This window comes from Syngnathus leptorhynchus, chromosome 9 (assembly GCF_054491065.1).
Source record: "Syngnathus leptorhynchus isolate UIUO chromosome 9, UIUO_Slep, whole genome shotgun sequence".
Classification (NCBI taxonomy): Eukaryota; Metazoa; Chordata; class Actinopteri; order Syngnathiformes; family Syngnathidae; genus Syngnathus; species Syngnathus leptorhynchus.
Genome location: NC_141203.1, coordinates 6,473,016 through 6,617,194, shown reverse-complemented (window position 1 = coordinate 6,617,194; position 144,179 = coordinate 6,473,016). Strand labels below are relative to the sequence as shown.

General features: G+C 40.3%; 4 protein-coding genes across 6 annotated transcripts in view; 2 read left to right on the top strand and 2 right to left on the bottom strand.

The window, feature by feature from the left end:
* Positions 1-34,760, bottom strand: part of parp4 (poly (ADP-ribose) polymerase family, member 4) — a 58,780-nt gene extending 24,020 nt beyond the window's left edge. For all 3 annotated transcript variants that reach the window (XM_085920825.1, XM_085920826.1, XM_085920828.1), the window contains exon 1: positions 34,663-34,760. In XM_085920825.1, coding sequence (XP_085776951.1) covers positions 34,663-34,705 — 43 coding nt within the window. In that variant the 5' untranslated portion in view covers positions 34,706-34,760. The remainder of the gene's footprint in view (positions 1-34,662) is intronic.
* A 17,113-nt stretch (positions 34,761-51,873) lies between these two features.
* On the top strand, positions 51,874-115,922 carry LOC147050865 (contactin-associated protein-like 5). Its single transcript, XM_085920167.1, has 24 exons — positions 51,874-51,949; positions 67,817-67,927; positions 68,488-68,681; positions 77,737-77,884; positions 81,256-81,459; positions 82,884-83,068; positions 83,978-84,121; positions 87,589-87,865; positions 88,020-88,163; positions 88,716-88,869; positions 95,177-95,283; positions 96,845-96,964; positions 98,154-98,354; positions 103,033-103,189; positions 103,683-103,810; positions 104,269-104,439; positions 105,368-105,586; positions 105,944-106,183; positions 109,079-109,297; positions 110,529-110,662; positions 111,537-111,624; positions 111,712-111,912; positions 112,884-112,958; positions 114,965-115,922. The coding sequence occupies exons 1-24, from the start codon at positions 51,874-51,876 to the stop codon at positions 115,156-115,158; spliced, it is 3,891 nt and encodes a 1,296-aa protein (XP_085776293.1). The 3' UTR covers positions 115,159-115,922.
* An 8,853-nt stretch (positions 115,923-124,775) lies between these two features.
* On the bottom strand, positions 124,776-127,658 carry ndufa10 (NADH:ubiquinone oxidoreductase subunit A10). The gene is made up of 10 exons (XM_085920393.1): positions 127,491-127,658; positions 126,982-127,150; positions 126,645-126,860; positions 126,484-126,570; positions 126,286-126,407; positions 125,807-125,874; positions 125,617-125,671; positions 125,456-125,541; positions 125,043-125,151; positions 124,776-124,964 (listed from the first exon to the last, which is right to left on the bottom strand). Exons 1-10 carry the CDS (start codon positions 127,560-127,562, stop codon positions 124,896-124,898), a joined length of 1,053 nt encoding a protein of 350 aa, XP_085776519.1. The 5' UTR covers positions 127,563-127,658; the 3' UTR covers positions 124,776-124,895.
* A 1,741-nt stretch (positions 127,659-129,399) lies between these two features.
* LOC147050863 (aryl hydrocarbon receptor-like) overlaps positions 129,400-144,179 on the top strand; it is an 18,692-nt gene continuing 3,912 nt past the window's right edge. The window contains exons 1-10 of the mRNA XM_085921263.1: positions 129,400-129,718; positions 135,598-135,788; positions 142,592-142,695; positions 142,795-142,884; positions 142,960-143,068; positions 143,239-143,366; positions 143,443-143,645; positions 143,723-143,832; positions 143,928-144,069; positions 144,163-144,179. The exon at positions 144,163-144,179 is cut by the window's right edge and continues 1,421 nt beyond it. Of these exons, the coding sequence (XP_085777389.1) occupies positions 129,660-129,718; positions 135,598-135,788; positions 142,592-142,695; positions 142,795-142,884; positions 142,960-143,068; positions 143,239-143,366; positions 143,443-143,645; positions 143,723-143,832; positions 143,928-144,069; positions 144,163-144,179 (1,153 nt within the window). The 5' untranslated portion in view covers positions 129,400-129,659. The remainder of the gene's footprint in view (positions 129,719-135,597; positions 135,789-142,591; positions 142,696-142,794; positions 142,885-142,959; positions 143,069-143,238; positions 143,367-143,442; positions 143,646-143,722; positions 143,833-143,927; positions 144,070-144,162) is intronic.

The following is a 144,179-nucleotide window of genomic DNA, read 5'->3' as shown; positions in this document are numbered from 1 at the left end:
CACCTGATGTTTTTATATGAGACCCATTTGCAGATGAACGTGTTGTGTGCTTGTTTCGATGTTTGTGCTTTTTTGTTCTTCTTTGCTTGCTTTTCTTGGTTTATGATTCTTCTTGTTTTTTTTTTTATTTTGTTTCCTTTTTTCTTGTTTGCTTGCTGTTTTTGTTTGTGGGGCCTTTTTCTTGTCTGCTTGGTTTTTGTTTGTGATTCCCTATTCTTGTTTTCTTTGCAACTCCTTTTTCTTGTTTTGTTGCTTTTTTGATGATTTCTTTTTCTTGTTTGCTTGCTTGTTTGTCACTCTTTTTTCATGTTTGCACGTTTTTTGTTTGAGAATGTATTTTTGGTTTTCGTTTGTGATTCTTTTTTTGCTTTTTTTTTTTTTTTTTTTTTTTTTTTGCTCGGGCTTCACTCAGGTAAACAAGGTTTGTGTCAGGTGTTGGGGAACCATTGCGCACTGGTGAGAAATGTGCCATTTGTACGCAAGGGAGACTAAACATTTATTGGGTAAGAGTAACAGTAGGAGTAGGTGCAATCTTCAACAGATTAGACCTTCATCTGCATCTGGCAGCGAAAGGTTCCATAGCTCTGTACTCAATCATTTTGGCATCACCTGAGAATATGCAGTTTTGGTAGTCTCTGCTAGTTGATGTTAGCATAATATTGGGAACATTAAAGAAAAGGTTTGCATAATATTGGGAACATTAAAGAAAAAAGAAGCAGTAAATGTTTGCTCAAAACTGACAAATTATTTTACAAAGTTGTCCCGATGAGCATCTTGCATTGTGAAGTACTCAGAGAGAATTTCAGTGTTTTATCATTTAGAAAAAAACAAAAACAAACGATGACCTTTTTAACCCTAAATTTGGACTGGGCTTTCCTTTTTTCCTTTTTTTTATTCAAGAGACATTTTAAATTCTGGCAACCATTACAAATACAGATTTTTTTTTTTTTCGTATTTATCAGCAACTGTGGCCAAAACATTACATTAGATGTGAGTGTTATGTTAAATCACAGAGTGTGCGGCAGGCCATGTGCAAAAAGGGCAAAGATCTTATAATATAAATTCACCTCTTGCAATCAATAATCAACAAAAAGCCTTAAACAAAAACACAAAGAATGAATTCAAACCCTCAAAGGTACTTGCGATCATCGTCAGTCAAGGTCAGGTTGCCCTCAAGCATGAAAGCAGACAAACATCTTCCAAATATAGTGACGTGCCTGTCTCACCTGTCTATCATTATATGAATGCTCCATAAAGTGTGGTTACCTGCATCCTGCGCTGCGACGGCATACGGCCTTGAGGCATTTATAATACTCTATGATAGACACAATGGCAGAAATACATATTCATGCAGCATGTTCCTTTCTCTTATGTCGGTCAGTCATACTCTGCAAGCAATTAAAGCATCAATGAGACAAAAGACAAGAGGAGATCAGACCACCCGCTGTCACTGTTAATGTTGATGTGAAAAAAAAAAAAAAGCTTTACAAGAGGATTGGGGCCATGTTAGCAATTGTCATGGCAACTGGCATGCCTATATTTGCTAACGGAGCCTCATGTGGAAAAGCACAATTTAGCGCCTCACTCACTCGTACGCTTGCTCGATTTTTTCCAATAGGCGACGGAATGTTTCCACTGTAAGAGGACATGATGTGAAATAAATAAAAATATTGTTTCATTCTAATATTTGCACCCCAGCTTACCACACACCCACGCACACACAGACTTGTCAATAGCATGAAAAAAGTTAGGAAGTCATAAATATGATGTTTTAATCCTATTAGGAAAAGGTTGAAATAAAATACGTTATTAATTCCAGCACAAACAAATTTCAGATTCTTTAGCTCAAAAATAAATGACTGGATGAGATTTTATTTTCTCATTTTTTTCCCCCTACCATTTATCTCTCTTAAGATTGTGATACAGTCGAATTTGACTTTGGAGCCTTTCATAACTTGAAGTCGATAAAGGCCAGTGCAGTGTGAGGTGCTTGAACAAGGCATGCACCATTAAGAGCCAATATCGAGGGCTAAGAAAAGGTTTTGGGGAAAAAAAAAAACCTGTGTGTGTATGTGTGCAAGAGAGTTGGCAATAAAACTGACAAACTTTTCTCAAACATCAACTGTGTGGGAAAAAAAAAAAGGTGGCAAGCCAGAAAGCAAGAAGCAGGCAGAGGAACAAATGAGCCAAACAGAGGAGTACACAGAAGTAGGGAAAGAAAGTGAAAAGTCTTTGTACTGATGGGAGGCGATGAGGCACAGGTGGGTTGCAGGCGAGGAACGTTACCCGAGGGGAAGTAATAGTACACAAAGCAAAGAGTGAAGAAGAACACTGCCAACGCAGCAAGAGTCAAATTATAGACGGATAATGGTGACAAACATTTAGTGCCCAATCACAACTGGCTTGCTCAGAGAGAAGTTTTCTACCATGCATTTACAGTTACAGTGTGTGTGGAGAATCTTTCAAAGTCACACTCCCAAGGAAACACCCACAAAGTGATAAGTGGGTGATAGTCCCATTGAATAGTGGAACCATGAATAGCAAGCAGTGTACTGATTCCCTCGATTACACCTGCTACTTGTGTGGTGTGTGTGTGTGTTCGTGTGGACGGGTGTGCATTTGTCTGTGTGTTGCCGGCTTCTCATTTCCCAGGGAAAATAACCAATCACCGTATGAAAAATGATACGCCCGTGATAATAATTTCCCAACAGGCTCACATTTTCTATCAGGAATTCACGGAATGAAACCGGGCACGGGTGAGGGGGGCATGAAATGTCTGTGGGAGTTCAGGTGTTAGTGACATTTCCTAAAAGGCGTAAAAGACACATTTGAAGATAGATGGACCTGAAATTAATCATCTGTAAAGTGATTTTTTTTTTAAAGGGTCACATGCCAAAAAATACACAAAAATGCTCAAATTATCCATACATCCATTTTTGAACCAACTAATCCAATGTAAAGAAGGTCACAATATACTAAACAAAAAAATAAAGTCAAGTCAAAAGAATAAAACACTACAAAATGAAAATAAATAAATCAAAACATACTCTACTTTCTGCTACAAGGGTGAGACAATAATTTGGGTGGTGATCAGTGGCCCTGGATGCCAGTAAATCTGTACCTGATGTGGAAAAGAAAGCAAAATTACATGCAAGTATAATATCTTATTTAATTTTGATTTTCAAAACAAGTCAAGGCAGCAAATGGTCTAACTTTGGACACAACTGGCTTAAGTGGACTAAAAATAGGTGAGGGTGAGTCATAGTTAAGTTCATTGCTTTTTCCGAGTTCAAGCAGCTGTCATGGGAGTGATTTATGGACGCGGGGCCATGTCCGCTATGTGAGAGAATATTGTCGAGTGGCACCTAAGATTGGCTTCGCCTCAAATCGCACGTAAAGCGTAATGTATTTTTTTCAAGGTCACTAGAATGAGAAAAGTCTGGCACTCGGGCGAGAAACCTTCTTGCATTTTACTTTCTCAAAAGTCCTCTCAGGGCTGTACTACATTGATATGAATATATGGTCAATCTTTGTTTACTATTATTAAGGGTTGAGTGTTTTTTTCACTTTATTTGGCTTTTTTTTAAGCTGAAAATAACAAACGTTGAAAATGCTTTTGATTGGAGATGTGCCCCCCTTTTTTTTTTTATAACTTTGCTTCAGAAACCTAACACTGATCTCATCACCTTCTTTACCAATCCAACATAGTCACTGTATATGATTTTTTTTTTTACCTGCAAACTTCCCAATGAGCAGACAGATCCTTGCTACCATCATCATCTTTCATATTTAGTGGCATCGCCAAGTGGAATCGGAAAGTCGCTCTCTTCTGAGTTACTAAAGAGCACTTTTTTGGGGGCGAGAGGGGGTAAACCCTTTCAGAACCCACTTCTTATTGTAAAAAACTTATTACTGTATAAAACATTTTTTGTATCAATATGTATCTTTTTCCCGCACCCCTCGTTTTAACATCCAATATACAACAAAAATAGACAGGTATGCAAGCTTTCCATCCCGGTTAATAGAATGAACCGGCTTTTCTTTTTTTTCCGAGAGAAAGGTCCAACCTTTATGAAAGTATTTGCAATAATGCAGCAATTACACGAGGATTTCGCCAGAGATTCCCGCTTCTACTCAGTCAGTTAAATTGCTAACACATTGTGCGCTTCAAAGCTTTGCGAGCCATATGATATATGAGCTCAGCCCCATTGATTCGGGAGCTTATTTGAGTTTGTGCTGGGAGGATACAATACGGTATTCCACATATTTGCCACAAAAGGGCGAAATCAAGCGCGGCCCTCCACTTGGAAAAAGTCGGCCCCAATCGAGGCGCTTTGCAACTTTTTAATAACATTTCATGCTCGGCAGGATATGGATTGAGATTGGATAATATAGCACTTTCTTCATCCATAAGCGGATGATTAAAAGCTGCTGCCAGCATGCTGATAGCATTAGCCAGTCACTACCATGATAAATGACCTCCACATCTATCAATTTTATTGAGGAAGGGGGAGAAAAAGGCACCACAGCATGCTTTGCATGGTTTTGACTTTCAACACAACATCATCAAAAACATTTTTTTCTTTTTCAATTCAAAACATAACGTGACTACTGGGAATGGTCCTTATGAGCTATCCCCGCCGTCCCATTTCCCACGGATGACTTCTAGTGTGCCGCTTTTGTGTGTAATATCCCTAAATCTGTCCAGATGATATTTTAGTGCAAACTAAACAACACTACAACGCTCCTCATAAAAAGCAAACAGCAGCGGTAAGCATGCTTCCAATAAAGCAGGTGGTGAGGGAAAGAAAGAGACCATCCCGTTGGGAATGGAAACAATTGAGCATCCTTTTTTTTTTAGTTAGCCATCATGACATTAAGAGCGTGCAGGTATATTTAATAAATACCTTAATGAAGATAAACAGTAATCAATCAAGACAACAACCTTAATGAGGACACGGTGTTATCAATCAACAGAGCAATCAGTCGGGACTTTATTTGTAGGACATTTTTCATCAGTGGCGACAGGAACACCACATCTGCACATCAAGAGAAATTGCAATTAATCACATTTTAATCAAATTAAAATATTTGTCACTAGAAGCCATGATTTTTAATTCAGATACATTTTGGCCCTGGATTGGAGGTGGAACATAGTTTGCTGGCATCAACACGAGAACTCGCAGGATTTACTGTCCTGGCAGAGCTGGTTGGAACTCAATCGCTGAAAATGATGGGATGATCTCCGCAAATAATGGCCCACTGGAATGTGCAGGAGTTTGAGGAGTCAGTGAAGAGTCTCGGGTCATGTTTAATTTTCAGTTTAGCTAATACGCCATTGAACTAGCAACTCGATAACATTTGCCCAAAATAAATCCCTGTCAAAACGCTCTGTCTGGTTGGAATGGCCACTTCAATCTGACCACCACACATACCGACATTCGTGAAAATTGGATAATGGGCTCTGGAGGAGTTGAGTTTGTAGTATACATGTATATATCGGTAAAAAAAATCATTTGGGAACCCCTTATGGACTATCGCCAATAGAAAATCAGGTTTCAAAAACTTGGAATATGAGTCGAGGCCTATTCAACCCTAACACAAGACAACAGGTAAAAACCAAAACACAAAACCTACACAAGCCAAAGTACAAGAAACAAAAATCAAGATAGTACTTATGAGCAAAAATTCAGATGAAAAGGCAAAACAAGCAGAATGAAGAAAAAAAATAGTAGGGTAGAAAAAAAATGTCCCAGTTTTAAGTTCAAGTGGGCCATACCAATATAGAATAATATACATAAATAATATCTGTTATAATGTCTTTTACAATACGTAACAAGTGTATATTTATAGTTTCATACCATTTGTACCTGGGAATAAAATAGTGAAGCAAGCAGAATCTGCCGCTAAAATGCACTCGAGCCCTGTACAAAAGTGCAATTCAGTCAGTGAATGGAGCAAGGTAGCCTCTCTAAATATCCACCACACTCTCTCCATATTCCTACCCACTTCATCTCTTTGTGGCGACTAGCTTCCTCCTTGACCGTCATGCCATCTTTTTTATATTCAATAAAAGTAACACAGCGCAGTATACAGTAAACCGTGTGCGGTTGCAGTTTTCTATTGACGTGCGTTGGTAGATTGTCAAGATTGAATCACTCAATGTGTAGGTGTAAGTGGCCAACTGCCTTTTTGTTTTCCCCTCTTCATTTTACAATGGTCCGTTCAGCCCGTGTACTGTTGTGCAATTCAGGATGGAAATCCATAAAGTAGTTTCTCTGTAATCCTTCTAAGTAATATGCAACCCCTGGTGCTATAAACACAAGCTCCTTGGTGGCGGTAATAAACGAGTAAATGAGTAAATGAGGCTGTGTTGTAGGCTAATTAAGGTCTTGAAAAAAAAAAAAAGAAGACAAAAACAGGATAAAAGTGGGTAGCATTAAAGGGAAAAAGATCCGGGGCAATGAAAACGAGATGAAAGGAGAGTAACATGTTTTAATGAAAAGATAAATAAGCTTCAGTTGAACTGCATACGCAACAAGCTAATAGAGGCTATTGTGTATGTATAAAAAAGGAAAAAGCTAAGACTCGTGGCCAAAAATAGGCAAAGAAAATTCATGTCGCAGAAGCAAAAAGGTGAAAAATAAGCTTTTTGTCTCGACAGTGCAGACAAAGAATATTTCATGAAGCTCCACACCCTCGCCACCAACGCCAAACATCCCCCCACACACCTCTCTCAACACGGTTGTTTACAGTAATGGCGTCTCAAGGGAACGATTGGAAAGCGTGCCCGCAGCGGCAGCTTTCATCTGGAGGCCCCGTGTTCTTATAAATATGCAGCCATCTAGCTCTCGTAGGGCCGATAAGGCAGATGCACAATTTACAAGCGGTGGGCCGAAGAGGGCCTCGCCAGTATTTTGACACCTCGCTGGCAGTGGAGTGGGAGAAGAGAGATTCTCGTCGACTTGGCGGTAATTAAATGGTCTTAATTGTTTGGAGATACAAGGAGGAACACGGACGAGAGGTCGCTTCAAGAAAGTTAAAAATCATAAATCTCTTGGAGCGCGAGGATGGTGCTACTCGATATAAACGACATCGTGTTCAGCGTTATTTACCTCAACTGCTGCACATGTCACACTGATTTGGTGCAATTCCAAAATATTTCACATTTTTACATTAAAAAAGTACAAATTGCCAGCTCAGCAAACATTGAACTAACTCAAGATCTTTTCTTTCTTTATCCGAACTTCAGAGTTTTAACCTCCAAAAATACATTTTTCTTAATCCTTGGTTTTATAACAAGCTTTTTTTTTTTTTTCATCAATTTTTCCTTTCAGTTTCTAAACCCTGGCGCAAGACTTATAACAATGCTTTTCGAGCATTAACAATCAACCCCTAAGTCAAATGCTTGTATAATGTGTATGCCTCCAAAAATGCACAAATACCAGGTATCGGTACTTATTTCAAAGTGTCGGTACTCACGACAGTTAGATGCCCTCTTGTGGCCATTTTATGATCAGGAACAAGAAATTAGAGAGTTTAAGAATAGAAAATTGCTGTTAATTTTTTGAATATCAGAGGTTTCTTTACAATTATCAATTTTATGTATGAAAGTACTAAAGGTAATTAGTATCGGTATCGCTGACTGCTCAAGATTTGAGAACTCGTACTGGTATCGGGCTGAAAAAAAAAGGGCTATCAAACATCCTTGTTTTTTTTTTCCTTAATTCTAAGTACAGTATTTCTCATAAAGCATTTTTACTCTGGAACTTTACAAGACTGGTTGTAATGAAAACACTGTGGTTTTGTGGGTGCGTATTGTGGGTCCGCTCATGTAATTCCACTAACAGGTTTTCCCAAGATTCTTTTGTTGAGTCATGAAGAATCGATCAGGGACAAGATGGGAAAAAACAGTGTTCTTGAAAAGGCAGCTTATTGATGTCTCTTTATTGACATTGGACACACATAATGTGAATGATGTGAGTTTGCCAGTCTTCCAGTTGCTCCTTTGCTTTACACATTCGCCTCACATTCGACTCTTCTACTTGTTGTTTGGCTCGCTCACATCACTCAAGACGTGTCGTCAAGTGTCATCGTTACACACAGAGATGTTCATCAACAACTATCGAGCGCTGTGACCCTGCTCCGCATGCAGACGGGGGGATTTGCCGTAATTGCCTTCCTGCTTGTTGCGTGACCATGTCGGCCAAGCTTGTGCTTTCTGATGGCGTCTATCAGAGCGGTGGTCGATTTTTGACGCTTCACTGTTTTTACACCAGGGAGGACAGAGGAAATAAGATGAAAATAAGACAAGGCCACCACTTTTTCTTGATCGTTGCAGAAATATTAATACTGATGCTGCAATTGTGAGAGGAGGAAATGTAGATCCCAGAGGAGATAATACACAATTTTCTTACAGATTAATTCCCCAAAAAGTTTGAGAATTTAAAAAACGTTAACCAAAAATGTTAGCTGCCTGTGGGGCAAGTACATATGCAGTTTTTTTTTCTTTAATTACTATCTACTATTCTTGAATATTTTCTGTTCCTGATAAATGTTGTAGGTATTTCCAGCCCTAAAGTTTTGGGTTTAGAGGCCACAGTGCTCGTCGTAAAAAAATGCCCTCCCCAACAGACCCCTCTACAATGGTTGATTATCATTATTAGTATTTTGACATTTTATTTTTATGATACTTCAAAATTGAATCCGCTGAAAGCCTATATCCGGAAAAAGGACACTTATTTTCATAACTCTACATTGAATCCATACAAAATGATTTTTTCTTAAATATATCCATTTTTATATTCTCCATAATATGCTGTTTTGTATGATCAATCCCAGTACTAATAATGTTTTTTCAACTTGCATTTCAACTTTGCAATTTGTCATCGCGTCTCAGTTTCTTGTGATAATAAATGATCAAAATGATCACATTTACCAGCTGATGTTTATTATGGTTGCGGTTTGCATTAGTGGGGAGGTGCACTGCAATAAATGCACATGTGGGAAGCTGAACTAGCAGAGGAACACTAAACGGGGGTGGGGGACAGGTTCTGTGAAGGGACAGGTTCACATTAAATTATTGATAAGTTATGAATTAAAGTTTAACAACAGAACTCTCGGGAGAGACGACGTGTCGCTTTGTTGAAACTACAGCTGCTAAAGAAGCACTCTGCATGTTCGTGGCTCAGGGTTTTGAAGATAAAAACAACAGACTTTTCTTTGCATACTTTTGTCATACGTGGGCATCTTTTCAAAGCTATGAAAGAATGAGAAAAAAAAAAAAAAGCTCACGTCAGCAAGGTTGCCGAGTGCGTTCAATATGTAAGCCGCACACGTTGCATGCAATTTCATAAGTGGAAAAATGTGCTATTTGCGTCCCTCGGGATGCTATTGGATCCGATGTGCGACACGCGAGGAGCGATCAGCGGGCCCAGCCCACATTAATGGCAGTGCTCGGTCTGCGTCGTGTCCTCCCGCGCACGATTCAGCTCATTATCAGCCACACTGTTCCCCTCCACATGTGAATTATTCAGCCACGATTCTTGTGACATGCTGCGCCCTCTTGCTCGTTACATTACATCCATTCATTTTTAATTGCACTAAATTAATCATCCTGTGTTTTTGCTCGTTTAGTTCAGTTACCCTCATTAGGTCCATGAGGTAATCGATTACCATTAGGGCAGTGGGGAAAAAAAAAAAAAGAATAAATAAAACAGCATGCACTGGCACGGCCGCTACAGTATGTTATTTTTGGCCACAGTAGCACAGTGAGACCTCCCTAACAAACTATCTTTGGCAGTACACACCTGCAACAAATAGGGGCTCTTTGTCATTGACATCCAGTACACATCTGCAACGCAGCTCCAATGCTGGCCGATTCCGATTTCCATGTAGAGGCAAGAATTGCTGCTTGCCAATTTAGCAAACCGGTCTGTCCCAAACTGGACATGCCGGCGCAATCACAATTGCTAAAGATGCGCCTGGCAGAGTGATTTGTTTTATTTTTGGTGGCCTGTTACAGTTTTAGCCAAGCTGTCATTTTTACTTTTTATTAGTTTTTGTCATGTTCATATTCTTTTTCAAGTTTTAGTCAACTAAAAGTCTACACCACAGGTGTCAAACTCAAGGCCCGGGGGCCAGATATGACCCGCCACATCATTTTATGTGGCCAGCGAAGACAAATTGTGCATCAAATTCGTGTCGTTACTAGAATTGCAAATTGTCTTCACTTTTAATATTTTTTTTTCTGAAATATTTGACCAGTTTTTACTTGTCTGATTTGAAAACGAGTTATTTGTCAGTTTGTTTTGTAGTATTGTACTGTATATAATATGAGGTGCACATATATTTATTTGGGTTGACAGTCATAATGCCCCTCCGAAAGAAGCTATGACTACAATGCGGCCTGCTGAAAAAAAACGAGTTTGGCACCCCTGGTCTACACATTTTAGTCATATTTGTATTTTAGTCAGATTGGTCCATGACTATTTTAGTATAGTTAGTGAGTTTTAGTAGATGAAACTTGATTTTAGTCTACTCTGGTCATTGACTCCGTTATTGGTCCTATGAAGTCATGTATGTTTACGTATGACATTCGAATAAATGTCATGTTCATCCTTACCGAGATGCCATCACGAGAACCCCGTGTCCCAGATCTGCGCTATAATAGACACATTCTCATTTAAGATGTGTCAGCTTGCATTATTCCCACATGATCTAAGTCTGTAACTTTTCGTAGAAACGCCGGATCAGGTGATGTCACACCGTCTGATCCGATCCCATAAATTGTGAGTCGATTTTTTTTGGGGCGGATGGCTGACAGCATGACAAGCAAGTTGTATAAATGATATATTTGCCTCCCTGCAAAAAATAATAATAATTCAATTAAAAAGCTAAATTTGACACTGCTATCATTTAATTTCATTTTAAGCGGTTCATATGAGAGCATATTATTAAATGAGTAATATTTCAATTAAACTCCAAAATAGTGCTTTTTATACTCATGTGCGTGTGTTAGTTGTTTTTCTTTTTTTTTTTTCAAAAGAGAAAACGTTTCAATAAGAGCAGTTTTTAAGTATTTGTGACCTCTCTTCAGTCTTCAGAGATATACAACATTCCTGTTTTATTTATCATTCGGAGTGCGCAATATAAAAAGTCCATCTGCCTGAGATTGCAAACTCTGTTGGAGATTGAATGCGAAGCAGCGAAATGAAAAAAAAAATTGAGGAAAAAATAAGTGCATGTGAAGTTTTGCAATGAAAGTTTCCCAAGCCGTGACGTCATTATGCCTACTTTCAAGTCACTTCCAAGATGTATATTTACTTCTACCAGCCATATTCGCCCTAGGAATAAGATGTAAACAAATCAATAATTAAAGCTAAAGTGAGATTAATAATGTTTTATTATTTAGTTGACCATTGCAATGTCAATGGTACTAAAAGCAATGCTTGACAGACTGGAGAAAGCAAACAAGTGCACAGGCAGAAGAGCAGCTCGCGGCGAGCCAACAGGCTCAGTTTATAAGATTGAACGGCATTTTTTTTTTCACAGCAGACTATAAGGCCAATACCAAACCCATACATCAAAATAACAGCATAAAAGCTTGATGCTTCTATGGCATGATGGACATTTTTATATTGTCATATTGCAATATGATCAGCACTTCATTTGTACAGGAAGGACGCCTTAATGTGTCTGGGCCGTGCATGACTGATTCAAGCCTCTCGGGCATATTGGTGGAGCGAGGTGAGGCGAGATGACTCACCTTTAATTGAGAAAATATTTCTTGGATGCGTATATTCATTTTCTCGCGAGGTAGAGATTAGATCAGAGAGGTAGCCTAAATAAATAAAAAATATTCCATTTCTCCAGGACCATTGACAGAGTTGTTAAGAGGGGAACCTTATCAATACTGTGGTCTTTAATCAGCACTCCATATCAACGAGTACTCAACTATAATTTGTAATATAATATTGGTTACTTGTAGAATAGCTGATCCAGCAAAAATAGCTCACATGTAGCGACAATATTTAAGGGAAAAAATAGTTGGAATGTAGCTTGACATGGCTCCTTTGTGGCCTGCAGCAGATCATAGCATAAGACACCTTAAACGCAGCTCTGCTTTGCCTTTGAAAAACTCATTTTCATCCTTTTATCGGTACACGCAGGAAACTTTCACAAGTGCCGGAGAGCTTCCCCAAATTAAATTCTCTCCGCCGGCTGCACGCGACGATGACTCACCCTTGCCGGGCGCTATTCAGACGACCCAGACAAAGCTGCAATCAGAGGCGTCAAGAGATTACGGTGATCCGTGAGACCTCACCTCTCAAAGAAAAAAAAATTAAAAAAAGAAAGAAAGAAAGGGAAGCTTGTACTTTGCTCTGCGGCATGAATAGCCGTCACAAAGACGTGGCTCATGGTTGCAGCACAGCAGCATTAATTAAAATCAACTTAAATTGGCCTAACGGGAGCCCACGGCTCCTGTTACAACTCCTTTTATGGAACAAATTTAAAGCTATTGAAATTGTACAAAGCTGGACTCACTGAAATAAATGTATCTGAAGACTCCCTTCAGTATTGAGCGCCGCAGCGTTTTTGACGAAATTATCTCATGAGAAACCAGCTAGCTAGCGAGTAGTTTAAATGGTACTTTTCTTTTTTTCTGCAACATATTAAACATTTAACTGTAAAAGCAAAGTCAAAATAATTTCTTTGAAGATACTTGATAGACACATGGTAAATTGCGTTCCTATGATTATTATTACACATTTCTTTTGGTAAAAAAATAAATAAAATCCCTGGTATGCTCAGTGAACTAAAGTCTCAGTATGAGGATGGTTTGAACTTGTTTGAGTTTTGAGATTAATATTTTGGTTGAACTCCAAACTGTATGTACCACTTTCGGTTTTGGAGTTTCCTCAGTATAAATAACCAGTCTCACGGTCCAACTTTTATATACGGCCTGACTGATCTAAATTGTTTGATGCTGCGGCTGGTTAAGTAAACAAATTTCTCACAATGCATTTCAGCGGGTGTCAGTTATACGGATGCAGATTTTTGCTACTTCAAAATTAAGATTGTTTAGTTTTGAATGGCAACCAAATTGGTTGTCGCTTTATTACATTTGTCAACAACCTTATTGACACGCAGTATATATTACTACTTGATTGTATTGGCCACATAAAGAAGTACTTACTGCCGTGTGCATTGTCTACTTGGGTATAATTACATCATTCATTTTCCATAATAAAACCTTCTAATTTGGATACGAGGGAGAATGGGAACCCGCCTCTTGAAGTGGTGAATAAAACAATTAAAGCTTGAGACGTGATTATCTTTGCAATCATGAGGGGAACAAAGAAGTCACTCATCAAGCTGCCCATCCCGCCAACGCACAGAGATTCACGATGTGTCTCATGCTACAAAGACTTGAAAAGGAAAGGTAGGAGAAGGATTGTGTGTTAGAGGCTATTCTTTGTCACAGACAATATTTTTTATTTGAAGAAAGAAGGTCCAAAATAATGCGATCATTTTAATTTATCGTTAAAAATCCCTGTTTGATGAAAGCAATATTTTATCATTATTGTTGTACAGTGGAAATCGATTTATAACCCACACCAATTTATGGATTGTAATGCGGCAAATAAGCTGTTTTGCTGTGACAAAATAATTTCGACAGACATTCTGCGTAGTGTCTCATCAGGTGAGACAATAAACTGTTGTAATTGACTGTACACATGCGTTCGAGTTTCACATTAAAATTGTCAATGGCATGGCAAAAAACAAATTAGTTTTCTTTTTGTGGCAAAATGACATCCACAGTATGCATCTTTATTGTATTATTACGGATATTACTGGACTGAGGCGAGAAGATAAAAAATACAATGTTTGGCTATGTTATATTTCGATATCTTTTGTCATTTGAACATAATAACTGTTCTGAAAAAAGTTTTTGTGCTTACTCCAGCCATTTTCTTATGGAAATAAAACATATTGCTACTAAAATATACATCAGAGCTATGCTTGGTCATGTTCTTGGTTGTGGTTAAAAGATGGCCCACATTTTCCTCAAAATAGCTTCCCACAGAAATACCGTAAGTTTAGAACATTTACAAGTTTAGTTCATGTTACATGTGGGCGATCGTGTATGTTTGTGTCCAACTATGCTGGTAATCGTGACTTATTTTTCTGCACTTTATCGCACAAGCATCCTTGGGAAAGTCATTTTTAAGGAGTCCGGCATTGACAGAGCACTGTAGCATTGTGTTATTGCAGCGGTCAATCTGGCAGCTTGATGCTGAAAATTGACTGCTTGATGTTTTCCCATCCAACATTCACAAAATTACACACACTCACACACACACACACACACACACACACACACACACACACACACGCACGCACGCACGCACGCACGCACGCACGCACGCACACACACTCACGACTTTTAGTTTTTATTTATTTTCTGTCAAATGTCATAAAATGCTCAAAGTGGCAGCAAGATGGCAGAGTGTTTTTTTTTTTGCAGCCATTTACCTGAACAGATTGCATCGCACTACAATAAACACCTGTGCAACAGTCAGCTATAACAATCTCAATGTTCTTCAAAAAGTGTACTTTCTACCTGTTTTGACATCCATCCATCCATCCATCCATCCATCCATCCATCCATCCATCCATCCATCCATCCATCCATCCATCCATCCATCCATCCATCCATCCATCCATCCATCCATCCATCCATCCATCCATCCATCCATCCATCCATCCATCCATCCATCCATCCATCCATCCATCCATCCAACCATCAGCTCTCGTTTCCCTAACAACTAATTTGACAGGAAATGGATACTTTTGTCACAATTGACACCAACAGTTCTTCTTGTGCAAACTCCATAACTAGTTTAAATTCCAACTCATTTTTTGTTGATGTGTAAACTGTTCAATAAAAGCCACGCAGCCTTCACTAATACAATGCACAGCAGACAAAAGGCCTTTTTAATCTACGTTTTTCCCTCCAGCTTTGCAGTCGCATTTGGACATAATTGACTTCTGTGCGACATATTCCATTTGCTCTGTAAAGCATCCGTGATGAATTCCACCATGGTGGCAGATAACGGCGGAGGCAGGTGAGCACGCCGCAGTGATCCAATCTGGTAATATATGACCAGCGTGCTCTCATCGTGAGGGACATTTGTCATAATAGTGATGCCGGCTGCGGCATGCGGCGGCGGACGCTTAAAAGAGCGCCTCCTCCCCCGCCACTGGGTGACCCTGTCAAACATAGAGGAAAATACTCTTTGTCATACTTCAACATTCTACATTACGCAAACAGAAAGAGTGCAAGCAACCTTACTGAACCACACATTCACACACACAGAAAGAAGACAACTTTATGTGTTTGTTAGGATTGGAACCATCAAAGAGAATTACTTTAGGTCACGATGTAAGGAAAAAAAACTTGCTAGGTGTCTTAAAAGGTCTCTATATTTGTCCGTCAAAATAGAAAACAGGTACAAAATACTCAACATCCACCTAGAACGTTTCAGATTAAATAATTTAGGGGTTCATCATCCCGCCCACTTTTACAATTAAGAGTAGAGGTGTCACATCAATTTTAAAATGACCGTTTTTTTTTGGTTTGAGATTATCCTTGGAGGAATAAAAATGTTGTATATGATTTTAGACCTCATGTTGGCTCTGCTTTTGGCGTTTGAAGTTCCGGGCATGCTATTCTTTCAATACATCCACATTATAATGCTCTCATGTCAGGAAAGGTGTGAGTAGAAATTGGTCCTTCCTCAGAAAATTGGACATGACTATTGAAATACTTTGTAGTGAGAGCAAGGCAACATGAGACAATTAGATGTTATGTTTTGCCCACAAAAATGTCGTTTTGCCATGAAAATGTTAACGAGAGTATCAACTTTGTCATGAAGCAACATTCATTATTTTTTAAGCGCTGTAATGTGCCAATCATCTGTGAGAGGAATATCATAATCAACAATCATCGAGTTGTGAAGCTTTCATCCTCTTGCATACCCGCACAAGTGAGTGTGTGGTCGCTGTTGCCGAGCAACATAGCATCTACTGTGCTTTAATCTGCGTAAAAAAAAAAGAAAAAAAGAAAGCATCCCTTGAAGACACAAACTGATTGGTGTTGCTCTGCTTTCAAGCCTTTGCTCTCTTAACGCTAGGAATTTAAAAAAGTAATAGGAAGTCAAAGTAGAGTGAAAAACATCAAGAGGAACAAAAAAGGCTATTTCAGGCCTCACGCCGTGCGACGCCGTCTCAAAAGACATGGCTGTCTTTTCATTAACGTCCGTCTGCCGCAACGTGAGGTCGCGGTAAGTGCGCTCGCCACTGACTGACGGCTCGACAGCTTTCAAACATAGACGCTAATTGACATCACTCCTGTGCATTGGATTTAGTGATCAATCAGAAGCTTAAAAAAATAAAAAACTCCCACATCTTCAATTCTTGACTTGATAACATTTGTTTTTTTATTCAAAAATACGTCATGTGTCTCAAATTGTCTTCCGTCGTAATAACTTTAAGTTATTGCATTTTTCTCACCAAAATAACTTGAACAATAAACGACACTATTCCTTGACATCTGATTTTAAAATTAGTAATCCAGCAATTTATTTGTTGCTATCACGCAAGAACCTCATGAGGTCATTTAACGTTAATATCGAAAACAACCTCTTCAAAATGATAAAAACAGCGTCAGGAAACGCAAACTAAAAGCCAGAGGTAACCTGTAATGGACCTGAAAGACTTTACAAATGATAAACTACATGTTACCGCTGTCAAACTCCAAGAGGCAAATATTATTGGTTTGGTGGTGGAAATGAAAGCCCTCAAGGATACAAAACGCATAAAAAGATAATTGACTCCTCTTCTTGGAAAATCGAGTGTCTGATTTGGAGCAGTACACTGCGATAAAAGAGGTGATCATCATCAGTCTCCTGATAAAACCACATTCATACATTCGTCCGCTGACCGCCGACACCAATCACGAGACGGGGGAGCTAGCGCCGAGGAGCAACAAGCGTTTTCTTTTCTACAGACCAGGAGAATAAATCGGGATTGTGATAACGTTGCCCCAACTGCTGCCCCTTGTTACAAAAACCCACTCTACTGCGTCAACAAAGCTGAGAGGATCTGTTTTTCCCTCAACGAGCCCCTTACAAAACAAAACAAAAGACACGTATATCGAGCGAAGAGAAAAGTAGAATAGAGAATATTTATACCTGAACTTGCAAGATCTTCACAAAGCTGAATGGATAAATGGACAAGTCAAAATGTTACTTGAGTTGGAAAAAACAACGACCAACATAGAAAAATGTATCTTTCAGATGCACCTGGAGACAATACATGTAATACTCAAAGGATTAAGAAATAAAAAAACGAAACAGAAAACATCTGCGTGCGGGGCTTGAAGTGTGAAATAAACCCAGAGAACAATTTCTAACCACTGAGCAACTGAACTGAAATATAAGTAGGCACGGAGGGAATTTTTGAATTACCAATTTCAATAGCAGACACTTCCATGCAAATTTCAATTGTATTAAACAAGAGCCATACCAGTTTTGCTAAGTATAATCCCTATATGTGGAACTTGGTGGAAAAAGCCCAGTATGTCAAATAAATAAAAGCAAAATATCAATAAATAAATAAATAAATAATTATATAAAAACTTCAAAAATAAATAAATACATACATACTGATTTGCCACAATATGACAACAGTAGTTGTCCTTGATAAAGTGCTGGAACAACAAAATCAGTAACTTTATCTGCACCTTTTTTTCTAGGAAGTTTATTACCAGTTTTGATTTGTTACTTTGAATCTCATTTTCGGATGTGGATAATATCGTTTGTTTTGTTTTTTTTTATTCCAAAGGCCTTGCTCATCCTTTTTTTGATTTTAAAAATGTTGTTTTAATCAGCTCTATGACCCTGTGCTTGACTGGCGACCAGTTCAGGGTTAGGATCTTTCCCAAAGTCAAGTAGGTATGGACTCCATCTTATCAGCTTCCCTAATGAGGTGTAGAAAATGGATGGGTGTCTTTTACTGGACCTCTGGCTAATGGTCACACCTGGTCACGGGTCCCGAGAGAAAAACGAGAGAAATGTTTTTTTACTTGCTTCATTGCCATATTGTCACAGTCTATAAAATCTGTCTTTGCTTTAACGATGAGGCCCCAAGATATCTTTACTTAAATCCACCGCCTCAGGATCGATGTCTGGAACGTCAGTGCTGAAGCCCAGAGGGCAGTTTTTTGGAAGCGTGACTATTTTGCAAGCTGGCATTGTCGTTGTTGGGCACGCTCGAGGGTCTTGGCTGGTGTTGCTGTCGCCATGGTGATAACAAACAGAAGGGTTCTCGCTTTACTCAAAATAATTAATGAATATTGTTCCTTATGGTCAGGAATGAAAATCCCTCGAGGTATAAAGAATCGTTTAATGTTAAAATGGTGACTGGCAACAATATCCAAACATGATTTGTCATTTGAGTCAAAATAAAGAAAGGTCCTGGAGATTTCATGACTTTGTGAAGGTGGCCAAAACCAAATATTGTCCAAATTGTCATTCCACACATGGTTGCAAATGTCCGGCAGCAATCCGGAGCTGTTATTGATAAAACATTTGTCCACTGGCACAATTAAACAAAATGAATAGTTGCAGGCTGGGAGGCATTGTGATATAAATCAACGTATTGATTAGGTCAATGTTAATGATGATGAACCAACCACCTACTTTTTTTTTTTTTTTTTTTTTAAGAGCCATTCATTTCAGGAGCCCCATTAAAAATAAAGTCTCTTAATTGAACTTTTTAGTGTTTTCATGAAGCTACACTCATTGATGACGAGACACGCGGCCTGCATTATTTTCCGGTGTTGTCCCGTGTCACGAGTGCAAATGTCACAGTCATTTTATATTATGAAATCTAATCGATAAATTGAAATTTGGAATGGGTGAACTGAAAAATATGTTATTGTGTAACAGAAAATTGATGGAAGGAAATGTGTCTCAAAAATTCATAAGGTCAGTAATAGAATCGATATTTCAATGTAATGTTGACCATAACTTATCTCTGCCTAAATTCAAAATAAATATACTTGTTTTCGTACAAGTAAACAACCTTTTTTGAAACTCCAAGCTACTTCATGGGTACTGATTAACGTTAAGTTTTGATCGTGTTAATATTTTAAAACAACTACATATTTTTGCCCATTCAAACAGGGCTGATTTATAATTTGGTCAGGACTTGTTTTTGTCTCCATTGGTTGTTCCTATTTCTTGCAACAGAAACAACATTCTGCAATTAACAAGGACAAATTCCCCAATCGCCTTGCAATCGTTCATCTCAGAATGTCCTTACTTATTGATTTCATCAAATTGCAAATGTCTTCAACCACCTCTCAAGGATCTCAGTGCCTCTCTGCAAATGGTATTGTACAAGTATCCTAAAATTAGCACAATCAGTCTACGTTTAAATATAAAGCGTATAAGAATTCCTTGCCACATTTGCTAAATGTTTATGGAATGGAACCACTCCTTCCCACAATCTGATTGAGGTTCATTTATTTATTTATTTTTGGCTTGTTGATGGAGAGTGAACGAAAATGGGGCTCAGGACGATGCAATGGATGTTGCGTGCGAGGACATCACAGAGGGATCAGTGCAAGGGGATGGAATTCAAACATTAACGCTGTTTTTTTTTTTCCCTCGTGACATTGCAACTGAAAATATCTGCTGTGATGTGGATGAAATCTATGGCCAAAACGAGAGCAGGGCATCTATCGTGGGAGGTTAAGGATTGTGGCTAGAAAAAGGGAGGGTGATGATAGCAACCAGTTAAAGAAGTTGCGAAAGTTTCTGTATTTTTCGCACCATAGGCCGCTTTAGATTTGAAGCTATTTCTGTACTTAACCCAGTTAACGCCGATACCTTTGACATCTACAATCCAACCCCGTCGTTTTTTGAGGAAATTACAGGCTTTTAAGTGTCAGTTGTCACGGCAACACCAGAAACTACACTGTGATATTTGTGTTTATATTTCTTACTTGTACAGAATGCCTCGTGCATTTTCTTTTTATGTACTGCAAAGGAGCCCAAAAAAAATGAGAAGGATATTTGCAAGTTTGATAGTGGTAATGAGAAAGTGATCTAGTTTGAAGCATATGCGAACTGTTTCGGGAGAGAGATATGAACATTTGGTAATGAGCTATATAGTTATGCAGAACTGAAAGAACTGTTTCAAGAAATCAATGGAGAAAAACTGCAGTAGACATTATGAAGCAATTAGAATAGTTTATTTTAATCATAACACAATTAGGGTTCCTTATTGAGATTGACCAATTTGATCCAAATATTCCCGTTATTACTGACTGGGTAAAAGAAAATAAACAGCCTCTTGGTATATAATGTGTAAAATTTGTATTAAAATAAATACGGTGACAAAAACTGTTAATGAGTAACACTTTGTCCACATTTGCACCACGTCTCTTTCCTTAAATCAGACTTCGGCCTACCCATGACCTTATTGAGAACAAGCACGATAGAAAATGAATGGATGAATGATTCTTGTTTTGATATGAGTCACCATTCTACTCCAACTTATTATTCACTTTGCGTGTGTTTTTGTGTTTTCGTTCCTCGGAGCAACTGGGAATTGTGATGATGTTGATGCATCGCACGGAAGTCCACACTTTGCCTCTGAAGACTTTATAACTTCCCACCACGCTGCCAACTAATAAAGACTGATCTTCCACTCCTGATCGATTCATGAGACTCGGTCGCTGCATCATAATCAAAGTTGCTCGCAAACCTCTCGCTCTTGTGCAGTTGTGTTATTGTGTAGCTGGTCAGGGCGCCGTGACTCATTAGTCTTAAGAGGCGCAGTAAACAAAGCCAAGTGGCGGTGACAGCTCTGCGGGGCTCGGCTTGGCGTGGGCGAGGATGTCCCTTTCAATCAGTGGGCCTGTCAGAGGTCTCGTTAATTGAAATCCTCACCTTGGTTTGATTTGAACGACACACAAGTCGCACGCTTTTTGCATGGCTGTCGCATCTTGCCCCAACCCCGCCCCCCAGCTAATTTTCAGATGAAGGTGTTTGAACTTTGACCTCAACTACAGATATTGTGCATCAGATGCTATCTGATCAATCAAAACATCAACAAACCATTAAAACGCAGCAGACATGGACAGATGTCTTGATAGATATCAGAACCTTCTTGAGTATTTTCGGTATTTCTCTGATGACTTTTTACTTACCCAGTAGATTCCACTCCTTGCAATGTACATCAAGAAATTTAGACGAACAAATAACAATACTCAAAGGCATATATTCTTTATCCTCTATGAAAAACGGAGTTACTTAACGCTAGTGCTTTGTCTGCACGACTATATTATACTGCCCCCTGCTGGCAATGTCACATCACCAGATCCATAATAAATTCATCATTAGTCACAAACTTCAATTCTCTGTATTCTAGAATACGACATTATTAATACATATTTTTTTAATAAAGTGAATATACTTGCAAATGTTTTGTGTTCTGCCCTTGCCTATTTTTACAAATGGTGGGAGGATCCATCCATATATCGACAATATTGATCATGATTTTGGAATGGATATTGGTCAATTTCTGTGTCATGGGATAAGTAGGAGCGTTTCTCGTATGCACAGCTGCAGATTTATCAAGGAGGTAACTTTGCTGACTGCGTCTGTGAGGCTGCGTCTCATTACCTACAACTTAAGTGCTGCTCTTGGGGGTGGGGGGTCACAGCACGAAGCAAGCACTTTTCCTCCCCCTCTCCTCCTTTTGTTTTGATGTAGTGCAGCCCTTCACATGAGCAGTGCCCGCTTAACAAGTGAATGGGCTCAGCCAGCTTGAATCAGCCAACAGCAGGCACATGCACGTTAAAGAAGCACACAAATGGTATTATTATGTAGGCGAAAATGATACGATGGCAATCTGCAACATTTGCAAAAAGCTGCTAAAATATTGTGGAAACACAACAAATTAATTGAACCATGACAAGATAACGCTCCTGCAGAAACAGTGAGAGAAGAGAAATTCTCCACCTCCTGCAGATGCTTTACTCTGAGGAAGGGCTTTAGGGAATTTTCAGTTTGGCAGACAACATCCAGGTCAGTAATAGCGTTGAAAGTAATATGTTATTAAGTCATCCTCAGCATGAGCTAATATTGAACTAAAAAATGCCACTGGCTATTTGTTCCTTATGCCAGTTGTTTCTGTCTGCTGGTGATGCCATTGTGCTTCTGTTTTCAGTGTCGTCTGGTTCGTTGGTAGCAGAGCAACCAAGCCTCACCTGATTCCAAATCTTCCTTGTTGGGCTTGTAACCTGCTAGATTTTTGCCTCTTTGTTCTAGAAGTAATTATTTTACACCCTCTAATAATGACTTCTATGGGGGATATAAAAACTGGCGGTTGCATTTGACCAAAATCAGATTGTATTGTCAAATCAATTACGTTCATGAAGTTGTTCACAAGCCTTGAGCTTGTGGCCTGAATGGACCTTACCCTGCTGTCTAAAGGACGAGGGTCAAACCGAGCGTGTCCGGGGTCAGTTGAAATCCGACCTACACAGTGCGCTGCAGTCTCTACCTGCTCTGGCAGTGGCAGCAGCGTAACACACAATGATGAAGAAGCAGAGGATGAACTCGATGTAAAACGGCTCCAATGTCTTGGTTGGCAGCTTGATTTTGAATAATATCCTCTTATGGGACTTTTGATAAATAATCTTGTGCTCCAATTGTCATTGTGAAAACATTTTTAGGTTACAATTAGATCCACATTAGGTTGTATTCATTTGAGCGGTGCTAAAATTTATGTTGTTTTCTGCCATCTTTAATTCTAATTGTATCTGCCGGTTCAGTATTGTAATTGGTTTATAATCCAATATAGTTGAAAGTAATTCAGTGTATCCATCCATTCATTCTTTCTCTGTGCCAGATAAGTTTGGGTGAAAGGCGGAGGTGGTTGCACATCTGAGCTGGACAAAATCCATGTTTATAGAATTCTGTCCATGCTGTACATAATTTCCTAGGCATGGTTACGCTAGGGTTTTGTTCAAACATCATACAGTATCATTGAGTGTGCGGACGACTTGTGCATTGTAAAGCCTTGTTTCAATTAGCTAACAAGCGCTCTGTGATGTGCTAATGAGTAATCAATGGCTCTCGAGTGCCGTGTGCAAAGGATCAAATTCCATCCTCGCAGGGACCAACTGGCTTAAATCTTTTACTTGCATTGTTTAAAGATCAATTCATTCTTTTCCACATACATAAACGCTTCCCTTTAGGTTCGATACACCATTAAAATCCGTCTTTTGCTATTTTTCACCAGTGATGTACGTACTCCACGTTTTGTAATATCTATTCCAAGTCAAGAAGTTGTTGATTTTCGATCCGATTGGACTCCAACTACTTAAATGGATGTAAATGGCAAACTTGCAAGGATAAGGTTACTTTCTAAGAACAAGAAGTTTTCTGGTTTTTCAGTAGACAGCTGAGAAGACAGCTTTCAAAAAGAAAATAAAGTCAAACATTTTCATCTTCGATACACTAATGCAGCCCCACCAATAATATAATTAGTCACGTATTTGCTTTATCTCAGACAGTGGTTTTGTGTTGTTTTTTTTTAAACTGACATGTTTTGGCAGAATCCTTTTGCATTCATCAGAGTGTCATGAGGCGGTGTGTGACGTCTCTTTATCAGCTCTTAGTTATTTCCCACCAGATTGGTTGCACGTTTTTCTCAATATGTTATCCAACGATTAGAAAAATCCACATCAGCATAGACTGATACTGACATCTCGTACGAAGTCTTCTGAGAGGAAATTGGATTGAGCTTAATTAGACAACTTTATAATACAGTCTTGAGACAGATTCTCAGTTTGTGTCCGCTGAAATTAATTTGACCATTTCGAACAGCAATTAGGAAAACCTCTATTTAGCCCGTGCCCATGAATTTTATATAGTAACTGCTTTTTCCAAAGCTGCTGCTTCTTCCTGTAATTTTTCCCCTCAATATTATTCCCAGTTATATATCCAATGGAGCGTTTTTTGTTGATTGTGTTCACCTATTTAATGAAGTGCAGCAGCGAATGAAAAGCGACGAGGCGGCAGTGCCGCTTGGCTGTGACCTCAGTGGCGATTGCAACGCGATGTTGATTTAGCCGAGCCCCCCGAGAGTCACGGCTCATCTCATTAATTCCGCGCGGCCTTTAAAGAGCGTCCTCTGGAGTCACTTGGCCGAGCCCAGGCACCCCACCGCGGGGCCGTATCAGCATGCACAGCTGGAGCTTTCGATAACATTTGGCCCGTCCCTCCTGCTTCATTCTCATTTTCTGATTTGTCTAACTCGTCTTCCAGAGGACATGACAAACAGACTATTTGATAGACTATTAACACCCATGACATGTTTAATATTAGTTTGGACAGGAAAATTGAGACTTGACCATTTAGCATCACCATAAATATACACAGGTGTGTTATACTCAAAGAATTACAATATATCACACATATACACACATACACACAATCACACACACACACACACACACACACACACACACACACACACACACACACACACACACACACACACACAAACAAACACACATCCCCTTTCCCCTAACAACACACTCACGCGCATGCATGCAACACACACATATTCTATATATTTAAAAAAAATGAAATATATTTTTAATATATATATATATTTTTTTGTCAACAAAATGACGTGTAAAAGTCCAACTGAGACAGTTTTAACTGCCTGCATTTTCGTGCGATAAAAACATCAAGAACATTTCTTGTGTGAGAGGCTGCTTACATTCTGCAGAGGTTGTGTTTACATCGTGCTTGTTTTCCTTCATTCTGCATTGATATTCAGATGAATTTGAAGGTCCTCAATGGCAAAGAAATCATGATATTGCTTTGGCCTATGCACAAAACCAGCAAATAAGCAAGCCCACCCCAGAAAATTGCGCAAATGGGCTGTTCAATCTATCATTACACCTTAGTGAATAGTGATGCGTGATGCATTCATGTCCGCCATAAAACATCAGAGACTGAGATTCAATTCTTAGGTTGCAGAACTATGGGGCAGACGTGCTTACCACTATCCCATCATGCTATGCTATAAAAATACAACAGTCAAAATCAGCAAGTGCGGCACTAACTAAGAATGTAGTCTTACACTGGTGCTTGCCGTTTTTAACCTCGAAATGTCATGTGTTGCTACTGTCTTAAACCAGGGACCTATATTTTGTTTTACAAGCTGTCCTTGACCCACCAAATGTGGCTGAAGAACCCAGTGTGCATCCAAAATGCCAGAATATATAAGGAAGAGCAAAGCTCGAACAGGAGTAGAAGATATTATACAAAAACCCACGCTATTACCTTATCTGATATCTGGTATAACAATTGAATAATTCATACTAATATTTTTATCATACAATTATTTGATGTATTTAAAAAATAATTTAAAAAAAATACAATTCCCAGTAGGGCTTTAATTCACCTTTTAAATTGTTAATCTCACTATGCCATCTGTTATTCAAGGGTGAACAACTGAGAGTCTCAGTTTAAGGTTTGAAAAATGCACGCTCTGCCACTCTCGAGTTAGCTCAAGACAGAACGTCAAGTCGATAATTTACAATTGTCATCACGATCAATGTGTATTCCCAAATGAAACCTAATTGTATTTATCTGCTCAAGTCTCCAAAGTCTTCTTAATATTTGCAATCAAAACAACAGCAGGACTGTGAACAATCTCAACTATCTTTTTGGACAGTGTTTGCAATAGAGGGAAAACATCACGATGCGGGAGTGTCAATTTGGATTTTGTCCAACAACCAAACTGCCACACACGCAACAAACAGGCTGACTGACCAGATGTTGTGTTGCTGGGACATGTAGAGGAGGAGGGTGCACAAAGAGGGGAGTAGGTGGCAGTGGAGGCAGTTTGGATTGGCACAGCATACCTGACAGTGACAAAGAGCTGCGACTGAAGGTTACCACGGTCACCGCCATCAAAGGCCGCCATTCATCAAGATTCAAACTAATCTCACCCAGAAAAAAACAACAACAAAATGGCTGTTTTCATTTCCATACTTGCACATAATACTCACATGGAATCCTCAGAGCAGTTAATTAAGATTCTGTAAGAGGCCGCAGAGCCTATTTTTCCTCTCTTTGCATTGGGATCAATGTAATATTGCCAGTAAACCAAATGGTGCCTGCAGTTGATTTTTTTTTTTTTCCTCTACAGCCCACAAAAGGAGCACAATCACTCCCAATTTGATGCAAAGGACTTTCATTATGTCCTGGACCAAGATGGCTACCACTTAGCTCAGATGGCATGAGAACATTCTGCAAGGTGGCAGGATTAATGTGGGATTAAACCGAAAATGTTCTGGAAACATATTGCTTCAAAGTCAAAGAAAACTTGGGAGTAGAATCCATCACTGTGTGACAAGTAACCAAACTGTAGAGATTATACTAAAGCAGTGGCACTCTAATACAAATTCTAGAGGGCTGCAATTATGTTTTTTTTATGAGTTAAAGGTCTATCTATTGAAGTCAGTCACTCTGCTGTACTGTAAAATTCTAACTCAAAACCTACCGAGGCACGGTGGCACACTGGTTAATACGTTGATGCGGGTTCGATTCCACCTCCGGCCCTCCCCGTGTGAAGTTTGCATGTTCTCCCCGTGCCTGCGTGGGTTTCCTCCCACATTCCAAAAACATGCATGGTAGGCCAATTGAACACTCCAATTGCCTGTAAGTGCGAGTGTGGATGGTTATTTGTCTGTCCCCCGTGATTGGCTAGCGACCAGTTCAGTATATATATGTATATATGTATATATGTATAATATATATATATATATATATATATGTATAATATATATATATTACAATATATATGTATATATATAATATAATATAATATAATATAATATAATAATATATAATATAATATAATATAATAATATATATTAAATATATATTATATATACACACACACACACACACACACACACACACACACACACACACACACACACACACACACATTCACACATACTGTAAAAACACACGCGCACACACACGTGCGCAATCAATAATTCATCAATAATTGGGTGAGGTAATGACCTGCAGCAGCTCCCAACTGAACTGTGGGGACAAATGTTGCAAGTGCAAGCATTTTCTACTACAATATGCAGACAGATTTAATATGCTCTTACGTCCTGAAAAGTGACTTTGTGCTGTTAGCGTCTCTCTTTGTTGGGTTAATTGCTTCGGGATATGATGTAAATGTCATGTAAACATGAACGGGAGGGGGGGGAGGGGTGGAAATCGACATAAAAAAAGAACAGCAGAACAATGCAATCTACAGGTCAAGAAAAAAAGGCTACAGACGGTACAACTGACGATATCTGCTATTTACTCATGGGACAACTTCAGCTCCCCATTGTGTGCCATTACTGTTAGAACAAAGAATTGAAAAACAAGAAATGAAAAACTACTAGACTATGTATAGTACACTCAGGTAGCTGTGGCCTATTTGAAAAAACAATTTTGAAGCTGTGAGAAAATGGAAAATCAACCACAAAGACTACTCATAGGCAATTACAAGCATTTTAGTGTTGATGCACATTGCTATCCAATAAACGAGCAAGACTGGGGATTACAAATATTTAGTTAAGCTATTTTGTTGCATGAAAAAGGTTGCACGTGTTTCGTTACAAACACAAAAATGTCTTGTTTTATGTTAATTGTTGCAATCGCTATATTCAACACCAACTAAAAGCTGCAAAGTATAATTCACATGAAAAATATATGTTGCTAATCTTGTTTATGTAAACAAAAATAAAGGCAATCGACAGTTGCCCGTCAATTAGAAGATATTGAGCATTTGCAGTACACAAAAAAATTCTTTTACGTAATAAAACAGAAAATCTTTAAATGTATTGAACTTTAAGGTGGATTTAATTTTTATGGACTATACATTTTAAATGAATCATTATTTCTGTAGTTTTTAGAAAACTTTAACAGTAGCTTAAAAGAATCCTTACTAAATACAGTAGAGAAGATCATTTCACTTCCCTCGTGCGTCACAGAATAATTGAAGCGCGTAACGTGTCACCTTAACTACGCAGGAGATGAAGAACAACCTTTGACATGGTCAAAAATGTTACTTTGTGATCTCTTCTGGCAAAAGAAGAAACAAAACAAAATCCTCCCGTGGACTTAAAGGGGCTTTCTTTGAAGAGGATTTGCTCTTTGCTGTTGAACCCTTGAAGACAGCCTGCTTTGGTTTACAACTTTGACTTTCAGCACACACAACTGTGAGGCAGACGCGTTAAACAGAAGTCTCTTTCTAAACAGAAAAGTAAAAGTTTAGTCCTCGAATGGACTGGATGTCATCAACAAGAAGTGTCGCAGGCGGGACTATTTTCACTTACACTCAGGTGTGACTTGAATAACCAAACCTAAACCAAGAATTCTGAGTTGCATCGTGGTCGAAAGTTGAAACATAGTGGCTTCTTTTGTAAATTATTAGTGTGGCAGATGTTGTTAAACATTGTTGCCACGACTACTTTATTTTCTTCATTGGCCGATGTTTGGTGCATTGCCACAGCCTTCATGAATTATGTAGCATCTGCCATAACAAGAATTTATTATTTCCAGCATTAAAACCGACCAAAATTCTACCTTTGGCCAAAATGTGACACATGATTCTATTGAAGGTAAGCCATCTTAAACATAAGGGGGAAAAAAAAAATCCGTATTTAGAAGCAGTTTCGATGTTGTTCACTGTTGTCAACACAATTAGGGAACAGCGATTTTGGGTGCAAGTCTGACAGTTTTTCATGATACTTTATTTAACTGGTGAGACTTATAGTCTGGAACGACATTATATGTTTAATATGTTTAAATGTCTATGATTAGCTGGCGACCAGTATCGCCTGCCACTTGCCCAAAGTTTGCTAGCATAGGCTTTAGCCCTCCCTCCGCACTCGAGTGATATTGTCCGAAAATGCCAGTGATGATCTCTCACGGGATACAAACGTGCCACGGCACCCTGGTTGGGGATCACTGGTCTAGTCCATGTTAGTCAATCAAAATCCCATACACAGAAAATCAAACGGGGGAAAAGACACACTAACAATAGTGAATGCAAAACAAAAATCAACAAGGAGAGAACAATTCAGGCCTCAGGCTCTGACAAAGGAGATCAATTTTGACAGTTGACAAAAGTTTCTGAAAGTTTGTGTAGACATCAATGGCACAAGACGCCTTGGCGTTCTGGCAGCGCTGCACGACAGTATGTACAACAAATTAATTGACGCCATCTGTCCTGTGTTTTGTTCTTTCCTTCTAGTGTATTGCTGTTTAATGACGCTTAGCAAGCGAACTCCTTAACAGCATTCAAAAAGAGAACACAAAAGACAAAGACAAACAAAGCGAATGCCATTCGGTATGAACGAGTACAAGGGACACCCGGAAAAAAAAAACCCGAACCTAAATTCTCGAAAGATGACGATTCATTCCGTTTTTTTCCTCAAATATCCGACTTTATCCTTTTCAGACTGCCAGCTGCCCTCAGTGGAATTATATACTTTAGCATGTAAATAGAACATTTTCATAACTCATCTTTTCATTTAGAATAAGCCTACAAATGAAGATGTTTGTATCCATGGCAACACAAAACCATTACAGCCCATAAATGAGCACAGTGTTTACAGCTGACATTTGCTGAGGAAAAACAGTTTCTCTGTGTCTCTGGAGGACTTTGCTCTATTTTAATTTATATATATTTTGTTTATTGGCAGCCCTCAGCCTCTCAGCACTTCCAGCAGTGATAGATGAGCCAGGTGGCGTGCTATCGTCCCGTAGAGGGGGCGAAGAGGCAGAATTGCTGTTCCATCATTTCTGGTGACCTTACATGCCTGATTATGCTGCCGCACATCCCCTTGCGCCTTCTTTCCGCCACCTTCATTTGCATAAATGTGCTTAATGATCACATTCTCTCAAGGTATGATTGCAAAGTGCAAATTTGGCGCGACTTAACATGGCCGTATATTAGATGTTGGAGAGCTGTGTACACAAATTGGCCAGACAACATTTGGGTCATTTCAGAATCGGATGACATTTTCTGCTTTTCCCGTATTTCAATTAAACGATGCACAAACTACAGTTTATAATTATATATAACTGGTCTCTAAATGTGAGTCAACGGGGTTAAAGTGAATGTTTTTTTTTTTTTTTTCCCCTCTGGATGACTCACTCACAAATCATCTTCTTTGCAATTGTTTGTGCAAAGAGATGTTAGATACATGACTCAATTGAAATGACATTATCAAGCTGAGGTTGACCTTGCAATGTTTTCAGTCATCATGGAGTGACTCAGGAACGCAGCGCTGCTGCGCATACCATAAGAAAGACATTCATTGAAAAACTTTCTAAGTTTGTTCTTGGCCAGTTAGCGTAACAGCATATATAGCAAGCATTTACTTTATGATCAACAGGGGGAAGGACTGGACAGGTTTTTGTACTTGTTCATACTTCTGTTGATGAATGAGTGAATGAATGAATTAATGACTGAATTAATTAATCAATCAATCACTTTTGAGCAAAAACTAACATTACTATTAATTTGCAAATCTGATGGCTACTTTTAGTATTATTCAAATTGAATTAGGATGTAAATAAAAAAAATAACTCAGTAAATGATTTTTTTCACAGAAACTTAAGAAATGCATTTTTTTCAGGAGCCTGCTCGTCTTCAATAGGGCTGCACCATACAACAAAGTGTTTGATAAAAATATATATATTGTTGTGCTGAACAAATACAATCGTACGATGTTTTACAACCTACTACATTTCTTGAAAAAAAAAAACAAAGGTGAATTTTTCACACTTTGATGCCTAAATTTCTGGAATGATGCCACAAAATGTCTTCCACACGTCCAGTCCTTCCCAAAGGTACAAATATCGGCATTGGATGGAAATGAGCTACTTGGACCAGCAGAGTAAATTCAGCCTGTGAACCAAGGCCGCCTGTGGCCAACACTTTGGATGAGTCTGCCATTACACAAAGTGATTTTCGCTCCATGAATCCAAAGTTAAAAAAAGACCCGGCTTCACATCAGTGGCGACCTAAACCATGGGCACTCCAACAGACTCAAGATGTGCTTTAATTTCACACTGCATCATTATCAGCGCTCTAAATGCTAACTCACACAAATGCATCGCAGTGTCTACGGCCTTCTTGAAGTGGGGCCATGATTGAGTTTAAATCCACTGAGTGATGTGAGGGCTTAAAAGAAACTGCAGAATAACAATAAGGGAAGAAATGAATATTTTGGACACACGTTACAATTTTAGTGAAGCCTTGTCTTTCAGGAGTGCACAGTGTAAATGTGCCGTCAGTCAGCATTCCCGCAAGGACGAAGCAATGTCGCACTTTGATTTTAAAATATCAAAAACAACCAGCTGCCTGAGATTTTACGATATTAAGAACAGTAGGCAACAAAGTCAAAGTATTTTGTAAATTCTCTTTAAAATACATTCTGTGAAGGGCGTGTTTATGCATCTTGGCTGATATGAAATATGTTCATTGTTTTCATTTATGATTTTAAACTACCCCCCTTTAATAAAAATGTGAGCATCAGCAACTATCTCACTCTTTAAATTCACAAGTTAAAAGAGAATTTCAGTTTCTATGTCAATTGAGGATTTCAGTTATACTGCAGTCAGGCTTCATTAATCTTCCTTTTAAGGATGCTTCGCAAGTTCTCAAAAGGTTTGAGGTTAGGGAATGGTGGCTGCACATTTTTTCCCCTCACTACATCCATAGCAGGTGAAGCTTTAGTGGTATTTTCTGGCTGTAAATGGTTCGTTAGAGGCAGAGGTCATTTTAACACCTTCAGGCATCCTTCCATCCCGGTCCCATTATTCAAACAAAAAACATCACTTCACTTCCGTCTCGCTCAGGCCATCATCAACCCATCCAAAACTCCAACAGATGGAAATCAACACAACATTGATCAATGAAAAAAGAACAAAGGACAATTTAAAAATCTCTTTGTGTTATCGAGACAACGGCAGCTGTTTCTGGGCACCATGACAACAAACCTTTGTATAATCCTGCATTGAGAGATTGTTGGGAATCTGGAAACACCAGCAACATCAAATATCTGCTGAATGCTCATCAGCTTTGTCCACCGATATTTTTTCTTCCATGTAATACGTTGTATGTGCCCCCACTAGTCTAAACGCATCATTCTGATGAATATTGCATTTGTGAAATATAAGTTATGCAGCAATTGTACCAGTTTTTATCCACCTCTCGGCACGGCCATTTTGCCACTTGCTGGTCTCAGGTAACAACCAAGCAAGCCTCAGCTTAAAAATAAATAAATAAATAAATGGTGCACCGTGAATGGTTGTGACTTGAGACCTGGCAACTGTGATCTCATTTTCAGCTGACAGCAAGTAGCAAAATGGCCGCTCTGCGAGATGGGGAAAAAAAAGCAGGTGGATTTTGCTTGTTTAATTCATATTCCTCAAACGAAACATTAACCAGAACACAGAGTTTCGACTAATTGGGCTGCACAGAACATATTACTACATAGACATTTTTGGGTCAACTTGCCCTTTAAGCATGATCCATTTGCCCGACAGACACCTTCCCTCATAGACGGATTTGGTCTCTGAAAGCATTTTCTTGAACAGCTCATTTATTTATTTATTTATTTATTTATTTATTTATTATTGTGTAGCAAAAAACAAAACAGCTAAATGTTTAAGTTAAAGCCAAAGCCAATGTAGATCACAGTGTAATCTTAGAGAACATATGTTCTCTTTTCCTTCTTGGTAGGCTATTTTTAAAGCAGACTTGTGACAATTATGTATAGAACATCACCGCCACCCCAAATGCACAGCCACCTTTATTAAAAGACAATAATTCATAAAAAATATGAGGAATCTCTGCAGCCTTGTCAGACAAGTACATTTATTCTTTCTGTCTACCAAGATCCATACTGTTTACATGATGCCCTTTAAAGTTCACACTGTATTTATATTCCATGCACTATCAACAAATGCACTCCCTGTCGCTTTGTTTTTTTTTCCCCGCTCTTTGTCTTTATTTATAGTTTTTTGTTTGTTTGTTTTTACATGCGCAGCCTTGCTTGATGGAGGATGAAATCATTTGGCTAACATGGCTGAAATGTAAATAGCCCGGCGTTGACGACAAGCGTGTTGGTGCTTCGTTGGCATGTAAAGCTTAGGCTCAGTGCGGTCGATGAACAAAAGCAACTTCGTCTTTCTTCTCGTCTTCCCATTTGGTTGCCTTTCAAGCTAACAAGCCAATTATTTTATTGGCATCCCGCTTCCGTCAACCCACTGATGGCTCGGCAGGCTGAGTCTTTAAAATGAAAGCGAGCATTTGTTGAGATTTAAGGCGCACATGCGGTATTTAATCAAAATCCAATATCTTATGTGACAAATGGTGGTTAGCATTTTCATTATGTGGGGCTAGACTAAACTCATCTACTGGGATCAGAGGGGGCAAATTGCTTTAGCTTCATGCATCAATTTTATCGTTTTTGTTAATCACTGTGACATATCAGTGCACGCCGTTGGGTTGTTTTGACTAGAATGTTGTGCATTGGATAAACAAAGATTTGCCTGCACATGTCCACTGTTGGAAAATAAGCCAACAAAAATGTTTGGCAATGACTGAAAAACCATCTGAAATTTCATAACCCACAATTCTGAGAAGCCACGGAAACTAAGGTAAAGAACAAAATCAGAAAAACTGAGGTATTTAGAGCTGACCAAAAGTACAAATTTGTATCATGTGACCCTGAAAATTTCACCCATAAATTCACATCACATGTTTTACAATATTGCCAGTTACGCACGTGTTAAAGCACAAATTGGTTCATTTTATGTTCTAGACTCTGCATTTAATATATAATATGGAGGAAAACACTGCAGAGTAGTTAAAATGCAGTTTGGGTATTTTTTTTAGCTGAAGACCTTTCAGATCTCATCACCATTGTTTGTGGTGGAGCAGTACTGCAGGGGCGATTCTAGGATCAGAGTTTTAGGGGCCTACAAAAAGAGGGAGGGGGGGGCTGTCTGCGGTAGGGATGGACATTGGTAACTGTTGAGCGTGCGTGTGCTGCGTGTGTGTGGGCGGAGCGGGGCTGGGCTGGGCTGGGCGGGGTGTCACTTACCACGGACTAGTAGAGTACATGGCATTGGTGCTGAAAACAATGATAACTCCAATTTAAATTATAACATTTAGCAACGAAAATGATGATCAATCACCCCCCCCCCTTTTATTTCAAATCATTAAAAAAAAAAAACTTTATAAGAATATATATATATTATATATAATATATATAAGTTATGATCCTACTTATTGCATTAATATATTATGGCTACTTGCAAAAGTGCATGATCAAAAGATGACACGGGTTGCAGCCTGCACGGCTATTTAGTCGCGCCTAATTGGGCTGTGCAAACTCTCCTCGCTCTTGCATGTTTTCCACTTAATCACTTGTGGGATTGCTGTTTTGCATTGATTTTGTTGACATACCTTGCACAACGGCTTCATTTACTCCACATCGCTCTGAAGACATCACCACACAAACGATGGTAAGAATTTTCTTTTGTCAAAATAACTTCATCTTGTGAAGATACGTCATCATGGCTTGCTCATCAGCTGCGCGTTTAAAATGAATAGGCCCCTCACGACTGAAGCTAGAGGGCAGCCATTTTGCGTTGCCACGTTATCAGTGCGTGAAGGCTGAAATGTCCATATGGGTTCATGTTAATGGTTTCTTGTCTATATGTGCCCTGTAGTTAATAGTGTACCCAACATCTTATTCAAAAATAGCTGGGGTATTCTCCAGTTCACCCGCAACCCTATGTAGATAGAAAAATATTATCCAGAATATATACATGTATTTCCCCTTTTTGATTTTTTTTTCCCTCCATCAATGATAAGATGCTCGGTGATAAGCATCATTTGTTTCAAGACAAATGACTTGCCTAGTGTCCTATCTGATGGTGACTTGTTATATGATTGGTAATGTTGCTTCTGCAGCCCAGATCTGGCAGTTGTTTTCCCTCTTGAAAGGGAATGTAATGATAAAGTAGAGAGATGTATCACCACTAATATCTATGTGTGCGTCAGCTCACAGTGATAACACAACCCTGTGAGAGATGATCACAAGACAATGTCTTCAGGCTTGAACTCCTTTTAAAAACATCACCACAACATTTGGTACAATAATGGAAACAAATGTTTACACAAACAACTCTGTTTTACAAAAAAAAAAAACACCAATACATACTTTGATTTGGTTTAATCAAGGATAGTTGACAATACGCACAGCCCTGACCCCCAAAAAGAAAGAAAATGAGAAAGCTCATGTTTTTTCAGATAACCAAAAGAAATTAATTCATCTTAGTAAAGCATTGGCACTGTTAAAAGAATAAAAACAACCAAGTGTTGATAAGAAATGACAATGTAAATGTACCTTACACTTCTCATAATATTCACAAGTGAAGAAACAAGCAAACTATCCATCAATACTATGATGCATGGGTTCGTTAGGGTCATGGATGGACTCAATCAATCAATCAATCAATCAATCAATCAATCAATCAATCAATCAATCAATCAATCAATCAATCAATCAATCAATCAATCAATCAAAGATTGACTTAGGGCAAAAGAAAGCCGTTCGAATTGTAACAATGAATTGACAACTAATCGATCATCAAATTATTCATAACCTATTTTGAAAATCAATCAATTGTCGAGAGAGTTTGTTCAAATTTGGAATTTTCAGCCTCTCAGCAGTTTATATCCTCAGCTTTTTGTGTGACTAAAAGATACAATACCAACTACATTAAGCTATTAGCTGCTTAACTCTATAGGACGTTTGTGTCGGCTAATGAGCTTCCCTTGGCTCGACAAAATAAGGCTGCATTTGCTCGGACTCCGTTGGATCCAACTTGACCCAAGTATTATAAAATGAGACAGAATTGCCAATTTCTAACCCCAAAGCAGACTACAAGTATTGAGCAATTAAACAGCTTTAACAAGTAGCCCAAAACCGTGACACACAAAAAAAATATATATGCATGTTAAACAATTCGTATTATTATTCACATATCATCCCAACTTCATTGGAATTGGAGTTTGGATGAAAATTCTTAGGAACTTTTATAATAGTTAAATTATTTAAAATTTAGTTTTTGCTTTGACAAAAAAGTTAATGAAAATGTTTTTAGGGTTCAATAGGGTGCTTTCTCGATTCATTGTATTTTTTTATGCTCTGTGCCATATATCAGAAGAATTCCAAGTTTGGTTCAATCCATGAGAAATTAAAGGTTGAATTAAAGGACAAAGTCCATCCACCTTATAAAAAAGAAATTATGACGAGAATTGTCTGGAAGTTTTAGATTAACATGCGTATAAAAAAGGTTTCAGGCCTTCCATAAATAAATAATGGGGGGGATGATGTCCTTTTCTACTTAATTGGATCAGTAATTGCGACTTTCACATTGACAGAAATAGCGCGTGACAGCACTGAGCTCTGGCTAACCTTCCCCGGTGCCCTCCGCGCATCCGCCGTTAAAGATGGCGGATGAAAGAGAAGCTGACAAGCGTCGCTCTTGTAATTGAGATTCATGGAGATTCATTCAGCCTTGACCTGAGCAACAAGGAAATCCTCTGCACCGTGGAGGCACTTTTGTTTCCTCCTCTCTCAGAAAGTTAGCGGAAAATATGACACTTTGTATTTATTCTCATTTTTGTGTCATAAATCAAAGATGTTGTATATGTCACTTTTGTATGGCCATGCATACAAAGATAAGCAAAGGGGTGGGATGAAGTCACATTTATTCAAGATTAATTGAAAACTCTTTTATATCTTTACCTGAGAACGCTTGAGTGCTGTAAACGCTCCCGCGTCACATTTCCCCTTTGTCTCCACTTCTTTCAAACAAAATTGTTGCGCCCAGGGCGTCTTGATAGAAAAGTCCAACGAGCTTCTCTAAGCTTGCTTTAATACCAAAAAACACATATGGATGCAATTTTTCTTGATACACCATGTCGAGTTTTCTTTCGCAGCTCCACAGGTATACTTTAACGAAGCTTCTGAAATCCTTCAAGGGGAAAAAATATCAATCCTTCACATTTACTGTTTCTTGTAAATGTAAATACAAAAAAAATATTTCCAAACAAAGGCCATTCCCCCCTCATCAAGCCTATTACAAAGTTGTCATGCTCAGCCGGCCACGGTTCCATACTGTTGTTTTGCATGCATATGTTGGAAGCTCCCGAGGGAGTTTTTCAGAGGAGTTTAATTAAAGCAAGAGGCTTATCGGTGCCTGGGTGAAATGTTTTCCACGTATCAGTATCTGCAAATTACAGTGCTCTAAACACCTTCTGAATAATTAGAATTGTTACTTAAAAAAGCTCGTGTTGGTTAAACCACATTGCAGCCGTGTGAAACCTCATTCCAATTAGAGGCAACTCATTCAATGTTCTCACGCATCACAGCAAAAAAGAATCACCTTTTGTTTGCAGCGAAACACAGATGTTTGTATCAATTATACAACAACTCAAATTTGGCTTGGCAGGTATCGCATGAATTGAGTTGAATTGAGGCGCAACAAGGAAAAAGGTGAAAGATTTGGTTTCAGTTGAATTTCCATTTTTCTCAAGTAATTATACATATTATATTAATAACTGCTATCATTAATATATATAAATAATATACATCGACTATGTGAATAACTGTAACTAACTGAAATTCCGTTAAATTGTCTACTTTAAGCCTATTTCAGCATATATTCCTGATTCATTTTCAAACTAGTCAGAAAAACTCTGCGAACCAACCTAAATTTGATGAAGAAAAGGTGAATTCAGTTTGAAATTACTCATTCATGTTGAAAACCCCTAAACGTCTATCTCCAGTTAATTTAAAGCCCTCTGTGATGCTAGTTGGCTCTTTTCGCTGTTAAATTCTGCAATTTTGTTTTATCTCCTGGCCTGTGGAAACAATGTAGCAATTGGACTACACAAATACAAAAACTGATAACGCAGTCAGAATAGAAAGTGTGGCATAATCGCAATTATATGATACTGGAAAGAGTGGAGTGCTTTCAATAATCAAGCGGTGTCTTTGTGTGGGAGGTAGCTCTTATTAGGAGATATGATTGGGTAATCACACGTTGAAAAAGCCAATGCACGCACAATTTCACGTGGTTTGAAATCCCCGCTGTCGCTGGCTGAGTCCCCCGTGACGCCGCCTCAAGGATTTAATATTCTGTTGGCATAATGGCAAGAGAATATTTTTGTATTGGCGCCGAGATTGCCTCTCTTTTTAAATATACGTAAGATGTACTGACCCTAGAGAGTGAAAAGACTGATTGACTGCTGCCGTTTCAGCTGGATAGCTTCAATCATTGTAAATGGATTTTCTTAATGCCCAAGTAGCTAGTTCATAGATTTGGCTTCCGAGAAGGCGCAGCAATCCCATTTAGCCGAAATGTTGCTGACTGCCAAGACACCTCCATGCATTAACACGCAATTTCCTCTCGCCTATGAGCCGGCAATCTTTGACATATTATTTCAGAGCCGCGTTGATGCAGCTCAATTACCATCACTGTAAGCGTATTCGTGGTTTTCAACGTGCCACCTTTCTCATGTAGAGGGAAAGGTGATTGCGCCACATGTTGCATTTTGATTTCATCCAGCTCACCAATGGAGGAATGTATGGCAGGAGAGTATAATTTACTCATTTCAGATTTTTTTTAACCAGTTCCATAGCTATTCATGTTTTCATCTGTCCATTCATGTCTTTATTCATCAATGCAACCCTTCAACCTACTAATCTTAGTCATTCATTCAACCATTTGACCTTGTCCCGAGTTTGAATAGACCCTAAATGACAGTAATCGTTGACGATAAGTTTTAGGTTTCTAGTTTAGTATTCTATTTTTGCTCTATTTTGTATTTCAGCGCATGCTAGTTTATTTTGATTTTTATGCAGGTCTCTTTGTCAATTTGGCAGAGTGCTCTTCGCCATGCTGTGCGTTCCGCAGTAGTTTGGTTTTGTCCTTGAAGACGTATTTGGCAAAATGACAATTTGGTCGCAGAAAGTCAGTCTCTGTGTCTATCTATATTTAAATAGTAGCGCAGGTGATCTGAGTTGATTTTTGGGGTGAATTTATTCAGATTATGAGATGGCACACTATACATATGCGTGGATATTATTGTATTCTATTCATGACCATGACAACAACAAGAACCAAACATCTAATTTATTGTAGGAATTCATTCATTGAACGCAGAGGGTTGGCATTGACTTGCGCATGTGCAAGAGAGGAAAAAAAACAAAACGCCGTGTGACAATGCACACACGGTACTTTATCATTATTTAATGGCAATGACCGTGGGTCCGCATGGACCTTGACTGGGTCTGGACTCAGACAGTACGTGTTCCGCCATTTGAAGATAGGTGATCGAGCCATTAAGTGTCTGACCGTTTATCCATCTTTACTTCATCCAACAGTATCTGTTCATCTGCAATAATATAGTATATAAAGGAAGAAATAGAAAGAAATGGTCTTTTTACAGTATAATGGGACTGTTTGTGTTGTTAAAGTATGTCGTGTGTTGTTAAAGTGTACAGGTGACATGGCCAATTTAAAAAAAACAAATTTTTTAAAAAAGGGAATAATGGTTTTTAATGCTCCTCAAGTGTTTGTTCCTCTACTGTGATGAATGATTTGTCTATTATGCATTTAAAACAATTAAATTGCATCTTTGGCAGCTCCAAAGTGGAAAATAATGCTTTTGTAAGGTTAATATGTCTTCTTTATTAGGCACTAAAGAATTTGCTGCAGACCACCCGCCAGCATCGCCTTGTGTGATTTATTGCTGTGTGATGCAACCGGTACATTTTCCTTCTGATGTTCTCTTATTTTTGGCACAATTAGTTTTCATTGTTCCGGAGACAAACATGAGAGTCAATTGCATCACTTTTTTTTTCTCCAGTCATAAGTCAAGGCTAAGCAGGACATCGTTAACATGAATAATAAAATGACTTAGATTCTCAAGCAGCGTTGCCTTTTACATTTCCAAACAATCTTTGTTAGTGCACTCAGCTTTATTGATTAAAATGTTAGCCAGAGTCTACCTTTCCCACTCTCGGCAGATTGGTGACAAACTAGCTGCACACATGAATTGGTCGGCCCATTTTCTCCATCCATTAAGAATGATGGCGGCATGTGTTTGCACAATATGTTTGAGCCAGAAACAACAAACCTTGTGCGACTCTCAGGAAGCACTCGCAACGCAGCCATTTCTCAAGTGCAATTTCCTCTTAATAGCGTCAGCCTCTCTGATATCTGGGGAGAGGCAAACATCATTTTAGGGCAGCTCAGTTACACTTGATTAATTGTTATGGGAAGGGGTAGTGATATGACAATCTCCCAGTGCGGGAACAGGCGAGGTTTATTTTTAGAGCAGGCAGCTGCCAGGAGTCACATTTTACAGAGACTCAGCGACTAGGTGGCAGATGTTGTCAATGATATATTTTAATCCAGCGCACCTCCAGAGTCGCACAAGCCTGTTGAGGAAGGGTCAGCGGATGCGGCGGGCTCTCATTAATACACAATCAGAAGTAATGACGGTGTCCAGACAATTAGCTACCGATATGGTAAATTCCAATAAGAGACCGGGAATTATCAAATTATGTAAATAAACCTGACGGATTGAAAGTTTTTTTTTTTGCAGGTTGGCCACTAAATGAGTCCTGGGACAGAATTTCACGTCACAGTAGGCGCAGCCTTGCTCGGTATTAAATGCAAACGTACCGATTTGTTGTGACACTTTTGATAGATGTTAACTGCAGCAGATTAAACTCCTAAAACAGCCGAATAGATCATTGGACAGACATCGATGAGATACAAGAGCTATAGTATATCTTTCCTTCCCTACAAAATGTAGCTCTGCCTCAGCGGAATGTAGTCTGCGAGTGAGATATTTTTACACGGGTGCTTCACTTTAGATTGGTATCATCAAAACAATGGAAATTAAACCCAAATGAACACATCTTTGCAAGAATTAGGACAAAATCCAGCAACACGCACACAAACACACACAATTCAGAAAATCTTCAACATACAGTATGCAATTTTTTGCCAGGCCTGATGTGTGTGCAATATTTGTTTTGACACATTTTTAAATTCTCATCTGTGGTGCCTCCTCAATGTTCTTTCTTTATCCCCGAAATGGGGTTTGGACTTTTTCTTTTCCCGTTTGGGCTTTTTGGAATATGGGATGTCGCCAGTCATTGTCAACTGCCTGTCTGTAAAGCCCCTTGAGGCTCTTTTGTGAGTATGGGCAATACAAATAAAATGAAGTGGTTTAACTTTCTACTTGCATTTGCTGTAGCCTTTAGCTCCTATATAGCTTTGCTCTGTAACAAACACAAACCCATGGGAATTAATCCTTCATATACAATATCTAAGGCTGCACATATGAATAAACTATATGTGCAAGAGCACAGCTTTAAGTATCGCCATGGCAACCAAACAGAAAATATTTGTTTTTATTTCAATTGGCGAACAAAAATGTTTTTCTCGCAATTAGTTTTTCTTTTTTTCATTAGTTTTGCGTGAATTGCACAAAATAACCTCGCTCCACTCTTCTTCTTGGCTGGCCATGTAGCCAAAGCATGTAGTTACATTATGCAACGGTACATTATCGTAATTGCTTATAACGTCTGTTGAAGTAGGTTGCGACCTACAATATAGGAAAATGCAAGTTCTCGTGTGACAACAATTGAGAACCGGTGATGTACAGTGTAGCCATGAATTATAGACCCTCTTTCACACGGGTCCATCACTATATTGCGATAACCGCCCCCCCCCCTCCCTCCCTCCCTCAAGGGCATACATTCATGGTGACAGATGAAAGCTGGTTGTGATTAGGCGCGTGTTGTTTAGAGGCCTTCGGAGCTCCCGGCAGGCCGTCAAGATGTGAGCTGCGTCTTGTCTGGTGCCAGCCACATACAGCCCATCAGCCATCAGGCCCGTCTTTTTACGAGGGCTCCTCCTTTTCTTCCTCCTTAGGCTCATGAAGGAGGAGTACATTTGTGCTGCAGTCACTATTGTTGGCTCTTTCAATTGAATGTAGAGGCTAACAGTCATTATATCTCTAAGGCTTGATACATTCAAGTGTTTTTCAAAGGAAGATGAGTATATATTTAAGCAATTTCTGCGCCAAGATGGCCAAATTTAAATGTCAAACATTACAAAATTTCTTGTCAGTGTGCTGTTCTCCGCATAACCAATATTCCTTAAACTCCTTGTTTAATTTTTCTTTCAACTGCTTAATTATAGAATTTCAATTGTTTTTGTTTTAACCCTAATGATCAGGAACACTGAAGGAGTTGCGGGCATTTGTTTATTTATTTATTTATTTATTTATTTATTTATTTATTTATTTAGGGGCGTGAAATGCCACTCATGCATTTGATTGCCACTTTGTCCATTTGCCTTTATAACGTATTGTGTGGACTTTTGTTTGTTTTTTTGCAGGTGATAAGGCATATTTTTTATTTATAAAGCTCAAGTGCAAATAGAATAATTCTATGTGTGTGCACAATAAATGCCCTTTGACCAAATAGACAAAGACTTCATAATAATAACACTCCGCTGCTTTGTTTTTGCCACCAGCCTTAAAAAAAATATCTACTCAAAGTGCACTTTTATGCAAAAGTAATTTTGATTTAAATAGTTTTTTTTGTTGTTGTTGTTGTTGCAAAAAATATACTTCACAACCAAATAGAGCTTATTTAGTCCAAATGATGTGGTTTGAACATTGGAAATAACATTAACGGCATATCAGCCTGTAGCTTTTCTGTGGTCAAATGTAGCGCTGAATTTTTTTTCTCTCCCAATCTCCTAATGCTACATTTTGTTTTGTGTTTCCTTTGTGCTGGCATATAGGATTTTCATGCTGGGTTTGAGTCACTGAGAGTGAAGTGGTTCAATCGCTTGAGTTCTATGCAGTCAGCATGGGTTCTGTACCCACGCATTGACGTGTGTGCGTGTTGTCTGTCGCTCCACTGTATTTGCCCAATGATTGACAAGCAGCCAATCGTGGGCGCAATGTGCCTTTTGCCCTAAGTCAATTGGGATAAGCGCTATAGAAAATCAATGGAAGGATGCAGTTTTTTTATTTTTTTTGTCATGCAAAAATATTTATTTCATTTCAAGCCAGGTGTTCTGTTTTCTGCAATATTCTCAGAAGCATAAAAAAAAAACCTTTTGCTGTCATTTCTGTCATCGCCTAAAATATTTTCAGTTAGTTAGTTAGTTAGGTAGCTAGTTAGTTGCTTGCTCTCGCTGATTGTTCCTGATTCGACTTGTTTATTTTCCCATGTAAGCCTGTCGGTCACTTTAGTGCACAGTGATCTATATTTGGTCTCTTCTCCACATTTCTTAGGGCTAGAAAAGCAAGGACTCAATGCAATTCCATGTCACCCATTCACTACAGAGTTTTTCTTTTTTTTCATCCTTTTTTCAGCAAAGAAAAGAATTTTAAATTAAACTCTTAATGCACTCGAATCCAGCAGAGCCCGGCAGAATATGTGATGTCAGTCTCTTTCTTTTCCCGTTTTGCCGTGGCCGACGTCTCAAAGGGTGTTTCATCAAGAGCGAGCATGAATAATGTATTCATTGGGTACAATTGACGCCGCTGATTGGAGTGAAGGCATGAACCATTTTTTGCATTCTTCCTGGTCACTGAAGGTCAAAGCGTATGAATGCCAAGCATTTTGTTTCGTCATTTGGCTGATGAGCTTGGCAAAGTCAAATGAACTGACCGATTATGTCACTTTTCATGGCAAACAAAAGCATTTTTTTTTTCACGCTCGTCTTCCTGCCGCAAATTGCTTTTCCGATAATAATGAAGAATGAACGGCAGCCGAAAAAACATCAATAGGGCGATGGAAAGTGGCAAATTTGCGTTGAGTTATCGGGGCTGATAATTGCTCACTTTGAGTTTTATTACTCTCGGACCCGATTCATTTGTAATTGTCACAATATTTGCTGGCCCAATGCAAAAAATCTTATTTGCGACAAATTGACAATACGAATTTGGGCAGAAAGTGTTGATGGACTGAGTCCACTTTGACATATAATGGGTTTCCATGGAAACCAGTCATCCAATGCAAATGAAATCGTATATCGCTGGCCCTTTTTGCCTTTTTGAAGTGTTTGGCTTTATACTGTGCGCGGGTTTAAAACTCAACAGTAGTAATGAATGGAGAAATGTTAGATTCAAATATAACCCCACAATTTTTACAAATAATTTCAACAACATATATATATATATGATGTCCCTGCAATATTATGGTAAGGATTTCCATGTGCAGAATGGTGGTGCAAATGCTGATAAAAGGGTGCAGAAAGTATCGTGCCAAAAAACATAGGCACGACCAAACTATGGTGAAATGCAATTTTACCACTTTTTTTTAGAAAATTGTTTATTCTCTGTTTGGCAAGCTTTTGGTCTTCTCAACGTGCACTCATCTATTATCTGATCTCAAGTTTGAATGGTCTGCTTGATTGAGACTTGTTATGAATCCAAGGATGTTTTGCTACTTTGCTACCAAAGAAAGTCATTGTCAGCCTTCAGCTCATTCGAGCAGCCCTTGAAATTCCTGGATCAACTTGCAGCTGTCTACCATCCACCAAAGTACATTTATCTTGACCTCCGCACAGGTCTGGACATGAGCAGGGTGTGCAAAGTTGGTGCGCAGGTGTACATGTGCATTAAGAATATTAAAAGGATTCAGGAGTGTTCATCATTTTGTACTTCCCTTTTTTCCTTTTTCTTTTGTATGAACAGAGCAGTAGGCAAAGCTATGTCGTTGTGCTTTGTGGGCTTCTCTGGATCGCTGTGCAGCGGTGAAGATGGGGGTACTTGAAAATATGTTAGTCCATTGTGCTAAAAAGAATGAGGACTGCTGAGCTAGAGAACTGTGCCATATCAGCTGAACGTGCAGTCCAATATGATAAGTCTGGGCTAAGTTAAAGCTCTGTTTCCATGCCCAGTGCAAGGCCAGCGCGAGGCACACATAGATTTGGGGTAGACCTTGTTTTGCTACTTTTGTAGTCACGTACAAGTGGGCAAGTGGCAGATTGTTGAAAAAAAAAAAGGGTGTTTGCGCCATTGTGGGCGTTAACACAGTTCTCTTTATTGGCTGCAAATTGAAGTTCTCTCATAGGCACAGTAGACATTGACAAAACAAGATTTTGATTTGTTTGGCAAGTCAGAGTGCACAAAGGAATTGAAAAGCAATCTATGTCGGATAGCACCACTTTCAATTGGCCGTGAGAACACTCGATGTGTGTCTTCATTCTAACCATTCAGCATCCAGCACCTCAGTCACTTACGTAAGAGAGACTGTAACAAATCCACCAGGAGCTGACTCTGAGGTGCAGTAGCCATCTGGCTCCATCAGGAAACTGTTGGGTTAAGCCAGGAAGTGACCTTCACATGTGAAGCTCTACCGCACTTGAAACCGGTGGTGGCTCCTGGATGTCAGCCAGAAAAGTCTTGTCAACCTCCAGCGGCTCCATCATGGCCGTTGGGCGGGTCGTCCAGTCATGTCCCCCATGGCGGCATGTCTGCTAGCATCAGAGGGAGGGGTCAGCTGCCTCTCTGACCCTCCCACTCAACTCAGGGGAGAAAAAGACAGTGAATATGGCAAAGACCCTGCACACTATATGTGCTTCGTTGCGGGTCACATTTAACTCAAATGGTGGCCTCTGCTCCGTGGCTGGAGTGGGACTCCTTTTCAGCAGTGAAGTGTCAATGCTCAGACTACCCCAGTTTAGTTCACAGCGCACCTACAAAACATTTTCAAACTTCTCCCATCTCTGAGTTACTTTAGCGCTACAAATTTGTTGCACCGAAAATATTCAAATAAATGGGAATATATCTTGGGGTGTTGGAGCTGATTAATTGCCTTTCTATTCATTTTGATAGCAAATATTGATTTGCAATACAAGTACATTGAGTTACGAGCATGGTAGCTGAAAAAAATTAAAAGTTGTAAATCAAGGTACAACTGAAATGAAATGCTTATATTAAACTGAGCAGTGGTATGTCACCTTTGCTTGTCCTATTGTCATAAATCCACTTTTCCTCTTCGCCATCACAGTTACTCTTCTGTAGTGGCGTCATCAAAAATAAATAAAAAAATCCCCCCCCCTCAAAATAAGTTTTAATCCTCAGGGACCTTTTTTCCTGAAAACACTGATTAAAAAAGTGTCATTTTTAATATTGCAACCTTAATAAAATAAATGTCCACACCCGCCCTCTGCACTTGAAACAAACAACCCAAACCATTTGAGGAAAATATGTAAAACAATGCATGCAAAATACAATAAATGATTCAAAGTTAAGCATAATTTAACTGTGGAATCAGCACAACTATCGCCCATCCCAGAGTTTTTTTTTTTTTTGGGTAATTTGCAAGGACAAGCCTGGAGTTAAAAGAGCATTAATCATAGCCAAAGCCTAACTTGCTTCAAGTACAATCAGTCTCAACCAAACCGTCCGTGTACGATTGCATAATAAAATTGCATATTTAATTCAATTTCAGCTTCAAATGACATCAAATGACAACAGATCGCATCAAAACTCACTTTGGTTCGATCCTCGTCAATATTAAAGCTAATTAGCATTGCATATGTTCCCCACCCCCTTTTTGCTCCACGCGATCACAAAAGAAAGGGAACATAATAATGCAGTCTCATTCGAGATCACATAACTCGTTGAAAAGTCCGACATGGCTCAAATGGTATGAGCAACCAGGCCGAAGGGGGTGGACTTGAAGTTGCCAAAAATGCCCACGGGTGTGTGCTCCAATTATTACTGTTGATGAAATAGCTTTTTTCCAATTATTTCAAGAGGAAACACTGCTTACTTGCATAACTGCAATATGTGTTAATGAAGATGTTGTGCAATACTTGAAACCTGATAGATGAAATATTTATATTTACTTGTATGGAGAAGAAACACCATGAGAGTCTTCAAGGCTTTGGTGTTTTCATCTGTGAATATAAGCCATACATAAATGTGCAATGATTATTGCATTCAATGTCACATTCTGTATACAAGCGTCTTAGTTGTGTCAAAAGCATGTCAAACTCTTGATGAAAATATGCAATGTGCCTATAGACTGCTCCATTTACGAAGAAAAAACAGATTTGAAGATCACTCTAGTCTGTATTTACTTCTACAACATCTCAACTTATTGTGGTTAGACATAGCCTTTAAGAGACAGAGACATCATTTTTTCTGTGGTCAGAAATTTCATTTTCCAAAACATGCCAGGTCAAGCTGGTTTTCCCATCTCAACCGATTGATATCATGCAGTCACACAACACATAGAGGGATTCATCCAGGTGTTGTTTGTTCACACTTCTGGAAGTGAACACTTGGAGTGCAGCGATGCACCCAACATACAGAAAAGTATTTATGAAATCGTGACTTGGTGTCACATGACCGCTCGAGTACCTTGGAGTTGGGACAAGTTGCAATCAAACTGTGAGTGGGCAAACAAAAGTGTTGTCCTGATGTTGTAATTTCCCCGAGTTAAGCTTTTTTTTTTTTTTTTTGTCTTGGCACTCTTACTCATCTCCTTCTCTTGGCGTGAACTCTTTTGCTTGGCTGCCTGGGGAAAGTGAGCGAAGAGAAGTTGAAGGGAATTAGAATATATTTTAGCAAGAACGAGGCAATGCACACTTAGAGCAAACTTGGCAATCCGGACAAAGCAGACTGGAGCCGCCGTGCCAAGTGGGAGGGCACAGCCTCACACATAGACACACAAAGTTGCATCTTTAAAGGTTTAAAGGACCGATGAGCTTGCCAAACTTGACCGAAAGACAAATTCCATTTTTAAATGGAGTAAAGGGAGAGATTGCCATAGAAACAACGTATTGGCCGCAGGGAATAGAATGGCATAATTCACGTTTAAAAACGACTCCATTTCTGAAGTACTCTGATCATGAAAACTTTACCACATCCAAGGAGCATTTTCTACTATTCGTCTCTTTTTCCTTGACAACCTATGTAGTTTAACTTAGTTACAGAAAATTAGAATTATCAGTGAGATTCAGTGCTTTTTGACTGAAATGGTAAAACATAGTTGGCAGTAGTTTTAGCTGATGTTCAATTCCCAAATGCTTTGTGTTTGCAATAGTGTTGGCATTGTCTCTGGGCTATGTCTAAACGGTTAGAAAACATGACAAAAGATAAAAAATATTCTTTTCTCATTTTCATTTTTTTTTTCTGCAAGCATGTAATTGTTTGGCAGCGCGGTGGTCGACAGGTTAACACATTCGTCCCACAAGTCAAAGGTGCAGGGTTTGATTTCGGGTCCAGCCTTCCCGTGTGGAGTTTGCATGTTCTCCTTGCTCCTGCGATGGTTTCCTCCCACATTCCAAAATGTGCATGGTAGGCCAATTGACCGTTCCAAAGTTTGGAATCCAAACTGTCCGTAGGTGTGAGTGTGAGTGCAGATGGTTGTTTGTGTTCGATTGGCTGTCAACCAGTTCAAGGTGTCCCCCGCCTACTACCCGAAGTTAGCTGGGATAGGCTCCAGCACGCCTACAACCCTGGTGAGGAAAATGGATGGATGTAATTGTTTCAAGAAATGTATGCGTCCAAACAAACAGTGAAGAGACGCTGTGATGCTGCCACAGAAATTCACCATAAACAGAGAAGAACAAATCTGTGTAATATAAATGCACTCAAACCATTGGCTGGGACGACCATGTCATCATCCCAAGAGCTGTGCAGATTCGTGGACCACACAGGAACGCAAGGGCAGCGTTTCCAACTGTCTTCACTCAGGAACCCAAGTCCATAAATGATAGCATGGCTTCCAAATGTTCAAAATTTCCGAACAGATGTATGATGAGGGGCCACTGGGCGTTGCGTTGGTTTGTCAGTGGACTATGGATGGTTGTTTTCACGAATGTTGTGCTGCTAATATGAAGATGCTGGAGGGGCTAGCAGCTGGAGGGGCTAACAGCTGGAGGGCCGAACAGCTCGGGAGCTACAGTACGACACCACAACACACATGGAATGGATCACAGCCTTTTGTCATTACCAACTGCCTTTCTTGAGCAGTGCGGTGTAAACTTTAGAAGTCACAGATTGTTTTTTTGTTTTTTTTGTCTGCATACAAAATCATCTTTCCATTCATAGCAGACGAGCACGATAACAAGCGCCTGCAACATTATAAGCACCTGAATAGTAAGAACTGTCACTTTCTGAGTTTATTTGAAGTAAAAGATTTCAGTGGGTTTGACAGCACAGTTGTTCATTCATCAAAACGCTAACTTAGCTTCGGGTGCAATAAAATGACGCACAGCAAGTATGCGGTACACACAAACAACTAATATCACACACGCAAACACAAACGGCAATAACAAAGATGATTAGCTACAACTGCTGCATTTACAAATGCCATTAAGCATTAACTTCTCCAACCTGCACTTATCAGTATGCCTAGCAGCATTCTGTAAAATATTTGATCACATTAGCTGTTGTTTATTATTGCCCTGTGGTAGTAGTAATTGCGGGTTTCACTTACCTGATACATGTGCTGTCTTTTTTTTTTCTTTTTACCCTGTGGCAAATGTAGGAACCACTCATCACATTCTCTCATAAACTGAGACGATGCCTCACCAAGTATGGAAACAGACTATGTCGACGTAAAGGAGCACAAACTCCTCAAACTAACACAGATTTTTATACAGGTAATGACATTTTGACAGGTCATCATAATCATGCCAACATCACGTCGCATATTTTGGGGGAAACAAAAAATAGAAGCATTGAGACATACATTTCATGTTGCATATGGTGACACAATTAGATTAATATCAAAATAATAAATACTATAAATACTCAAATTAGAACATCTTACATTATTTGATTTTTTTAATGAACTACAATTTGAATAATTAATTGCACATTTTAAAAATGATGATAGTCTGTACAATTTCACGTTATCCCTTTGTGTCCATGTTCAAGTACACACTGCTACATTACAAACAAATTAAGTAACAAAAATGTCCGTTTTAATAGATGAACTATCAAAAAAGAATTTTAAAGTACAATTGATGAACATGTCTATTACATTCTTAAATTGTATTTCACCAAGCAGACGGCAACCTAACTTTGTACCTGTAAGCATAATGGCTCATGACCACCATGAAAATGACCAGAGAAACTTGCCAGCTGTGTTGAAAATGTGGTTTTCTTCTGTTTCACAGCCAACCATCTTGTGTATAAATTATTTAAAGAGTACATACAAACAGTACGAAACAACCACAAAGACTACAATCTGTTCTTGTGTTGCAACTAGACACTAACACACACATATCATATCATATATATATATATATATATATATATATATATATATATATATATATATATATATATATATATATATATATATATATATATATATATATATATATATATGTGTATATATATATATGTGTATATGTGTATATATATATATATGTATATACACACACACACACACACACACACACACACACACACACACACACACACACACACACGTGTACTTGTGTATTCAACTTTTAGTGACTTTGGTGACACCCTTAGGAACAAAATGTCTAAATGGCAGTCAGTGCTATAGGTGCCAGTAGAGCTAGGTTTAATGAAAGCATTTATGAAATGAACTTGTGGGCTATAAGAATTGGCTTCTGGGCCCCCGAGCAGTCCATAAAGCAGACAACCGGGATTTCTTCCGGTGATCCGGATTGGCCACTCCATGCCTATCAGCCAAAGTCATTGTGCTCCTGTTTATGTTAGTACATATATCACATTTCAATGCCCTGCAGAACTGTTCAGTTTTTGTAATCTGTGTTGGGATAGGTTTTTTAATATTGTACAGAGATTGTTGTCTGGTGTCACGCTTGTGCATTAATCCTCGGTGTTAATCCATGAACCTATCCACCGTAAATTTTTGAGACATTATTGATAAACTAGGATCAAATGTTGATCTATGGTCGCTATCTCGATGAGAAACGTGGTGCCTATCGAGCAGTCACTCAACCTTATCATACAATGATCTGTTATGAAATAGTATTTGTGGATGTATTGCATCCTTGCGGTTGATATTAATGATATTGATCGTGATATATGTGCTGTATGAAATATAGCGCATATCAAAAACAGTATCTGATTGATCTGATATGTACAGTGGTACTAAACTAACTATCTACAGTCTTCATCTATATGAAATTGAGGGTCTTCAAAAAAAGTATGTTCTGCAGCCAGGCATCGCCCCCTCCTCCTGGTGGGTGGGTGGGTGGGTGTGTTTCATGGTGGGAGGAGGCAGGAGGAGGATGGAGGGAGGAGAGGAATGCAGGGATGCTGCCGAGTGAGTGAGTGAGTGTGTGAGTGGGTGAGTGAGTGAGAGCGGATGTTGGCTGCCTCGCATCGCCGTCGTTGTTGTGGAGGAAGAGGGAGGAGGAGGGCGCAGCCTGTCGTCGTCGTGGGAGCGGTTTGCTCTCTAACGTCACACTCCTTCTCTCCGTAGACAGAGGAAGATGAGGAGCTTCTCTGCTCTTCCTTACCAATCGCTCGTCAACTTGCAGAGGATAAAATAACATTTCAAAAAAAGAGGAAAGGACAACAGAAGAACAAGGAAAGATGACCGGGCTGGCGCACATGCTTGCCTTCTGCGCGACTTTCTGCGCCTTGCGTGGAGCGTCTGCTGCCAACAACTGTGAGTAATTGACTGCTTTTAAAAAGGGAGGGAGGGGGAAAGAAGAGTTCACCTGTGAGTTACAGCGCATTGCCAAGTCTCCAAAAAAGGGGGTCTTTGATGTGGGATATAGTGTCATTGTGGTGAGAGCATCATCCGGCATGCAGCCTGATGCTGCAGCAGCAGGAGATCAACTTTAAAAAGGAGCACATGAATAAGTTATTTTAATCTTGCTGGGAGAGATGTTGATTAAGATGAGGAGGGGGGGAACAGGTGGAAGACAAAATACAGCCATGCATGTTGCTTTGCAATACATGTGTTAAGATGGCCTGGGGGAGTTTCTTTGTGTGTGTGTGTGTTAGGGGGGGTCATTAATGCCGCATGTGAGAGTCAATGTGTGCAGGGCTCATGTTGAGGAACTGCTGAGTGGCCACAAACCCTGCAGAAGGTTACTGTTATTGGTCGGGCTAATGATGCTCCCGCGGCAATGCCCTATTGTTTCCCGCTTTTATTTATCCCGTCTGCATGACTATGTCCTTTTTTTCCCCCCGTCGCTGAGACCAAGCTCAATTTCATTTCTTAGCCACTTTTTTTCCCCCTCATTTACACATAGATCCAGGTGTAATGAATCCCACAGAGCCAGGTGAACACTTCCTTGCCATTAATACAGAGTGTGCAGATGCATCATAGAAAACGGTGCCAAATTTTAATCAAGCATTACCTTGGTGTGAGAAATTGGATCAATAAATAAACAGCACAGTAAAGTACAAGCCCTAAAACACCCTATAAAAATGAATCCGCTCCTCTATACAATGGCTGCAAAAAACAATAAAACCTTTATTACTTGTGTCAAAAAAAGATTATATTTATGGTGTGCACGTGTAGCTATCAGACCTGCTACAAAACACTCCAAAATTAAGAATGATTAAACAGTATTTGTTCAAAAATCTGACATTTTATCGGTATTCATCCATTTATTTCAGGGTCAAATATCTGTACAGGCAATCTGTTAGGGGGCATTTTAACATTCGTGTCAATATAAGTTAAAGTTATCTATCTATCTATCTATCTATCTATCTATCTATCTATCTATCTATCTATCTATCTATCTATCTATCTATCTATCTATCTATCTATCTATCTATCTATCTATCTATCTATCTATCTATCTATCTATCTATCTATCTATCTATCTATCTATCTATCTATCTATCTATCTATCTATCTATCTATCTATCCATCCATCCATCCATCCATCCATCCATCCATCCATCCATCCATCCATCCATCCATCCATCCATCCATCCATCCATCCATCCATCCATCCATCCATCCATCCATCCATCCATCCATCCATCCATCCATCCATCCATCTTGCTCCTTTTCAAATATATATAATTCAACAAAAAATATTTACCCAGTTTAATTCAACTTGTTTCTTTATTTCTTATGTCATTCTCACACATTCAAAATAAAGAAGCATCCCATCGTAGCATCACCTTGTCGCACCACCTTCTCGCTTGACCTTGTCATGTTAGCTGGTAGTGGCACTTTGTGTGGATATTCTTCTTCTTTAAAAAAAGGCTAAAGAAAAGAAATGCACAATTGCAGTTGATCCCGTGATGCTTGCTGGACTGATGAGCCATGAGGCAGTTACGTCTGTCTTTATTAGCCTGTTTTTTTCCACGTACTAATCTTGGCTGAATAATTAAATATGACCTGGTAAGTGCTAGATTTAGATATTCTGCACTTTACATTTTGGAAGCACTCACGTCATACATATTAGTGCCAGCAGGGGCACTGTTGTTGAGCGGGAAAAAAAAAACCTACACTGGCTTTACCTTTTATTGTGATTCAGAAAAGTTGACTTTGGTGCATTTAGGACGACCTGCAAATGCGTAACTCACTTGAAAGCAATAAGGCAACTGAGGCAAATTTCTTTGAAATGAGATTTAGGGTGACCAATTTCTGACATAAGAGCACTCATAAACACAGCACGGGCATATAAAGCTATCCATCCACTTTCTGTACTGCTTACCCTTCTTTGTGTCACGGATGTGCTGGAGCCCATCTGAACAAAATGGTAAATGGCCTTTCACTGTCACTTGTATAGCACTTTTCTACCTTCAAGGCTTCAATACTTTCTCCTCATGTCTCCCCTGATGATGCAGCTTCAGGAGCAACTGGGTGTTCAGTAACTTGGCCAAGGACACGTTGACATGGTCACAAGAGTTGATGATCAAACCCACAACTTTAGATTGTGGAGACACTGAGACATTCCATCTTTGGGCTGTATTTGGGCAAGACATTTTTGGATTGGCTGCAAGCAAATTGTGGAAGAGAACCACTTCTCCAGCTCACCCGCTACCTAACAGAAGGATAGATATTGGGAAGAATGAACGTCAAACAAATATTTCCGATGATGCATTTGTGTGGGTGGAAGTCGGAAAAGAGCAATCAGCACAGTTATGTAAGCGTATATTTTCATCAAAGGCTGCAACTTTGACCATGAAAACTTAGTGATGCTAAGATGACTTTAAAATACCATGATATAAAAACATTCTTGGCAAGAGTCACTCTCACTGAAAACAGTTAGAAATGGACGTTTGCACCATTGTGGGTGTGAACACAGTCGATTTGCTTCCCGGTCAATGGAAGCGGCTCCTTTCATTCCTTTTAAAATCAGCGCAGGGGAGGAGCACGGTCTACATGGCGGGAACAGAAATTGACTCGCTGGCATCCATGCGGGAGACTGACAACCTTTCTAAGAAACTACAAGAAAATCTCCACTTAATGCACTGAGTGACCAGCAGTTTTTCGCCACGGCATAAAAGAGCAATCGTGCCACCTAGGTGGTCTTTGTTCATGCTTAATTTTGAATTTCTATACATTTATATGCAAGAGACCTACACATAGACCTATATCCTTAAAATATATTGTTATAACCAAATATATTGTTTTAACCAACATGTTTGGGATGACTTGCAACTTTGTGATGAAACTGACGTTTTACAAACAAAAAGACCCCCCAAAATGGTTGGTTTCCATTTCCTATCCAGCTCCCTCTGCAGCATATAATATGATCTTAAGTTATGTGAAGCGGGTTCTTTCTTTTAGTCACATTTAACAAGATGGTCACTCCACAATTTCACGTGTGCATCCATGCTTATATTACAGGGAGGGTACGTGACTTGCTCGTTCGACCCAGTCTGCCTCCACCAGACAAGTCTGGAACGATCCGATGATTTGCATTTGTTTGTTTCCTGAAAACAATCCCTTGTTTCCCACAATTCCCCGGTGTCATTAGTTTCCATACGTAGAAGCATCCTGTTGGAGGGAACAATGGCCCTCCAGACGACAAATGGCGTGGCTACATATTGCATTTATAGAGGATATTTTCATACAAAATCTGCAATAATATGATGGATGGATTGCCAATTTTCCTAAGGTCATTTTCTCCGAGTAGAATCATGCTTCACACCATTTCTAACAAGCTCTGTGTTTGTGAAAAATACCAACACAACGCCCACGATGTAATCTAATTTGAAATTGTAATCTTGTCATTGGCAGCTTCTTGCATGATACCCGGGGCAGAGATTCTCCAACTGAGGTGCATGAGTGAATTCCAGGGGACGTGCGAGATTAAAAGAGTAATGGCGGTGGAGGATAACAGAAAGGGTTGGCCACCGGGAACCGGGAATCGGGACCATCATTTCGGTTCTCTCAGAATAGTTCAAATTTTAGAATGTTGGTGATAATGAAAAAAAATGAGTAGGGTCAGCAATCCTGCTTCAGCCGTCGTCTAGTTATTGATCGACTAAGTCCGTTTATTTACAACATTGACCCCGTAAATTAAACTCGGACTGAAACAGTAGGTAAACCCACAGGTCGCTTGATGTCTTGCTGGCTTTTCGCTCGAGTTCAGGAGAGGATCCTCTGACAGACAAAAAAGAAAATTTGAACAACAACTAGTCAATTTGGTGGGGGGTGGTTGTGAAATTACTTTGACTAATGCTAAATGCTATTTTGTTTGACAAGTCACCATTACCCACCATTACCCAACCTTTTTGTCCTGACAAAAAGACGGGAGATTGTTGCCAGTACTTGTCAGAAATGCATCCAGATCCTTTCGTGTTGTTGTTGGCCTCTTGGCAGTCTTCCTGACCAATTTTATTCTCGTCTTTTCATCCACTTTGGAGGGACATTGAATTTTTGGTTATGTCAGTGTAGTCTGTCCATTATCTTGCACTGTGTTTTGGAAATTCTTTTGTACCCTTCCTCTTGCTGATAGCTTTGAAAACTGAAATCCCTCTGATGCTGCGGAAGCTTTCTGTAGATCATAGTTTGTGCTGTAAGATGTGACTGCAAAGCTGTCAGGGAAAAAAAAAACCTTCTAGAGAAGCTGGAATTTCTTGCGGGTTAAGTTGAAATGATGGCAGGTGTTCTGACTTCCATTTAATACGATTTTGAATGCGACTGGTTCATTCTAAGCACAGCAACATCCTATCACATACTTGTGCCACCCTGTTATCAAAGTTGTTCATTTTGTCTTCCCTCGCTAAAAGACTGCTTTCTTCTTCATTGAGTTGTACAGGTTTAAGGTCACATTAATGATGGAAAAAGTTTTAAAAGCATTTACCTTGGTCTCTGTTTACATTTCACAAAGCCTGACATTTGAATGAATGTGCGTCGCCCTTTTTCTTTCGCTGTACATGGTTTTGGCGAGTTGACACTAAATTGCTGATTCCATTTATGCGATCCTTACAGGTGTTGGTGTGTGCTTCACATTTCACACTTGCTTTTTTTTTTTTATTTTTTTTTTAGACTCAGGGTTCTGAGCTCTTCAACGTGATAATGTAAGTCACACTGAGCATTAGCCCCAGTAAGTAGAGATGAGGTGAGCAGGGCTTCATTTGCCTGTTCTGTTCCGTGTTCTTGATATTTTGACCGAAAAATACGTTGCAGAAATGTACAGAATTAATACACCTGGGTACTGCTTTAAATTGTGGCGCGGAAATGGCATATTGTGGGTTCTTGAATTCATCTGATGAACTGTTTACGTGCTTTAATGTCTCTTTGTGTCTCTGAAAAGACACAGCAATTATTTCTCCTGAGGTGAAAATAAGAAGGCAGAGATGGAAAAGAAAATGTGAAATTCTGCATAGTGGCTAGAATAAAGAAACCAAAAATATGGTTGCTTTGGCTTTTTTTTTTGGGTGACCTTTCTTGTCACTGGCAAATCCCAAAAGTCCATCTATGAATACTCCCAATGTGACAGCACGTTATGTGATATGACATCAGTGATATGTTGAACCATCGCTGATGTGTGGACAGGAACATGATTCCTGCTAAGGAGTGCGAATTTGGCAAGGAACTGACCGCTACTCGCTCATTTCTGACAGCCGGCTGCTTCTCAAATGTGACTCGTGATGGCGTCTGACACGACACCGCCGTGATGAATCGCCACAATGCTCCAAAGAGGTGCCGTGCCCTCAGAGTTGCCGAGCTGCAAAACAACATAGGAAGGAGCAGCGAGGTGTGGAAGATGGGTCGGAGGGTTAGACATGCGTCACGTTCTATCTCTCCGATTTTGAGGGCTTTACAAAAATGCGGCTAAAAGAAAGCAGCAGTGCATACATCAGCGTCTGACAGAGGAGCAGATCATTAACACCCTACTGGACTGACCTTTACTGTAATTGACGAGGAGCCAGAGAGTTATTAGACTATGTAGTCAATCAATAATTTCTCCCGTTACTGTCCGCTAAAGTGGAAATTGATTTCTGTTAGTGGGGCGGAACGTCGTCAAGACATGATGTTTTAAGTTAACACTTTGAGCAAACACTTTGAGCTAAGACCGCAATACAGGCTGTTTATGACAATGTTCCAAATTATTCTTCAAAATAGACATCTGTTTAAATATTATTTACAGATCTGTTTCAATTGTTGCTAAACAAATCTCATACAGGTAGGATAATTATTTTCCCCTGCGAGCCTAATTAAAAAAGCAAAATGACTTACTTTGCGTGTTAATTAGGCAAAATGGGGGAAAAGGAAGCATCTTTCTGTTGCTACAAAGCATTGAATAAACACAATGCCTTGTAAAAGGCTTTGAAAATGGATTTTTAAAAAATATATATCAAACTGTTACGACCATTTAAGAGCAATCGTTCTTAAAAAGGCAGGAACAAGATTTTGTGCCAGAAAAAAACATGGTTTCTGAAGAACAGCACTTTCAAGCCACAGATGAGTAGCAAGCAAGTATTTGAAGCTGCCGGTGTCGCTAGAGTCTCAGAACCTCTCAATGCACGATCCTCCAAAGGCATGCAGTCATGCTTTAAGCTTTTTCAACCACCCCTAACTAATCCCGGGGTTGGGCTGGAATAATAGCGAGTAAAATGGTGGGCCCATTTCGAGCAATAATACAAAGTTTCTAATTGAGCATTTTATGCCATTATAAAAAAACAAAAGAATAACCAACATTGTTTGATACTATTCCTATTCTTACATCAAAAGACACCCACCCAATTCCGCAGTCGAGGATTAACTCAACCCATTCCTCGTCATTATTCGTGGAAATATGATGGATTAAACGCGTTAATCTTACTCTCCAGAAGTGAAGATGTAACATATGGCACATGGACAAAATAGTGCACCTTTTTTCTCTTTTGCATGACAATGAAACCGTTAGAACAGAAGGCGTAATGGAATGTGAACAAGATAAATTCAAGTCAGACAAATTTCGGAGAGGATCTTATTGATTTGGTACCTCAAAAGGTTAAATGCGACTTTTACAAGGCTGGTTACTGCAGATCTACTGCCATCCATAATTCAAATTTAATTTAATGCATCCCTGATTTAATTTTCACAGGGTGCATCCCTAATTTAATATCCAAAGCAAAGTCATTGTTGTGAAAATCTCAGGCTACCGTGTCATTTACACATGATTGGACTTTTTGTACGCTCCCTCTTTTGAGCACGCATTATCATCCTTTGAACAAATTAGCAAGTTATTTTTACTTGAAAGGAAACTTCCAGGTCAAGTTTATGGATATGATTTCCGTACGGCAGAAATGCGTGGCATATTTACACACTCGAAGTCCTGTTTTTCATAATTGCATTAATTTTTGATGAGTGTGATTTGTTTGGAAGAATAATTGGTCCAACAATCAGCCCACACAAGGAGGATGTGACAAGCTCAAGCAACATCAACTGTTAAAAAATGAATCAACATTTCCATATTGAGTAACTTGTCGTGTTTAATGAGGAAAAAGACAGCAGGTTGCGTTTGAGCTATTTTCTTCCTACAATGTATCGATTTCACACTTGCATTGATATTCTAGTGGTATTTGGGCTAGCAAAGAATTCTTGACGTGATTCTTGGTGTTTAAAAAGTTTGAGAACCACTGTGACATTCTTGTTAGTTGCGTCGATACACTTCTTGTCTTGGATGCGCTTGGACTTAAAGATTGACCGGTGCATCTTTTGCTCATTTGTAGCCTCATTAAAATGTGTGTAGCGTGAAATCATATGCTTCAACTAGTGCTACATCTGTTTTTATTGCTGCTAATCGTCAGCTTGTTATCCCCCAGCAGACCTCCCTTCCTCACTGCAATTTGTCAAAAATATCTCAAGATGTGCGGAACATCCTGGAACTCTTTTGGCAGACGCACTCGGTCGCTTATAAGCTCTTTGGTACTTCAGTCAAATATCCCACAGGCTTCCCAGAACGCTCAGTGTCAGAAGAGGGATCGGCTCTGGGAGATAAATGAGTCGCGACAGTTGAATGGGCGGCATTTCTCAAATAAGCTGTATTGACGTGGAAGTGCTTCCTTGAATTCTGTCGCTAATTGTCAGCCGATACCTCAGCTGGCTCGCTCGAGCAGAGGTCACCCAACGACGAAGCCCGATAGTTCACGCAAAGTATCAAGTAGGCTCGTATCAGTTGCACGTGAGGGTCCGGGGGCTGCCGTGTTACGCGATACTGTTGCTGTGTCCTTTGATATTATCGATGCTGCGGTTGGGAGGCCCACGGAGCGTGTGCACGCCCATGCTTGCTTGTTGTAGTTGAGATGGCGACGTTCTCCTTGTTATTTTGATTAGCACAAGTGAGGTCAGATAATCAAAGCTTGAGAGTTGTGACATTATGTGGATTCTTGTGGCCGTTTCATTTCCAAGAACTCTGATGTACATGTTAATTATGAGTTTCAAATGTCATCGCATACTGACGCATACTTTGCGTGATCAAAAGTGTCATGGAATTATTTTTTTTCCGCCGGATAATTTGTTGCTTTCTTTGTGCAAAGCGGCAGCCGTCGCATTGATTCTATGATGCATAGCGTACATTTTGCTTGTGCCTAGTCCATGACTCTGTGGATCATTTCCCTTTTTTTTCTTATTTCTATTATGCCAATTGATTGCTATCATTCATAACTGCCAAGGGGAGCCTTTGTATTGATTATATGAAACGTACAAATCCATTTAGTTCCTGATAGTAATCGGCATCCTGTGCAGGTATACAATAGTTGTACGGCCTTGACAGACATCTGCACCCCACGGTCATTCTTAATTATTTTTCCTCAATTATTCACAAGTCCACAGTGCCTCACAGTGCAGAGGTCGTGAGTTCGATTCCGACTCCTTCCTTCCTGTGTGGAGTTGGGATGTTCTCCCCGTGCCTGCGTGGGTTTTCTTTCATTAGCCCAAAACGTGCATGGTAGGCTGACTGAGCACTCCAAATAGTCCGTAGGTGTGATTGTAAGTGTAAATGGTTGCACCCCGCCCGCCTACTGCCCAGATACCGCAACCTCCAGCACAATGGCGACTCTTGTGAGAAAGAAGGGTTCAGAAAATGGATAGATAGATAGATAGATAGATAGATAGATAGATAGATAGATAGATAGATAGATAGATAGATAGATAGATAGATAGATAGATAGATAGATAGATAGATAGATAGATAGATAGATAGATAGATAGATAGATAGATAGATAGATAGATAGATAGATAGATAGATAGATAGATAGATAGATAGATAGATAGATAGATAGATAGATAGATAGATAGATAGATAGATAGATAGATAGATAGATAGATAGATAGATAGATAGATAGATAGATAGATAGATAGATAGATAGATAGATAGATAGATAGATAGATAGATAGATAGATGTACACAACCTTAAAGAACATGGTGTTCAGACAGTTGTCGGTAATGGATTAAGTGACAAGGTCTTATGTGGACTGAAAGCACACAAAAGGTTGAGAAAAACATAGTCCATTTAATTTAGTTGCTACACAAAAGGCTGCTCAGCAAAGCGAATGAAACCAAGAAGCCAAAGAAAAGAATCCAAGAGAGCATGACAGGAACAAAAAAGCTATGAATGTATGTACGTATGTGTATATCTATAATTTGGTTTCATTCTATCAATAGTCGAATGAAGCACGACAAAGGAGGAAAAATAACACCTGGAGTCACAGCATCAACATGAAATGTAACTAACAATCCCAAAAAGTCAATGACCATTAGAATTTACTCATGCGCAAACTGACATTTTTAGCAGTGGCAATCTGCCACATTGTAAAAATATACTGTCACAAGTCATTCACATTTAAAAGAAACACACTTCCATATATATAAGCATGCTGCAAGGAGACGGTAAGGGGCCGTAATTATGAGAAACGATCATTTTCATGTGCTTTAGAGAAAAGTATGCCCGATAAAACCTTGACTGAAACCATTATGAGAAGATGTAAAACGTCTCCAATTCAAGCGGTGTTTGTTTTCCTCACATTGCACAGCTGAATGTCTCCCGGGTTGTGTAATTCGATGCACAAAGAAGTGAGGGGGAAAAAAAAGAGAAAAGGAAAAAGCATATCTTTGGGTCACTTAGGGGTTATTGTTATTTTCTTGGTTCAATAAAGGACTGCGCTGAAAAATGCCTTGAAGCGAAGTTTATGGGTGCACCTGTGCATTTAAGACACAAAATTGATCCGCAGGATTAGCCAGCTCCTCGCTGGTAGACCGTCTCTATTTTTAGTTTTCTTCTTTTTTATCCCATACAATAAAAGTATGTTTCTGGAGACTCAATATCTATGTGGAAACGAACGCTTCCTTCTATCTGGCAAAGAAGCGTGTTTATCTGATTGCTAGCTTGGCTTTAAATATTCATTCTATGTGGGCAACGAGAAGCGTGCACTCGGGGCAATGCGGTGGCGAGAGCGTTCAAGATGAATATCCACGCTCTGTGACTGACTGACTGCTCACAAACTCTTCATGGCTGCCACAATTAAGGAAAATGAGTGGGTCGTCTCTTAAAAGCCCGAGAATATTTCTGCACACAGCTGCTGCCATGAGGAGAAAAAAAAACCATTAGCTAAATGCACAGAAATGCAGATGCCAGCCGAGGCTTTAATTGCGAAATCATCCAGTCAACATCTACCATAACAACATCTCAGGAGTTCGGGTTAACAATTTGTGTTGATACATTTTATCTTGAAGGAAGCTGCCGTTGATTCAACTACATTTCGGATTTAGGTTGCAATTATTTGGGGGGAGTTTTGTATTTTATTTGGGGAAGTTATTAATAGGTTTTTGAAAAGTGTTTTGATTAGTTTTCTTGAATACAATTTATATATGAATGATGAAAAAGATTTTTCTGCTGTTGGTTGAGTGCTATACTATGTGAAAGTAATTGAAATTTTGGACATTTCAGGAAATGATCATGATAATTAAATATATATATAAACTTGGATATGGATGGAGTTTTTGATGGTTGATATCTGGACAACAACACACCATCCAACACCGCAAAAGATACAATTTCTGCTATGGCTATGAAAGGAGCAAAACGTATGGGTCCATCATCCGCTCATCTCAGTCCAATTGAGAATCTGTGGCTCATCCCTAAAAGAAATATAAATAACAGTGCAGCAATTCTCAGGAAGGCAATTCTTCCATCCTCAAATGAGATACGGGCAGGAAACTATCCATGGACTTGGAAGTAGAATGGATGAGAGAATTGTTCAGGTGCAATCGAAGAGAGGCCATATTTTGATGGTTAAAATTGTTGGTTTTGTTTGTTTTTAATCTCGAGGCACTGACAGAAATACAAGAGATGCTTTTTTTTTTCCTCTGAGTTCTATACAGTTGAGCATTTGGAACACTCAATTTGAAGTAATCTCGCACCCAAAAATACCGTCAAAGGTTGCACAACAATCATCAGAGAATAATCTCATGGTGTAAAGAATATCATCTTTGGTTGCTGTGGACATAAAAGGAAAGATGCTCATGTTGTAGCCCCCCCCCCCCCCCCATTCCTCCCTTGACCTCAACCCTGTTTAGAACCTTGGGAATATCCTCAAGCAAGATATCAAAGAGGGTGGGAGCCACATTCATATCAAAACAGCAGCTCTGGGAGGCAATTCAAACAAGAAATTCAAACAGAAACAACTGAAAACTGCAGCTCATAAGATTAATGGATGCAAGAATTGTGAAAATGTTTAAATGTTTTGGATTGAAATAACCTTTGAAAATGCTGCAAATTCAACAAATATATATTCTTAATCCATCAAAACGTTTTGAAAGTATGTCACATGTAATAGATATTTAGTAGGGACATATCTAACTCGACTGAATCTTCTTTGCTGTCAGTCACATCTTTTCTTCTTTGTTTTTCCTCATTGTTTGCTGTAAACCAAAAAGCTAAATGAAGCTTCCTTTGGCTCGGGCTTGAATGCAGTCATCAAACTACAGTAAAAAAAATACTTTTTCCAAAAGCAACTGCAGGTGTAAAAGCCAGTTTAGTGAATTTTGCAGCATTTGGAGTTGTACATTTATGCTTATGTTATAGGTTTCCCTTGGTTACAAGATTTGAAGAAAACGTGGGGGTCAGCCTCAGAGGATTTTCCGTTATCCCTGAGGCTGAAGAGCAGCTTTGCAGGCAAATCGCCTTCATTTGAGCCATGTTTGGCAGACCACCATGTCTGCAGATTGGAATGGTGCAGCTGAGAGGTCTTTGATCCACACAAATGTCCACTCGGTGACTTGTGGTTCAATATAGTTCGAAGTTCGAACGCAATACCTTTCTCGAAGTCGGATGATAGTCCTTAAATGTGAAACAGAAGTCACCATGCTGTGTGGACTCCACTTTTTAAGTCTACTCACTGACTTTCAGTTAGTTAAACAATACATCTTAAAGTGCTAATACGAGTCCACCAATCACTAAACGGTTTAGGCCCTGGAGACGTCACTAGTATGTGTAAAGAATATAAACAAAGAAAGAGCTATTGACGAGGCTGGCCAAGAGAGCCCCGAGTGCAAACTAAACATGTTCAAGTGGTATTTATTAGACTTGATACCGCACACGAATTAAGAATCAACTGCCGATGCATGCTGCATTTCAGTCTGCTACGCTGGAGCTTGACTTCAAAGCCTTCCAGCCAAGCGTAAACAACAAAACATGGCTGCCGACTATGATAAGCTACTATTTGTTTTGTTTGTGACCTTTTTTTAGGAATGATCAAAAAGGAGTTTTCATAATATTTTTATATAGACCATTTTGTGGAACCACTACAGCAATCTCCATGAAGAGTCTCTTGAGATGAATGATGATTTGTTGTATAACTAAAAATACAGATAAATATAGTGTATAGAAGTCTTTTCATGTTCAGCGGCAATCCAATGCTGTTTTCTCGGTCAGAAGTTGAATTTCAGTTTTCTGGAATACAACGCAAGCTTTGCTTAACCAAAAAATGTAGATAATTGTTCTTTCATGATTGAACTTTTATTCTCATTGTACCAAAGGTTTATTCATATTTTATAATAATAGTCTTTATTGAAATTTCCCCCCATTCCATATTTTTAATTTATTTCCCTAGCAATGTACGCGAATTAATTATGAATCCTTATTTTAAATATTTAATTTCATTTTTCTTATTTTGCTCTTTTATTTCATTTGTGTAAAGCACACAGAGTTGCCTTTGAAATTGAAATGTGCTATGCAAATAACCTTGCCTATAGCACTCCCTGCCAGTGCCCTACGTGGACTAAAATATTGGAACAGGAAGTAGAAAATGTTAGAAAATGCAGAGGTATTCTGCTTTTTGATTTTGTCCTTTCCAGTATAAAAAATAATCAAACATCAAAACATTCACCCTGTGAAACTCTAAAACACCTATGATTGTTATTTTAGATCAATTGTGCAGCCTTGTCGTGCAAAATGATGTGTACGACGCTGTACGCTAATATGGACAAACATGAAGTAAATAGGTCAAGCATTCAAGTTAACCTTTCTCTCCTTGACATCCTTGTTTCCAAAATGCCAACATGTGAACACAAACCAACAAAGACTTTCTAAATACGGAACGCAATAGTTTACATGAATATTGACCATGAAACAAGAAATCAACCTCAGAAAATGAGCAAAGAAATTCTAAATTAAAAAAAAAAAAACTTTTGGAGAAGGTAACTGGATCAGGGTCACGTAAACATTTGCGTTGCTCAATTATTATCCAGTCTTCATGCTTGTGTTTGCTTTAAAGCTGTGCACATGAATTTCATGTGAATTTTTTATGAGAAGAGGTTGAACAAAGTGCTGTATTTCTTGATCCTTGGGTTATTTTAATCAAAGCATGTCACACACAGAGCAGCGGCTCATTTTGGTGGGCTGTAAAAAGTGAAAAAGTGTGCATCCGCCAGGACAGACCTCCAAATACCATCTGTTGGCTGAGGCTGAAAGATGCAATGTCATTTTTGATCCTTGGGTTATTTTATTTCACACAGAGCGGTGGCTCATTTGCATGACTGCCCCCCTGCCTGCCACTGCACGCCGCTAAAAATTATTTATCCTCCATTCTATTAGGCCGTGTGGATAAGTATTAATCGTGCAAATACCACAAGCATCTGATTTTAGGGATTACAGGAAATGACCAAAAATGTCCAATATGGCGTTATACAGTGTATGACCGTATTTTAATACTTAATCGTCTTAAAAATGGCACATGGCATTGATATTTGCACTATTAATGTTTATGCACACTGCCAAATAGTATGACGGTCTCATGCAAAAAATAAAAATGAGAAAACACAGCAGTTGCAGGTTACAAATAAAACATTTTGAACTCCGATGCTTTGTTGACGCTTTCTTTTAAATTCAAGGGTCAACGTCCATGTGAATCCTTCACGTATTCATCCAAATTATTTCCAAAACTGCTGTACGCCACTGTGCTCGGTCATCATATTACTGTCGAGCATACGCTCAGCTGTTGAATCCAAAGAGACAATTTCACTTCCTATATGTTCCCCTTTTTAAGGTATTAGCCATAGCAGAACAGACATGAAGCTCAGCCAAGACTTTAGGAAGAGTTGTGCTTGAAAACAAATGGAAAGCGAGATAAGACAGCGAGGCTATTCCAGCAGGAGGATCAAAAGTGGGACCCAGGATACTTTTGACAGATTACCAGCCCAGCGCTTGCATAATAACCCCGGCTGTGCTGTGTCAAGATGCCATGCCAGCGTTCTCATTTCTCCCCCTCGCCAATGAACATCTGCGAATACGCTTGCCGCCCCGCCAACAATTTGAGTCCTGGGATAAGACGGCTTGATCCACTTTAGTCACACTTGGAAATCAGGATTAGCGGTAAAATCTCTCGGCGAGCGCGCGCAATCAAACCGGGTCAGCCGGAATGCGGCGGGACGCTCCAAAATGCAACGGAGCCACATGCTGTCGACGTTGTTCATCAGATGGATGGCCTGTTGCTGGGAAGGAAATCAAAAAAAAAAAGAAATGTACTTGACCAAGACTAATACGGCTTTTTGTAGCCTGGAGGCAAAGGCCTCTCAGGCACGCTGTGATGGAGCGATGATTGTAATCAAACTGGCGCCAGTTTTCATTACACTCTGCCAGTCTGGGCTTGAATGCAACAACTCAGTTAATCCGAGCTGGGAAGTGGCTGCTGTTGTTCGACTGGCTGCTCTCATCATGATGGGAGGTTGGGTGGGGGTGGGGGTGGAGGGGTAGGAAGCGTAGGAAGCATCATGAGGGTGGAAAAGAGGGCGGTAAATGCGGGTGGGATTGACAGGTTTGAATGGCGAGACTGACACAGCTCCCGCCTGTTGCATTGCAACATGGGACGCTAATGTGCGCACACGCACACACACGTATACTCAGAGGGAGCGTTTTGTGTCTCGTTTGAAGGGTCACTGCATGGGTTAATAGACTGTTTGAAGCATCTGAGAGCTGGATAAGTGAGGCAGCCTTGTCATTTTCTCTAATCCTCGCTTTCAAAGCTGCAATGCCGACAGGTAAAAGACGCACTTTGCACCGACGTGTTCCAGCGCTCACAACTTCCTGCATTTTCTACCCTCAAGCTCCAAAGTGGAGGAATCTGCAGTCAGGGGGAAAAATGTCAGGGAAAACAGTGCGGCTCGACATGGAGGGAGGACTGATGCATGGATGCAAAGATCAATAACAGTGGAAGCTGTAACATTGAACTCTGTGTTTTCCGGAATGCTGGTTTGGAAAGTAATTTCCCCACCCCCCTTCATGACCTAATGAAAATCTGTCATCTGTTAACTTTTTTGTTGTACAAGTCAACTTGCGACCGCATTTGCCATTGTTGGGGGATGTTGACCAAAACAAGAGCAAAGTTGCTCGTCTCCTGTAATAAGGGCATCATTGTCATGAGCGTGATTAAAATCTCAGTGTTGTGCAGTCCATGTATAGAAATGTGCCAGAAAAAAATCAAAATCAAAGGTTTATTCTAATACAGCCAAATTAGGATGTTTTTTTTGCATCTCATTAGTTCCATCCCAGCTCATTTGCATTGTTTACATGTGACTAAAAATAAAAGTCACTGTTGTCACTCTCTTGTTGTTGTTCCCCGGCAGATAATTGCAACGGCCCTTTGGTGTCCGCACTCCCGCGCTCATCCTTTCAGAGCTCATCGCAGTCGTCAGTCAGCTACGCCGCCCACCACGCCAAGTTGCACCGGAGAGACGGTGAGTGGCTGTGCTGTGACCAGATGTTCCAAAAAAAAAATCAACTGTTTAAACATTAAATGGTCACTTTATCTCTATATCACTTCCTTCACGCTGAAATCTTTTCTGTGAAGGCATGCGTTGACTTGAACCTCGCTCCATCAAGCTTATGCCTTTCATTAGAGAAGAGCAGGCGTGTCAAACTCATTTTCGTCACGGACCACTTAGTAATTACGGCTTCCCTCATTGGGCAGTTATGACTGTGAACCCAAATAAATGTTTAATTGTCCCATGATATTATTATATCATTGGCCGCAAGTTCCTAACTCGTATATCAGTGTTTGGGGAAACAACATTTTTAGAGCACATATTGATATTGTAACAAAAAGAAGATATACATACCCATAATGTGGTCATATTTTTAAACGGCACGCTGCTTTGTTATATCAAACCATTTAAAAGTTTCATCCGATTTCCCACACGTGAGGACGTGAAACAACTGCAACACAATGCGAGCAGTGACTCAGCTTAAAACCACAAGAGTTGACCAAATCAATGTTTCCATTGATTTTTACCGTCAGGGGCCGGCGGCTGGTCTCCAATGGCGAGCGACAAGGAACCGTGGCTCCAGCTGGACCTCAGGGAGCAGATGGAGGTGACAGCGGTGGCCACGCAAGGATGCTATGACAGCTGGGACTGGGTCCGAACGTACATGCTCCTCTATAGCGACACGGGGCGAGCGTGGAGGCGCTATCGATATGATGATGGCACTGAGGTCAGTGATTGGAAAATGATCTTGCATATTATCTGTTCTCATACAGATGAACTTGTATTAAATTGCGTTATTAGCTCTGTTTGATGATAATAAGAATATATTTGATTTCTAATGCAATTTACATTGGAAGGCAAATCTCAAAGTGTGCATTACAGCAATAAAAGTCAACAAAATAGCAATAGAAATAAAATAGTAAGAATTATATGATACCAGAGGGTCAGAGGATATTAAGCTTTTAAGATCACTCCTACGTGTCTCAGGGTAAATTTTAAGGTTCCATTTGTAGTTTTTTTTTTTTTTAATGTCTTAAGATCATCTAGAGTGTCTGACATACTTCTTTCACACCAAGCCTCGCGGGTACTGAGGTCCTCTGGCACCGGCCTTTTAATCGTTCCTAGAGCTAGAAAAAACCCCAACTTGCATCTGGAACAAATGCCAGAGGGCATTGAAAACACAGAGACAGCTTTTAAAGGAAAGCTCAAGATTCACTTCTTTGGTTAGCTTTTAACAGATTTATTTATTTATGTATGTATGTTTTTATTTATTCATTTATTTCCGGCTTTTAACCGATGTCTGTTTTATTTATTTGGTCATTTATGTATCTGTTCATTTATTGATTCATATATCTATTATTTCATTTATTCCTTTTTCAAATCCAATTTTTATTGTATTTTTTATTGCCTTTCTAATTTTAACTCCAGCGTCTCCTTTTTGGAGCTTCGCTGAGAGGTGGGTTTGGTCCGCCCGCGGGGATGTCATGTTGCAGTTTCCCCAGAAGCGGGGAACTGGCGGGTGTCCCCAGTCCATCTCGGTGGTGGTGGTCTCTGTGGCAGCATCCTTTTGTTATGTGGATGGCTCCCACAAGTTGTTTTTCCTCACTTTGATCATTAGTGCCTTGTCATTTTTCGACACTTTCAGCCAATGTGTGTGTGTGTGTGTGTGTGTGTGTGTGTGTGTGTGTGTGTGTGTGTGTGTGTGTGTGTGTGTGTGTGTGTGAATGTGTGTGTTAATCAAAACACATTTTAAATGGTTATTTATGTAATTTGTAATTGAATATGGTTATTTATGTTACATTTTTGTTTTATCAAACTAAAAAGAGTGTTAATGCCTGTGCCAGTGTGAAACAAAATCAATCATCCTTTGCGGGTTTTGGTGTGAAAAGAAAGAAAGATGACATTTAGATAGCAAGCCTACTTTAGTTGCTAACCTAAATCAAGCTTCTTATAATCTATAAACACGACAAAAATAATCATTTGTGCTAACGACACCCTGTGGCACAGCTAATTGAGAGTCACCACTATGAGAGGCGTTACAATCACTCCAAATCAGTTCCACAAAACGTATTGACAAGATCGAAAAATCTAAACAAATCCTGATCAGTCTGACAAAGGAGAGAGGTCTTGGCTAATTTCGCCATGGCGCCATTGGGCAATTACACACTCTGATAATTGGATTGACAGGTAGAAAAAAAGCCACAGGAGAACAATTTACCAGCCTGTTAACAGCTTTTGACATAACTGGGACGAATACAATGAAGACTGGATGACATATGCCAACAGTGGGGCTATTTTCTGAGGCCATTTACACCATTCAGAGCAGCACCACGAAACCTGCGAAAAAAAGGGAGGAGATGCATAAAGCCACTTTGCAATACCGCATATCTGTAAATAGCTGTTGCATCATTAGCCAAACAATGACAGGATTTTACAAGTTTTCCAACGACTTTTTCTCATGAGTGGGTACCGTGGTAGTATGCTAATTGGTCATTTGCAGGGCAAAATCAAACAATATCCATTGAAACATAAACATTTTATGAATCTGTGTTCCTGGCGAGTATTGGACTCAGACTGAAAAAGATTGTAGGTAAGCATACCATTCAATGTTTTCAGAACAAATAGATATATGTATGGACTTTGTGTCTGGCAGGAATGGGATCAGCCCTGCTGAGTCCGAAAATCCACAATGTCCATAATTTTCTTGTCAACTGTTCATTCTCTTGCCTTAGTTCTAAACTGACACTAGTGAATGGTAACTTTGACTGTCAATCAAATGTCCCAGAATAGAACAGTGCATCGGCTTCCAATAGGGCGGTGTGTTTTGTCACGGGAAAAAAACTCTCTGTGTGTTACATCACAGCACGATCACAGCAGAGCAGCCTACCTCACTATCTCATTTATGTGAGGCGATAGCGGGTCATGACGGCCGTAACCATGCAACACGTCAGGCTTCTTTTGCTGTTAGCTCCACTAATGATATGAGATCCGACAATGTGGCCAAGAAGCTGTGACTGCTCACGAAGATTTCTCAGCGTGTCGCTCATCGGGGCACAAAAAGCCTTGCCAGCCTTGCCAACATGAATCGTACGCACATGCTTCTTTCCGTCACGGTCTCACTTTGAGGGAACAGACTGAAAAGTGGTTAAGCGGATTAGATGTTTTTTGTGTGTGTTTTCGAGCCCTCCTCTGATAAAATCACTTTAGAGAACAAACTGTGACAAATGAACATGTACATTTGTGGATCAGTCTTTCTTTCCATTTTCAATTGGCCATTAAAAACTCAAAATGTTACTGCAAGCCACAAAATTGAAAAAGAACAGACGGATGGATGTAACGTAAATGGATGTAATATATGTACACACATATATATATATATATATATATATATATATATATATATATATATATATATATATATATATATATATATATATATATATATATATACAGATATAAATATAGATACACATATATATATAAACTGAGCTAAAATTGTCTCGTTAAATGTTTGTGTAATGCGTGTGAAAAATGAACGACACATCCTCGTTTGCTCCCTAAAATCCATTCAACACCCACGCTGACTTGCGTAGTGCTTCGCTGAGACCTTTTTGGCCGACGCCAACTCGTGTCTGTCCATCTGGCATTTTAAGCAAGGCGCTCAAAGGTAAAGAGGCTGCCAGCCAGAAAGTGAACGGCAGGGCACTAATGAGAGCGCCCGAGCTTATCAATTATTCTGCGCTAATGCTGGGCCAAATTATCTCTGTGGAAAATTAGCTCCATAAAAAGGCTAAAGGTCGAGCCTTCTGCTTGCGTCGCCGGCACACTTTAAAAACTGAAAGCAAGGACATGGAAAATTTGCTATTTCACTGCTTGATTGATTGATTGATTAAGTTTGTCCTGAGAGGGGCACCAGAGAGAAAAAGGCAAGGAGCTTAATGTGAGCCATCCTCCTGAGTTGCGCGAAAGTTGATGAATAATCTATTTTACTTCACACACAAAAAAAATCATATGTGGGTGACACATTCAGGGCAGATTTGACAAGCTATTGAAATATATTATACATATAAGTTAAGTATCCATCCGTATTTTTTTTTGTTTAAGTTATATATTTTGAATTCCAAATAGTTCAAGCGAGACCATTATGCAACCGGAATTCCAAAGTTAAATCAATCAGACAATAATGGCACAGCACTTTCTTTTAAGTCATTTTTTTTCCTCCGCTAAAAATGCTTTGCACTGGTTAAGGGGGTACTTGGCAAAAAAAATATTTCACAGGTGGTATATCACTGAAAAAGCTTGGGAACTGCTGGTGTATCGTGAATAGCTTTTCTTCGAAACATGCTAATATTTTGGAATTCATAAAAACTGAATTTATACAGAGGCTAGGAAGAAAGGAAGAATCTAATGACTTCAGTAGTAAACTTGTTTTTATGGAACACACTCAAAGAGAAGAACATTTTTTTTTCCTAATAGCAAAACATTAAGCAGCAATTGCAATTGGGGTGAAAAGAAAAAAAACAAAAACATAAAAGCAATTAAAGAGAATAAGCACGATGTCAGGTAGGTAGGCTGAATGTTTCCCTCCTCCTCTGTGTCTTCTTATTATTGGAGTAATTATTAAGCCTGTCTTTTCCACTCTTCTCCCCAATGGGAAATGGGAAAAACCTAATGAACCACTCTGTTGGAATAACTGCAATGCAGGCACCAAACTATTGCACTTAACAACAATGAGTCATTAGCATTTTACTGCAACACAAGCACAAGTCCATCTGAGCATAAACCACCTCTTTTTTTTGTTTGTTTTGCTGTAAAATTTTGGTAACTTTTAAAATTAAACATAATTTTTATTTTTACTAAACTGTCCCAGTGTGTAAAAGAATAATTACCCAATTTGCAGATGCATAATGTACAACATGCATCTTTATGGACAGTTCCTGTCGGCACTAGGTGGTGCTGCAACCGATAATTGACTACAGATCTCTGGAAGTGGATTGAAGCTTAAAAGAGTTTTGATTGACTCTAAGATATGAAATTGACCATATTCGAAGGTGTTAACATATCAAATTTACAGTTATTTGTACATGTTAGCTAAATTGGCTATTAATAATTTAACTCTCTTTATGAAGACCAAACATTGCAGGTAATTTTGCATTGATAGCTAATTTGGGACTTGACGATTTGGTTCAGGTATGATGCCTGGAACCAAAATCTGTAGTGTACGTTTCACGCATAGCATTTTTGCGAATCCTGTAAGAATGAATATATGCCAGATTATAAATCGGCCGAATTTATGGCTAAGGACTAATATTTCTGACTGCCTTTAATAAAACATACTTGCCCGAAGAACTTGCATGTTCTTCCAAAATTTTTATTGTTTCAAAGCCAGACAAATGGGAACAAAGCTGTTTGCGCAGAATGGGTTCCTGATGCCTCCATACATGCGGTTTGGTTGTTGCGGCCAAGTGTTAAAAAAAACAAAATGGAAGACGACCAAATATTTTTCCACAGAATTGGGGTGCATAAACAGACGTAACCCCGCAGTGACTTCATTATTTCTATTTGTGCGTGTGTCACTGTGGGACAGCTTCCATCCTCATTAACAGCCCCCCTTCTCTCGCTCTCTCTGGAGATGAGCTCTCAAGTGTCCCGTTTTCCAGTTTTTATTTATTTGGACAAATTCATCCGGGAGCGAACTCCGTCTGTGGGCCGTGATTGACGCCAGACTATGTTCCAACACGTCACTGGCCACTTAAAAGAGCCGGAGGGAGCTCGAGAGCTGGGATTTCACGACCTTGCCGAGAGTCAAATCACTACGTGCACACATTTCCCTGGAGAACCTCTATACAGTAGCTAACACTAAACCACCATTAGAGTGAAAACATCAAATAAGGCATTTGAAATATACTATGGTGTTTCTAATGCATTGCTGGAGGGAAATAAGCCAAGGCAGAGCATTTAAGGTCAAACACAATCCATTTCATTTGTATATATTCCGAAGCTTTATTTCCCATTGGAAATATAATTAAAAAAAGAAATAGAAGTCATCAATTTGAAGGTCAAACTTCCCTTGATGAAATGTAGAAGCAATGTATTCAACTATACAAGTGTAAAAGGAAGTTAACCATTGGTCTTGTTATGCTCGCAAGCTTAGCCGTTAGGCACTGTGATGTCATTTTCAGACTAAATCTCAAACTGGTCGCCAGCCAGTCGCAGTCGCCCTTTGAAAACTGCAAACTAGTCTTAATTGAATGACAAAAGTCACACGTGGAGCACAGGTCTAAAAAGAACTTAACTACTGCAAATGGTAGCACTGGAAACAATAAATCAGCCTGTCGCAACTTGTGATGAATTACAAAGACGATAGTAATGCATCACGTCAGTACCATGGTGTGACCTGAATAGGAAAGACTGAAGCACAAAATAAAATCCAGGGGGGCACATAATAACATTAGTCATAACATAAGTCGTAATTGACTATCACCAGCGGTACCCGGGCGGCGATATGTGATTTCACACGTTCTTTGTGTTCTCAAAAGGAATCTGCTGAAAAGACACCCACACACAAGGCGACCACTTGCAGGAACAGATGGCGCTATCACTGTGAAATGACAAATATAGCATAACACATTGAAGTGAATCATTAAAGTTGGTTGAATGTGTGTATCATCGGAAAGCGAGATATTTTCAACATTCGTAGGAAAAAAATAGTTACAGCATGTTCTGTATATTTGTCTGTTGAATTCATGCTTCACCAAACTTTTTCTCCCCATTGAACTCTTCAACTGCCTTTTATCTTTCTCATTGTTTCACACCTACACCAGAGACACAATAAACAATTCAATATGGACCCAACACACTCAGGCTCCCCTTGGAACAAAAAGAGGTTATGAGGTTGTTTATTGCCTTGCTGTCATCTGACATATGACTTCGGACCCCAAGGACGAATGCTAAATGCTGCAACAATGATTTTTCCACACTAGCGTGGTCTTTTTCTTCAGTGGTTTTCAGTCTGGCTTGGCTCTTCGATTGCTTAGCCAGTGGTGAGAACTCATCTTGATTTTACAGAGGCAAGGGCCTAGATTGTTTCTCCAGCAGGCTTTCTAGACGTTAGACTTCAGATGTTTTGTTCAGTGGCATGGCTTTTGCATGCTCATCGAGGAGTCCCACTTCAGATGGTTGAGTTGGCTCCAAGGCCCTAGCTTGGTAGCTTTGCTGTTAGTTTTTGTTCAAATAACCCGCCTTGGTTTTACAAAGGTTAAGACTAGTGAGGTTTTCTTTGTAGTAAGTGTCTTGCTTTCTCCAGTGTAGGTCCTTGGTCTCTTCATGAAGCAACCCTGCTTGGTTTTCTCCTGAGGTTAAGATTTGTCTTTGATTTCAAATGGAAGTGGTACAGGATACAACCATCTAATGTTGTCGGTTATGTTCTTAGTTTTCAATTTTTGGTTTTGGGATGTTTGGCCATGTAGTCCTTGTTTAATGTCTCTCATTATGATTTTGTATCCACGTTCTTGGTCCCTTATGTCCTCCAATCAGCTCCATCAGCGACTTGTCTCTTGGCTTGTATTTAGTTCCCTGCTTTTGTTCAGTCATTGTCCTACAGCAGCTTTTGAGATATGCACAAAAGTACACTGCTAATTTTGATCTGACATATAATGATAAAAAGAGGAAGATTGTTAGAAGTAGAGAAACCAGACAATCAACCTTTCCTAAGATCAATTTGCCTGCCGATGCACCCAGTGAGTGCAGCGAAATAACATAGTATTTGGGTCTATTATTGCAAATATAGGCAGTCTATAGGCAGTGTCGGAAACTGTACGATCAAGCAAATACATTTTGCCATTAGTGTAGGATGTGCTCGTATCTATCAAGATCTCACGCTATAATGTTTTATGTGTTTTTATATGCTGCCCGGCTGTAGTGCTGTTATGAGCAAGGAAATATCAGAAAACTCCAAGTGTTTTATAATGACAGCACGAGGCTGCTCCAGAAAGCCTCGAGAAGCTCCAGTGCAAGTCACATGTTTGTTAGTGTCGTCATGCCTACCCGCTCCACTGCTTTTCCTAATTTGATGCTTAGATTTATGTGCAGTGCATCTGGATCAGAAAATGACTTGATCGATGTTTCAGTTAATCCAGTGCGCACTTCTGTCAGATGTATTCTAGAGAGTGGGAACACTGAAAAAGATCTTGATATGTTGGACATCACTATTAAAGGCTTGCTATTCTTCTTCTTCCTCTTTTTTCATTATTATTTATTTATTATTTTTAATTTTTACTTTACCGTTCTGTACTACACCTTAAAAAAAAATTGTACAATCCATATTGAGTATTTCTGATACCCTTTAGCGCTTTACTATACTGAAGTGAACCTGCTGGGGTTGATATGCTCTCACCTGCTTTCAAGCAGACTTATTATACGCTGACTTATTCCCTGTCATAAATGTAATGGTGCCGGGGCTGCAGGAAAAAAGATAAGCGCTATGAAAGTGTTTGTGTTTTGACAGAGGATGAAATGAGCAGCCAAGCTTTTCGGAGCATTTTGCCAAATTAAACGACAGTGTAGCGGTACAAATCAACACATTAGGTCTTCGTTTTAAGAAAAGACTTATTCCTCCTTGGCCAAAGTGCCAGTCTCACCCTTAATGGTTGCACACGGGCCCAAGATTATCTTCCGAGAAGCAGCCGTCGAGTTTAATGATGCCGCAGCTCTGCAGCGTCCTGCAGGCGGCCTGCGTCTGTGTTTGCTAGCAGACAGCAATCCAAGCCAACGTTTCTGTCCATGTCTTGACTGCGAACTCGTTACAAATGCCACAAGTAAAGATCTATCCTTTGCGACTCTTTGCTTTGCGGCATGATTCCTTTTTGATTGAATATGTCACCTGGCTAGAATCACTTAGCAGCATCATTAGTCTTTGGAGAGACTCCATTGTCTTTCTCCCTCAGTCGCTCTCTGTTTGTCAGTCTACAGCATCTCCCTTTGGCTTTGTTGGGAGCTGAAAATGAAAAAGACAAATGATGCTTCACAAATACGCTCTGACTTGTTTCGCTACCCAGTGTGAGAATGCCTTTTTTTTTTCCGGTGGACACACATGAAAAGCTATTTCGGTCCACATAATAATTCTTATGTTTGTATGTCATTCAAAGACAGGAGGAAAGACCTCTCCCTCTGGTTTATTCTCAGTGTCTGTTAATATTCGAGCTTTATTTAACATATTCATCCTCTGCTGGCTCATCGCCGGTACAGGATGTGATTAGTGACACATTTAGAAATTTGTACATAAACATTAAATATGGCGTAAATATGCTACGGCTGTAAAGACCATTAAATATTGTGTACATGGCAAATGAGAACATTAAATACGATGTTAATAGGGAACATAAAATAGGATGTAAATATGCTACATTGGAGTTGCATAGATGATTAAATATCATAAAATGTTTGACACTAGAAGTGTATTGAACATTAAATATGTAGGTATATTAGTTGTGTAAAAACAAGAAATATGATGTGTAAATATCATCAATTATAAATGTGTAGATCACTACACTGGAGATGTCGAATCTTATTTTATTGTACATTACAATGATGGTCCTAACTACCGTGGACATTTGCCAGATGATTTTTACATGGAAAAGTAAAAAAAAAAAAAATGGACGTCAACAAAAAGGTTGGCATGTTTTGTGAAAGACGTACATGGCATAAAGTATCTCGTCAATCCTCAAAACAGTTGCCATCTTTAATATTGATAATTTGTCACGTCTTGTTTCTGATTCCCACAGACATTTGTCGGGAATATCAATTCGGAAGGTGTCATCCAGAACAAACTCTCCCACGCTGTAAGAGCCCGTTTCCTTCGATTCGTCCCCCTCGACTGGAATCCGAGCGGCTGGATAGGCCTCAGAGTGGAAGTCTATGGCTGTTCCTATAGTAAGTACCATTTGCTGTCGATCTGTCTGCATCCTTAAAACAACATTCCCTTGCCCCGCCAAAACGCCCAGCATGGCACAGAGCCATCTGCCAATTCTGCAAACACACTAAACGATTCCTTTTTAATCAATTATTAGGCACATTTAATCAATGTGCCTAATGCCCTCCGGTGAGATGTTCTTTGATGCCGACACTGAAATCCGCTGCTAAACCGGCAACTATGCTAATGCTTGCCTTTTAATTCTGAATTTTAAAACTCTCATCTTATCTTTGCTGGAAGTTACAAGATAGCAAGGAAATGGAAACAACGCAATTAAGGTCTCTCCCTGAAATCATCTCGAGAGTTCCTTCAGCCTGCATTGCGTCAGGCGCCACATACTATTGACATACCTGACACGCTTTAAACAAATGAGGTCTGCTGTGTGACAGGAGATTGATAAGCTCCTCGAGGAAGTGCACTGTGCATGTTAACTTGAGCCTGCTGTGCTATGCAATGGATTATTTTATATTATACTTCCTTTGTTTATGTACAATGAAAATCTTTCGGTGTGATGCAGCATAGCCATAAAATCCAACCGATGATCTTAAATTAGTATTTAAAATCTGCCATTAGTATCCCAGTGAAGGCATTTCTGCCTGTTATGAATGCAGGTGTACTTAATGAAGTATCCCATGAGTTCACATGATAACAGTTTTCCACAGTTGTTAAAAAAAACACTTCCTAGGGATTCACTCGAAAATGGGGCAATTAAAAGCAGTGAGCGTGGCGGACAATGTCACAATGAGCAGTTTTATGGCGTCCGGCTGCTTCGCACACACATCGCCGTCAGTGTTAGACAAACATAAACGCTTTCTCGCCATTGCTGCTGCCGTCGTATTCTTCAGATGATCAGGTTCAGCCTTCAAAGGAAAATAAGAGCGGTCGGTTTAGCAGAGCTCATCCGCAGTCACATTGTCATGCGCGGCTCGCGTTGCCACGTTAGAGCGTGACGTTTCTCACAAGAAGGATTATGTAAAGGTGACGGCCAAAATGCTGCTTCGCCGCCAATCGATTGTACACTCTATGAACGATGAGGCGTACAAATGATGAGAGAGGATGAGATGCTCTTCTCACCCGCCACGACGTGAAGGAAGACATTTGTGAATTGAAATGTCATTTTCATTGTGAGCGTAACGCTTTGCTTTTTTGTGTGGAGCGATCACACTTATTGTTGTTATTATTGAACACCCCGCAGTGGGCTCAACTGCAGAAACCGTTATCAAACAAAGACCAACAGCGGTTGGCATCAGATTGCCTGTAAAGGGAACTAAAAAAGAGACTTCAATTGCTTGTATACAAACAGTTGGGTCTCTGGACTGCCTGAAAACAAACCCATCAAGTGTGATATTAAACAACCAAGTCAATCTGTTGTTATAAGACTTGTTTCAAAAAACGTTTCAATGAATGTGTTGTACTTGCTTCCACAAGGAAAAATAGAATCCAGGTTGTCTTGTCATGTCAAGGCTTGTGTGTGCTCGCAGCTTGGAGTCACGTTTTAAGATTTGGGGCGATCCCTTCTGTGCCCCCTCTACTCGTCAGAGTAACAAATTTGCACTCGTTATTGAAAAATATGTCTTTTTATAATTGAAATATGGTCTGTACAGGCTATATTTTATTTTAATGAATTTATTCCACAAATTGAGATGTTATAAAATTATGTCTAAATGCATAATGATTCCTTCAGGTAAAATAGAGGATTTTTTTTTTCTCAAATATTGAGCTTCTTCATGATTGCTTGTAAATATTCCAAGACTTTGAAAGTACCAACTGATTATTTTGGAAATAGTAACATTAGAGATGCATACATTTGCTTTCTAAATGTGGAGGTGTCAACTCCAGGTCCATAAAGTAGAAACCCTGACACAGTTTGGCTGTTTCTAGTGTTTCCCTCTCTGCTTAAATGACAGCATCTAACTGTATTTTTTTTTTAAAAACTACTAATACTGTATGCTATATTCAATAAAAAAATTCTGCTTGCCATCAGGAAGGCTGGTATTCCCAATGCATATACCTTTTTCAAAGAACTGTTGAGAAAAAAAAAAGATGAAAAATGAGTCACCCCAATTTATCATCATTACTGTAGCAAGTAAACATAAACACTCAAACTCATTGAAAATTGTTCACAACGGATTTTGGAAGATACAAACACTACAATAGCAAGCCCCCCAATGTATTTTGATGACCAATCCCACAATCATTCGGGCTGTACTCCAGCTTCGCTGCAACCCTGAACAGGATAAATGGAATAAAATTGACGTTTGTATTGCACTATTAATATTTCGTCCCTGGCTATACTAGACAAGTGGACTAAAATGGCGCATCTGCTTTTTGGCCTGGCGATCAATCCAGGATGTTGTCCGCCCACAGTCATCTGGGATAGACTCCAGTTTTCCCGCAACACTGAGCAGGATAAACAGCAGAAACTTGATGTCTGTATCAAGAAATTGATGTTAGGTGTACCTGTGCAGTCATGCGGTCCTATTTTTTATTTGATTCATCGCAATTGTTGTAATTAGGACTCCCCAGGAAGCGGGACTAACTTCATCCAAGCCAGTTACTCTGATTAGTGTGTTGGACGTGTAAAGAAACAGCTTGTTAGAAAATATTATGTTTGTTGCTTTTTCTGAGTGTATGTTTTTATTCTCGCGCCTCTGCGGAGAAAGCCGACTGTGGCGAGCCACAGGCGCAGTCGCTTGCATAGCATTAGTTTGTATTTATGGAGCACACCGTAGTGCTCCAGGCTACACAAAGTGCTTCACAGATCACAAAACAAACAGGAGTGGTATAAAACAAACAAGGGGCCTGCAGAGTTAAAGCACACGGTTGAGGAACAAGTTGTGCTTTTTCGCTATGTGTGTCATGTTGCTTTGCGCGCCATTGTGCCCCTTCAGGAGATAAGCGGCGGGTCCTGCGACTGCATGCCCCCCGCCTCAAGGGAGACATGAACATTAACACAGATAATGACCGATTCTTTTGCCCCACAGCCACTGCATATTGGAATCATTTTTCACAGGCCACACTGTAGTGGACCACGCGGGCTTTCTGACACTAAAATAGATTTTTTTTTTTTTCTGAAACAATAGAAAAGTTTTGCACAGATACACACGCAACTATTTTACACACTGTTAAGACTAAATGCCATAAAAACGGCCCATCTCGAGCCACGTATTGAATTCTTAAAATTGCTAATGAGCTTTAAAAAAATAACAAATGTCCGGACAAATTTCCAACTGAGATGATTTTGACTGCAGGCGCAGTCCACATCTCATTGTCATGTTTTTGTGTGCGGTCACACTGATGCAAGCGTTGCTCTGTTTTTCCCCCCTCTCAGAGTCCTATGTGGCAGACTTTGATGGCAGAAGCTCCTTGCTGTATCGATTTAACCAAAAGTCCATGTCCACGGTGAAAGATGTCATCTCGCTGCTGTTTAAGAGTCAGCAGGCTAACGGGGTTTTGCTGCACGGAGAGGGCCAGAGAGGCGACTACATCACTCTGGAGCTCCATCGGGGGAAACTGGACCTCTACCTCAACTTAGGTGATGCATATTTTGTGCTTTAAACTGAGAGGAAGACTTGCATCTCTTGAATAACATTTGCCACCTGCTGTATGGAGACATATTCTGCCGCTTACGTACATTTCGCATAGTGGCAGTTTTGTGTTTTCTTTTATAAAATACGGAAGGGGGAGCTGCCAATGAGGGGTAAAAGTATTTTGATTGGAAAGCACATTCCAGCATACTCGAAAACACATTAAAACATATTTAAATACGCTCGAATGTACTCTGATGTAATGTTAACCCATACCAAAATATTAACTCATCAAATTTGACGTCTACTCTCGTCAATGGGAGTGAATGATTTAATAACCGTGCATTTGCTTATTGTCAATGCTGTTGACTTAAAATACTGGTTCAATTTGTTAAGCACTGTATGTATTCTTCTGTCTTTTTATAAGGCTCCATGAGGCAAAAATGGCATATTTGTGATATGGGAATTGCAAGGTAACTCTGGATATGATATTGTCATGATGTTTTGACCAGCGGCGACAGCCCTATCCTGTCTCATCTGGAAGGATTTGCGCTTTGGAACCGTGGGGTTTAAGTTGAGTCTCACCGCGGTCAAAAGATATTGCACCTATATGTTTGATAGATGGGAGTGTGCTTCCTAGATATTGTCGAGGTGCCCTTGAGCAAGGCACTGTTTGTGCAACTTTTCATTCTGATATTCCCCCTTGCATGCTTGAGTGTGTCAGATTTGATTCTCTGAGTGGAGTGCAATACAAATTAAACAGCAGCATATAATGTAAATTGGATTACTATTTCTCAATAAATTTATATATTTACATATATACTTCATTAATTGATATAGACTGCAATTGGCTGGCAAACTGTTTTGCCCGAATTCAACTGGGATAAGCTCCAACTCACCAATCATTTTCAAAATTGGCTGGATGGCTAAATCAATGCGTACGGTTATAAAGTGCAATGAAAAGCCAATTTGTCAAGTTAACATTTTTCGGGATAGGCCAAATAAACATCGCGTTGATAGGGCTATGTCCCAAACACAGACACTATTGATCCATCACGATTTTGACAATTTGTCTCACATCACAGCAAGTGTACAATTAATTGTTCACATCCATATACTTGGATACGGATGAACACGCAATTAAGAAATGAAATAAAATCGAAGCAAAAAAAAACAAACAATTAGACAGTAAGTGTCTCACCGCAGAGAGCTTTCTCTGTAAAACCAGAAATAATTTGTAACCCTAATTATGACCAACACCGTACGTCCTACCACCTGTGAAAAAGGTCATTAAAACAACAAATCTTTTAGAATGTTTGTTTTTACATGATCTAATTGCTCACATATAGTTCTCCAGTTTGTGTCATGGGGGCTCCTGACCTCACTCGTACATTTTGGACTTACCTACCAACACCCCCTGCTGTTTTCCCAGACGACAGCCGTCCGAGGTTGAGCGCCCCCCGCATTGCCGTCACGGTGGGCAGTCTTTTGGATGACCAGCATTGGCACGCGGTGCACGTGGAGCGCTTCAACAAGCACGTCAACCTCACAGTTGACGCCCACACGCACCACTTCCAAACCCAAGGGGAGGCCTACTCGCTGGAGGTGGACTATGAGGTGAGCAAATTAGCATCAAGTGGCCCGAATCGGTTTGTAAAATGGAGTGCACTTGATGCATTTATCCCGTAAGCAGAGCAGTGGAAACACCACGCATGTGAGAAGTGCTTGAAGTCTTCCCTCTCTAGCACTGCAGAGACAAAAAAATAAATAATAAAAGCCCAACATTTAATAGTGGAGGAAATGTATAAAGTATGGATTGAACACCTCCATGCTCCATCTGCATTATGCATGCGGCCGGCCGAGTGCATATTCAGGATCCCTTTAAAGCCTCCTCCTTTTAAAAGTAGTCAGCCGGACATAATGCTTTCAACTCATGCAGCTAGCATTAATTAGAGGGCCAAAGCTGATAAAATCTCAACTGTTAAAAAGAGACGTTTCAACTGGGCACGCTGCGCAAGAACTGGCGGGCATAAGTAATGGCTCAATTCCTGAAAACCTTACCTTTTAATGACCACATACTCCATCCCATTAATAATCAGACGCTGGAACGGGAACAGCCTTCCCAGAAAGCGTTTGCCAAACGGCCGTGGGATTTGTTTTGCAGGGAGCCGCAACGTCTAAGTGAGCTTGGCTTGCATTCCGCCAATTTAGAGATATGAGTTCGGAAGTGTTGAGGTCAGAGCTTTCAGTTAAGTTCTTGGAACGCCTTTTCGGGTCTTCTCTTTAGGGAAAGCGACTTGTAATAATCTTAAAAATGAGTTTTTAAACATGCATGTGATCAGTCTGAGGATCCTCTGCCTCTTCTGGCACGTCATATTGGCAGTGTTACTAGCACCGCTTTAACAACTCACACAGCCCAACTATGCGTTTGTATGTTCTGCTCATGAATGCATGGGTTTTCTCCAGTTTTGCCCTCGACCCCAAAAGCCCAAATTAAAGCATTTCTTTCCCATATCTTTGTCACAGCTGAGCTTCGGTGGAATCCCGCTTCCTGGAAAACCTGGCACGTTCCTCAGGAAGAACTTCCATGGATGCATGGAGAACCTTTACTACAATGGTATCAATATCATAGATCTGGCCAAACGGCGCAAACCACAGATACACACCGTGGTAAGTTTGGGATTTTTTTTTCCCGCTAATATTTTGTTTTTGCTATTATTATTATTGTTATCATGATTATTATTATTATAAGCTCATTTGCCAAACATCGATTTGTGATGGTGAAGATTTGTCATTCAAGAAATTCTAGGAAGAAAATTGGATGGAGGAATCCATAAAGCGGCCATCATTTCCAACGCGATGAAGAGATTTGGAGTGTCCGATAATCAGACAGTAACCCCTGCAAACCTTCGCACAGCATCTCGCCCTCGCCAGCCCTCGCCCTTTAAAGTGTGATTGGGGCATTAAAAGTCCTTTACTGACAACAAAAGCAGGGAGGCGGAGAGAGAGAGAGAGAGAGAGAGAGAGAGAGAGAGCAGCTGCCATGATGGGAGCTGTAATGGAATTTCAATGGGACAATCTCCCTGAAGTTGATGGAGGGGAATCTCATTGCGAGTCAAGGAGCTGTGATTGCTCTGCACTGCCCTGCGGGCGCCGATAAGGCCTCGGCCCACTCCACGGCCGCCACGCGCCCTGTCCCGAACATGATGCCTGCCTGCACTGTGCAGGTTGAACCCCAGTTTAAATTTAACTCATTTGACTCCATGGGCAATAAACGAAGTCATTTTTGGCCCATCTGGAGGGATTTTAGAGTCACTTCTGAGAGGTTTTTCATGGAATTGTCTAGAGTTTTACTGATATCATTCAGGTGACTTTCTAGGAAGTGCTGTTCAGAATACAACCTTGCCGCCACTTGACATGTGAGCGTGCATTTATATCACTTTTTTTTTTTTTACTACAATAATTCAAGGATAAACCGCCAACAATCGTTTTCCTGGTTTAACTCCACCCACACCCCCAAAAATGTAAAGAAAATAATAATGATTGGAAGAATTTGAGTATCCTGGGATTTTTATCACAAGTGATGGATGAATAGAGCTGGCGATTGACAGGCAGGTTGGTGCAGCATCTGCAGTGATGTGGATTCTGTATCACGCTGCCATGATGAAAAAGGAGCTGACTCGAAAGGCGAGTTTCTGCATTTACCCGTTGATCTTTGTTCCTACCGTCACCTGTCTTTACGAGCTGTTGGCCATGGCCGAAAGAACAAGATCACAGATACAAGCAGCCGAAATGAGTTTCCTCCACGGGGTTACCGGGCTCTCCCTTAGGGATAGGCTGAGACGTTTGATCACGTGGGCGGGGCTCGGAGTAGTACCGCTGCTCTTCCATATCAAAGTGAGCTGGATATGGTGGCTCGGTCACCCAGTCAACCTAACCCAAACGCTTAAAGGATGCATTGTAGAATTTGTACTTATGTGTTATTGGCTTCACATCACACCGTTTAAAAAAAACATATTTAGGTGTGTTAGTAATTAATACTCAAAATGCATTGCTGTCGTAGCAATTATCACTTTTCGCTTTTTGCTATCAATGTCTCATGACAATTAAAATGTCTCATTGAAAACTGCTAATTGCAGAGCTTGGCTTGATCCGTTCAAACATGTTTAGTGGGGTGATTTCATGCTATTTATCACGTTTTTTTACGTAGAGGCGTGAAAATTGTGTCGAGGCCTGTGGACCGGGAATTTGACATGCTATAGATCCTTGGGATGTTTTGACCAAAATGTTTGATAAAGATATGTGGGAACTGTATATAATTGGAATTACAAAAACAAGTCTCTTTAGACGTTACCTGCTGAGGATTATTTCAATTCTTGCTAGCCAAAACAGCAGCACCTACAGTCTTTCAGGGTGGGTTTTATTATTATTCAAAAATTGTATGTATTCGTGCATACAACTGCCCCTCTCCACATTCTTATTTTCTCTTGGAGAAAAAACAAAACAAAACAGATGAATATCATTTTCTCACTTTTATAGATGCTATTGTTAATACTTGGTCATTAGAGAGTGTTCTGATGAGTCCATTAAGCACAACAGCAGCAGGCAAGGGAAAAAATCTCTCAGATGAATCAAAGTGTGGAGACTCACTTGGTGCTGTAAACGACTTGCCTGCACAGTATTACAGATGATCTTACGTTATGTGAAGATGGCTTCTTTGATGATGATTACCGTTTCAGTAGACTGACGTTGCGGTGTTATGTGTGTCCATGTGTATGCTCCGGGGAACGATGTGACTTTTATGTCTCTCCCAGTTGACTTGTTTCGCTGTATGGCAAATATTTTATTTTACAATTAAAGGCTTCTTCCCAACACCCAATATTCAGTTGAGTAAAGGAAATTCCCGGGCCACAATGTAATGATAGCTAGAATGTCACCCAAAACAGAAATATCATGTCTCGGCGTATTTGTCTATCTATCTAGTAGACAACTTCCTGGTTCATCAACAGTGAGCACTCTTATGATTTCAATACGAGGTTATTTTGTTTGTGTTCTGCTCTCTTAGCAGCAAATGTATAGAGGCCTCTGCTTACCCTGAAATTATTTGCTCCATATTTTTCACCCCACCTTGGAGGATAATATTGGCTCCAATTAGCACATCCTGAAAATGACAAAGGTGTTGCGGTTGTGAGGGTTACGCCTGGACAAACCATCTTGGCAAATTAGCGGGAGATGTGACAAGTTTTTAAGAGATGGTGTTACCAGAAAAAAACAGAGTTGAATTAGTAAAACCAATTAACTCAAATACATCAGGGAGCAAGAGATGTGTCAAAATGTCTGCTTTTACAAAGATAATAATGGACAATTAAAACAAATTATTTTTAAAGTTCTTTAATTTCATTTGACTGTTTTATCCATCACATCAAAACCTTGGGAAATGAGTTAGTATCATCAGAGCCTTTTATCTATTTTTGGTAGCTATTAAAAAAAAAAAATTTACCTGTTCATTGGATGGGGGGAAAAACATCACATTGGGACGTGAACAAATGTTAAGAATAACAGTTGAAAAAAATGTGTTCAATCAAATTTTGTGTTATCTGGAGATGAAATGCCTACCTGGCTGCTGTTTCAACCCTTCTGTAGCACTCGCATGCAGTGAATAGTCTATTGTCCATGCAGCGCACTGAGTAAGCTGCGTATCCACCAGACTTCACAAAAGGGAATAATAATATTCTACAATAAGTCTTAGATTTATGATGACATAAAAGTGTCACGATTTTGCATCAAAGGCGTACAACTCTACAGTCTGCTGATGTACCGCAACAGTTGGATCTTAATTATATGGTGAGTGAGAGAAATCCAACTGACTTCCCAAATGGGAATAAGACTAGCCCGGCAAAAGTCTCGGATTTATGATGTTTCAAATGTGTCAGACCTTGTCTCAAAGCTGATTCTCTGAAACGGTTGGAGTTTAATTATTTTGGTCCGGGTGAGAGAAAGGTTCCACAGGCGGTTCTTTAGCCATATGTTCCGTGCCCGAGCATGTCAACTTGATTTCCATACAAATAGAATTCAGTCTCACATGAGACACGCAGTCCTAAAAAGAGGCGTAAATTGGTGCCTGTGTCACACTCCAGGGCAACGTGACCTTCTCGTGCTCGCAGCCCCAGCTGGCGGCTTGTACCTTCCTGAGTGCCAACAGCAGCTTCCTGACACTTCCGTCAGTGGCAACGGGGGCGTCTGCCACCGGGGGCTTCTCTGCCCGCTTCCACTTCCGCACGTGGAATACCGAGGGGCTGCTGCTGTCGGCGCCGCTCGGCTCGAGGCCCCGCAGATCAGAGTTGCGGATCCACGATGGCCGGCTGCAGCTGACCCTGCACGACTCCGGGCGCGAGTCAGAGGAGGTCTCGCCAGGTGAGCGGAAAGGTGACACGCAAACAGAATTTAATCAGCTTGTAAAAGAGTGCCCTGGAAATAACATCAATTGCCGTACGCCCGTTGCCGCCTTGAGGAGTGGAAAGACAGAACAAATAACTCTTTGGCTGCCATCTCATTGGTTCCCTTGCAGATTACACAGTCAATGATGGATTGTGGCATTCCGTGAGTCTGGAGACGAGCAATTTCCTCATTCGTCTGACGGTGGACAGCGAGCCGCCGTCTGAGATCGAACTGTTGGCCGCGCATGAATCCAGAGGCAACTTTTACTTTGGAGGTTGGTGTGCATAAGGCTTTTTTTTCCCCCTTCTGCATAGACCTTTTCAAAACATTAGTCAACAAAAAGCTCCAAGGTACCTTTGCAGGATGTGTGAGTGACTGCCACTGACCTTGGGGCTCTTAGAGCAAAATAAGAGTAAGACAAACACAACAAAAGATCATTGGAGGCAAACTAGTATGGAGCAGATGCAGCACTACAAAAACTGACAAAAAATTGGAGACAGTGGTGAGTCTAAGCCAGGGTTTTCCAGAGGAGTTGACTTGGAGGTTTGCCAATGGTTAGCGGTTTACGTTTATCATAATGAAAGATAACTGTGCCATTAATCCCAGCTAAAAAATCAACTTACCTGCTGAAATGTAAATTAAAGCTTCCATTCCAAGAAAGATGTATCACATCTCATCTGACATGTCACATTCAAAGTAACATGAGAGAGAAGAAAGTTAAAATCATTCAAGGCTCCATCTTCTGCCACCCGGAAGTAGGCCTCCATGTGATATTATGGTAAAAATGTCTTCAACGCAAATAAAACACAGTGTCTTTTCCTTCCAGGCTGTCCCACTGCCGACTGTCGGTCACCAAACTTCCAGGGCTGCATGCAGCTCATCTTCATCAACGGCCAGCCAGTGAACCTCAGCCATGTGCAGCAAGGCATGCTGGGAAACTTCAAACACCTTCACTTTGACACCTGTGCCATCACAGACAGGTAGGGGACTCGTTTTGATTCCTCAAAAAATGACCTCCACTCGCCATCCACTTGGAACAAATAAACACAACATACCGAATAGACACCTCCTCCTTTTTCCCACAGGAACATAAAAACAAGTCTTTACTCTAATTACTGATTTTTCACACACCGTTAACTAAGCCCATTTCCACTCCAATCAAAACAGCCGCACCTACTGAGGAACCTAGACAGACCTTCAGATGAGCATTATCTTGCCACATGTTGCGGATTGAGTTAAATGTACACTATTATTACTTAGGATCTACCTTCATGTCGATAGAGCTTCTTAAACGAGAATCAGCATTCCATTAGACTCTGATGTGTGGTTGTGCAGTCATGTTGTGTGTGTCCGTGTGTATGTCCTGGGGAATCTGCCTCTGGCCAGTGCAGGTTCTTGCTGTTTCCATACATTTTTTACAATTATTTTTTTTAACTTTGGTCTTATGTAATAAATAGGATGACAGCCTGTACCAGTGGCGGCGTGTGGATTTGGTACCTGATCCTTCAGTGGGGATTTTCCTGATTGAATCCACCTCAGACCACCGCTAACATGTTGCAATTATGAAATACATCATATAACCACAAGCAACCATGTCCGGTACATCATCGGGAGCAGTTCAAAATCAATAATTTTCTAACATGAGATGAATACAAGAAATATAAATTCTTCATAGTCAACAGAAATATTGATTGATGTGTACAAGATCGCTACAGACGTGTTTTGCGAGTCAAAGTTGGCTCTAAGCTTTCTGACTAACCAAACACAGGATAGAAAAATGGCCCTGGTTGGCACTGTAGGGGTTAATTTGTCATCGGATTGGTCAAAGAAAACGTCCCATGGCCAATAGAGCTTAAATTACATTGGTCAGCACTACAGGTTCTGAAGGGCAAATGAGACTGACAGGGCAGCACATACAGAAATAAATAAATAAATAAATAAATAAATAAAGTACATATACAAATAGTGTAGCACCTCCCCAAAATCAAATAAATCTTGGCTAATTCAATACACTGAAAACTTTCAAATTTAATTTTGCTGTCATTCATTAGATGGTACAGACATAAACGTCGCCACTGCCCATCAAACCGTATGACGCCGAGCAGTATTGGCATCATGGGGGAGTTCGTAGACACTGCTACCCCCTAAATGAGTTACTGCAGCCACCCTAACTGTCCCTGATCTCTGCAGGGGAGCATTTCCGTGCCAAACGTCATTATTTTCTTTTAGATCTAGGCGTAAAGACACTCACAGTGTGCTAAAAGTTGGAAAATACATAGTGTCACATCCTTTGTTGTTTAAGTAACATGCTCCTGTTGGCTATGTCAAGTGCACTGACTTTTGAACGGCCTACTACTCACCGTTTCCACAACAATGTGCAAGAATAGATGGTTCATTTCAAGACAAATGCTCAAAGTGTTCAAATAACTGTGGATTTAAACAAATGGCACAATGCAATATGGCAGCAAATGTATGCCAAGTGCAGTGTGGAAGTCGACTAGCGAACCACTGCCCGATGGCGGCGGCAAGCGCAGTGACAGGAACATCCAATTAAGCAGCAACAAAAAGCGGGCGGCAGTCTTCCCTGGCAGAGGTCTATGCTAACGAGCTTGCTACTCACCGCCCGGCGTGTGCTGCGTCATCGCTCATTAGCTCGCTCAGCTGCAGGGCTGCTGAAACAGGTGCGACGGGCCGACCACCTTTCGTGGAGGTCCGGATATGGCTGGGAATATTCGTAAAGCTGCTGTTTTTCCTCCTCATTAATTCTCTGGGGAATGTTGTTCCTTTCCAGCTTTTGTCCCTTTGGATATAGTGACTACCAACAGATAGAAATGCACGCATACTTATTTCAAAATCTCTTTGTTTCCTCAGCCATACCTTTGATTTACTGAGAAATTTGAATACACGGTTTCAAAATATCGACCCCATTAAAATTGAAGATTATAATGATATATACACAGTTGGGTTCAGGATAATTTAAGTGCACTTTAAAGGTGCCTATAGTGTGTGTGTGTGTGTGTGTGTGGGGGGGGGGGGGGGGGGGTTTAGATAACCTTTTCAGTAGCTGCGCTATTATTAGCTTCAACAATGCAATCTTTTCATTTTATGATGTTGCATTCATTCTTTCAATTTTTGTCGAAAGCATTTATGCTTTTAAAGGCCACCTGGAATTCACTTGGAAGAGTTGAGTAGATGAATGTGTTTTTTTTTAAACTGTGCATCTTTTATTAACCTAGAATTTGAAATGAACAATAGAATTGAATTAAATTGACGAGAAGTTTTTATTTCCATCCATGCAAATGCATTATGGATACTGCGCATGCTATTCCAAACCAAAAAGTTATTATGATATTAAAATATTTCTTATTCGATGGTACTAAGCCTATTCATGTCAGACAATTTCAGTTTGATTACATGGGACTACTTGACAAGGTCATGTTGCCTTATGCTGAAGAGAAAATTGCCTCTGAAATGGGCTTTTCAACAAGACAGTGACACAGATTCACCATTTCATAATGCATCCAGCCTCATTATTAAAAAGTATTGTTATCGCCGATACTTTTACTTTGGCCTACTACAGTTAAAATAATCCAAATCGAGAACTCATACATTTTCATTTTTTTTTTCTTCATTTGGACGAGATGTGCAGTGTTTCCAGTTCATGTATGGAAATACTATCTGCTATGATTCTGAACCATCGGTGGGAGTTGCACAATATATTTTAGCTGACCAGGCAGGACAAGTGCCATCCTTCACAACAATGAACGCGTACCTTTTAACGATTGAAAAGTGGAGAAATAATCAAATTTAATAACAGCAAGCGCGCGTTTTACAGCTTTTAAGGCTATTGCAACGTTTATGGCCCATTATGCAGCAAGAAACCGAGGGCCAAAAGCAGCACTTAACATTAATAACTATCATGTCGTCTTCCATTAAGGCTTATTTTTAGCTTCAGCTGAGGCTACCTGTGGGGTCGGACCGCACTGCAGGTGTTCCTTATATTTTGGTGAACTTATTGCGCTGCATAAAACAATAGAAACAACTGTCAGCAGGATGCAGTGCAGTTCTATCCAGCAATAATGGAGGCAATGTGTCTTGCAGAAGATAAAACACGTAGCATTAATCAAGCCTGGCTGCTAATGTAATGCTAATATTTCCGCTGTGGATAAGATATCCTTTGTTAATCATGTATGGGAATTTAATGAAAAACGATTTGGTTCCTCTGGGGATTGAACCCAGTACCTTGTGTGTGTGCGTAGTACACTTGCACACATACTGTGTGAATGTGTAACTTGGGGAAAAGATTATGGGCGGCGACTGGTTAGCACAGCAGCCTTGGAGTTCAGAGGTCATTGGTTTGTACCCGCCTTCCTGTGTGGGTTTTGCATATTCTCCCCATGCTTGAATCATGAGGGCTCCAAATTGTTCTTAACGTGACTGAATTGTTGATGTCTATATATGTGCCGTGTGTGGATGGATGGAAGGGCGGGCGGATATATGGAAATGTTGAGTGGACTACTTAAAAAAGCATTTATCTGAACTTGTTAAATGTTTGGGGAAAAAAAAGAAATGTATTATTCTATAGGCTACCAAAGAGTCGTGTCTTTGGTAAATTCCAAACAAAGCTATTGTCACTTTGAGCATTTCGATGGAAAAAAAATAGACTCTCCAGTTTTTTAGTCTTATAGTCATTTCATGACCCAGAGACTTGAAAAACCATTAAGGAACAGATGTGACCCTTTGAAGAAATGTTGGTCCACCACCGGGTGTCTCAAGAGGGGAAAGCAGTGCCTCAACTTCAACACTGTATACTCGAGTTGGGGACTCTGTTGACCTCGACTCGGTATGTTGTGAGTTGGTCACAAGAAATCTTTGAATACCTACTTAATCCCACTAACACACCATGAGGACTCACAGTCTGGGGCCTCTAAGATAGGCTCTTCTATCTCTTGGGTTGAGGTTGCTGTGGTGGTCAGAAAGCTCCTCTGTGACACATCCCCGAGGGTGGATAAGATCAGTCTATGGTTCTTAAAGTTCTGAATGTTGTGAGCCTGTCTTGGTTGATATGCCTCTTCAACATCTGGGTCAGTTCCTCTGGAGTGGCAGATCAGCGAGCTGAGTGGTGCAGCATCTGCACTGAAGTAAAGTCTCTGTTGATGTGTTGATGTGAAGAAGGAGTTTGTCCAACGTGACAGGACCCGAAAAACAATTCAAAGTAATTATGTTGATTTCCCAATTCAGCTGCGGAATGGATCATTTATGTAGCGTGTAAGATATGTCATCATTTTTATATCTTTAAAACAGTCCGGCGGTCAGAGGAAGTTATGTTATTAATCGGGTATGTTCACAAAACATTGTCATCCACAATGCATGTTGGGTTTTGCAGAGAACAGCACACTCAATCCATCTGCGTCTCCTGAGAAAAGGACAAGAATAGCCAGTGATTAAGCCGCAATCGGATAGCCACGTCGTTTCTGACGCCTCACTCAATGGAAAGTGGCTGAAAAGTGTTTGAAATTACAGATGTGGGATTTAAAATCAAAGATGGTGTCAATCAAGATGATATGTGACTTCTTTGTGCTGAAATCCAATAAGCGACTGTCGTGGTGTCAAAGCGAAAGGAATTCCTTTAACAAGCCTCAACCTTTTACCAGAACTGGACAAGGACACTGAATTATTGGGCTTTTTCAGAAGGAGAGAATAATGAATGATAGTCAAGAGTGATCCAGTGGATTTGGTTCCAGGGCCAATTTGTATTTCCAGTCGTTATAATTTAGTTTTTGTGGACTGTATCATTGAGACAAAAGGTGTTGGCCCAATTCAAAATAATCAAATGATTATGATGGAAGCAGTAAGTAACAACTAGCATCCTGCAAATGAAGGTTATTCACTGTTATTTTTATTTGTACTAGTTTTTAATGTTATGTGAGTCAAAAGTTGATTATTATAAAACAATGTGGCTGAAAGACGTGTTCTGGATTGTCTGAGAATGAATAATACATCTTATGCGATCTGTGATTACCCTGAGCAATTTTACATCATCCATAAGTGGACATCTCCATGTAGTTCCTTACAAACGTAATTTTTGCTCGTCGATCTCCTGCAAGAACTTCACTCAGCTAAACTATGCGCCTCTCATGTGCTAAATGTAAACGGAATGAAAGGAGCCGCCTCCAAACAAGTTGGCTGCGTTTTTGCCCACAACGGTGCCAAAGCCCGATTCTAACTTTGTGTGTCTGCGAAAATAGAAAATGAAAGAAAACTCTCCCATGTGCATAGCTAGACCGTGGCTTGCCTTGGACTTGCGCTGTGCCCCATGTGACTACGCCCCCATAACATATGGGATTACGTCAAGGCAAACTTAGTTTTTTGTACACCAGAATGTCTAATGTTAGTAGAACTGTCAAAATGAATATCTGGGTGACCCCAAACTTTTGAATTGTCGTGTGTGTGTAGGTCGAAATATTGTCAAAGAAACATACTGCAGTAGCTAATGCAAAAAAATGTAGACTTGAGAATTGATGACATTTTAAAAGCCATTCCGATTGTGCTCCATATGAATCGAAACCATATGTACTTTGGATGAGGAGATGTGTTATGAACTTCACGTTCTACCTTAATGTCAAGTGCAAACTTTAATCCAAACTGTAAAGTACTTGAGCAACTGTTTAATCTGAGTATGACATTTTATTCCGTTTAATAATGAAGCAAGAATTATTCATAAAGGATTAAACATGAGCCGCATAATAATAGCGATGATCTGTTTTGGTATTTCTGTTTACTACATTTAGGATATGATGGCAATAATGTGTTGCTTTCACATTATGTGATAACTATACATGCAATGTTTTCATCACATTCATATGAAGTTACATACTTTATGGTTTTATGTATCTAAATTTAATTAACTTGAGTAGCTAAAAAGAAAAACTAAAATCACTCACCCTTAAGTCATGGACAGTAAAAAGACATGTCATCTTGCCTTCTGCTTTTTATGTCAGCTTCTGCTTTGCAAGCATAAACTGTTAGTGTACAAATACGTTAACCGCTGTTCATCATAAAATGCTTTCACATTCATTCTTAACATTAAATAGCGCCTAACCCGGCAATAAATCATAATGCAGATGCACTTTTTTTTTTATTTACATTAATAATTGTCGTATGTTATGAGGCGTGTTTTTCAGAAAAGCTACTCAAACTTCCAATTGTTTTGGAGGCTGGGGCATATTAGCAGGGTGTCATCATCAACATTTACCAATGTGTTGCTGTGATGTTGTTGTGCGGCAGGTGTGTCCCCAACAAGTGCGAGCATGGCGGCCTTTGTTCGCAGACGTGGAGCACCTTTTCTTGCGACTGCTCCGGAACAGGTTACTCGGGAGCGACCTGTCACGATTGTGAGTTCCTTTTCATTTTTGTCACCTTCATAGCTGTCTGCTCAGGCTTACATTCCCCTTAATAAATACATCAATAGAAATAATATAAATACAAGTTCTGATTGTACTTGATGAGATGACTGAACACACTTTGTGGGTTTATCATGCAGGCAATAAACAGCATGGTTATTAGACTTTTTATATATTTTTTAACATTGTTTATATATTAATATCCTGTATCATCACCTTGACATTTGTCATGCAAATGTCTCTATCTCTTGCTCCGGAATACTGATTTACTTATTTTTATGCTGGCAAACTCAAACCTCTTTTTGTGTGTGTGTGTGTGTGTGTGTGTGTGTGTGTGTGTGTGTGTGTGTGTGTGTGTGTGTGTGTGTGTGTGTGTGTGTGTGTGTGTGTGTGTGTGTGTGTGTGTGTGTGTAAGATAGAACATGACAGACGGGAGCATCCCTTGAATTAAAAATAGGCAAAAATGAGTACGTATTAAAAGCACGGCCGCCGTGGATGACAGGGTGGAATAAGTAAAGCATCTTACTGTGAGGCACATATAGTTTACATTTTTCAAATCTTGATACTTCCACTCTTATCTGCTTCTCACTTGGGAAGGGTAGACTCAAGTAACCCCTAAAAGCACAACTTTTCCCACACTAGTCAGGAATATTGCTAAATTAATGCAGGGGGCTGTATAATTATATTTGAAAAATCCCATATGTCATGAGGTTATACTCTAACATTATTATTTTGTAGTTACGCTCTTAACCAGTACATTAAGCATGCTTTAAGTTTGGATGTTATCAATTTATATAAATGACTTTCAAAACAAACAACAAAGAGACAAAAAACAGCGTTATTTTGTTAAACCTACCATCTCTCATCTTGGAGTAAAAACAAAAATCTTCTGGATCAACATAAAAAATCACCTCAAGTGTTCTCTGGCTCAATGCCACAGGCTTTCATCCTAATCCGCTCAGAACTTTGTGGAATATCTTGTTCAAACAACAAACAAAAAGCTCATTGCCAAAGAAATATGAATGTAAAATGCTTTTTTGATGTTGAAGCTTCCCAGCAGAGCCATCACAAGTGAACGTCAACATTATCCATGACAGGGCTCCCATTTTCTATTAGTATGATCATTCTCCATAAGGAATGAGAACGCATTTAAGTGGTAGTAGCAACATTGGATAGTGAATGGGTGAGGCGGCCGTGTAAAAATACAAGAGATGGATGGATGGATGGATGGATGGATGGATGGATGGATGGATGGATGGACGGACGGACGGACGGATGGACGGACGGACGGACGGATGGACAGATGCATATTTTTGATGTGGGACTTTCCCCTATGCTTCATTTCCAAGTACAGTATCTAAAAGTCATCTTCAGGCCCTACCCTGTTTAAACCTGCTGCACAAAGACAGAGGTCAGCCACAAAGTAGCTGCGGAAAATATAGATAAGGAAACGGTCGATGAAATCTCATCAGGGTCATAAAGTCCTTGTATTATTTTTCATTTAGAGTTAATGGGACTATTAGAGTTGAAAATTGTTCTTCCACCTTTGCAGCCATCTACGAGTCATCCTGCGAAGCCTACAAGCTGACTGGTGGCTCCTCTGGCTTTTATTCTATTGACCCAGATGGCAGCGGTCCCCTAGGGGCCACGCAGGTGTACTGTAACATGACAGGTGAGCCCACAATTTCGATTCGTGGTGTGCTAGCATGCAAGTATTCTATACTAAACCGAGGCAGAATGTGTGCAGTTATCAATATTTGAATCGATCGTTTGAACACACAAATGCTTGCTTTTGACGCCGCTCAGAAAAATCTCAACTTTGCAAAGTTAGACGCACTACAGGAGGTGGGACGCTACTGTCTATTGTGGGGGGTTTTTTTTGTCTGTTTTTTTTTTTTTTTGACGCCTTAGCTTTACATAAAGATCCCACGACTTGACCTCAATTACAAAATACATCCGAGATGCAAATAGCTCTCAGCATGACGACCTGTCATGCATAATCATAACGTGAGTGGGGATTTTCTCAAAGGAAGTGTAAACACGAAGACACGGTGTACTGCAAGCTCAGTTAAGATAGAGTGCTCATCTAATTTCACTCGACAAACAAAGGATCAGCTAGTTGGAAATATTGTTTGTTTGCTATTTTCTTTCTTAGTTTTCATGTGGAGGGGGTGGCTGACAGGTGCAGAGGGGAATTAATTAGCTTTTGCACGGATGGTAAATGTCAGCGAATGCACAGATGGGCCTCGTCTGTGATGTTGAGATATGTCTGCATTACAAGCGAGTGTCATCCTCCAGGCTGGAGTACAAACCACTTTATGGTGACATTCACTAAAAATATCCAGGGTGATTTACAGATTTATTTATTATTGGAAAACACATAATTCAATCCTGTACATGAATGAGAAAAGGACCACAAGGGTGCATTTTCGTTTTTGTTTTGAATTGGAAAATAAAGATGCCAGGCTCTTTTGTATGGAGATAACCAACCTGTGCAATGTAATATGCATCCCAGCTGTCAGTTCACTCGACACCTCTCTCTGCCGGCAGTCGTTTCAAGATTCATGACCAATTAATTTATGAGCGGACTGCAGAATTAGATGGTGCAACTGAGCCGAGTAATCACATTTGAAGCGTAGCATTATAAAACACACAGCTGCACTGAACGCAAGTTTAACTAACACTGGATGGGAAGGTTAATTATTTAATAGAAGTGACTTGGTGAGTCAGACCTGCAGCAGTAATTTAATTGTTGTTCCGGAACACAAACCTGCTTGCAAATGTATCTTTTTATGTGTGGGTAAATTGGGGGATGTTGTTTGAAATAGGTTTGTGGAGTCAGATGAACTTGTTTTTTGTAGAAGAGAAAGTTTGGACCGTGTTGAGCCACAACAGCACCGCGCCAGTCCAAGTCCAGGCCTCATCACTGCAGAGGCCTCACATCATGGTGCTTGACTACGGCGCCTCGCCGGAACAACTCCAAACGATTGTGTCAAGGTCAGAGCACTGCCAACAAGAAGTGGTTTACAACTGCAAGAGGTCCCGTCTCTTCAACACAAAAGGTGATGACTGTTTTGTTAATCTCATTATACTGTACGAACAACCTAATCTACTTCTTTTAACACCATCCGGCAGTACCTTACTTATTTTATCCCAATCAGGAAGCACCTCACTTAGTCTAACCCAATCGAAAGGCACTTGGCTTCCTGTAACTCAATCGGGAGGCACCTTGTAACCAGTCAGGTGACACATGACTTCCTGTAACCCAATCAGGAAGAACCTGACTTCCTGTAACCCGGTGTTGAAGCAATCTACTGCTTTTAACGCCATCAAGCAGTATGTTACTTTTTGTTATCCTACTCAAGAAGCATGTGACTTCCTATAACCAAATCAAGAAGAGCCTTACTCACTCGCATCCAATTACAAACCACCCTGACCCAATCAGTCAACACCTCATTTCCTGTATCACAATCAGAGAGCACTTTCCGGTACTTCCTTTATATAGAAAAAAATAATAATAATAATGCATAACCCACCAAATCTCAGTGAGCTAGTGTGTTAGTCCTGACAACCCAATTGTGTAATTGTCTTTTTGCCCTTGACCAGTAAGGTGCTCCACACTGTGGGGCTTTATCTATAAACCCACAAGGAGGAAGCACTCAACTGTCTGTAATCCAGTGAGTTGGCCCTTCAATTCCTTTAATCAAATCTGGTAGCACTTATTAAACCAATCAGATAGCACCATGATCACTGTTATATAATCAGGTAATTGATTACAGTCAAGCGATATTCAAGCAAACTTAATCAAATAACACTACTTCCTGTGTAAGCCAATCAGGAAGCAAACGCTCCAAGTCAGGAAATAATTCATTCCTTGCAACCATATCAGAAGACACTTTTCCCATAGGAACACATAACTCTCTTGGGCCCAAAGGAAATTATGAGATCTGACCATTTAAGTAGTTGTATTTTTACTATTAACTAAATCAGAAGCATTTACCTTTCTGTATTTCTGTCCAAAACCAATCAAGTAGTACTTGCTCTTTCACCAGGCCAATCAGGCAGCTGTTTGCTCAAGAATAGCATGAATCAAGCATGTATTGAAATTGAAACCTATTCTTCCTAGTTTTGATTGTGAGCTATGGGGCTTGATACAGAGTAGCCAGGAGAGAAAGTTCTAGCTCCATCAACACAGTCGCTTAGCTGCAAGTAAAGATGTTTTGCTTCAAAATCTCCTGTGGAGCGATTCCAGGATGTGTCATTGTGTTTTGCTTGATTGAAACTTAAAGACACAAAGAACATTCGTGTGCCAGGTAAACACTCTCCCGACGACAACATCAAGCGACTTTATGAACATTTATCGCGTTAATTTACAGGAAAGACAATCAACGACATCTGTTGCAACCAGCCTGCCGGGTTTACAGATGCCTTCCTGTGCCAACAACAGATGAGCTCGCATCTAGGAAAACTCGCCTTGCCGAGTCGAGGAGGCTGGATTACGTGACCTCCTTCTGCCAGCTTTCCCGTCAGCCTCTGCTGTTCACTTAAGATGCAGATGTTGTTCAGGCATTTAATGTCCGTGTTGCGATGCTCGACCGTAGATGATTCGAGTAGCAGGTGTTCCTGGCTTCGTCTGACTGATGCTCGTCACTGGGAGCCATGCGGTCGTCATTAAGACAACAGTGAAGAAGTAATTACGTTCCAGAATTCCGCCAACGTCCTGCTGCTATATTTAGAGTTATTGTGCGAATGCAAGAGAGTCAAGTATTCACCCTAATGATATTGTGAGACACTAACACATTTTTCTTCTACTTATCGTGCAAATCCCAAATTGCCGTTGCCTATACGAACATTTATTATTCTTCCACTTAATAGCAGCTCCCTTTCGCTTTCTTTGGCTATGTTGTTGAAACGCTTTTTGCAAGTGTATCCAAAATCAAGGCGATAAAAGCAAAGGTACCAGCACATTGCTTCAGAATGTTTACCGAGCGTCCGACTATTAGAGGGCATATTTTGCGCTGTATATGAAGCCAAAGGTGTCTCAATGGGACAGTTATGCTTTTGCTTTTTTAAGGTTGTTTTTCTTGTTTGTTTTGAGTAGAAGATTCAAAATTGAAGGGATAAAGGCAATTTTTCCAGACTAAGTAAGCAGCCAAATTGCTGTAATGTCATCTTTGCTACTTAAAGGAATAGAATCAGAGGATTATTTGTCATTCTCAATTTGTTTATACCTTTGGCATTTCGGCTGGACCATTCTGAAATAATTAGCAAGCAATTTCACATTTCTTATCACCTGCATCGATTTTTACTACCTGATTGGAAGGCTATGGGCATTCATTTGTTTTTTTTTGTTTTTTTTTTGCTAGTGGTAAGCATTTTATTTAGTAAGCAGCAAAGCGGGCTTTCCAGTCCCCCACCCAAAGTTTGACATTTTCGCTGCAAATCCAATAAAACAACGGGCATGAAACTGATTAGTTTGCAGTTTGTATTTTCAGTATTTTCTAAGCGTCTAACACTCAGATTGTGTCGTGATAAACACCAAAGGGCTCTGCTATCGGACCTTGGAACAGCACCTGCTCAACAAAATCAAGCTACTCATTCATTAATTTGCAGTCTCACCAAGGTTATCGCGACATCTCGAACAGAAAGTATTGATTGTCGCTTTTTCTTATTTTCGGGGGGCTGATTAGTGTTTTGAAAATAATCGGCAAAGAAATCAAACCAATCAAGGATGGCAGCTAATGCTAAAGACAATGAGGAATGTTTTATTTCCAACCTTGGTAGCACAAAGGTTAGCTTGCATGCTAATGTTGCCGTCACCCACATTGCTTTTCCTTGTTGTCTGCTCTTTGGTCGTTGCTTACCAAGAAACTTTTTCTCATTTTGGTTCTAATAAGGCATTGGACTGTTAGTCATAGGTCATTGCATCCCATTCAGAGGTGATTTCAGAGAGAATTGCTGGTGTCTGAGTCCCGCTGTGTGACTTAGACTAATATGACTTTTGTGGCCATACATAAATGCGCTGCCTAATGCGGCCCTAATGCATGCTGGATGGGCAGAGAGCACTGCAGCATGTGACACTTGATTATGTTTAGTGACAAGAGGCTTAATGGGCTTTTCCCTGCAAACCGGCTTCATTTGCAATGCAGGCTTACGTGTCTGTGCGATGATTGAGGCCGCCATACTTAACCCCGCAGAGGAGGCGATGAAAGGTCATTTTTTCTATGCCGTGGCATTCCGTTACATTCGCGGGGAGCTTGTTAGGCATCACTAGCTGTTGTAGCAGCTCCAACATAAGCATTCTTTAAGCACAACCTTTGTGTTTGTGTTGTAAAGTCACTTTGGATTTCAAGACCCCAAATGCTAAAATAAAGCAGATTTTCTTCTCAAAGCCTTGTAGCTGCATTTAAGTATCAATATTTTACAAGCAAATGAACCTAGTGAAGGACTTTAAACTTTAAAAGAGTTCCAGATCTCATAGCTTCTGTCCAAATGCATTGGTATAAACCCCCTGCGCATGCATGCTGAGTACTGTGCAGATGTTAAAAGCATATTCTGTATTTGCTCCTCTAAATTTAAACCATGTGAAAAAGAAACTTGAGATGGACAAAACATAAAAAATACACCTGAAGGTCAAAGTCGTGACTTTGAGCATCCTCTCGGGTCTTTGTGGCAACAAAAACAAGGGACCGACTCACAATGGTGAAAGAAACGACAATTCTGATCAAGTGTAACAATATGCCAGATGCTGTCTGAATTCTGGCTCGGCATGATGATCTTTGGCCCGTTGCCCAAACTTATAAGGTCGAAACCGTCGTTTTGTCCTTGCGAAAGTAACAACTGGGTCGTGCTTGGGGATGTCTTCTGGGAATCAGTGAACAGCGTAGCTGCAACTTAACGGATAACCTTCACCTTTTCACGTCAGGTATAGCTTGTATTGCCAATGTTGTCATAGTAGCGGTTTGTAGTTGTGCGATATTTTTTATACACTACTTAATGCTTAAAACCATGTTAACACCAAAGCAATCTGCTTCCCTTATCGTTGGCACCCTGATCGGATCACTGATCAAGATCACAGTCAGGGATGACCTAATTTTTAGGATACCAGCAAAACATCTGCTACACAACCGGTTGGATGAGGCCATTCATTCCTCCTTTGACCATGTACACTTTGTAAACCTTGAATCGTCTCCAAATCAAATGTCAGTTGGCAGATCGGAGTTTAATTCTGGCGTGATTTGTGATTCGGAAGCTGGAACAGGTGAATTACAGTGTCAATTTATAGGGAAGAATTATTCACGGATTTTCGCTATTCACGGGCTGACCCGGTCCTTGGTATTAATGCTAGATTTTGCCAGATTATTAGTGATTATCTGAACATCTGGTCAGTCGCTGTTGATGTTGGTAGTCTGTTGTTCTGCTCCTACTGGGGACACTTAATTCGCACATTGTATGTTTTGGAAGCCATGCCAAGGACAAACTGTTGGCATGCATTCCTGTGTTGATACTTGAAAGACTGTCGAATTTTCTCCTTTGTATAAAACTTGGCATACCGGCTCGATTTTGCCCTACAACTCAATGATGGCTATCTGCTGTAAATTGAACTCTTGTCAGTTGTCCTGTTTTAGGGTTCACGTCAAGGATGAATTCTTGGCACGCACCCATAGAAGACAATAGGCACCTTGGTGTAACTGTTAAATTTTGCTGAAGTAGACAATTTCTGCTTTTCTTTCATGGTAGATGGCAGTCCAATGTCTTGGTGGCTGGACCGGCACGGCGAGAAGCGGAGCTACTGGGGTGGGTTTCTGCCGGGAATCCAGCAGTGCTCCTGCAGCCTGGAGGAGAACTGTGTGGACATGAACTACTTCTGCAATTGCGATGCCGATGCTGACATGTGGTATGTCGCAGTGATCTCGACATTTGTTTTCATCCATCTTCATTTAGTGATGTTGTTCTGTACGTTTTAAAACAATGTCAGAAAATGATTACGATATGCTAGACTAGTGGGATAATTCAATTTTAAAGCTGAACCCCCATCCAGTGTATTCCATTTGGAAGATATAGATAAAATGAAAAGTAGTTGAAATTTTGTGAGAAGAAGCTAAACCTTCATTTGAATTTTGCTGTATTAAACGCTTGGAGTGTCTGCATTTTGTGCGTTAATCCACTCCAAACTCCAAATCCAGCCCGGCTTCAGCTCTGTTTGCATATTTCCAAAGGCGCTTGTCTCCCTCGTGATGAATTGCTTTAATGTCTTTACCCTGCCTTCTGCACTAATGCAGAAGAATAGGAGCCTTTATCTCGATACCCGTCGAGGCGCCCGGGCCCTGAGGGACACCCCCCTCTGTTTGTGTTTGCTTATTCACTCATTTGTTCGATGTCTGTCACAGGGCCAACGACACGGGCGTCCTCTCCTACAAAGACCACCTACCAGTGAGCCAGATAGTGATCGGAGATATCGGCAGAGCCGGCTCGCAGGCCGTCTACCGCATCGGCTATCTGCGTTGTTATGGAGACAGTAGGTGATCACTCATATCCTGGATGAAGACCTTGGCCAGAGGCAGAAAAATGACTCAGAGAAACTTGACTTGGCCATCAGCTAGAGACTGTAGTAGAATTGACTCATTTGTTCAAGTTTCTATCAGGGATTTAGACTATAATGCAGTGTCAAGTGGTACAGTTCGGTTTGGGGATAACCATTTGAGAAATCAATTTGGAGAATGAGATTGGAAAAGAAAAGTTTCTTGTCATGTTACTGCGACAATATGATGACATTCTAATAAAATTCTGAATTTTCCTTGTACTTTTTCACACACAAAAAAATATATATAAATGCTCTTCTGGGAAAAGGGGACTTCATTGTAATCCTATTAAGGCTTAAAATTACTGTGCATGTGAATTTATTATCATTTTTAAAATTCAGTCAATCTTTTCATAATAGTGGAACTCATTTATTTCCATCTGTTTCTCCTCCAGGGTCCATGTGGAATGCAGCCACTTTCTACCAAGAGTCATCTTACCTCTATTTTCCCACCTCACCGGCCGAGCCTGCCTCAGACATCTCCTTCTACTTCAAAACCAGCGCTCCCTCGGGAGTTTTTGTGGAGAGCCTGGGCCTCAAAGACTTTGTCAGAGTGGAGCTCAGCTGTGAGTCAACAGTCATGCGCCGTAGAGTGTGCAACAATGCACATAAGCACCACACCATTCAAACTAGATAAATATTGGCTACGCTGCATGAATAAAATTTCAGCTATTATGGCTTTATAAACAACAAACTAAACAATAGTTCCAATATTCATGGTAATGCAATTTGGGCACACAAGTATAAAATTCTTGATTTTGTGTTTTTTTTTTGTAATACTAAATTTTCAAATGATTTGAAAATAGTGCATATTTAATTATGCAATTTAATTTGCAAATATTGTCATTATTAATACTATGGTTATTTGTTATTTATTATTATTTTATATTTATTTTTTTATTCATGAAAAATGGTTCCCATCAAGAAAAAAGTAAACTTTGAAAAGATAAAAAAGTATATTTAAAAAATTAGTATGCGGGGATCCACTGTATGGCAAAACAGACAAAAAAATGTTGAAGATAAAAAAGAACCAGTTCCTATTTTTTCTAGGACAATACAAATGCTGTGCAAAGCAACATACTATGGATATGAATATATAATAGACCTTAGCAGTATAGTGCAAAAAATGTTGAAAGAGCTTGAATTTGACCTCAATAATACAAAGCTAGTGAGAGCGTTGAAATATTGGAAACTTCCATTGAGGCTAATGCAATCTGCTATGAAAATGTATGTAAATAATGAAAGAATGCACTCTGTGAAGCTTGTACTTGTCTGGCAGCATGACGAGTGCACAGAGAATTTCTATTCACAAGCAAATGCGGCCGTGGATTGTAGTAGAGGTGATGGTGCTGTTATTTACTGTTGATTACAGGGGAGCTTTGCCGACAAATCTGAGCGAGGAGGGGAGTGGGGTTGTGCCGTTGTTTGCATTGAGGGAAGAATACTCATCCGAGTCAGGTTCATCTTATAATGTGTGTCTTTGTGGCCAATCAGCGCCGTCCATGGTGTCCTTTTCCTTTGACGTCGGAAGCGGTGCGGCGGTCCTGTCCGTCAAGTCGCACATGCCCCTGAATGACCGCCAGTGGCACTACGTAAGGGTGGAGCACAACGTCAAGGAGGCCTCGCTACAGGTCGACCAGCTTCCTGCACGCTTCCTCTCTGCTCCCGTGGACCGTCAACTACCCTTGAAGCTAAGCAGTCAGCTTTTTGTGGGTAAGATGGAGTCTTGCATATTCCAGCATGCTTTTTACTTTACTTGGTTTGACTATTGCCAATTTGGCCGTGTATGTTGATGTGTCCGCTGCATGCGCCACAATCACAGATCCGTACACAAAAGTCATGTCAAGGCCAAATCACAAAGTCTAGGTTATGTCCAAATGGTCTAGCTTGGGCAAAATTATAAATGTTCTATTTGTCAGAATGAGAAGAAGATAATGAGATAACATTTCAAATAAGTTCATAATTTGATTCGTTCTCTTACGGTTAATTACGAATCCACAACAAGCATAAAATGAAGTCAATCAAGCCGTTAATTCATCATGACACGCGGCGAAATCGTTGTCGTCGCAGGCGGAACGACGTCTTTACAGCGGGGCTTCTTGGGCTGCGTGAGGAGCCTGATGGTAAATGGGCGGAGCCTGGACCTGGAGGAGCGGGCCAAGGTGACTCCGGGCGTGAGCGCCGGGTGCCCCGGGTACTGCAGTGGCTCCAGCAGCCTGTGCCACAACAGGGGGCGCTGCATTGAGAAAAGCAACGGCTACGCGTGTGACTGCTCCCAGTCGGCTTATGCCGGGACCTCTTGTAACCAAGGTAACGCTCCATTCACTGCATGCTGGTCAGGGATATTGTTTTGCAGTCTTCCGTATCGCCTGTTATAATTAGAAATGCATCAGGTAACAATACTGTTGCCCCATATTCTCTCTTGATAAGCCCAGTTGTCCCATAACAAAAAACACACAGCTCCAATGTTGTTTATTTTCAGTTGGTAAAAATTTTTTTAAATGTGAAGTTTGTAATCACCAAACAGAAAGCTGTTTTCCCACATTTGCTCTGCATCAAACTATTTTTTCATTTTAAAATGAAGAGAGCAACATACGCTGTCATCCCTTCAATATTGTTGCTGTCGGATGGAACACAAGTTGGTGGATCAATATTTTCCCCCATGTTCTGTCAATGCCGTACATCATTGCTGTCCACTGGAAGGTGCCCATTTTCTCTACCGCTAGTTCTCATTAGGGTCGCCGAGGAGGGCATCTATCCCAGCTGTCTTCACGCTCGAAACAGGTCACACCTTACGTAGACTTCATGCGGCTGATGAGTGTTCCGGTTTGGCCATATTTGGTTATGGGCGGCTCCCATCTGTTCCATTGTTGCGCAGAGGTCGAAAAATGTTCCAGAGAGGACAAGATGACTTGCGCGGTAGATTGACTAAGTCTATAATATCGTGACCTGTGATTAGCTGAGTAGCCCTCTACCAACTAATCATGGAAATGTTTGTTGCATTTTCTTCTGAGCACAAAACTGGCTGATTCATTTATGACGTTCATTCAGGCATTCTCCTCACTGCATATATAAAAACCCAATTATTTTACTGATGGAAATTTTTTTGTGATCAACAAAATATATCAAGCACTAAGGGGCCTCCAAAGGACTTTGATTCTGATTTGATTCTGTGTGACTGGTGTCGTGCATCTAAATCCATTTGTTTGAAACTTATTATTATTATTTTTTTTAAAAGCATTGAATAAATATGAAGACTGCTATGTTATCTTCTCAGCTAGTCACTGTGGACTTCCACTTTAACCTTATTCCCACACGTGTTTTGTGACTAATTAGTATATCCAATCCTCTGACCCTAAATTAGGGATCCATGTTATATAAATGGCCTTCTTTAATAAAGCGGCCAGTCAGACAACAACGAGGGATTCTAATCCTCTTACTGGACACAAAGTAGTGACAGCTAACATTTTCACCTACTTATTACTGAAACGATTTCAACAAAGTCCAGCTGTCACCTTGACGACACATTCAGCGTCATATTTGTGTCCTCTCTTGCCACCGTCCTCTGCAAGGATTAAGGCAAGCTTCTTATTTCTCTGGAAGGCCGAGTCCAATCATTTGTTCCCCTTTTTCCCTGCAGTGTGAAGATTTCACTCGGCCATTTTTTTTTTTTTTTTTTTTAACGGCCCTGTTGGGCTCCATTTATTTTATCTACCGCGACGCGCTTCTTTTATCTTGGCGATTCGGTCGGTAGGTTCGCCTAAACGACTTACTGTTTCGGATCATTGGCTTTTTTAGTCCCTACCATCCCTTGTAGGAGAAGACTCTTGAGAGAGGCACATGTTTGCTTTCTTGTGACCACATTGTTACCAGGAACCATTTCTGCTATAAACACCCTGATGGCACTCTATCAGATTTAGGGTACAGAGTGTGGCAAGTAGAAGCTCAGAAAAACATGATCACACCTAAGACATTCACACCATGCATGTTTTTGGAATGTGAAAGAATAGAGGTGTACACACCGAAAATGTACACAAAAACATGTCAACTCCATCCATCAAATTCATAACACAAAGGAAAAGTCACAAAAGATACCAAAGGAGTCATTTAATTTGACCAATTATAGTCTTTTTCCTCTCCCCACCATCGTCCTGTCAGAATTATGAAAAAAGCCAAGTAGGCATGCAGTTCCTTTGACATTGGCTAAAATTAGTTCTAGGTACCACGGTGCAATTTCTTATTCCAGGTGTAGTAGCCTCAAAGAGTTCACTTGTGTGCTTCCACGTTTGGCTGTGGTAGCATAATTACAGTTGATTCTAGCTTGAGTTATCGGTACACGTTTGGACTCGCACCCTTATTTCAAACAGTACAAGATCTCGAAATGCAGTCTCAGTCCACTCGTCCGGTCGGCAATGAAATATAGCAGCCAAACCAATGATGTCTGTATGTAGAAAGAAAGACGCCACGTGGCGCCATGGTAGGAAGATATCAATCAAGCGTGACTTCACAGCGTGACGACAGTTGTTCGATTCTCATTTGCAGGCGCTGTCGTTGACGGCAAACAAATTGTTTTTTGGGGGGGCCACGTTGGGAACAAAAGAACATTATGTGCTCTTGGCGAGGACGTTTCACGATGAGGCCATACAACATACGCTTAGTACATTTAACGCGGAGCATGAGAGCAAGTACTTTAATAGGGTGGGGTCATCAATGATGGTTCTTTTTTTTCCATACCTAAGGAAGTCTGGTTGAGGTCCAATAAACATGTAAAGCCGCCAAACAAAATATCAGGAAAGGATTTACTATTGAGCATAAAGGCGAGTTCTGTCAGAATGACTTAGCGGTTTGTATTAATAAGAAAAGGCCACTTTATGAGGGGAATGTACGCCACGGCCGCAGCTTAGCTTGTCGTTTTTGTGATGTTGGTTTTGCACAGGAAACATCCCGACAGCTTGTGTTCAGCTTCGAAGAGGACCTTGCGCTTTAGGTAGATAGTGTTCACCATGGAAAATACTAAATGTAATTCAGCCCAGGTTTGATAAATTCAGCTATTTCCATACATTCCAATACGTTCAAAATAATGAAAGGATTTTCCAGAAAGTGTAAAAATGAGTACAGGGAGTTACTTTGAGTCTTTTTCATTTTTGTATCTAATCCTGTCACGGTGTACACGTTTTTTGAATTGTGATTGTGGTGTTTGCGCAGAGGTGTCGGTGTCCTTCGACAAAGAGTCATCGCTGACCTACACACTTCAGGAGCCTTTCTCTGTGATGCTGAACAAAAGCTTGCAGGCGGAGAGCAGCAGCAGCAGTCGGGCCAGAGAAGACTTTTCCTTCAGCTTCATCACCTCGCAGAGTCCCGCCTTGCTGTTGTCAGTCAGCACCCTCAGCCGCCAGTACATTGCTGTAATTGTGGCCAGGAACGGTGCGTTCACACAACCCTTCAAAAATTTGGGGTCACGTAGAAATGTCTTTATTTTTCAAATAAAATCACAATTTTTCAGTGAGGATAACACTAAACTAATCAGGAATACACTGTTAATGTGGTAAATGAATATTCTAGCTGCAAACCTCTGTTTTTTATCTATATAGGTGTATAAAGTCATATTTCCAGCAACCACTCTTATTCTAATGGTTCCATTGTGTTTGCTCATTTTCTTAGAAGGCTACTGGATAATTAGAAATCCCTTGAAAACCCTTGTGCAAATATGTTAGTTTGTATGAAACCCTAAATTGCCTGAGTGACCTCACTGGAAGTCTAACTCTGTTACGTTGAACAAGCCAAATGGTTTTAGTGTTTACAAAAATACTCATGTTGGGTAAATTGAGCATAAAATTGTTTTCACTGATGTTTTTTGAAGAAACACACTCTTGAATCTTTATCAGACTCATTCACAAAAAAGACTGTAAATGGTCCTCAAACTCTTGGAAAACAAGACATATGTTCAATTGTTGTCAACGTTCTCAAAAAGACAAAGTAGCATCTACTTTAGATACTGAAATCCAGATTTCACAGAAATAGCCTTGCTAGGGTTGTTGATGATGTCTTCAGTGATTATGGAAACATCTACATCGATTTTTTTGCAAGACTAGATTGTTTTTAGAATTTAGAAAAACTAAACCTTCTACTTGTCTTCAATATTTACAAAAACAAGCTAGGCTCATTGTCCATTTGTTTTGACAGATACATGCTCGGTTTACTGAAGACTGAATTGTCTCCAAAGCTGACGATAAGAAAAACCTTTGATGACTCTAAATTCTTGATTCACAAAAACATGTTTTAAGCTCTTTGAAAAATAAAGTGTCGTAAATATTTATAAACCATTTTAGATATTCTTTTAGGCCAGTCTCATAAATGTTTATGGAAACAATAGCTTCTACAAAAATGTTTACGTTTGGTTCTTTTAAGACTTACATGACTCACTTACATGACTATTTTGAACAACAACAAGAAAAAAAAACCTGTTAGGTACTTTGAAGGCCGACTTGTCAGCTTTTACATAAACACCTACGTGTCTGCAGACCACGGCATCCTTCCTATTTCCTCACGCCACTTGTTTTTCCACACTTGTCAGTCCCGTCAGGCAAACTGTGAGTTAAATAAAGAGAAAAGGGCCACGTGGTTCACATTTGTGCTGTTCGTGTTTTGCATCCAGGGAGTCTGCAGATCTGGTACCACCTGCAGACGGACAGGAAGCCAGACGTCTTCTGCCCTGCCGCCACTAACCTGGCAGATGGACGACTCCACCGAGTACGAATCCACAGAGTGGAGGAAAAAATCTACGTACAGGTGAGGCAGGCTCAGGTGGATGGACCCGTGTTCAAATGTCGTGCTTTTCTTCCAGTAGCAATGTGCTGTCTGTCAGAATGCATTAGCATTGATTAATTACTTTATTATGCAAATTGAGACTTTTTCACAAAGGGCTCGTGGCCTGGTATTAATGAAGCTGGCTGGGTTGTGGGAAGAAAAAAAAAAAACCTCCCCCGGGAAGAACTTTTCAAGTGTTTAAAAAGTGCTGTGGGGTATCTGGAGCCAAACACTTTGAAAAGACTTAATGACAAATAGAGGATGTAATGTGTCCTGCTGACTAAGGGCAACAGCATGGACGGCCAGTTTAGTTTATAACTTTGAAGAGTAGCCAAACATCATGGAGCTGTTACGGCTTCAAAAGGTGCCAAGGATAACATGAGTTATTTCCACGGTGGTCCTCGTAAAGATGGTCTGGCTCCAAACGCCAAGTCAGCGCCGAGGGTCAGACGCTAATGCTGTAAGCTAGCTAAGCTTCCGCTATTTTATTGTCGTCCATAAGCCAGCTATTATAGTCGGATAGGACGCTTTGGACAAGCATTAAATTTTCTTCTTCCGGACGTTTGAGATGCATTTGGTTTTGATGGGCTCACAGTTGTTTACAGAAACACTAGGGTGATCAAGAGAATCAATTTGAAGTTGTTCTCAAACATCAGATTTATTGAAGTCTGTGTTGTCGGCGGTGTTTACGAAAACAATTGTTAGGTTCATTGCCTTGCTTCAAAGCTTCCACTGCTTGATTACCATCCATTTGTCAGACAACACAAGAAAATCAAATAATTCATCATCTCAGTATTCACAATATAGATTTTATACTATTTATAAATGTTTGTTTACTCGATTTCTCTTCAAACAGGTGGACCAGGACATCCACAGAAAATATACCCTATCTTTTGACGGAGAACTAGTCTTGATCAGAACTTTGTCCTTGGGTAAAGTTATCAGTAAGTCGTCCATTTTGTTAAAAGTGCCAATCAAAAGCTTCAATCGAGTGCGAGCCGACCAGATTTAAACTATCTGTATCTCCACAGGGTTGGACACATTCCACGAGGAGGTAGCCGAGGCAGCTTCGAAGGGTTTTGTGGGCTGCCTTTCATTGGTGCAATTCAACAACGTGGCACTGCTCAAGGCAGCGCTTACCAACCCCGGAAGCTCGTTGGTTACAGTTCGTGGTCCATTGGTCCAATCGAATTGCGGTGCACTGGCAGACTCCTCTTCGCGATCTTTGCAAGGTGCGCTGCAGGTTGACATTGAAATTTGGTGTGTTTGAGCTCTCAACTAGGGCTAAAATTGATCTTGCGGTGATAGTGGTACATTATTGTTTTATGTATTTACTTTTTTAACTATAGTGAGTGAGTTTACATTGAATTTATTGGAACACACCAACTGGAACTGGAAGACTAATCAGGGTTGAGAAAAAGAAGAATGCAGCAATGTCCAGAGACCCCCCTAAATGAAAACCTGGTCTTGAACGTTCTTGACTTGGCAGAGAAAGTTAATCTTCCAGCAGAACATCGACCCTAAGCACACAGCCAAGATATCAAAGGAGTGTCTTCAAGACAACTCCGAATGTCCTTGAGTGGCCTAGCCAGAGCCCGGATTTACAGTAAATCCGACCAAAAATCTCTGGAGACATCTGAAAACGGTCGTGCACCGCCAGCACGGCCCCCCATCCAACCTGATGGAGTAAAGGAACGAGCAAATTCAAAAAGAGTTGAGCTTGCAATTGCTAGCAAAGGAGCATCAACAAAATTTTGAGCAAGGGTCGTAAATATTTAAAGCATACAATGATGCAAGAGTCATTGTACTGTGATGGTAATTGGTGCTTCCATAAGCATATTTGAATAAAGACAGTGTTGTTGCATTGCAACAGTCCATGCAGGTAAGGTCCCACTAACGGAGGTAAATGCATGTTAAAAATGACACTTGAGGGTTAGACAGTGTTAAAATGCTCTCTTGCGTCCAAGTGGATGCATGGAGAGTCAGCTCCTAGCATCAGCTAGCAGAAGGCTACTAATTTCATTCACGTCATGTTGATTTATGAACATGGAACTGTGTTTACACCTGGCTGAGATGCAATCACAGCGTGAGTGAGTCTTGGTGTACTGGCATACCCCACATAAACAACAGTGAAATATCTTATTGCCACCTTTTACAATAATATTAAGACTCCATTCAGGAAATGTGTTTTGTGTTTTTCCAGATCAAACTTTGACAACAAATAATGGAAAGAAGAAGCACGAACGTGATACACAAAATGATGTGGCTGTCATAGCAGGTATGTCTGCACTTAAAACCTATTTTTTAATTCAATGGGATCAGTATTACGCATTCTACTGACCATACAATGTCTAAGTTTACATGCATAATTTTTTTTCAATCCAATTATGATCGGGCACACTGTTTTTATGGACAAGTTGAGCCTCAGTCTCCGGCCATGACTAGCCGATTTACAATGCACCCAACTCACATTAGTGCAGATGGTACATTTTGCTGTAGCAAATTATGCAGTGAATTCACAAATGAACCCTGCCTTTTTTTTTTCAAAAACATTTACGCACTATTGCTTGCAGTTTTCAGTTTGTTTGTTTTTTTTTTAACCATACTGATGGCGGAGCAAAGAGCAAATGATGTTTATGAAGGAGAAGAAAAAGCACAACTGAACCTTCCGCAACGAGTTCAAGTGAACCGAAAATAATGCGTAAAGTGAAGCAGTATGTACATACATTAGTCTAGATAGCAAATTGTTCCCAAGCTGAGACATTCTTGAACTGAGTTTCCACTGAATTGATTAATCACTGGACCATTCATTGTGTTTATTATTTTTGCTGAGATTGGGAGTGCTTGACGACACAGTACAGCGTCATCTGCGTTGTGTCACTGCAAATGTCAACAGAGAAATCTTTCTTGTTTGAGAGGGCGGGGAAATTCAAGAGAATCGATGACTAACCGAGGCTACTACAACACAAATATGGATTTTTGCGCCAGTAAATAGATGGGGTGCCACAGTGTTTCGGTTGCTTGGGCCCACTTCAAAATACTCAATAAAGTGACGATGTTGAATATGGAACACAAAGTGGTTTCTCTACGTATTCTCATCCTCCAACATTAAGATAATTTGGCTGATTTTATTCGTAAATATCTTGTATAGTGTGACACAAAAAAAAAAGTTCCAATATGAGATGTATCAAAAATTCGCAATAACCAAAAAATGAGCGTATTGAGAGGTGGATTCACAAATCTCCTGTATTTCTTCACTCTGGTTCTAATAGTCATCTTTCTAAAGGCATCAAAGAGGCCCGCCACTTATTATATCAAAATGTAATTCTTCTCCAAGGTTTAAATTAAAATTGCATTCATTAATTTTCTCAACTCAAATGCAGTGTAAGTTATTAAACACCGCTTTTGGAAAACGAGTATTACATCAAATTGCTCCCTTTAAAAAAAAGAAAAAAGCAGTTTTGTGACTTTCAGTTGGCCATGACATAGTAAAAAGGCTGAAGTCTCAAATAACAAAATAATTTTATAAACCCCCCAGCCTTGAGATATTTTATTACATTCCCATTCCGCCAATTCAAATTGCTCCAATAAAGCAAGCGAAATGGACGCAAATGGCCAGAATGGAGCCTGAAGGATTGATATTGTTTTGATTAGAAAACATATCACAATATATATATGCAATCGATGCAAACTACAACCACAATCATGAACATTCCTGAGTGAGTTGTTGTTGAAACGGAAAAATCTATACAATGTCCGGCTTTGCAAATGAGAATCTGTTCTCAGTTGCCTTAGCTGGATAAATAAATGTTGAATAAATCCTTAAAAAAAAAAAAAACAACTCTGCCTTATTCACTTGTATTAGATGATATCAATGTGCCAATGTTTAATTTTAACAGCGATGGTAATAATAGCATGACATGCATCAGTCGTACGCACATTGTGTGAAATGAGTTGATCCGTGACGACCTCTCAAGCGGCACAATAATCAATAATCACCCAAGCAGTTCCAAATCATTCTCATCATCGTCAGTGGTGGCAACATTTGCTCGCTCTCCCATTACATCCCGACGCCGCTGCCGCCATTAGAGCCCTCACATCCTGGCCTTTTGTGCAGCTTATCAGCGTGCCATCCTAATTGACTTTCCACACTTGCATTTGCGGGGGCGACAGTCATTTCACGCAAGCCTTTATTTATGAGATTGTTAGCAAAAGTTACCTTGCAAATGGTGATTTAATGATCTTTTCTATTGTTCTAATGGATCCTCCCCCGCTGTCTCTCAGGAGTGGTCACAGCGGCAGCCTTCATCGGCGCATGCGCGCTAGCTGCCGCCACTCGCCTCCTTTACCAGCGGCGGCAGGCCCAGCGTGACGACGTTGTCAAGCGGGAGGGCGCCCATGCTGTATACATGGACTACAGGACTGAGACACGCCCCCACGGTTCGGTTCGGGAGAACATCAAGGAATACTACATCTGATCTTCGCCTGACACCCAAGCCTGTTGTACCCGGGCGTCCCTCACGAGAAACACTTTTGACGCTCGCTTCGGAAGTCCCTCAGATACATCCCCGGATTAGGAAAAAAAAAAAAAAAAAAGTCAAACTAAAGCCTGCAAGCTGGAAAAAAAGACCACCTTGAATGTGTTTCAGCGTACAACGGCTTTATTTGATGTGGGTGGAAGTGCAATTGCAGTTCCTCTTTTTTTACACAGCAGAAGATGAATGTTAGCCTTGAGGGGACAACGCCGGTGCAAAATAGGCGCATTAGAAGCTTTCCGACGCGCCGGATATTCTCGCATTTCCACGGGAACTCCAGAGGGAATGTGCACGTGGCTGTCGTTGGAAAAGAAATAAGGTCAACGTTGACCTAAAGTGTTCGAGTGCCTCGTTTAAATACCAACCTTTTAGAAAAGGAACATTTGAGTTTTTCCTGCCCCCGTGACGCTCGCCCTCGCTGTTTGGACATTATAACGAGCACAGGACGCCAATTAAATCCAGGAGGTTCAGCTCTTTAGCTGACCTTGTGCACGGACCTAAACCCCTTCATGCTTGGGAGTGTTTCTGGGTTTCATGTGGGCTCCCTCGGTATTCCTTAACGCACCCTCCGGGCTGCATATGTTTAGTTGTAGGTTGGCAACTCCTGAAAGTGTGTCCTTCTTCTCCTTATGTATTCTTATTTTTCCAGTGTAAGAAAGAGATGTATATTATATCCTGAGGGAAACAGTGAGGCAGGTCATATAAGCATAAAAGGATTAAAGTATGTGAATAAAAATGAACAGTGAATTGTGACACATGAGAAAATGTGCGTTTTCTGAGTGCGGTCGGGTCCGATTGGGCAAGATGGTGCCTTGGCATTTCCGGAAAGGTAGTTGATGGGGATACACTAATGGGATATGGCAGAGTTGAAATGTGGCAGCAGATGGTGGAACCAAGGCTCCCACATCTGGTAGGGCCTCAGACCATACCTCGACATCTGACAAGGCCTAAATATTTGACCAGGTCTTGACATCTGATTTGGCATAAAACATCTGAACAGCCCTCAACATCTGACCAAAACTAAACAGATGACATCCGACGAAGCCTACAACATCTTATGAGATCTCGTTAATGGATAAGACTTCAAGGCCTAACAAGACCTTGAAATCGGACTCGGCCTAAAACATCCAACATGTTTTAACATATGTCCATACCTAAACATTTCATTAGCCTTAAACATTTAAATATCCAACCAAACCAAAACAAATCTGACCAGGCTGTGGACTTAAAAAAGACCTTGATCTCAACGTAGCACTTCAGAACAAACTATGCTAAAATATTGTATTAAATTTATGCCAAAGCACATGTGACCTGGCCTAAGCACTTCAGAGCTTAACCAGACCTCAACAACTGTTTCGTTCACCCAACAACTTTAACAAGGCTAAGTGGACTAGACCATACGTGCTCCATAACATATGACAAAAGGATGACAAGGAAGTGGATTTTCAGTCCCGTCCTATCCCACTCCCACATGAAAGAAAATCCCATCACACACCACAGTAAAAAAAGTTCCCGCATCACTCCCATTTTGGAGGTCAGCTACAAAAAAACAACAGCAACAACTAAAGTTGCATTTTACCATTTAACAAGGTTGGATGACACTGGACTTGACAATAGCAAAAATATATTCCACTCCATGGTTCAATTTTCTAGTCGCTGACGATGTTGTGGTTCATTTGACAGATTTTGGCCCAGACAGCGTGGCTCCACTTCCAGTGTGAATGTTTTTGCTCCAAGTCAACTACCTGAGATGGGCTCTAACGGCCCGTGACCTCAAAAAGGTCAAACTGGATAGAAAATGAGATGGTCCAATTGTTTGATGTTGCAGATTCATGAAACTGAATGTGTTTTGCTACATCTCGAAAATACAGACTGAGATTGTCATTTTCACAGGTTGGATCCCAAACATTTGACCATATCCACTTAAAACCCTGATTCCTCAGTCATCTAAAGAAGTCCCTGGAGGAGACTTTGATGAATTGCCCCATGATGCCAATTAGGTAATTGATTCCAGTTACCAGCAAACGTGCGGAAACATCATTACGCTTTGGAGTGTATAATTTAGCATGTTTATCAGAGTAAATTTATTTGCCCGGGAAATGAGCTCCCTCTGTCAGTTTAATGGTAAATATACCGTTGACACGAGCAATTACGATGGGGAACGGGGAAGTCTGAAAGGAAAAAAGTTGCCATGGAAACGTATGATATTGAGGTACATGAGTTTACGTAGGCTTTTCTAGACAATCAATTGGGTTTCTTTGATTGAATAACTTGACATGACATAGGAGAACAAATAAAAATCAAGGCAGAGAAGGTGCCAGACTTTCTACATGCGGATGGGGAAGGGTCAAATTTGGGAAAGTGTCATTCATTAAAAAAAATGTTGTGTAATGAGATACAGGTTGTGGAAATTGGGTAATATTTGGTTGGAAAATGTCAAGCTACTGATCAGGAATTGAGATCAATAAAAGTTAGCTTATTTTTCTTTTAGAATAACAACAACTCGATAGCTGGTATGGCTATGAATCTTTCCCACTGGAAATATGTCACGTGCCGCCATCCATATAGCCCATAAAATGTGTTATAAAAAAGAAACACAAAATCATAAAATGTATGTCATAAGAATCCCAAGTGTGTTCTTTCCATACACACCAAACAAGATTATTCAAATCAAAAGTATGGGAACACACATGGCACACACACTACGGTAATATATTTATATCAATTCCAACTCGAAAGTGATTTTGTCTTCTTTTCCTTGCATTTGAATCTGACATTTGATCATTTGAACATATTCATCTCTTTTGGGGCTTTCGCTCAAAACACAGCTGTGCGACTTTTGACTGCTTACTAGACAGTCACATTGATGTTTTAGAATTATTTTCCGCCAATGAAATGCACAAAATAGGAATGAAAACAACGGGTGTTTTATGAAAATCATCCTACCGTCAAATGACTTGTGTTTGACAGACAGAATAAAAGAGGTTTTCCGATTAAGGGATATTAATGAAGGAGACAGATGAAAGAGACACTACTAGGCAGGAAGACGTTATTAGAAGCTGCTGGTGTCTCGGGAGTGTCAACAATCCCTTCATGCAGTATTCCCTCAAAGATTTCCAATCAGACATAAAGCTGTATTTCAGCCACAAATTCCAGAAATATGAAAGCTATGGGGCGGCTCGGTGCCGCAGTGGGTAGCACGTCCGCCTCACAGTTAGGAGGGTGCGGGTTTGATTCCACTTCCGGCTCTCCTTGTGTGGAGTTTGCATGTTCTCCCCGAGTCCGCGTGGGTTTTCTCCGGGCACTCCGGTTTCCTCGCACATCCCAAAAACATGCTTGGTAGGCCGATTGAAGACTCTAAATTGTCCCTAGGTATGAGTGCGAGTGTGGATGATTGTTCGTCTCTGTGTGCCCTGCGATTGGCTGGCAACCGGTTCAGGGTCTCCCCCGCCTACTGCCCGATGACGGCTGGGAAGGCTCCAGCACGTCCGCGACCCCCGTGTGGACAAAGCGGTTCAGAAAATGGATGGATGGATGGATGGATGGATGGATGGATGGATGGATGGATGGATGGATGGATGGATGGATGGATGGATGGATGGATGGATGGATGGATGGATGGATGGATGGATGGATGAAAGCTATGAGTTGTTCACCTCTTTCCCATGTGTGCTATTCTGTTTGAGAGGTAAAATTTGGCAATTTCCTGCCTTCGGTGACAGACTAAGAAACGGGACACTTGATCATTGTCTCTGTCCAACAACTTTTTGATAACTGACCAGTTGAGTTCTGAGTACCGTATTTTCCGGACTATATGGGGCATCTAAAAACCCAAAGTTTTCTCAAAAACTGACAGTGCGTCTTATATATTGACCAAATTCCTAAATTTAAACTGTGTCATGAAATCAATCATAAGTGGACTGCTGAAGACTATGAATCATGAATCAAAACGACTATGGATCATTATTTTGTGATTATAAAGTCATTTGTTGCATCTGAAGTTGAAATAAAAAAAATAAAATGGAGAATAATTTGATTTGGATTAAAAATCTGACATGATGCATTAATAGTGCGCCTTATAGTCCGGTGCGCCTTATATAAGGATAGAGTTTTAAAATGGCCCATTCATTGAAGGTGCGCCTTATAGTCCGGTGCGCCTTATAGTCTGAAAAATACGGTAAAAGGAACGGGCTGATAATTGCCTTTTTCTTTAAACACGGTTGTGGTTTGGCAATCTTGTCTGAACTCTATGTAAAAGATGCTACAGCTGGTTAGGTCCATTGACCCCTAATTCATTCCAAGTCATTGTACAGAATCAGGATGTGAAGAATCCACACTTGTGTGGTTTCCCAGAAATATTCCATTAGATATTCATGGGTTGGGGTTAGCCTAGACGGCCCAATTGTGGAGTTTGATAATGAATACATTTCCTGAGCGTTGACTTTGAAATGTGACTTTGAAAGATGTCGCATTGTACTTCAGTCCATAAAGGTCCAAACCATTGGAGACCACAGTGAAGGGGCCCAGAGAGGAGTCAACCTTGAATTGGGGATTGACGTATTAGCTTCAGGCTATCTCAGCAGGATGATCCCTTGTGTCCAGCAGGTTTGGTGAAGAAGTGTCGCAGTGGCTGCCGTGTCAGCGTCAGCTTGCGCGGCAGATGGTCTTGTTATCGGCGTAATGGCCGTTTTTCATGTGCTCCTTTGACTGGAATTCCTTCATTTAGCCTCCTGCGTGCTAAAGGCGACGCAACGCGCACTTCCATCTCCATCTGTGGTCATGAGGGATGCGATGCCTAATTCCTCGTAATGGTCTCCAGTAAATTGGCTGAAAATCGACTGCACCTCTGTAGGATGACGATTATGACCAGTAACAAGCGCACAGCTGGTACTCGTTAAAAACGACTCACATGTAGCCCGTCCGCAGTTATGCAAACACACGGCAAAGCAAAGAAAGAAGCACGAGGAGAATAAGATCCTCTCGGTGGTTTTGATGCCATCTGTTTTGACTCGAAGGGGGGCGGGCCGGCTCCCACTCAAGAACTCCGGAGAGAAGCGACGCTGTTTTTAGCTTTTAGACAACTCACAGGCAACACACACAAATACACAAGTCCTCCCCTCATGACACCTCTGAGTTAATGAGCTGCGGCGTGCAGGATGCACTTTCAAGCCACTTCCTGCAAGAGAAGAGAGAGCTAAAATAGCAGAGGAACCGACGTCAAGACAGGGCCCCATGCTCGGCAGGTGGAAGATCAAAATGAGAAGAAAAGCTTGCGACTTGTGACTGTACGCCTTACAACGACTTGTCTTTGCTTTACACGTGCTCGTCTGGAAATGCTGGCGCTGATGAAAAGATTTCGACGAATCAAACGACTCCCACGCGACGGCTCGTCTATCTTTCCGTTTGTCCAAATAAGGAAGCTTCTCCTGATTTTAGTGGTACAGGAAAGATTGTACAGTGTGATTGACTTCTGCTTTCAATAACCTTTTATTTTGGGGTCTAATTTATTGTTTTTCGAAACATGCCTCATTAGTTTCTGCTGGGCTCGTCAACTTTTTCTCACCGTGTCAGCCAGTCGGCTCCCGGCGTACTGTTATGAAATGTGGGAGAGAAAAACTTTTTTTTTTCATTTCCAAGTTCAAAAGGTAGCCTGAGGAAGACAATTAATAAGATTGGGTTGGAATCCAAGCTCGTCAAAGCCTGCTTATTTTATTCTATTTTATTTTTGGATGTCACTTTTCAATATACAGACAAAAAATAGTAGCAAGAGGTGTTTTAGCGAAGGCTAACACATACGTTGTCTTTTTTGTGATGCATTATCCACCGTGTTAAAGTTAAAATGTTAACTACATGAGTGTAGTTCATATTTGTAAGAAAAAGCTTCAAATGAAAATCACAAACAAAAATAGAGACTGGGGCCTCTCCATAAAGTCAAATCTAACCTTTCCACTATCTTTCTTTAACCTTTGTAGAAAATGCCATCTGGTCAAGAGGAGATGAAAAACGACTTCTTTTTAAACTTACAGAACAGACACCACTGGTTAAAATAAATTCCAGTGCACTTTTCCAAACCGACGTCATGGTGAGTATTACTGACGCAAGTCTGTGGTGTGACAGAACTATTACAGAGGATGGACTTCAGAAATATCTCCACTAGGGTTGGGAAGATTCATCGATATGCATCGGAAAATCGATATGACCTGTAAGATGCAGTTGCATCGTATCGTATCGCACTAGATCGCATTGTTTTAAAATTAAACTGTATCGCACCGTATCGCAGGAGATGGGAGAATCGTATCGCATCTTATCATTGGAAATTCCATGAATTCCATGAATTGTGAAGATTCCCATCCCTAATCTTCACGTAGTCAATAAACGTAAGTGGCCTGCTGCTATATAGTACCGCTGCAGAGGATTGTGGGTAACCGCTGCAAAGGATTATGGGTACCCGCTTTAGTTTTGTGAAGTTTGGCCAGGAGTAGCAAAGACTACCTTGGGTGAAAGGTTGGATCATATCGCTCAGAAAGGAAAGCTCCTTAGCAAAACTGAGAATCTAAGACAATTCCTTAACTTTGCTTTATTCATGTACTAGTTGGCCTGATACAATTTCATTTACGTTTACCATGCATGAAAGTGCTTTTGATAATGTTTAAGCCAGCAGAAATGGCTTTGGAGTGCAGTACACCCATCCAACTGGTTTTTATGACACAAACATCATCAGCCTGTGCTTACGTTAGCAGTTCTCAATAATAAAAGGTAACCATGACACGTCGTAGGTCGACAACTTTTACAGGCGAACTTAATTTGACCTTCTCTAAACTTTCAAATGCACACGTCCACCTCCTCAGTATTTCAGTACTTTGTGCAAAAGTTGCATGCTGTTCTCTAAAAAAGAAACTAAAGAGATTTCATGGCAGGAGTTTGATCCATAAATCCACCAATACATAGCGTAAAAGTGGATGTCCTTGACAAAGTATTTGTCAAGTGTATTGTTCAAGTCCTAGTTAAAGAATAGAAAAGCACTGAAACAGTCAACTATGAGCCTTGTACATTCAAATATTTGGGAAAGATTGAATTAAGTATCAGTAATTGTTTTTGTGCAATGCAGGTTTATTAAGAAATGTCACCCAAAATAATTTTTGGAAGTGTAGTCTTTTGTGTTCTTGTTAGCAGCTTTCCTTTTAATCATCCCTTTTCCTTCCAAACGTTTTTCTAATTAGATTTGAATTGACTGAGTAAATGGAGATATTGTTCCATTTGTAGCTACTGATATTGGAAAACACTAAGATTGCCTCTAAAGTTGTCTTTTGTTATTCATCTTGTTAACCGGTTGCTACAGCTTACTAACTTTTATTGAACAGCCACTTTTGATTGGGCTTTCGTGTCATTTATAGCTGCCGCATAGGTTCCCCCCTGGAATCAATTAGATCTGATTTAGTTGACGCTCCGCAGTATAGCCATTTAGATACCACCTTGTACTCATTGCCAAGCATACGCAAAAAATGCAGACTTACACTAAGCGCAGCTGTTAGGACGTAAATAACTCAATGATTAGTTGTCTTTGAGGGAATTTTCAAATTTGGTGTCTGTTATGGCCATCTGTTATCATTACACAGATTGGGGGGGTTGATGGTGAGGGGGGAGAAGATGCATATCTATCTTGTAACCATTTTATTTATATTTCTCACATGTTGTGCATGCCTATTTGCACATGGACTTTCTTTTGAATTTATTGTGTGAAATCTTACTCAGTCGGAATGTTTACATCAGCGCGTGGTTTAAAACCTTTAGCAAAGACTGATGGAGCTGGTTTTTCTGGGACGTGGCTTCACGGGTGCCTTCAGGATACAGCGGAGAACAACATTGCCATCTAGCGGTGGTAAAGTGAAATACGGCCCTATGCAGTGTGGTGAACACAAGCATCATCTGTTATCTTTGTCAGCATCAGCACCAGTCCGAAATAGTTCATGCGTTCACCTTTTCTAGTTTGTGACAACTCGGCCCATAAAGGTTGTGGCAGGAGCATTCGCGCCTCAGACTGATTAACGGAGCGCCGGCATTGCTAATCCGCCTTCAGATTAATCTCAGCACGGAGTAAAACACCGTGGGCGACAATTTGTAGCGTTAAATTACTTTTTAGACTTTTTTCCAATGGAAAAGTCAACTTTGGGCGAAAGGCCTTACCAGACTTTTAATAATGGCTGAGACGACTTGCTAAAAAAAAATCTTTAGCAGTTGTTAATCAATGTCACTATTGTTATTCAATTGTTTCTGTATTGTAGTGGATGCCCGATAGAAATAGTGGGGGGGGGGGGGGGGGGATGCAATGTGTGGTAAATCACAGTCGTGTCGCCCGACAAATTTCACCCGGGCACTTGACCCAGTATTGATCAGATAATAAAAAAAAATAGATAATAAAAAAAAAACGTTAGTTTTAAGTCTACATCGCATATACTACTTAATATTACAACTATTTACTCCTGTATTCATTCCACGTAAATATTGTGCACGTGGCTAATTAATACGGTAATTTATTCACGTGTAGAGACTTCAGATATTATTTCCGTGCCATTAGACGTCTCGAGAGCGTGAAGTAGGCATCTTAGCCGACAACTTGTTAAATGTATTATTGTGATTTTACTCCTAGATGGATACAAGAAAGTTACTCGCCCGTAGCAGGGATACAGCAGCGAGGAATGAGAGAGGTAAGTGAAGTCCTAGGCAACATAAGTTCGCTGACGTTATTCATTGTATCAAGACAATCATATGAATTTGCAATATGAGCTGTCGGGGAATTTCCTGTGAGTTTCAGTATGAAACATATGTTGGTTGTGCTCTGCTTAGAACCTCCGCATAAATGATGATTTTGAGTAAGCTTGTGTTAATTGACATTTACACCCTATGGATTGTGCAGTGGTTCTCAAATGGTCTATTTAGTCTATTAGTTTAAAGACCTAGTATTGATTTTTATGATAATTTCAGATGGCTTTCTGCTTTTTTTCCAAAGTGAAGATTCTTCCTGAAGTCTTCTAGCATGATAATGAGCCAAATTAAGTCCATTGTATTGACATTTGGCTAAATAGAACATAAGTGTATTCTAAATGCATAAATTATGCATATTATGACTTTCATTTTTCAATGACGTCATTATTTTAAATTGCACATTATATTTTAAATTGCGTGACATTATTTGACACATTAAGACAATGGTAAAACCAATGGTATTTGTCTTTCATAAGCGCACAGCAACGAAAGCGGCTGCCATATATAAAGTCTCGCCTCAGGCGCCACATTGAGTAGTGTCGGCTCTGCATACAATAGATGACAATCAATAGCTGTAGCTATAATTTTTTATGACCTCAACAAACATGTCAAAAAATCTCATCTATGATGTACAACCACAATAATATACATTGATTATTCTGAAAATGAGCATTATCATCTTTATAAAGGCAGATTGTTTTTTTTATATTTATATATATTGGATCTAATTAGATATTGAAGGTATCCCTAATGGAATGTCCAGTGTGTGTAAGTACCCTCCAACATCACATCAAGGGTGTGTATGAGAAATTTTATTCTTTTTAATACATACATAATAAGATGTACAAGTGGACACCATGTATCCCTCACGCTGCGAGTTGATTGGTCACTGGTGAGGACAGAAGTCGTTTTCTCCCTTACTTGAGCCAAATGTATTTATCTCCGGCGTCTGCGTTATAACCCTGAGCATATTTCTTTCCAGGAAGCTAAAAGAATAATACATCACAATTCAATGAGACTGTTAGTAGTCAAAACAACATAAGTAATAATTCTACAATTCATACCGATTTATAGGCGTAGTATTTTTCATCAAATTCGTGCGCCCCAACAGTGATCTCTGGCAGAAATTTGGGTATGTGGGTCAACGATGCCACTCTCTGTTTGTCTTCAACACTGAAAAGGGCAAACGTGCTTGAAATTGCAACGCCTCATTGTTTTCTTGAATACAGTGAACCCCTGTCAATTTGTGACAATTCTGTACAAGTTAGAAGATAAACTGGAAAAGACAGCTCTTTCCCTTCCTGTTACATCATAAAAATCCTGCTCCTTCCAAAGTGTCATCAGGTTGGGGTAGCGACCAAATGTTTGCCATCAGCTTTAACGCAATGGTAGATTCCATTGATATACGAATTTTGGCCCCGAGCCTCACAAATGAGAAGGGTTCACTGTATTTGCATTTCAACGACAGAGCTCTCACAGAATTCTCATGTGATGGTAGGTGACGTCATCCTGTTCTAGCCACGGGCCTTTTTCAAACTTCAGATATTCTATGTCTTCGGCCACCTGATGGGATAAAAAGCTGTTAGTTAAATGTACCATGGAAAAAAAAAAAAAAGTTTGTGACTTTGTAACTCTTACCCTCTCCACATCTTGGATTTGGGTTGCATCATAAGCAAGCAGCTCAGACTTTTCACTGAAAGCCAAAAATGTAATGCTTGTAGTAAGCCATTAATCCACAACTTAAGCAAAATCATGTTTATAAAATGCGATTTACAGCATCTTAGGGGGTTTTTTTCCCGACCATAGCGGAAAAACATGCATTACCCACCCGATTTCTGGCAGGAAGGACTTCTTGTAGCTGTCTTCAATGCTCTTCAGATACGGCAACGGCACATTCTGAAGATACGGCTTAGAGGTTACAAATAAAGCGAATCCATTTCACGGCAATAGATTTCAAAACATCAGAATAATTCATTGTTGTCTTGCCATCTTGACTAATTCATGACTCTCTTTGTGCATACTGCCACCTATAGTAAATGTATAGTCGATGCAGTCTACTTGAGCAAGTATGTTTTATAACAAACACACGAGACAGGCGGGGGCGTGTTTTCATCAGTGCTTAGTCTGTCTTTTTTAAATTTGTCGTCACTCAGCAATCGGCAGAAAATCTGACCCGGTCAGAGACAGACAGATGGAGTATTCTGGCAAAAATAACATGCATGGCAAAACACATCTGAATGATTCCCATGACTTTTGGGAGAATATTCAATTGACTGATGATTTAGCGCTTATGTTAGTAAATCTTACCTTGCCACTTAGTTTCAGCTTCTTGTGCACCTCCTCAGCGGGCACATCCACGTAGACGACTAGGTGCGGCGGCAAGAACTCGCAGATGCTGATTCCTTTGATTTCGTTGTAGTGCTGCACACCTGCGAGTGGAAATGCAGCATTGGCATGTGTACTATATATTTGAAAGTGGCATGTTTATGACAAAGCCACACTTACACTCTTTCCTGATGTAGCCCTGTTTAAACATGGCGTCCAAGAACACCATATCACTGAAGGGCGAACGCTCCAGGATCACACCTTGGCCTTTGACATACGAGATCATAATTTCAATGAGTGTGAAAGTACAAAAGCAAATTTGCGATGGGTGTTCATGGTACCCGTGGTGAGCAGGTGTTCGATGGCTTCCGAGTACTGCAGCAGGCGCATGTTATACATCCATAGCTGCAATCTGTAGCTGTTCCCGTCTGCAGCTTTCGGGTCTGCGTAGAACTTCTCCAGGCTGCACATCCCATTGAAGTCGATAGAGAGGGGCTCTTTCTCTTTCGACATTTTGTCCAAGTAGAAGGTGTCAGGTTCGGGTATGTAGAGCATCCCTGGGGAAAACACAAAATGCAAAGCCCTACAGTACGAAAGGTTTTCACAGCTCATCCTTGGTGACTGTCTGCAATTGACCATTATGGGATTGTACTAACTTCATGCACACAGACGACTTACCTAGTTTGTCGGCCAGTTTCTGTGCTAGTGCTCCTTTGCCTGACGCTAAATTGCCATCCACTGAAATAATCTTGCTGAACTGCTTTAAACGCGGTGTGGTCCTTTCGCCCAGTGCATACGCCCACCAGCCGTACTGCAGCTTCCTTGCCGCTGTCATGTGCACAGATGCCTTGGATGACAAAACATGATGCAAATGTTGACTTTAAAATTGGGAGAAAAGTTGACTTCGACAGGCCTTTAATAAAACGAGAAGTTTAACACACTATGCAAAGGGCCTTGCTTTATTATTGCTATTAGCTTCGTTGACAAAAATAGTCTGAGGACATAAGCAGCATTTAAATATGATATGTTGTGACTCGATCGCCAATTGAATATCATTGAACTTGTGGCATAGACGATTTAGGGACAGCGCTAGTGGCTAAATGGATAGCTAGTCTGCTAAATTTAGCATGTCCTTGTAGAATGGGGAGTACCAAAAGGACTAGCGTTCGTGCATTTTGTGCCCTTACCTTCTGAACATTTGCGGTTTTGACAGCGGTTGCCACCGATGGGAAGAGCAACCGGATCGCCCTCAGGGCCATGATCAACTGTCCTCCAAAACCCCTCTGATCTGACCTGGGAAAAAAAAACCACGGTTAACTCGTCGCTGAAGTTCTACGTCACACGACTGGGGCCTTACTCAATGTCGTCTCAGTCAATGTACGTAAGAAAGGTGGCTGATCGCTGCCTGATTAGTATTGCCCCGTTTAGAAGTTTATTTCACAATCTGTTTCTTCAAACATATTCATGAAATTTTTGAATTTAATTAATTATGTAGCATAGAAATGTAGCACTTTTTTTAATGATGGGCGCCCCTTCCTTTTTACCAACAGAGGCTAGTGTATATATATTATATTGAAGCGAGTCCAACCAGAAAGCTTCTGTAGAATTTCAAAAAACGAGAAAGGAAAATGCAACTTTATTTTGATTTCATAGAGCAGTATTGAGATTTTAAAAAAAGTTGTTTTTGTACAATTGATAGTTGTGTAAATGGTTGTGGTTGTGTAAACAAACTTTTTCCATCTGACTGTAATAATAATAGAAAAACTGTACAGTGGAGCATTCGGTTTTTGAACACAATCCGTTCCAGAAGGCTGTTCGAGAAGTGAATCGTTCGAATTCCGAATCATGTTTTCCCATTACAAATAATGGGGAAAAAAATTAATAAAACCGTCATTTTTTTCATTTGCGCATTTTTGTCCGATCGCGCATCTGCAGCGCACCGTCGAATGCGCAACCATAGCTCGTCGCCGACCGCGCAACTGCACCGCGCTGGTCGCATTATTGTGACAGAGCGGCCGCTGAAATTTAGAAATTATTTTTAAAGTCCTGACGTACTTTCCAAAATTTAAGTGGACCTCGGTGCGCAGGAAGTTTAATTTTAACCGATCGCGCAACTGTAGCGCACCGCTGAACGCGCAAACGGAGCGCGTCACCGACCGCGCAACTGTACCGCGCTGGTCGCATTATTGTGACAGCCGTCGCTGAAATTTTGAAAATATTTTTAAAGTCCTGATGTACTTTCCAAAATTTAAGTGGACCTCAGTGCGCAGGGAGCTCAATTTTGGCCGATCGCGCAACTGTAGGCACCGCCGAACGCGCAACGGAAGCGCGCCGCTGAGCGCGCCGCTGAGCGCGCAACTGCGCCGCGGTGGTCGCATGATTCTGACAGAGCCGTCGCTGGAATTTAAAAAATATTTTTATAGTCCTGACGTACTTTCCAAAATTTAAATGGACCTTAGTGCGCAGGGAGCTTAATTTTGTCCGATCGCGCAACTGCAGCGCACAGCCGAACGCGCAACCGGAGCGCGTCACCGACCGCGCAACTGTACCGCGCTGGTCGCATTATTGTGACAGAGCGGTCGCTAAAATTTAGAAAATATTTTTAAAGTCATGATGTACTTTCCAAAATTTAAGAGGACCTCAGTGCGCAGGGAACTTAATTTGGTCCGATCGCGCAACCGCCCGCAGCGCGCCGGCCGAGCGCTCACTGTCGCATTGCTTTAGGAGCGTCTTTGTGTTTTCGGATGACTTTACTGCTTCCACTAATATTTCACCCATCATTGCATTTTAAAATATTTTGTTTAGTTGACTAACTAACTAAGACTGATTCTACTTTGTCAAAGTTGAAAGAACCAAAATAATGTTTACTTTCAGACTATGACTACATTTGCCACGTCTAAATTATGGGAAAGCAAATTTTAAATGTCGAACTGTAAAAGTTGGCACTGCAGGTAAAAAAAAAAAAAGCAGAGTGAGTAATTTGAGTCGGGCTGTGCTGTTTCTGCAAAGAGGAGGGCTTTACGGAGGCTCTACCCCCTTAACTTTCCTCCTCCTTCTCCTCCACTTTGGTCGCACAGCCATTCCGCCTCAGCCCCCACCACAGCACCGTCGACCAAGGCCAGCCGGCCACACTGACCGACCGGGGAACCTGTCAACACCGCATCAAATCATTGCGGGCTCAGGCTGTGTTGTGTTCATTTCCCACCACCGCCGGGACTTGCATGGCGGGTGGATACCGTAGGGAGTGACTTTTATTTTTACACGCCAGAGAGACGAGCGTGTCCTCGCTCGGGAGGAGAAAAGGTCGCCTCGGAAGACAAACTTTAGGTGAAGTTTGCGTTGCAAGCGGCGCACAAATGTTGGCCACCTCTGGGACTTACGCCAATAAGAAGAGGAAGAAACCCGTCCTCAAACAGTAGGTCCAAACCCGATTGAGAGACATTGTTGCTGTAAAGTTGCGAAACTTTGGGCAGACATTTTAAAAGCCTAGCGGTCATATCTGCGCATAACTCATAAGTGAAAGTTGACGAAGTGCAGAATACTGCATATTGCAATCGTTTGCATTCATAAACTTGCAATATTTAGTAACACTAATTCGATTGAAAAGTTTCTTCTGAAGAACTGTTGTAAGTTGGACCTGTGCGTTCTGTCAACTTGCGCCAGAGAGCAGAAATGATTATCGGTGATCGATCGTAAAATATCATGTGATTATTTGAATTCATAATTGAGGAAATAAATGACATTGGGTGGATTTACTTGAAGCCACGGTGGATTGTTGTTGCGGACCATTTTAAGAATGTGCGCCGCTCGACTCTGGCACTGGTGCGTTGCCCTGGCGCATTAATCACAATCAAGTTAGAGAGAGTCGACTGCTGCTCTCACGCGATGCATTGGGGAGGGCGGGCCAGTCTCGCGCGCCTGGCTCTGTTATTGTAATCTGATATTTGGCCTTCCTTCCTTCCCCCTCTCTCCGTGCTTCAACTTTCTTCCAGCATGTCCTGTTTCCTCTTTGGCTTTTTAAAGTACTACTTGAAAGTTTGATATTGTTGAATGCTTTTGCACTTGTGTACTTACTTGCTTGCTTTAGTCGTGTCAGCCCTTTGCCATACACAGGCTTTGATATGTTGGACTAATTTAGTAAATTTCACCTAAAAAATATTACTCAGTTAGATCTTTTTTTTTTGTTGCAATTATTAATCAGTCCTCCATTTATCTCAATCCTTTCTTATATTTTAGTTTAAATGTACATATTTAGCTGTGTGTGCTCTATTGGGTCCAATGTGTGATACCAAAATGCCTTAATTACCGTATTTTCCAAACTATAAGGCGCACCTAAAAACCCAAATTTTTCTCAAAAGCCGCCAGTGCGCCTTATAGTCTGGTGTGCCTTATATATGGACCAAATTCCTCAATTTAAACTGGCACGAAGCATTGCGTCATAAAGTCAATCATAAGTAGCCCGCTGAAGACTATAAATCATGAATCAAAAAGACTATGGATCATTATTTTGTGATTATAAAGTAATTTGTTGCATCTGAAGTTGAAATAAAAAAGATAAAATGGAGAATGATTTGATTTGGATTAAAAATCTGACATGATGCATTAATGGTACGCCTTATATAAGGACAAAGTTTTAAAATGGGCCATTCATTGAAGGTGCTTATAGTCCGGCGCGCCTTATAGTCCGGAAAATACGGTACACTGGCTTACAGCTAGTATGCGTTTATGTATTTATTATTTCATATGGTTGCAATCATGAAAGCTTGTGGCCAAAATGAATATTTGAATATTGTTGCTAGTCCAAATGCATTTCATGCTAAATATTTACTGTCACACTCTTTGCAGTTCTATTTGTTCGTCATTCAAAGTTTGTCTTAAAATCTGTCAACTGGGGCTCAAACAAATCGTTATTATGCTCCAATTACCTTTTTTCCCCTCAATGAACATGACATAGCATTTTCGAGTAAAAGTTCCTAATGTTGGCCATAGCATTTAGCTGAGGCAGTTTTGTGTTTGCTCAAATGGGACTCAAAGACAAGCGTTGAATGTGATTTATGTTAAACATCTGTATATAGAGTCGTGGACAGCTGTATTAGGCCCACAGAGGCTAATGGATGATGTTGTTTCCAGCATAAGCGTAACGAATAGGAGAATCATTCAGTTGGGAGCCTGTCCAGGTTCTCCTCTGTGGTTTCCTCCTGTATGTGCTAACAAGCATTCCCAGTAACTGAGCGCCTGATTATATAAACAAAGTTTGGGAGTACCACTTGTGTAAGTTGTTTGTGGTGGCATGCATGCACATGTTTTGTAGTATGACTCGTCTCCACTCGACAGTGTACCCCACTCACAATTTTTCTGACTTATTGTACTTTGGACATTGGTGCTTCATTGGGCTTGTCCTGTATGTGTTGTTAAAGGGAAAGTCAACCACAAAATCTTCTTTATAATGATAAGTTCTGTGCAGCCCAACTCATCGAAACACAGTGTTTTGATTAATCTTTTGTCTGTGGAATATGAATTAAACAGGCAAAATCCATTTGATTTTATCCATCTCAGAGGGCGGCCATTTTGTCACTTGCAGTCGACTAAAAATGACATCACACTTGCCAGTCTAGGAAAGATATCATGATCGTATATGGTGCCACAACAAACGAATAAATCCCTTAGGTGTGTTTCGAGAAAAAGGCTTGTGAATCAACGTGTACATTAGTTCTCGGAACAGCCGAGAGCTGCTTTTCAAACGAGGATGAAGGGACATAGCTCAACATATTCGGTGGCATGTATTGTTAAAATGATGGATTAACACTGAGCATTTAAGTCCAGCCTGACTGATGGTGAATTGACGTTATGTCTTAGTATTTGTGTCTTTCTACTAGTATATGCCTTTCAATAATGGCCAAACTACTCTTGACAGTCTCGGATTGTCCGATCTCAGATACACAGCAGGGTCATGCCTGCTCAGTACTTGGATGGAAGACAATACCAGGTTCTGCTGTAAATTTATCTAGCCTCTAAGGGGGGGAAAGCAAGCCAGTCCAATTTAGTGCCAGTCCCAAGTCCGGATAAATAGGTCAGAAGGGGGAAAGGAACAAGTATGCAAAACATTTAATAATTGGTGACCCCAAATACAGAAAAACATGGGAGTCTATGTATTTCAGTTAAAGAATAAACAGAACATTATGGCCACGTCACTTAAAATGCCCACAATCCAATTTTAACTCATTCTGTCAGAAGAATTATAGCATGCGTGTGTCTGTCGTGGTTTATGCTGTTGACATTGCATGTTTGCAGCACTCGCCTGGCAAATTGCATACAGCCAGACATTCCAATGCTTATATCCCAAAATAAAAAGGTGGCCTGTGTCTGAAGATGTGGACATTGATTTCCCCCTGGATGGCCAGCTTGACTTGGGACGCACAAAGGCACCATTGAGCAGACGCTATAAAACGTCCGCGGTCGCCACGCGGGAGCATTCCTACAGAGATAGGCTCATCCAGATTGTCTTTTATGAGCCTTATGCATTTTCTCTTGACTGGCTTTTTATGATGTTATTGAAAAAAAACCTTATGGCCATGCTGTAATTCCCAGTCGCACCAGTCAGAATTCATTAGCATATACACACTGGGGTGCTTCATCCAAAAATTCCATTATTTAGGGCACAATTTCATGTCTTGACCCAAAGAGGGGCAGTAGTTCAATGATTTCCTTGTAAAAATAATTTTTCTGGACGGCAGTATTTCGATAGGCTGCTGTAACTGATCTGCCCTCGTATCTGTAGGGGGAACCAACTTGGATATTAGTCAGATAGTGATCTGAATGTTCTTAAGCATGAACTAAATACACCAACAACAAAAAAATAGCAACACAAAGATGTTTGAAGTAATCCTTGTGGTAGGTGAAAATATGTTAGCATTGCAAAATCCCATGTAGTAGAACTGGTTTGATGTTCAAAACAAGTAAAAAAAAAACAAATTTAAATTGTGTTGCCATATTAAAATATTTTTAAGGACAGTGAAGAATAAATATTGGAATATGGGAGGTAGTGATGATCCTATATAAATAAATTTAAAAAGAGGCTACGTTTTCCTGTAAGATTTGAAACATATGGTTCTTTTAAAATAGCGAACTGTTTATTTATTTTGTTGAGTCATACACATTCATTACTTACTAAAATGCAACCTTTATCACTCTACACACACACACACACACACACACACACACACACACACACACACACACACACACACACACACACACACACACACACACACACACACACACACACACACACACTCGCTCAAACACAACGGTGTGGCGATTAGCCAAGTAAAACAACTCCCAGTCAGGGTTAACAGTGGCCTTTTGTTCTCTGGTCTTTGTTTCACTGTGAGCATGCTGATACACACCTGACACCTGGCTCTCCAATTTTTGAGATGATGGTTCAGTATCAAGCCCAATTTAAAAAAAAGTGAACAATTTATAGTCTCAAATGTTTGATGTATTTTTCTCCCCCACCTCTGATGTTTCCATGACTTGAATACAGAGCTCCATTTTCATGTTCCTTTTTTTTTTTTTAATCGCCTATAAATCTCTCTGTAAACCACAGCAGGCTTTTATAAACCGTCCCTCTTCCAACTCGGTGTTGGTCAGCAGCCAAAAAAAGCAAAAAAACCTGCATCGCTGAGTCATTCTACTAAGGCTGGTCGGCGTTGCGTTTGTGTCAAAGTAAACACCCGTCTTTTAGCGCGAAACAATAGTGTGCCATTGTGGTGCATTTGCCATAGTGACAACAACTTTATATATATATATATATATATATATATATATATATATATATATATATATATATATATATATATATATATATATATATATATATATATATATATATATATATATATATATGTTGCTGTGCTGCACGTGGCTGGTGTGAGTTTCGCCACGTTTGTTTACCTCTGCTTGTATATTTCTGGAGTTACGTGCCAGATACATGGACTTATATTTACATATACATGTGTGTCTATGTACAAAGTGTGTCATTTTCACCATGGAGACAGAAAATAACGTGAAAACATCACAAAGAGTAAATGTGTCGAAGTCAGGCTTTTTGTAGCAACTAAGCGAAATGGCTGTGCTTAAAAAAACTTCCTGCCCTCAAAAGACTATGATTCGTTGCGGAGCATGCGCAGAACACAAACCACAAACCAATGCCTTGTTCAAAGGAGGTAACCTGATCGCATGACCAAAATATTGGGTTAGAAAAGAGGTAACACGGGGGTAAGAGCATTTTTGGCTTTTACACGACTTTTCAAAATCCCAATATACGTAGGAGACCGTCTTTTTCTTCCATTGTTGTTGGTTGTTGGCCCGTCTCATTAAGGCTAATAAGTTCAATGCAGTTTGCTTTTCACACTTCCTCACATGAAGTATTTTGAAAGGAAACCAAGGTTAGTTAAGCCAAGACGGTAGTTTGCAGTAGCAGAGTGTTTTAAATTTCCTTTATGTCTTAATTAGTCATCTTAACAAGAAACAATTGTGTTTACTATGCACTAAACTTTCAACTGAAAAAACCTTGTTGTGAACAACTTACTGTTTTCATAGCTTTTTAATAATAGTAATAATGGCAGTAGTCACTATCCAAAACGTTTCTGTGATTCTTCACCCGGGGCATGTGTGTCCGATTTCAGAGTCATGTGCGAGCATTAGGCACTTGGACGCCTCTTGGTAGACGACAGCCGAGCAGTGGAGTGAATGCAGCTTTAAATAGGTCAGATGTGACTGCTGTTTTAGTAACTGGTGGAATGAGGAATGGCCTTGGCAAGGAAGGAAGGAAGGAAGGAAGGAAAGAAAGAAAGAGAGAGCTGCTGTACCATAAAACAGGCCGCAATTCGCAATGTTCATTAGAGATTGTTTCCTTGGGTAATCATTTTGAAATATCAAACTAACTTGACGACAGTCTGAAGATTCTATTTTCTATTGAAAAAAAACATTCATTCCTTTATATAGATTCAGACCACATGAGCAACCACCACCCTTTTCATTCCTGGTATCTTGTCAGGGACATTTAGAACCACCAGATATTATACATTTTTATTTTAGTGATAGTTTTGAGTGACAAAATAGTAACAGTTTATGTTTTGAAGTCCAGGCAGACTTCAGCGACAAGTCATGCAAGTGGTGATAATTATGTCTCCTTTCATGATAAAGAGCATCTTTCCTTTTATGCATTTAAGAATTGTGCCTCATAAGATCAATTTGGGAAGTTGTAATTGTTTTTCCCTTCTTAATCCCCAGAAAAAAAATTAAGGATGGGATTGAAGTCATCAAATCCAACCCGTCCAAGCGCCATCGGGACCGGCTGAACGGGGAGCTGGACCGGCTGACGGACCTGCTCCCCTTTTCTGAGGACGTTCGCTCATGTCTGGACAAATTGTCTGTCCTTCGTCTCAGTGTCGGATACCTGCGAGTCAAGAGTTATTTCAAAGGTGAGTTCTTGTTCTTAAACCCACTGCAAAGAGAACTCAAATGATTGAATTGATTTTATATTATATAAAATACCCAAGGGACTGTTCATAGTTTTGGTGTGTGAAGACCAGCATGGCCTTAGCTAAGATCCACATCCATGCAAAAACATAGTCGATTGATTGTTGAGAATGAAAGATGAACCCAACAACTGACGAGAATGAAAGTTTCGACTCTAGCCAAGCCGTTTTGCTCATCACAAGTGTCGTGACATTCCGGTGCCACCTGTTCCCACAGCATTTCACCTGCTTTGTTGTTACAGTTGCATCATCCCTGTCTCAATCTCATTGCTGTCTTACCAGGGTCTGACTTTTTTTTTTCTTTCTCTTTCAACACCAACAGTCATGATAGTGACCAAAATTCATGACTATGCATGTTGGCCTACTAGTAGATAAAATAGTGAAGTGTATTGTCTCACCGGCCAAAATCAAGGCAGCCGCTTGAAAAAATATCCTCCAGGTTATGGATAATTTGATTGAAAACATTTAATGGAACTCAAAATTACATTTCATGACCTACCAGTGGATGAAGTAATGTCTTATAACGATGGTGCTCTCATTCTGTATGTGTCTTTGGATTTTCAATTAATAATGTGCTCCTTGACCTCATGCATGGCATAACATTACTTTACCTTGATCCATTTTTCTTTCGGTTCATTTGATCAGCAGTATATCTGAAGCTCACTGGGAACGCTACCTTTGTGTCACAACACTTTACCAAAAAACTAATGGTGATGGCTTGTAATTAGAAAAAAAACCCTCTAAAGTTGGCAGCCATGAGTCAAGCTCCCACTGTACTGTATATGCAAGAACCACACAAGTAGTCTGATAAATATTTACTCTCACCGAAGAGAATATGTTCTCTTGGCAGGATTATACAAATGACCTTTTCGAGATACTCGAGGTCGAGGAAAAACACATTAACGAGGCTGATGGATCTGACTCGCAGTGTGGTTGTTTGTTCCCTTTTGCTAACATCCCCATTCTTGGCAAATTCACGTCTCCATTTACTTAGATTGCTCTCTTTGCCTCGACGTTTCGGGACAAAAAGCGGCAGTCACGTTGGAGCGTAAATAAATCACATCCTTAATCAAGTTTTACGGTGAATGCAGCACAGTTTTCATGCTCTGTGACACTGTGGGAAAGGAAAACAATTTGAGCCTCCGATTGTTTCCAGAGGGGAAAAAAAAATCCTCAAGTAAAATGCAATGCATTTCAAATGGTGGCTCAAAGAATCTTTCCCGATGTTCTATTACTGCTGTTTACGTGACGGTGTCATCAGAGCAAAAATAATTCTTTCTCTGCTCTTCACTTGGTCGCCCTGTCCTCAAAAAGATTTGTATTTACCTCGAACGTGGCAGCATGGAGGACACGCTGCGTCCAAATCACATGCCTCATCACGCCAGTCATTTACAAGCCAACACCTGCCGATCTTCACCCGCCCTCCGTCATCACTAATGTATTGCTTATTGCGGTCGTGCAAAGAAATAAAAGATACAATGAGCGCAACCAGAGGTTTATTCTGATTAAATATGCGTATCCAATGGCATTGACTTAATATGGTGGCCGTAGTTTAATGTCTTCTGTGGTTTTGTCTAAAAATAGAAGATTAAACTGGTGAACTGGGTTAAATTTGTGAACCACATTTAATTCATTGCAAAATGATAACAGATGCAAGATTGCGTCGCTTCCTTCCTTTCTTTTTTTTTTCCTAACAACGTGGACATTTTTTTTTTTTTGGGGTAATTCACTCTCCATATTTAAAAAAAGAGGATATGCCTTAAATTGCACTTTGAGATATTTTTCCTTCATGGTTTATGTTGACTATTAGAAGTTATCCTGTCTTATATTATTGTTCATAAAATCTATATGATCATATTTGACATTTTGAGATTGATTAAAACCAAGGCTGATGCCTTAGCCTGTCCAATTAAACGAATAAATCAAACCGCCATACCACATTTTTGGAAATTGTGTGAATTATATGCACATCCAATATCAAGTGCGATTCCTAGGAACTATTTCAGTTGTGCACTTTATTACACTTTTGTTTTCAACACAATCACAGTGGTAACTCTTCCACTAAACTGAAATGGTTTAAACACAGCCATACTTGTAATTATATCAACTTTCTTTGCATATAGCGATTATACACGAGTCAAGACACAATGTCTCGCCACATGCTTTTGTTGTGTGTCTGCGTGAGATCGTTTGGGCTGCCTTGGCGGGGTACTCCTGGTCACAACACCAGCCGTGGATGGGCGCTCAAGTGGGGACATGTCGGAACTTCAGACAAAGATCTTACAAAATCGCCGAGTGGAAGAAAAGAACAAATGCGGCCGCCGCTACGCGGGAGATTTAAAGAGCCGATAGTGTGCGACAAGCTATTTATGGCTTTTGGACTTTGTAGCGTGACTTTATGAGGCCTAGCTGGATCTTTTTCAAAGCCTTGTGGCTCGCTGCTGCTGACATATTTGTGTTAAAAGAAAGAAGAGAGTGAAAAAAAAAAAAAAAGACTCATTGAAAACATCCAAGGCCTGTTAACAATCAGGGGCGATGTGGTAACATTGCCTCGTCTGCTAGTGTTTGGGATATCTGAAGCATGTACGCACATCCCCAAACACATGACACGAATGGAACCGAAATAAAGAATGGCTTGTTGTGTCCTGGCGGCTCCCCGGAGGTAGTGCGTACAGGGGGAAGCCCGCTTTGGTGAAGACTCAGCTCGTGGATAAGACTTTGCTTCTTGATTCATGACTCCATGTTTAAGGATGTCGTGAGAATGCAAGTAACCACTTTTAATCATGTTTTCATTGTTACCATACACCCGTTCCGCAGAGGTTTGGGCCTCCCAAGTACTACATGGCGTATGTGTATGGGAATCCAGCTCACCCCACAGTGCCTTTGGCCTCAATTTGAGGGTTCAAGAAGTTTTCAAAGACAATAATCTTTTGTTAGGTATAATTTCATATTCAGATTATTGTTGTGCAGAAAACACGATAGTGTAACCCCTTGAATCAAATGTGATCCTTTTCGAGATACTTGTTCATTTCCAGTTTCCACCATTAGTAATTCATTAAAATATAAATACTGTGTTAAACTGCTGCAATATGAACATTCTATAAATCCTATGGGCAAAGTTTTTGAAGTTCCTATAAGGAAAAATCTATTTCTTCTAAATTTAATACACCACAGAGGAGGGTATTGTTAGCAACCCTGACAAACTTGAATGTTTTAAAAACAATCAACAATTATATCAATTAAGTCTTCAAAATAGCACAAAAAATATCAAGATTTATTTGGCTTATTTGCTATGTATGGTATTATTAAGAGGGTGTTACTGTTTTAAAGATTGACCGTGAAACGTGTTGTTTAAGAGTGACATTTGCTAGTCCATCTTATTTTAAATGTTGTTAAAAATTGTTTTAACATGAAACTATGTACATGTATCTGTCGTGTTGCTGAAGATGATTCACATTTGCAAGTGGCAATAATGTTAACATGTGTAGCATCATAACTTTAAAATGACAGTGCCCACATTTTAAGGCATCTGATCTAGATATTGCCAACGACAGCAAGTTTAAAAAAAAAAAAAAAAATCAATGTTTTTTGTTTTTTTTTAAGTCGGAAATTGATAAGAATCATCACAATGATGCAAGTTGGTTTTTCCTCTGGCAGAATACAAAGAGCACAGAGAGCAGGTCAGTTTGTTTATCCAAAGGCCAGATGTTTGTTACCATACGCCAGTTGCCACCTCCACCTTCATGTGACCTGAATGGCGTGTGATCATGTAGATATGCCTTCTCGAGGTTAGCCCGACCCTAGAGCACGTTCTTCCCTTAAATCAGAAGTTTTTAGTGAGTTTTTATTTTTTCAGATAAGTAAAACACACTTGCTAAAGTGCCAACACGATCTCAGGAATCAGGAAACTTCACTCTCCATAAAAAAAAGGTCCAGTTCAACTTCCCCTCCCTTTCCCCGAAACATCGCCATGACACTGTTGTTGAATCACCTAAATAGGTTCGTTTCCTGCGTGGAAATCCTGAAAGTAATCTGTGTGATTTGTCACACAACTGAAGGGAGGAGGATTGAACCTCTGGTGCAAGCAAACCCAGAAAACTGCTGGCTGCCATTTGCAGCCTTTTCCCTTGCACATATGCGTGAGAACAGCAATCTCTGTACAGGATCAACTGGAACTAAATGTTTTCAAATCAAGATAATATCCCCCTTTGCATTGCCGGCATGCTTTATACTCGCTCGCAGTCTGGCAGATCTCCAAGCCGTGACTGCATTTCCTGGCCCCGCCCCTCCCCATTTCTTCCCCTTCTGACTCGCCCTTTTGCCCCAGTGACAGACAACAAACTAGCACTCTCAAGAAGACTGCACAAATTTCACTCAAATTCCCAGCAATGGATTTAACGTAAGAATGACGCGCTGGCGTCGGACGTTTTGAACCCAACTCGTTTCCAGTGCGACGGCAATGTTTGTCTGCAGTCAAACGTGTTCGTTTCTCCAATCTCATAATGGCCCATCTGCGAAGAGGAAGCTCCAGAAAAGAGGGCCTCTCGTGGTGTCACGTTACACTTGGTTTAAAAAAAGACAAAGTACTGGAAGGAGCTTTCTGGATGCATTTTAAGTTTCTGATTATAGTTAAATATGATGTAGGCTTTTTTTTTTTTTTTTGGTAAAAGGCTTTCCTCTTAAGGAGGAATGCACTGTTTTAAAAGTACTCTTTATTTTTGTTTTTTGCAGAACTCTATGAAGCAAGATATTGCCCAAGGGCAGGTCACCAAATCGAGTTAGACCCACAAGGCCAATTTTAAATCTTAGGATTTCATGAAAGAGTACGCTTTCACTTGAAACGCATGATTTGACAAGCTTGCCTGTTTACACTTAGTTGTATTTTCAGTATGTCATGCTGCGTCATCAGTCTGTGAATGAGGAATTCACTGTAAAGAGCTTTGAGGAACATTGATCATTTTTATTATTTAATAAATACAAGTTCCTCCTGAGTAGAAATCACAGGCAGGACCAGAAAAACTATGAAAAAAAGTTTTGGCCCCAAAAATGTGCTACTCAAAACAACGAGACTTGACTCCGACAGGGTGCCAAAAAAAAAAATTAATCGATTTGTATGTTGGACTTGAGATGTGACTTTATTCGATTTGGTTGAAATCAAGTTTGTCATCTACTCAATTGACTCATTTTTACTACAGTAACTTGGAACGTGCTTGACATTCATCAGCTTAACTTGATTTGCACATAGTATGAGCCTTACTCTTGCCTATGTGGCAACAGTGTGTGTTTTTCCAAAACTGCATGGCATTCTGTAATTGCACAGAATGGCAACAATGGAAAACAAATTTCATTGTTATACTAATCTCGTTTGTTGTTGCCCGATAACAAAGTCAGGCAGTACTGCAACTCTGACTTGTGCTTCCTAAGAGCAGAAAAGCAGGAAATGATCAATTAAAACATGTTCTTGTCTGCGAGAGATGCTGGCAAGGATCCACGAGGCATCAAGCCCATCTTGCGAGGAATTCCTGTTGGACGTTTGCACGGAGCGGCACCAGAAATTGTCAGGCGGGTTAATAATGGAAAGAGATGGAAGAGAAGGTTCTCCGCTGGGGAAGAGAACGCCAATGAAAACAAACATGAGGCCCCTGAGAGGCCCACTTACTCACGCGAGGTCTGAATGGAGGGAGGGGAAAAACAGTTGACGGACTTGGTGGTTTTTCCAGATATGGAATAGGAGCGGCCTGGCTGCATTCAGTTTTTTGGGGAGGTTTTGTTAGAATAGAACCATGAAAGTGATATACTTGTTATTTCTGATGACATTATACTGGAGCTAGTGGTTACATTCAAGGGTTGTATTTCAAGTTTGTTTGTGTGTGCGGGGCGAGGCGTGGCGGGGAGGGGGGGGGGGGTTGTTGGTTGGCGTGACTGGACTGGATGGTCCATTTGGAAAAGACCACTTCCTGGGATGTTCCCGTAGTGGCCATCAGGGAAGTTCTCCTGTAAGCGATTGCTTACAAAAGGACAACAAAAGCTTCACACAGATGCAGGAAGGGAGATTTTTTTTTTATTATTGTTATGCATGTGAGAAATTTCAACTAAACGCCAGTGAGAGGTCTCAATAGCCTCGCGTTGGCGCTGAACAAACACAAGTCAAAGAAACTAATGACATGACCTCCTTTTCGTAATAGATCACGCTACACCCCTACCCTACTACATCTGCAGTTGAGGGAAATAAACCCGTCAAACAAAATATCGTGCTTGGAGTAGGTAATAAAATGATCTTCATGTTTTCCAAACTCTACAATAGTCCTTTGAATTGCAGTCTGATGCACACTGATAAGCAGCTCCGCCCATAACAGTGATGTCCTTACACAATAGTGGCACGAGATGCCAAAGTAAATACGCAGCTGTGAACCTGGCTAGTCTTTGGACTCAATGTGCAACCGGGAAACCATTGTAGCACGTACACGCAAACGAGGTTTAGAGTTTTTCTTTTGTGGGATGGAAAATATGCAAGTGGTCAAATATTACCTCTTGTTCTTCCTCTCCTTTTGGACGTCTTGTTAAAGAAAGGATTACTAGGCGAGTTTTTGCCTCAAACAAGCCAAGGCACATTTTTTAGCTCTCCTGCCACTGAGTGGATAATCATAGCAGCTGTACAAGCAAACCCTTTCAAACTGAACAAGTGCCATGCATACTAAGGCCACTAAGTATCCCACTTGTGATGTTTACCTTTATCACTCCTGCAGCGACAATAAAGAACAGCAGCAGCTGTGGATTTACTGGAGCCACCACATCCAATGGCAACAACTTGGTGACCAAAGGCTTCTCTGAGGGGGACCTGCTGCTTCAGGTAATAGCCAAGTCCAATTATGCTGGGGAACCAGAATTTCTTCAATGTTGACAAATAGAAAAAGTGACACTAAGGTGTAACTTTGGTGTGACGTTGCAGGCATTGAATGGCTTCGTAGTGGTGGTCACGTCTGAGGGGTCCGTGTTCTACGTGTCGCCCACCATCAAAGAGTACCTCGGCTTTCAGCAGGTGAAATTTTGTTTTGAATTTTTTTTTTTAGCCCACTACTGTCGGCTGAATTTGTTTTTTTTTTCCCCCACGTAGTCAGACGTGGTCCACCAGAGTGTCTTTGAGCTCATCCACACGGACGATCGTGCTACGTTCAAGCAGAACCTCAACTTTGCTCTGAACTCACCTGCTATCGATGGACAAGGTATGTGTCCTTGGATTTTTTAACATCAGGTTTTTATTTTACATGACAAAGCCATCCAAAGAAAAAATCTGGAAAAATTGCGGTCCAGTCATTCTATAAAGTTTTATATTTTATATTCTTGAACACTATTATGAAGCACTCACGTTGGTGCGTTCTTCTCGCATTGTCAGACTTGGAGGAATGCATGAACACGGAGTTCTACAATCCCGATCACCTTCCTCCGGAGAACTCGTCCTTCCTGGAGAGAAGTTTTGTGTGTCGCTTCCGTTGCCTCCTGGACAACTCATCTGGCTTTTTAGTGAGGGTCGCCATCACCAATGTACAAATGTCCTAACGAGTAGCCTGCTTTAATTGTGCTGTCATTTTTGCGCCAGGCTCTCAAGTTCCAGGGACGTCTCAAATACCTTCATGGCCAAAACGTCTATAGGGAGAACGGGTCGCACAGCCACCCTCAGCTTGCGCTCTTTGCCATTGCCATGCCCGTCCAGTCTTCGTCCATTGTGGAGATCCGCTCCAAAATGTTGCTCTTTCAGACCAAGCACAGGCTGGACTTCACTCCGATGGGCGTTGACAGCAGGTGACACACAACACTTTGATCCCTCAAAGCTTTTTATTTCTTCTGGGAAAATGAGTGACTCAGTTTCTTTCCTGTAGGGGGAAGATTATTTTGGGCTACTCGGAGACAGAGCTTTGCATGAAAGGCTCCGGCTACCAGTTTATCCACGCCGCCGACATGATGTACTGTGCCGACAACCACCTTCGAAGTATGTCGGACAATTTGATCATTTGCAAGGTGGATTGAAATACTCACCAAATACTGCTCCTGCTAACTACAAAACATCATGTGTATGTTTTACAGTGATTAAAACTGGAGAAAGCGGCTTGACGACTTTCCGTCTCCTGAGTAAGTCGGGAAGCTGGGTTTGGGTCAAAGCCAACGCCAAGCTGATCTACAAAGGCGGGAGACCTGACTTCATCATCGCCTATCAGCGAGCTGTCGTGTGAGTGTAAAATATATCAATCACAAAGTTTGTCTGGTTTTAATAATCTCTGTCTTTACTCAACGAACCCGACCTCTGCTTTGCGTGTTGCAGCAATGCCGAGGGTGAGG

Bases quoted from the DNA above. Each gene is read 5' to 3' on its own strand.
- LOC147050865 (XM_085920167.1), top strand. From the start codon at position 51,874: ATGACCGGGCTGGCGCACATGCTTGCCTTCTGCGCGACTTTCTGCGCC. The intron at 81,460-82,883 runs GTGATGCATATT...CTGTTTTCCCAG, and splicing joins GGACCTCTACCTCAACTTAG to ACGACAGCCGTCCGAGGTTG. The intron at 111,913-112,883 runs GTGCGCTGCAGG...GTGTTTTTCCAG, and splicing joins CTCTTCGCGATCTTTGCAAG to ATCAAACTTTGACAACAAAT.
- ndufa10 (XM_085920393.1), bottom strand. From the start codon at position 127,562: ATGGCCCTGAGGGCGATCCGGTTGCTCTTCCCATCGGTGGCAACCGCT. The intron at 126,861-126,981 runs GTAAGTCGTCTG...TGTTTTCCCCAG, and splicing joins GAAACTGGCCGACAAACTAG to GGATGCTCTACATACCCGAA. The intron at 125,542-125,616 runs GTAAGAGTTACA...TTATCCCATCAG, and splicing joins AAATCCAAGATGTGGAGAGG to GTGGCCGAAGACATAGAATA.